The 144,179-nt window shown below is 35.8% G+C and overlaps 1 protein-coding gene across 1 annotated transcript; it reads left to right on the forward strand.

The window, feature by feature from the left end:
* The first annotated feature begins 77,165 nt into the window (after positions 1 to 77,165).
* LOC129219808 (metalloprotease TIKI1-like) lies at positions 77,166 to 120,406 on the forward strand. Its single transcript, XM_054854113.1, has 5 exons — positions 77,166 to 77,222; positions 79,284 to 79,491; positions 81,643 to 81,786; positions 95,206 to 95,402; positions 120,257 to 120,406. Exons 1-5 carry the CDS (start codon positions 77,166 to 77,168, stop codon positions 120,389 to 120,391), a joined length of 741 nt encoding a protein of 246 aa, XP_054710088.1. The 3' UTR covers positions 120,392 to 120,406.
* Positions 120,407 to 144,179: the final 23,773 nt, after the last annotated feature.

The raw sequence follows: 144,179 nt of genomic DNA on the forward strand, positions 1-144,179 counted from the left end.
AATATGCGTATAGATATGTGTTACCCCGAGTATACTCGTGTAAAGAGGTACATTTGTATTTCTACGTTTATATACATATTTAAGCGTGCATATACGAGAAAGTACGTGTATATACAAGTATGTTCGAGTACACACGAGAATATGCATATAGATACGTGTTAACCCGAGTATACTCGTGTACAGAGGTAAATTTCTATTTAAACGTTGTACATACATATTTATGCAGGCATATACGATGAAAATACGTGTATATACGAGTAAGTACGTGCACACATGATAATAGGCTTATAGATACGTGTTTAACCCGAGTATACTCGTGTAACATGGCACATTTGTATTTCTACATGTATGTGCATATTTATGCGTTTATAAACGAGTAAATACGTGTATATACGAGTATGTACGTGTACACACGATTATGCGTAGAGATACGTGTTACCCCGAGTATACTCGTGTACAGAGGTAAATTTGCTTTTAATTGTGTATATACATATTTAAGCGTGCACACAAGCGAAGATACGTGTATATACGTATACACATGAGAATATGCGTATAGATATGTGTTACCCCGAGTATACTCGTGTAAAGAGGTACATTTGTATTTCTACGTTTATATACATATTTCAGCGTGCATATACGAGAAAGTACGTGTGTATACAAGTATGTTCGAGTACACACGAGAATATGCATATAGATACGTGTTAACCCGAGTATACTCGTGCACAGAGGTGAATTCGTATTTAATCTAGTATATGCACTTTTATGCGTGCATATACGAGAAAAGACAAGTATATACGAGTAAGCTCATGCACGCACGAGAATATGCGTATAGATACGTGTTTAACCCGAGTATCCTCGTGTACAGAGGTAAATTTGTACTTGTACGTTAAAATACATATTTATGCGTGCATACACGAGTTATACGTGTATATACGAGTAAGTACGTGTATATACGAGTATTGTGCGTAAACGTGTTAATCGGACTATATACGTTTACACTAGAGACGTACCGAGTAGCACTTTGGCCGAGTAGCCGAGTACCGAGTACTCGGCCTTTCACTACTCGGCCGAGTACCGAGTTACCGAGTACTCGGCATTTCACTACTCGGCCGAGTTAACAAGTACCAATTATGTTTTAAGAAGAACCACTGACACACACGTAATCAATTTTGAACTTATTGGAATAGTAGTATAGACCTCTTTGTCCATATAAAAGTTTTAAAACTAAACTCCTGCTGAAATTTAAGTTCGCATTATTTAAAAAATTTTGTTTATGTCAAAAATTTTACAAAAAAATTCTTTTTAAAATTAAAAATAAATAAATAAAAGGTATGATTAATCAAGTTGGAATTAAGACAAACTATACCAATTTATTTTAGTTCTAGTCCGCCAAACATAAATAATTTTTAAAAGCAATTGTGCAAGAACACTGCACACACGTGTTTCTGCGTTACAAGAAACGTCTTTATCAGTGCATAAAATGTGAGCTAAAGAATGTTAAGACATTCGACAAAAAAATCCGACTTTTGTCGGATGCCTTTAAATCTACAAGCTCACATTTTGTGCATTGAAAAAGGAATTCCCTGTAATGCCAAAACACATTTCTGCAGTGTTCCTGCACTATGCTTTTAACGTTGTTTTATTTCCCTTTTTTTTAGCAAAGGAATTTTTATATTTCTTATAACTAATTTTTGTTTGTAGCAAAAATCTATTTTTAATGTAAAAATTCCGTATTTTTTATACTTACCTTTTTTCCACAATTTTTAATAAATAAGTTTTATTAACTTTGGGGACATTTAAAAATTTCATTATTCTCAAAATTTCAAATTGACTTGTAAATGATTGCAGAATATTAACTATGCTTGAGCTTTTTTATAAATTTTTAATATTTGTCTTGGACAATATTCAATTTTTTGCAACTACTCGGTAATTGGCCGAGTATCTGATCAAAATTTGGGCCGAGTACCGAGTACTCGGCAAATTGGCCGAGTATGCCGAGTACCGAGTAGTTACCGAGTACTCGGTACGTGTCTAGTTACACACTAATTTTGTATTTGCCACGTGTATGTACATCAAAGTACGTGCAAACACAAGTAAATACGTTTATATACGAGTATATAAGTGTAACTTGTTATCCCGAGTATATTGGTGTACAGATGTATATTTTTATGTCCAAGTGTATGTCAATTGCAGATACAAAGAGGGGTCATGAAGGTCAGGACCCGCTCCCCCCCCCCCCACACCGCGGGGGAAAATTTTGAACGTTTGCTTGAAAAATACAAAAAAAGTATCGAAACCATGAGAAAATGTAATAATCTTTTTGAATTTTTTTTTTTGGGGGGGGGGGCATTACAGTAGAACCTCGACAATTCGAATTAATTGGAATCCGACCCATTCCGGAATATCGAAAATCCGGAGAATGAAAAAAACAAAACAAAATAAAACATACTCACTGAAAATCACCTTAAAAGGAAACACATAGAATTACAAATAAACAGTAAACATGTCTACAAAGTCTGTAATCTTCTCCTGTGACAGTTCAATTTTTTCCCTATCGAGTAAAAACAAATTGATTCAAAGTTGCATTGCGAAGAAAAGGGAACTCAATCAACGACATAACACAGTCTTGCCCGTGAGAGGGTTAAATAAATAATTATTATGGAATTTTGACGATCGCTCTTTAAATGTAAAGGGAAATCGGTCAAATTGATCGAGCCGGATTATCCGGTGATCCAGACTAATGGGGTCCGTGGCGCCGACTTCAAATTGAAAGGTTTGTTTTTGAAAAATTTTCGTGTTTTTAATAGGTTTTTGAAAAATTTTCGTGTTTTTAATAGGTTTTTGAAGGTGGGGGAGCCCCCCAGAATATGAGGGACTTTCTTATTAAGGAGGGGTATCCCCTTACGTAAGTTACTCAGAAACAGACCATGCATCAGCCATCTGGATTTAAAAAATTCAAGCATTTTATTCAATAAAACCAGAAGCAGTGTGGTCTACGGGGGGGGGGGGGGGGGGGCGGTGGTCAGTATAGCGGGTGGCTTAAAATTTTTAGGGCTTGTTTTTGAAAAATTTTAGCGTTTACAATGTTTTGGGGGGGAGAATCCCTCACCCCCCATAACTTGAGGGCAGTTTCTATTTAAGGGAGGTATCTCCTTACTTAAGTTACTCTGAAACAGAACAGGCATTGGCCATCTGGATAAAAAGATTCAAACATTTTATTCTAATAAGATCAGAAGCAGTGTGACCTCCGGGGGGGGGGGGGGGAGTAGTGGGGCGGGGTGCGCAAACTTCGAATTTTTAAGGTTTGTTTTTTAAAAATTTTCGTGTTTTAATGAGTTTTTTGGGGGTGGGAGAAACCCCCCGTAATTTGCGGGGGTTTCTATTTAAAAGGGTGTATCCCCTTACGCAAGTTACTCTGAAGAGAACATGCATAAGCCGTCTGGATAAAAAAAATCAAGCACTTTATTCCAATAAGATCAGAAGCAGTGTGGTCTATGGGGGGGGGGGGGGGGCGTGGTCAGTGGAGAGGTTGGTTCAAACTTAAAATTTTTAGCGCTTGTTTTTGAAAAAAAAATTGTACTTATGTTTTTTTGGGGGAGCCCCCTTCCCCCATAATTTGAGGGGGGTTCAATCTAAGGGGGGTATCCCCTTAAATAAGTTACTTTGAAACAGAACAAGCATCGGCCATCTGGATAAAAAAATTCAAGCATTTTATTCGAATAAGATCGGAAGCGATGTGGCCTACAGGGGGGGGGGTAGTGGGGGCGGGTGGCGCAGACTTCAAAATTTTAAGGTTTGTTTTTGGAAAATTTTTGCGTTTTTAACCACCCCCCTTAATTTGAGTGGAGTGAATTTCTTTTTGAGAGAGGAGCATCCCCTCATATAAGTAACTGCAATAGGGAATAGGCATCGGCTATCTGGATATGAAAAAAATCAAGCCTTTATTCCAGTACTAGTTGTACCGGCACGGCTTTGCCCGTAATAGAAAATTAAAAGGTCTTTTGGTCCGCCTGTATATTTTACAAATAATGTATGGTGAATTTTATCGCCAATTGGCTTATGCCCATGTTATGGTTCCACGTTATGGTAATCTCGTCCATCTTATGATAATTTTGTTCCTAAAATCGGAATAGAAAAAGAGCCACATCGAATTTTCGAAAAATCGCTTCGAGGGTGCACACCCCCATGATACAAACTAACTTTGCCAAATTTCATGAAAATCGGCCGAACAGTCTAAGTGCTATGCGCATCACAGAGATTCAGACATCCAGACATCCTCCAGACAAAGAGACTTTCAGCTTTATTATTAGTAAAGATTATGTGAAAAAGGGCTTAAAATTTTAATAGAAAATTAACAAAATCGAATTTTCGAAAAATCGCTTAGAGGTGCACACCCCCATGCTTCAAACTAATTGTGTGTCGAATTTCATGAAAATCGGCTGAACGGTCTAGGCACTATGCGCGTCACAGAGATCCAGACATCCTCCCGACAGAGAGACTTTCAGCTTTATTATTAGTAAAGATTAAGAAGATAAAGATAAGGAAGACCAAAAGCAGTATTGTGTACCAAATGGGGGGGGGGGGGTAGTGTGGGTCATGTCGCAAACTGCGTCAGTCCAAAGGGGGTGTTTTTAAAAATTATTGATTTTTTAAGGTCTTAAATCGGTAAGGGGGGCAGCCCCCCAACCCCCAATGTCCCCCCCCCGTAACACATTAGGAGCTTCTTAATATTTATTGGGGGGGGAGAAGAGAAAGGAACCCCTTAAAGAATCCAAACGCAATCTGTAGTTTTAACAGTGTTTAATCTGATTACTTTAGTTGACTAAATCAATCTGATTAAATTAGTTTGACTAAATTCAATCTGATTACTTTAATCTGAACTAAATCAATCTGAACTAAATTAGTTTTTTTAGTCAACTAACGAGTTAGTTTAAACTAGCGTTAATCTTCGTCTGCAATTGAATTAAATTTTTAAAATATTAGTCTGAACTAAATGGGAGTCAGATTACTTTAGTCGATAGAGGATTTAGTTGATTAATGCCCAACACTGACTCATAGTAAGCAGAAAATACCAGATGGCTCTTGAAAATGCAGCTGTTATGCAAATCATGAAGCTAGCAGAAGTGTAGGATAATGCACTTTCTTTTGATTGTGGAACATATTTATTTGTGAATAACTAATTATAATATTGGTGCTTTAAAACTCATTGCAGATAAAACTCATTCTGAAGTGCTATTTTATAGATATATTCTGAATATTAGTTTCAAAATTTGTGAAATGATCTATATAACGCAATAACCTGTATAACGCAAAAGCTCTGGTCCCAAGGTGAGCGTTATAACGGTCTTCAACTGTATTCATAAGTCAAATTAGGCAACGGCACCCTGTACTTGAATTTTTGGGAAGGGGGGGAATTCTCAATGACTGAATGACAAAATACGAGTATGCACAGATACCTGCAGCTAATGAGGACATTCTTAAAAAAAAAAAAAAAAAAAAAAAAAAAAAATTTGACCTTTGATATTTTGAATTCAAATTATGTTTTTCACAATCAGGAGTGTGTGTGTGTGTGTATGTAGGTGTGTGTGAGGGGAGGGGTTATGTTTGTGTGTGCGGGGTATGTGTATGTGTGTGTAGGCATGTGTGTTTGTGTGTGAGGGGAGGGTATGTGTATGTGTGTGTAGGCATGTGTGTTTGTGTCTGTGTGCAGGCATGAGTATTTGGGTAATTGTGTGTATGTGGTTGTGTGTGTATGTGTAGGTGTCTGTATGTTGCATATGTGTGTGTGTGTAGGTGCATGTATGTATGCGTGTAAGTTGGACAAGTGATGCAACCTGGAGACGGTTTTCGCTAGAGGAGCAGCTCGTGAGGCGGCCGGCCGGCCGACAGTGGTGCTGGCAGAGGGAGGCGGGGGGGGGGGAATAAAATCATTGGAATTTAAAACCATCAAATGAGAACAATAAGGCAATCGTGATTGCTCAAAAAAAAAAAAAGAAAGAAAGAAAAGAAAAAAAAACAATATTGTAATTCTACCTACAAAATTTCCAAATCACTAGAGGACATTTTTGAGAGGTTCACAGTGACCTACCCTCTGGGTGCCTCTGAAGATAAGTTTATACAAATTGGTATTCAACCACGGCAGAAATTAATTTCAGAAATCAAATAAAAATAATTACGAAATAAAAATTAGTTATCAATTGAACAAAATCACTAAGACACAAATCATAAAAAATTGCTGCAAATTGGTTAATAAATATGCTTAAAACGTACTGATGTAACATGGATCCACCAGCATTCTGAGAAACTTCTTTATAATTTTGCTTCTTTCCTCTAAAAAAATAAAACACATTCAGGAAAAAATATAAATAAATAAGCATATACATGTGCATCCACATATAATCTGAATCATCAAGTACTTATTCAAAGGTTTTATAAAAGCCATGAGTAAATATAATACACCTTATGTATTGCTAATAATACTTGACTTCATTACAGTACAGTAGTACAGTATACCCTTGTTTATACCAACTAGGGCAAAAGGTAATCCGATTAAATGAAAATTTGCATAATATGAGTAATATGACTGTTATGCAAAAGAAATTTTTAAATTAGCCAACTTATCTTTTATTACAGCAAAAACAGTGCTTTTTAACAAAGTTACATATGATTGTTTCGCGCTAGCACTTTATCATTAAGAGTTCAGCTGCAGTCATGTTGAACTGATGCTCCAAGCACGCCATGTCTACAGAGCCCAATTTCCCAATAGGCAGAGTAGGCAGCTGCCTCGGGTGGCAATTTTTTTAGGGGGGCAAATTTTGCTTCAATCTCATTTTTTAAATTATTATTCTTGAAAATAAAACATCAGTTATTTTTTAATTTTTCCCCAAAACAGCGGCATTACTGATCCTAACTTGGGTATAACTTTGATATACCCCCCCAAAAATTCATGCCAAATCTGGCACTCCCTACGAACTTTTTAGGGTTGCTGTTTCTTATTTTGGTGTTGCCAATTTAGGTTTTTGCTGTTGCCAAATTTAGTATTTTCTTGTATTTTGTACCATTTTTTGAGTTTTTTTTTAAAAAGTTTTGTGGCAACAATTTTTGGAAGTCGCCAAATTTCCGGTTTGGGTGGGTATATCAAAGTAGTTCCCTAACTTGTCAGCGAACTTGACCGTAATTGTCGAAAAAAACAGAAAATGCGGTGTGACAGACTTCCAGTAATGGGTAATCAGTTTCATTTTTAGTTTGCGGCAGAGACGGAGTACATCGCAACAACATTGATCGATCTTCCAAGAATTTCTTTCCCTAATAACTCAAAGAAGGTCCTTTCGGAACGCATCAAGAAGGGAGCCTTAGGTAAAACAGATATAACATCTGGTTTCTCTTAAAAAGACTATGTGCAGCACTGGAAGGGCTGCTGAGTGACCATTATCTCCTTCGGCGTTTAAAAAGAGCATTTTATTCCTTTTATACCCTTAGGAGTGTTCATCACGAAACATTACTTGAATGTTTTAAGAATTGAAAAGTAATTTGGGAATATTACATCCGCTCAGTAAGTTAAGACCTACTCCATTTGGAAAAGCTTAAATACTGTTTTGTCCATTTATTTGTAGAACAAATCAAAATATTTTTTAATTTTTAATATGCATTATTTATTTACTATAGGTGGCGCTTTAGAATGCCACAATTTGATAGTTTTAATATATATATTTGAATATTGAGAAAAAAGTAAGTAAATAGAATGATTTTGAAATTATGGTGTTTTTTATTGCTCAGTTAATTTTGTTTGGTTACTTTGTTAACGAAAAAATGAACAAAATTCTGTTTTTGCCAATTTAAATGCCGTTGTCACTGTCTTATGAAAGTGTTTAAAATCAAATGCAAAATTTCAGACCCACAAATACTAAAAGGCAGGACATAATTGTAATAAGTAGTTTCTTTAAATCACCACGCTTTTGAAACGAACTAAAAAGAATAAAAAAAACTCTCTATGCCTTGAGTAGATTTAAAGCACTATAGCGATTCAACATGCCTTACAGATTGCCTGAAAAGTTTGTGATAGTGAATTTTAATAGCAATCAAAATACTTGCAATATTTAAAAGGAAAAACATGAGGTGCATGAACTAAGATTTATAAAGAGTACATACATATATATTTTTTCATGAAAATAAAGCTATCGGTGATTTTGCATCTTGAATACTTTGTGAATTTACTATAACAGAATCAAAATTTGATTATAATGTATAAAGTTTAAATATTTCGCGAGTCTTAAATTTTCTGGATTAAGAGGGGCTCATGAAAATAAGTGCTTTTCAGTATTTAAATAGATCTTAGATGAATCACTTAAGTAGAGGGGGCGGCAAATTTCAAATTTGCCTAGGAGCTGCATGAAGCGAAATTCGGCCCTGCATGTATGTTAGATTAATATAATTAATAGTACAATCTGTGTAGGAACTGCACATTCAATCAAAATAATAAGCAAACATTTCGCGTACATTTAATCAAAATAATAAGAGATTGTTATCATAATTTAAAACAATGATTGAAGTGATTTTTTAACTGCAAATTTAATACCGATTTGCAGGGTGTTATTACAATTTGAAACATCATACTTCTTTAAAAGTTTTATGAAAGTTATGAGTAAATACAAAGCACCTTATGCAATCTTATATAATCAAAAACTGAGCGTACATATGTATCTATGTATGTTCAAGTTTCATCTCCCGAACGACAGTGAACTGACCATCGAACCCGGTATCAATGGATTCGTAATCTTCCCATCTTCATGTTTGGCTATTTAACATAATCTTCCGATAATAATTAGCGGACATATCAATTAAAAACTATTAATTATGACACTTAGATTTCAACATAAAATCCCTATTTTTCGAAGGCTTTCCTCCATTTAAATTATTATTCAGTGCTTCATCTCAACTTTCTGCAACAATGCTTTTATTAAAATGTATAGCGTGAAAAAAATCATTGAGACGAAAGATCTGTTGCCATTTTTTTTCTCGAATACGAACAGGTAAAATTCTTGTTTTTGTTTTGAGGCCTTTCCTGTAATCAGGGGACTTAAAATGTTTATTTTTTGGGGGGGGTTTTCCGCAATCTGCCGCAAAATTTCACCGACTTTTTTTTTCTTGGTTCAAGCCTGAGTGTTGAACTCGCGTCACTTGGCATGACTTTTATTTTTGAGGTGGACCGTGCAAAGCCGGGCGACGCAGCTAGTAAACTAATAATACTTATATAACATCATGGCTTCATTGCAATATAATAGTTAACTATTAAGGTAACTAGCAAATTTTAATTTATTTAGCATAGCACAAGGTGACGCAGAAATGATAGAATTAAACTGCATTTGTAGTCAAGTCCAATAATTCAAGTTGATCAGGACTGAAACCAACTTCATGTAGTACTGAAAACTCCAACTATACAGACTACATTATAAAATTAAAAAAAAAAAAAAAAATTCTGCTTTATATCTATACAGCTAAAAAAAACAGAGAGGCTAGAAAGTAAAAATCAGTCAGAGAGGGTTAAAAAGTAATAACCATGCAGATTTGTAAAGACATGTATTTGAAGCAACATAACATTTACTTGAACTCATGTTTAAAAAATGAATCTAAAATTATTTGCTTTTTGAGCTGAAGTTCAAAAAGCAAACTTTTTTCAGGCTGAATTGTCTAAAACTTTTTAAAAATAAAACCTTAGTAGTAAGAATATGGTTACTGCTTCCAAACAGCAAAAGCAACATCTCAACACTGCCATGAATTGAACATGCAAATCATCTTCTCTGCTTCATCGTTTAAATTTAGTTTCATCAAAATGTATTCTAAATTTATACACAAAACTAAATTCATAAAAAAATAAAATGAAACAAGACAATAAAAGAGAGACTTCACAAAACATTATTTTGTTTTTTTCAAACTGATCAGATGATATTTTACTAACCTTGATGCTTGGTTCTCCCCAGTGGTTAAATTTCGAATGCTAAAACAAAAATAACTATTTTTAAAACATTGTTTTCTTTTAGAAACAAATCTTTGAGTTAATACCTTACATAAAATAGTTTAAACAGCAACAAAAGCGGAATTTAACAAATAAAATCTATTTTAAACAAATTGTTATTTTCCCAAACCATTGATAAACATTAATGCTAAAAACAAACATGGTTCTGTTAGCCAAATATTTGTTCACAAAAGCATTTTTTCCTTATGCCTGTATTTCAATTTTTTAGTCTTCATGCAAAATGTTTACAGCTTTGCTAGTTATTAGACAAATATAAAGAGTAACTAATGATTTATAAAAGTAGGAGCACCCACAACGGGAGTCATAGTGCATAGAAAATTTTAGGCTGGAACACTTTCGCTGCCGATCTTGAGTCATGCCGTAACACTGAACAGCTTCTCCTCTTCAATTAGTAAGGAGAGTTTTGCAGGGCCGGATTTGGAAATGTGGGGGCACCAGGGCAACGATGGAGTGGAGGCCCCTAATCAGGGTTTGAAAAGATCATCATATTTTCGAAAATATCCGATGTTTTGATATATATCTGAATATTTTGATATATACGTATAAAGTCGAACTTCTTTATCTCGAAAACCTTTCTATGTCGAAGTTTTTCATTTTCCCTGCACGTAAAGTATTAATTCAATGTTTTCCTCCCATGTATGTCTTGAATGAAATTTTCTGAAAACCTGTATATCTCGAATTTTGACTAAAGTGTCTTTCTTGAATTCGATCCTCAACGATCTTTATTAACTGGAATTTGGAGACAAAAAGCATTTTTCTTAATATTAACATTCACATAATCCTCCAAAATTAAAACTTTATGTACAAGAAGCAAGTTTTCCAGCAATTATATCCATTTGGAAGCTGAGAGGAAGGGGATATTGTTGATTAGTAAAATTGTTTCCAAACTTTTACTTTAGAGTCATTGCTCGAATTACTTATTTTTAGAACTTTTTTCAAAACCTCTGTATCTCGAAACCTCCACATCTCGAATTTCTCTTCTCTCCCGTAAAATTCGAGATAGACAGGTTCGACTGTATATCCGATATTTTCGACCCGTGAAAGTTAGAATATTTTGTAAAAATTTTACTGTGGGACCCCTTTGTTGTGGAGGCCCCGGGGCAGTAGCCCCACCTGCCCCCTGGAGTTTTGGCAAGGGGGCCATCTACCGGCAGTGAATGTGTTAAAGGTTATTTTTGTGAGGTCTCATTCAAAGGGTGCTTCGTCCTTATTAGAGGCAAGCATAGCTCAAAAATGAATAGTTGATAGTAGGGCTGGGCGATGCATTGCCAAAAACCAGGTAGTATCCTACATCATTAAACTGGTTTAGAATTTTTCTCTAAACCGATGCATCGATACTGCTCTGATGTACAGACACCGGTCCAGGGTTGCTGCCGTTTTAACCTCTAATTTTTTCACACTAATGTTAATAATAATTCAATCTGGTTTAACAATGAAGGTGTGAAGAGTTCGACCTTCATTTCTCCCAAACATGTAAGAATTGCACGTGTGTTCTTAGTTATAAACAAAAAATATGTTGATGAACTAGTAAGTTTATCATATAGTTACTTGCCAGAAAAAAAAAACAAAATTTAAAGAGCAAAATAGCAACAAAAATCCAAAATGTATTTTGATGTTACAAGAAGTGGAGTGCCTAGCACAGGTGTCACATGGGTCGGTAACTCGTAGTGTCACCGACTGTTCCTTCCCCCCCTTATAAATGAATAATAATGAATAAATATAAAATTTACATAATTTTCCGAAACAGCTTACTTCTATTTTTGTGGCACAGCAAAAGTTTTTAAGAAAAATATAAACTGAATCCATTTTATGCAAAATTTCTCGAAGATGATATATGTAACCTCCCATTCCCCTGCAATATTGAGCCCTTTATTTTTATTAAATTTGTTAGATTAAATATAATTGAAGATATATTGGTGAAAATTTTTGAGAATTAAAGTATTTATATTTTTTATAAACTATGAAATCCTCTTTGAGTGTCACCGGGTGTAGTCCCCCTTTCTCGCTACTGATTACAAGGAACCTTTTTTTAATGCAAGAATATGTTAACTTTTGAATGGAATGCATGACTATGCATCCATTAACAGTTGGCTCTCTGTTTAACGACGCTCTATTTAACGACTTTCTCTATTCAACGACGGCTTTTCACGGTCCCAGATGGTCCACTCTAGTGTTAAAAGCATTCAATTTAAGGACGCTTTCTACTTGAGGACGATGTTTTGTGGTCCCTTGAAAGTGGTTAAACAGAGAGTAAAAACACTGTACTTACATCTTTTTGCATTAAAAACCAGGCTCATTGTAATCTCAAAACTTGTCTTCCATATTTTTTACTAACTTACGTTTTTAGCACTGCTTTATAATATGTCTTTTCATCCACAAGTTCATTCCTTTTTGCATTGAAAAAGAAGTGCCCTGTAAGGCCGAAACACGTGTCTGCAGTAAATTGCAATTTGTGTTTTTTGAGATTGTTATTATTTATCTTGTAGTAATAAATTTTTTTCTGGTGCTGATATCTGTTAATTCCAATCTGGCATATTTGTATACCTTCTCTATATTTTGTAAAACTGTTATGCAAGCAAGTTAAGTTTCAAAATAAAACCTGAAATTGTGATACAAATATACAAATACAAAAGTGACAACCAGCAACAGGCTCTGTGCCGAGGTAGGCTGGTCCTAGTCAATTTACAATCCCCAGTGAAGATCAATGGCCCTCTTAAAACTATCTACTCCCTTGCTCATTACCACCTCTTCTGGTAAGCTGTTCCAAGGTTCCACTACCCTGCTAAAATAATCGCTACATTGCAATGTAAAGTTGGCGATGCATCTATATAGAAATTCATACATCGCCCAGTCCTAGTTGATAGATATTGCAATTTAAGCCCGATTTGAAACACAGCATGAAATACGTATTATTTAAAACAGATTAGACACATAAAATGAAACAATAGATTGTTATTGAAGTGTCTTTCAAACAGATATACGATATAAACACTTATATTCATACATTTTTAACAATATGTATCCTAACTATCTAGACAATAAATACAGTTTGTTGGAAATTGTGTCACATTATGCGCTCTAAAAAACGATATACCTTGTGGATAAATCATGCTGGACATTCAGAATTTTATCCCGAAGATTTTCCAACATTATGATACAGTTCCAGAAAGGGAAAACGTAACGAATATCGGTAAAAAAAATTAATATGCAGATTTACAGCATATCTAACAGGAGATAATTTTCAAAGATAAAGCACTTTGTGCTTAATAAATCATAAATAACTCAAAAGGTTAACAGAAATTATATACGAAAGAACATTATTTTTTGAAACCCAAATTTCTTGTTTCAAAACAATACTGCCTTCTGCTATAACAATTAGTGTTGCCATCTCCCAAAACAAAATGTTTACTGCGTACGTCAGCTGAGGAGAATAGAATTAAGGGAGATCTAAATGCATAGTGAGCGTTTTGACTCTTCGAGAGATTTGAGATTTCGCAAACGAAAATCTGCAACAAAAGCATGAAGTAAAGAATTTTAAATAGAGAAGCCCCCCGTCTATAGTAAAAAGGAGATGAAATTGAAGTCGGAATTATGGGATACAGCGGCGCAATTATGGGTGGGGTTACGATCAGTGGCGGATCCAGCCGATTGTTTTGGGAGGGGCCACCCGAAATTTTTGAACAAACTCTGAACTCCTCAGAAATTTTATTAAAATGAAGTTTTAAAAGCTCAATTTTCGGGGTATCGAGACATTAGGTGAGGGGGTGGATTTAGGAATCTCCCTCGAAAATGTTTCAAAATTTAAATTTCCGAGTAATTTTTGAAAATTAGAAAACTAAAACGTATTTTGTCTATTTTTGATGGTGTACGGAGAAAGGTATCAGGTTTCGGGCGCTGGCCAAAAATACTTTTTGAAAATAAAGCTTAGAAACCAAAATATTCTGTCATTATACATTTGAGAAGTTAGAAGAGGAGGGATGATCTTCTCGAACTCTTCATTTGTCCAGCCTAAAAATGCACCTTTAGGTAATGTAAATTTTACATTAAAGGAAGTGTGAAGGTGCTTAGAATCCTTCCTTCCAGGAAATATTTTGCTTTTGAGGCTCTAAAAATTCGATTTTTAACTATATTTATACATATTTTACAAAGGGATGGAAGATTCGTGAGCTCCTCCAAAAACCTCCTTTTAAAGCTGTCATCACGATATAAACAAGGGAGGGAGGGGGTCCTATCAAAAATCGTTTGTAATTGAAGTTCCAAAAAATTTCATTTAAGTTGTTTTTAAGTAAGTTAAGTGATAAGGGCTGGATAAGCTAGTTTCCGTTGACATTTTTTCCGAATAAAAGACTTAAAATGCAATTTTTTGCTACATATCAAGGCATTTGTGAAAGAGCATGGGAAAGGGGGTTCTCCCCCTAGTTTCGAAATCAAAGCAATAAAAAAGAAAATTTAGGCTCTCTTTGGTCTTGTCAACAATAGGTATATTCTGAGAACAGCAGCATTTAGAGATCGTCCAAGTGTCTGTAGTTGGAATCAAGAAATGATGCAAAAGATGGAGAAAAATTTTGGAAATAAAAGTTTTGTTTTGAGGATAGGGACATAATTTATCTCCCAATTAAGGCCTATACTTCTTTTTCAGTAAAACACATGTGTTAAATTTTGTTATCTTCTCATAATATTTTTTCTTTTCTTTTTTCTTAAAGAAATTCCTACACAATCACAAGGCTTTGGGAGGGGCCATGGCCCCCATGGCCCCCCTCTAGATCCGCCCCTGGTTATGATAACAACCAAATAAAGTAGCTGTAAACGTGCCTCATAAACTTGCAACAATATCTAAGTTGAAATTAACAACCAACTGAGATTCAGTAATGGAATATTTTAAATCAAAATGTATCTCAAGATATATATCTCAAGATTTATTCATAAAAATATTTCTGGGAACATGAATTGTTTTGCTGATGATGTCAAAGTTATGGGGCTGTAGAAATTGAAGAACAAGCAAATCAGCTGCAAGAGGATCTAGATCATATTACGGAGTAGACCAGCGGTTCCCAACCCATGGGCCGCGGACCACAAGTGGGCCGCGAACAGCGTGTTACTGGGCCGTGGACACTGGTCGGGAATCTGAATCAAGATAAAACTTGTAGTCTTAATTTCCGTTTTTCGCGAAAATTCACTTATTAGATATACTATCACTCAAAAACTCTCCTGGCTCATCGCCAATTAGGAACTTTAGGATTAAGATTTCTTATATTTCTTAGGAACTTTCCCCTATAATTGAAGAGATGAAACCTAATAAATCAGAAACTTCTTTAATGAAAATTGCCAAAGAAGCTAGTATTTGATTCAAGCTTCAAGTTAAAAATGATCCTCTTTTGCTGAACTCCGGCAAAAATGAATTGAGGCACTTGAGGGGTTTTTCGACAACCTACCTATTTGAATGAGACTTTTCATTGCAGTTTTTTAAAAAAAAATAATATAGAAATGCATTGAACGTTGCGAATTCCCAGACAGCACAGATCTTCCAATATTCGTTGTTATATCGTTGAACTGGTGCAAAACTCATGACATATCAGAAACGGATATCGACGCGATGTAGATTTCCTCACGTAGTTGGGCTTTTCCAAATATGGTTGACAAAAGTACGAAATTGGCACAGGTTTCAAAATAAATCCAAAATATGTTTGAAAGTTTACATTTATAGTATATAGCGTATCTCTAATTTTTGTAATCATTTTGACGAGTTTTTACATGTCTGAAAACTGTTTAATCTGCTCATGCGCAACAATTTCAGTTTAGAAAAGTGGCTATTTACTGACTATGTTTCCACGTTGTCAGTTGTCGGGTTGTGTATTGTTGCGAGCGTGAGTGTGTAAATGAATTAGCGATTTCTTGTATTAACGTGAAGTAAGTAATTGCCTGCTTTTTAAGTTTTTTTAAATTATGTTTTCTAAATTCAAGAAACAATGTTCTGATCGTCAAGAACGACATAGAGATAGCTTTGAATTAAAAATTCTCAGATTATTATTGTTATTATTATTTTGTTTTTTTGTTCATATTATTGCTGGAATAAAATTTGTGAATTGTGCATACAAAAGAAATGGTTTATTGTCTACTTAAATATGAACACAAAATAGGTTATCAATGATTCATAGATTACTGGCATGTTTCTTGGAAGTCTTAAATCTTTAAAATTACTTTTTAAAACGTTAAAAATAGTTAACATTAGCCATTATTTCTTAAATTATTTAAATAAAATATACATATTTATTCATATTTGAAATTAATTTTAAAATTATTTCATTTTTCTTGTCTTTCTTAATTATTTTATTGAGTTATATTCCAAATTTGAATTTTATTCAAATGATTTTTTTAAAAATCTTAAGTATATTACTGTTTTGAAAAGTTTGACAGTAAAAAAGTTTTTAAGACTTTCAAAAAGTGTGAAAACAGTCTATAAATTATTGGTAATTAATTTACCATGATGCAATTATGTAGATATTTCGTGACACAAACACATGAGAAAATCGTTGATAAAATCCTCTGAAACAGGTTGTTAGTTCATCTAATATTAGTAGATAAATCCATTTAACCTCTAAAATCCATTGAAAACTCCTCCAGAGCACAACATAACCAACATAGAAATATCGTTGATATTTTGTAAGCATCCAAAAAACGTTGATAATTGCTCCCAAAAATGTTGAAAGTCATATCATATCTACAGCGATTTCACGTAAAATCGCTGTGCTGGGCGGACATTTTGCTATTTTATCAACCAGTTCTCTACGAATTTAAGAGGATTTCGGTACATGTGATCACGTTGATGTTACATTACTTCTACGATTTTGGGACGATTTGTGCTGTTTGGGTTATTTGAGACTAAAATCATCCAGTTACAATCCAGATATCAACTCCATCGTAGAGGAAAGACAATGCCAAAAATCCCATGGAGCTTTAACTTTGAGGACTTGTTTTTGAGTTTCCTTACAGCTATGCCAGCTAAGTAAATGCAATAAAGTTATTTTCTTCCTTGAAAAATATTTTGAAAACTTTTTGTGCAGTGTATTTATATATGTAATGCAATATAAAGGGAAAAAGGGATTAACATCTCCAGAACTCTTGTTTTTAACGCACTTTCAGTCCTAATACGGTATATTATTCACACTTAAGTACAGTTATGAACAGGCACCCTCCAGATAGTAAATTTTGGCTGTGCAAGTAATGTATAGTAGTTTGTGGGCCTTAATCGTGTTTTCTACAAAACTGGTGGTCCGCACAATCAAAAAGGTTGGGAACCGCTGGAGTAGACTGATTAATGGGATATGGATGCTAATGTTGGGAAATGTCAAGTGCTACATTTAGGGCATGGAAATAAGTGTGCAAGTTATTATTTGCAAGGTTCAGTCATTAGTCAGGCAGAAAAAGTTACTCGACGTTAAATCCCGGTTATCACAAATTTGCCATTTCAACTGCGCTTGCGCACGGAATTAGCTTTTTGGGCTTTCTGTTTTAAGATTTCGTGTTGCTTGTTTATATTTAGGTTGTGCTAGAGTCCCAATAAATTAATGAATACGATTAGAGTATTTTCACAGCAATTTCGGGATACATTATATGAAACAATGGATATGAATAACTGATAATCTTCATAAAGAAAAGAGAAAAATTACACTTCAATATTTATTGGTTTGGAAATATTTATTTAACGTAAACGTAAAACACGTTATGTACTTCAAAACTGATCGGAATATTACAAATATCCGTCTTTTGCGGATATTTTACGTTAGGCATAACCAGCTTAGTATTATACATTTGTATTTAGGTTGAGGGTTCGGCTTTGTATTGGAAGTGATGCTGCAGGTCGAGTACGCTCTTCTGAGGTTAAAAATTTGGCCCTGAAAAGGGCCTTTGTTTGATAGAAAAATCAGACTCCGAATCCATAAATAATTAAGACGCAAAACTCAATCTTTATCGAGGCGTAAAACTAAATCAAAGAAAGCTTTGTAATTTCTAATTTTTATCTGTTCTTATCTCATACTAGCAAAAATACCCGGCGTTGCCTGGGTCAGTAATAATTATGAGAAAAAATCGTTACTTGCTTTTGTTTTCTGTTTTAAGTGAAAGAATTTAAAACACATCTTTTTGACGAGATTAAAAATCGAATTTCTTCCTTACCCATAAAACTAAAATAGCAATAAGTATAAAGAACAAAATAGTATTGATTTAGAAACGAAAGCACTATATTTAAGCATATACAAATTTCCAAAACATGAAATTAATCTTCTCATGTTTAAAAAGATTAATCTGTTGATACTTTTTTTTTTCACATGGAGTCTAAAACCTTCTCTGTATGGCTAATGAAGTACGAAGTGATTAAAAAAAAGGATCTGCGCTCGTAATCTCCTTATACTTGCTTTAGTCATTTTGGGAAATTTCAATCATTGTGGGCTCTTGGTGCGATTTTACCGAATTTGCGAGAGTCATTTTGGGGTACCTTCGATGATGCTCCCCCCTTCTTTTCTTACTTTGTAAAACGATATGATATTAATTTTCGTTACAGAGATATCGTCGCCAGATGTTGAGATACTTTTGGTCACCATAAAATGGCGCTAAACAGTTTCATCCGAAATGTTTCCAAAATAAGTTGTAAAATCTGGTGATTGTTTGAAATTGTGCAAAAAGGAAAATTAATGGAAGTTTTTCTGCTGTTTATGGATTTGCCTAATTTAGTTGCTGGATTATTTAACACAGTAAAAAAAGTCTTTTGAAAATTCTTTGATTGGCGATATTTTGTTCACATGGTGAAAGCTGAGAAACATTATGACGTAGTCTTCGGCTTCAAAAACAGCGACGTTGAAAAAACTGCCAAATGCATCAGCTACGGAAATCTTTCTGCAAAAATTTTGGCGATCTGCTGGTTGATTGGATAATGAGTAAGCGTTCAATCAGCGTAAATAATAATAAAAACCATTAATTACATTAAAGTTCCGTTTTAATGGAAAATGATCAGCCATATCATGTATTATTTGCCAATCTTGTGCAAAAATCTTACTTCAAGATTTGACTTGAGAAAAGCCTTGAACAGTAACGAAAAGCAAAGATAGTCAACAATACAACAATTGCCGCTATCGACAGGGAGTTGAGATGATACACTAAATACTGTATTGAGTTGAGGAAAGCCTTCGAACATGGAACTAAAAAGCTCATAACTCGTTTTTTATTCTACTTAGAAATTTCGAACAGGTGCCATCTTCAGCAGAAAAATCAGAGCTTTCGACGGACATATAATGTAAATATGTGCAAGTATTTTTTCATCCCAATATTAGAGAATTTATACAAAAATTGTGTTTTATTGCCCCCCTAAGGGGGTTTTGCCCCCCATAACGCGACGAAAACTACCCTATGTGTTATTCTGATGCATAAGCTATATTATTGGAAAGTTTTATGAAAATCCGTTCAGTAGTTTTTGCGTGAAAGAGTAACAAACATCCATACATCCATACAGACAAACTTTCGCATATATAATAGTAGTAAGATAAACAAATTTAAATGTTTTTCATTAGTTTGAGCAAGAGTTTCGAAATCAGCAAAGTCCGTGCGCAAGCGCAGTTGAAATGGCAAATTTGTGATAACCGGAATTTAACGTCGAGTGAAAAAGTTACTGATCTGGGCGTCTTAATAAGTCAAGATTTAAAGTTTAGTCAACAGTGCAGCATAGCTAGTAACAAAGTCAATTAGATGCTTGAGTTTATCAATAGATTTATTGCATGTACTTCTTGAAAAAACACAGACTTGACTTCTACAAAACTCATTTAAAGTTTGAAGGCCTTCAGAAACATTAGTTAAATAACTAGAAAATCGCCCGTCAAGGTATGACAGACGGGTGAAAATTGCTGCTACATTTGAACGAAGCAATTTATTGTTCGGTAAAATTTTGATAGTTGAAATTTTTCCCTAATTCCAGTAGGCAGCGTTCATTGCCGACCACTTTTTCGTTTCTTCATTCTCCTGAAATGACAGTTTCACCAGTAAAACAGTTAAGCTACCGAATCCAGTTTAGCTATGTCAAATTAAAGCATTTCAAATCAACAATGCATTCATATCAACAATTTCCAAAATCACATCATCATCATGCTATGGCACGAGTTTCATTGTTGCTGACGTCAGAGCGTTACTCGATCAGTGGATTTGCTATACATGAGGATGCTTTTTGGCTCAGAAACGGATTTATCGCGCATCCGTTACTGAGAAAAAACAAATATTTGAGTTTTTATTATGGAAATCTTTAAAATTTTATTGCATTACATCATAGAAGTCTGGCATTAGAATTACTTTCAGCAGTCTGCGACGCAAATTTAAAATCTGAAAAATAGCCTGCAAGATAAACCGACATTACATCAATCGTGAAATTTAAATGAGCACCGATAAATGATTAGAAATAAGATACTAAACTTAAAAAATACCAGTTACATTCTACCTGTGAATTATAATCCCAGAAAATATGGTACAAATGTTCGGTCGCAGAAATGTAAATAATATTATGGTTTTCTTAAAAACTTTTAGGTTTTTTTCGCCTTCAGTTAAGAAAAAATCCGTGGATTTTCTGAAGAATCTGCCACGTACGTCGCGTTTTTTCTGCTACCGAGCATACACGTCAAGTCCGTGTTCTTCATCAAGTTAAAGCAATGAAACAAGAATATAACTTACTAGCGGTACTCGCACGGCCTTCCCCGTTCTAAAAGAATTAAAAGGCCCTTTGATTCGCTTGTATATTTACAGGTAAGCAAAGGCGCACATAGGAATTTTTCAAAGGGGCGGTCCGGATCGAAGATCCTCCATTCTCATATCAATCTCCAACCGGCCTCCAAGCCAAGGGCGCCCATATAGGGCGGCAAGGGGGCTCGAGACCCCCCCCCTTAGAAATTAGAACTTCCTTGCTTTTAGTACATTTTTCTTTGCAAAAATGTAAAAACATTTGTTCTCCAGCCATTAATGAATAACTAATTAACAATGTCAAATTTTAATGACTCTAATCTGTCCTGAAATCTGTTTCCATGAGGAAAATATCCTGCTAAACCATTGTTAAAATATCTGAGCCCCCCTTACAATTTTACATATGGGCGCCCATGCTCCAAGCATATTCTTTTGATTTTATCTAGTGCCGGAAACAAAAAATTTAGAAACGTTATTGAATAATTATTAGCATTAGTTAATAAAATCAATTTATTAATAACAAATAGCACTTTGTTAAAACTCCGGAAAGAACAAGAATGAATGTATTTACTTTTATCATTACTAAAAATAAAAACAGTGAAGTAAAATCATCATTATAGAACAATTTATATTCACATACAGTTCGATTTTCCAGGGGAAGAAAGAGAAAATAAATATTATATTTTCATTCATTAAATCTGAAATTATTATTACCTTTGCTTGGAATTATTTTGCAGGCGCACACGGGATTGTACTCAATTGAAAAAAAAAAAAAAAAAAAAAACCAAGGGCGATGGGAGGGATCCAGACTCCCTGGACCTAGAGTCCCTATATGAAAACGTAGTTTTCAGAGTTGCGACAACAGCTACGCTCGGAAAGCGCAACCGGTTACAGGAGAAAGATAGGGTTGCCGCCGAGCTGCAAGATTGGCTCCTTGTTCGCTTTCGAGTTTCATTACAAAAAAAATAGTCACAAGCGGGAGCGGGAAGAGTGGCTGAAACGGGTTCTGAAGGATGTAAGCACGCGGATTCGAAAATGCATGCTGTCAATAAATGAAACGCTCGATTTTGATTCAAACATTAGAACAGGAGCGGATCTAGAGGGGGGCCATGGGGGCCATGGCCCCTCCCAAAGCCTTGTGATTGTAGGAATTTTTTTTAAGAAAAAAAAGAAAAAATATTATGAGAAGATAACAAAATTTAACACATGTATTTTACTGAAAAAGAAGTATAGGCCTTAATTCATAGATCTTTAAAAGGGATAGATAGGCCTTTCTCCTACAGCGCAGCGTATTTCGCCTGGAGGAAGTGGGGTCATCATGATTCTTCCGAGAATCACGTGATCAAGGGACATCGTGTCTCCCTCTTCTCGGGCAGTAGTGATATAATAATGCGAAGCGTCGTTAAAAGTCTAGGATTGTCTGAAGATTTTCATTATACTTATGTAAGAAATCTCTATATGTGTGAATCTGAGATTTTCTAGCGAAAGAGGGTTTGATGAATTTTATTAAAAAATAAAGACATAGTGAGTAACAGAAATCTTTCTTTCTGCTAAAGGCAAAAAAAGTCCCCATGCAGAGTCGAAATTAAGAATATTTTAAACAATTTACTATAGATACCGAGCATTATACTAACTCACTAAAAACAAGCGATGGAAAATTAGTTATAGTATGTCCGCGAAAACTGGATTTTTAGGTTTCATAATTTCTATGAAAAGTGTGCTGGGAACATATGAAAAGTATGTAGGTGCCCGAATTCCAGTTCTAAACTGCGTAATGACTTATAAGCTTACTCAGGATCACCTTGAAACTTTTTTCAGTGCGATCAGGTTGTGAGGGGGGATTCAACAATAATCGTCGGATAATTTCGAAGTGCGAAGAAAAGATCATTCATTCATACGGAAACTAAAGAGTCCAGTTCTTCAAATTGCGCTGATTTTGATAACCTTCAAATGCTAAGATTAAATTTGAAGCGTAACAAAAATGCTTTGAAAGAAAGCCTTTTCTTCCTATTCCTTGACGATGATTTGGAAAATTCAGAAATCATCTCAATTAACATGACGTAATATATTAATGATGTTTCTGACGCTGGATTTTTTGGGACACATTCAAGTATAATAACTTATTGCTGCAAGATTGCAGTCATTAAAATATGTACATTTGTAAAGAACAACTGAGCGACAATGTGAAAAAGTTTTGAGAGTAAAACACAAAAATATAATGTTACTCATGAGACCACAAGAGTTATGAGAAAAATTTCGAATTCCGTTTTTCTAAGTTTAAGTAAGCATATGTTGGAAACAGAAGCAGCAGATTTTCTCGTTAACAAGTTTATAAAATTAATCGTTACTAAATATTTAAGCGTTAGAATGTATCGCGCAGTCAATTCAAACCATGAAAACAATTCACAAAGACCAATAAGTAAGAAAGTAACAAAATTAATATTGTTAAGGGACAATAATCACTAGTTTTCTTCACCCTCGAGTTTAAGTTGTCAAAATTATCATATTCTGTGGAACGAAAAAAAAAGAAGGAAAGAAAAATTGGAGAGAGGGCAGAAGTCAAATGATCACTCATGTGGTTTCTTACTGCAAATGAATTTATTTTCTGAGTACTTTAAAAAAAAAAAAAAAAAACACTGGTTTAAAAATTAGGAGCAAACCAAAGTTATTTGTTTGGCTAATGTAGTGTTGGTGCGAAACGCATGCGAATATTAGAATATTATTTAATTGAGTTAATTGATATTCGATGCTATTTACATTTGTATTTCTAATTGGTATATGGTTTTAGATAGGGTTTTATGTTAAATTGTTGCACTGGCTTCAAAAATAGCGGGAAAAAGCACGTTTTGAAATTATTTATCTGCATTTGAAAAATTTGATTGAAATAAAAGAAAATTTATAAAATCAATTTTTGTTTAAGATTTTTGAAGACGTCCTTTTCTACTCAGTATTTAAAGCACTTGAAAAGAAGTTTAATTAGCTTGTGCACCTGCTTCAAAAGTTATGATTTGAAAATATCTAATGGACCGTTCCATGAAAAAGCTGTCATTTTGTCCCGCATTTCATTAAAAAGTAATAACTTAAAAAGGTAACTAAGAACATTTTTTGCAAAAGTACAACAAATACATTTGCGATTTCTTAATGAAAAAAAAATTGTTACCTTTTTTAATTATTACTTTTAGTGAAAAATATGAGGTGTTACGTGAGGGACAGAGTGTTCCGTTTTTCTTTGATAATGGTTATAATGCTTTAATTTAACCCATGCTTAAAGGGGGTTTAACCCATGCATAAAGCATTAAACCCATGGGTTAAATGCTTTAATTTCCCTTAATTGTGCAAATGATTGCAGCGCAAAGTGCTTCTCTTCGATAAGGGAAACAGTTTCTTGTGAGGGGAGTCCCTTGATCACGTGATGTCCAACGGGGGATGTTGACGCGCGCTCAGAGGAGAAAAGTGGGGAGAAGGCACATCTATTCTATTTTAAGATCTATGCCTTAATCGGGAGATAAATTATATCTCTATCCTTAAAACAAAACTTTTATTTCCAAAATTTTTCTCCATCTTTCACATCATTTCTTGATTCCGACTACAGACACTTGGACAATCTCTAAATGCTGCTATTCTCAGAGTATACTTATTGTTCACGAGACCAAAGAGAGCCTAAATTTTCGTTTTTATGGCTTTAATTTCGAAACTAGGGGGAGAACCCCCTTTTCCCATGCGTTTCCACAAATGCCTTGATGTGTAGCAAAAAATTGCATTTTAAGTCTTTTATTTGGAAAAAATGTCAAGGGAAACTAGTTTATCCAACCCGTATCATTTAAGGGGATCGTGGACCTTCCAAATAGCTCAAATCGGTCAAAAATATGATTTTTTATTTCGTGGAAATAACAATATATGAAGTGTGCTGAATCGCATGAAAAAAACCTCTTGTTGATCTGATGTTTTATCGCGAAGTTATATGCGTTTAAAAAAATGAACAGAGCGTGTTTTCGATTAAAATGGCTGTAAAACATGTAATTAAGGTCGAAAAACTAAGTAAAACTAAGTGTCAAACATGTAAACTAGGTTTCAATAAATTCTTACATTGGTATTAATGTCAAATATTTAATCATCGTGAAAATATTTTTCGGGAGGTATTAAAATACGAAGATCATGAAATGTAGGTGAAATTAGACTTTAAAGTCATTTATCTCGGACTGGAAAATTCGATGCTGACACAGATTGAAAAAAGCTCCATGCGACTTAATTTTTGTTCGATATGCTTCAAATTTCAGAATATGCTACTTTGGTAGTAGTTTGATAAAACTGGGTATGCATTAAGGTTTAAGAGCATTTTATGTTGCTTAAAAATACTTAGATTTTGAATTTCATGTAATATTCGCAACAAAAACTATTGCTTTACGCGAAAAAAAATACTGTGCAGTTAATAATGGACCAATCCTTTAATGGATACCCAAAGTTCTTGGCAATGTTCCGTTCTCTGATAAAATACAAATTGTTTGAGAAAAAAGCAAAAATTGAGTAGCATGGAGCATTTTAAAATTTTTATTTTAACTTTCAAAATTTTTAATTTTAATTAAATTTTAGTTTCTAACCTTTATTTTCAAAAAGTATTTTGGGGCCAGCGCCAGAAACATGACCTTTTTCCGTACATCATCAAAAATAGACAAAATGCGTTTTTAGTTTCCTAATTTTCAAAAATTACTCGGAAATTTAAATTTTGAAACATTTTTTAGGGAGATTCCTAAACCCACCCCCTCACCTTATATCTCAATACCCCGAAAATTGAGTTTTTAAAACTTCATTTTAATAAAATTTCTGGGGAGTTCGGAGTTTGTTCAAAAATTTCGGATGGCCCCTCCCAAAACAATAGGCTGGATCCGCCACTGCATTAGAAAAAGACAAAATGGCCCTGCGTTAGCAGAATTAAAAGCAGATTTTTTCTTTAACCTTATTCTCTTTAATACGATTAATTTTAAATTAATCAAAAGATTCTGAGACAACGAAAATTATATTATAGTTTGAATTGATTCAAAATGAATGAAGGAATAAAAACTGATTAAGAAAATGAAAATAAATAAATAAGCAACAAATAACGAACATAAAAAATTGCTTGTTTTTGTTACATTAATTAAGTTTTTTAAAGATTTTTGAACATAGAAATATTTCTTGAATTGATATCAAAAGCATTGCTTATTTATTTTTTTTTCTATAAAAGGGAAAAAAAAATACAATTTTCTGATTTAAATGGAAAAGTTTAGCATTAGCTTAAAAATTCCGAAAGGAAATATATGCCTGGGATGTCCACTTACGGGGGGGGGGGGCACCCATGTATATGCAAAGGAAAGTTTGAAAGAGTAATACTAGAAATATGCAGAAGCTTAAAACAAGGTATCCTATCCAGGCCCGGATCTATATATTTTGGGCCTCCCTGCAACAAAATCTCTATAACCCCTCCCCAGAGGCCATCAGTGTGTATTTGTAACATTAAATAAGTCTTACTGCTAGGTTTTTTTCAATTTTTTTTCTTCAATTTCACAGGCCGTTAGACCCCTTAAGACCTGGGACACCCCACACTGCGGGGATCCTATCTCGCTCCCCCCCCACTCCAAAAAAAAAATTAAGAACCTCTGAATATTTCAATGGTTTAGTGGGCACACCTAGTTAATAGATTAGTTTGTATTTAGTTGAAAACGAAATTATATTAATCAGAGGTCATTTTTATTTGAAACTAGATGCAGATAGAAATATTCAGAAATGAATTGGGAAGTTAAAGGAGGGGGGCGTGTATTTTGACATATATTTTTTTAACATTCGTATATGCATAAGAAACAGATGTCTCCATTGTTTTATATTTATTTCTTGAAAGTACACTATCTATTATTTAAAATTTTCAACAACATTTTTATACCAAAACAATACTAGAATGAAAGGTAGTTAGGTAGTAGACGTTTTTTTAATGAAACAAAATTAAAACAATTCAGAGCACCAAAAAAGGACTTGTACTTATTTTGAATTTTTATGAGAAAACAAAAACTAAAAATTAAAAACAATTTAGCATGAGGAAAACTCATTTATTTCATGCTAAGTTTTCAGATCAATAGCATGATCTTTAGTTGTTATCTTGTTGTTGTTGTAAACAACATAGATCTCTGTTGTTCAATTTATTTTTTGGTGTTATTGTATCTATAAACTTTATTTAAAACACAAAATTTCCAGCATTTTCATCCGAAAAAGAAAACATTAGTTTAATTAAAAACTTCAGTCACTAATGGGCTAATCTTCAAAAAGTGCAACTTTGCTGTCACATGCCTTTTACAGTTAAAACTAAGGAATAGTTTATTAGTTTTTAATTTCAGCAAAAATATATCCATTTAAATCTGCCAACAGTTTTTTTTTTTTTTTTTGTAATAATTTTTATTTATTTATTTATTTATTTTTGGGAGTTTGCAGCATGTGAATTCTTACCTCCATGTATTAGAATTTAATTAATTCAAAATAAATGAAGTGATAAAAAAAAGGTAAGAAAATGAAAATAAATAAATGAACGACAGATAATGCACGTTAGAAATTGCTTGTTTTTGTTTCGGAAAGGCAAGCGTTATAAAGAGTTTTAAATCTAAAAATATTTCCTGTAACCATCTAAAAAGCAATATTACTAATAAAAATGGTTTGCTATTAAAAAAATTGCATGTTTAAGTTTACCCTGTACAATTTTCTGATTTAAATGTGATTAAGTTAAACATTAAATTAAAAATCTGAAAGGTAAATATGCAAAGGAAAATTTGAAAGCTTAATACTAGAAATAGGTAGATGGTTAAAACGAGGTAACCCCCCCCCCCCCCCAAAAAAAAAGAAAGAAAAAATACCAAGAACCTCTAAATATTTTAGTGGTTCAGTAGGTAATCATGGTTAAAATATTAATTTGGATAAAATTTAAAATTATTACTTTAATTTGATGTAGATAGAAATATTCAGAAATAAATTGAGGAGTTGAGGGGGTGTAATTTTAAACATTACTTATTTTCAACTCATATGAATAAGAAACAAATGTATCTATTGTTATTTATTTATTTCTCTGCATCATACATCTATTACTTAAATTTTGAACAATATTTTCACATCAAAACAATATTACAAAGAAAAAATCATTCACAGCACCTGTAGAGGACTTGTACTTATTTTCAATTTTTGTGGAAAAGCAATGTTTACATTTAATTTTGACAGATATTTTAAATACAACTTAGCATGAAGAAAACTCATTAATTCCATACTAAGTCTTCAGGTCAATACCACATAAAAATTACAACCAAAGTATCTAATGTTCAATTTATTTTTTGGTGTTGTTACATCTGTAAACTTTATTTCAAACACAGAATTTCCAACATTTTTACACGAGGAAAAAAAGAGGAAACAAAGACATTTTTCTCAACTAGGCAATCAAACTCAAATTGAGGGTACCGAAACAGGATTTGTAGTTTTTATAGATTTTGGGACACACTATTATTATCAATAACTGCTTAAGTAACAAAATAGGCAAAGATTAATCTTTGTGAATAAAATATGACAACGTATATAAAGTACAAATTCAAAATGAAAAAAGGTTAAAAAACAGCAAACAGCTGTTTCGGCACTCTAAAATACAAGTGCCATCATCAGTGCAATTAAAAACGAAGACAGGTTCAACCCGACTAAAACACAGTCGAGGCGAACATTGGAATGAGAGACGAGTTGTAAAAGATATGAGAGCAGTACCAGAAACGATGACGTCAAGGTTACGTCAGAACTACAGAGGACACTGTCCTCTGTAGTAGCCAAAAAATTTATTATAAATCTGAATTGAAAACAATATTTTTACATGACAAACAAGCATAAACCTAAAGAAAGCACTTGATTTACAAAACAAATTCAAAACTCTAAATTTAGAGAATCAAAACAGAACACCAGCTACTATTTCAAAATTTCTGTTGCAAAAGTATTGTTTGTTTAACCTCTTTACATTTCAATATTATTATACTAATGAATGATAATAAATTTGATAATAAGTGTAACAAATCAGAAATACAGCATTGTCTGTATGAAGAAGATCAAAATTTCATTTAATTACACTATTTAGCATTTAAACACAAAATTTTCGTTGGTTTGTATGTCGTTGTTGAAAATCCAAAGACCATTTCGGCAACAAATTTCCTGAAGTTTACAACATAACAAACATGAATGGCATATTATACATGGAAATTTATTATTTTTTTTAAACAACTTCATTAAAATTAGTTTTGATAAAGTTGTCAAGCTAAGAAAACTTCGAAAATGATTTCTGGACATCCTTGTAAACTTAATACTGGAGATCATTCTATTATACAATTTTTTAAGCAAACAGTACAATATTATCATGAGTTTTCTAGAACATCTGCATCAGGGCTACAATTCAATTAGTAGTTGAGCTTTCTTTAAGTTGCAGAATATCTGGAAGAAACTTAAAAAACATTAAGGGCAAATAAATTTTAAAGCTGAAGTAAAACTCTTCAAATGTGTTAAATCATCAGTACGGCTGATGTTTTGAATTGGCAGGAATGTTTTTTAAAGTAGTTCATAAAATTATAAATGGAAAATAAATAAACACACTTTAATTGAAATAGAGCTGTATTTCAACTACTTTGCATTAAGTGTGTTGTAAAGTTTAGTTTCAAATAACAGGGTGTTCTAAAAACACATGAAAAAGTAAAACACATATTACAGGGAATATTTTAATTCATCAATCTCTTTTGACTAGCATAGATTATGTTTTTCATTCATTTATGTACATAATATTATGTACATATTTTTTAGTGTGCATCATCTTTGCTCTTAAGAAGAGAAATCATAAGTTCATGATGACTAAAATAAGTAATGATTGTTCGTGATTCCAAATTTTATAGGAACCGTGAGAAAACTTGCTTGTTTTTTCTGCATTTCACTTAGGAATATCCACAGCAAAATTGTAGGGGTAGGTGGGGTATGTTGGACAGTGGGGAACGTTGTTCAAGTCCCAATTATTTTAATAATATTAATATTTTTTATTTTATTTTCTGACCAACAAATAGCTTCTATGGTCCTACAAATCCTATGACGAAATCACATGGCACAGTTATATTGAACAATTTTTTTTTCCAGAAAGTGTTATTTCAGCAGTCCTGAGTAATTTTCAGAAAACTAAAAATTAATTTTTTTAATGGTTTTAGTCAAGATTGAGGAGAAAAAAAATTAAACTCCTGTCTTAAACTTTTACGTGAATGCTACTACCTCATCAAAGAGCTTACTTGTGCTTGTGATTGAAAAAATGTGAGTGCATACTGTAGAAACTATTTATAAACTGTTCTTGTTTGGCTTTAACATATAAATTTAAGTGAAGTAAAAATATAGACAATGCAATATAACTGATGCTTAAATTTATTCTTTAAAATAAAGTTACATTTTTCAGTAAATTCATTTATCTATACCAGATATTTCAGCTGGCCACATGAATCAGTTTTGAAAGCCATATGTTTTCAAAATTGTCCATTTTCACCATTGTCTTAGAGCATTTGAATTCCCCTCTATTTCAATGTTCTATTTCCTGACAAAAGTATTGATTTTCTAAAGCCTTTAACAAATTAAGATAATCTCTGATAAATTGAATATTTTTTATTTATACATTTATTTTTATGAGTGGTTGAAATGAACTCAGATGCAATTGAATTACCTTTTGAGTGGGTGAGGCAAAATCACGAACATGTAATAAATGAATATAAATAATGAAAGAAACATTACTTTTAAAGTGGATGCACTTATAATAATAATAATATAAGAGAAATAAACAACTCTGATTTAAGGAAGCAGTTACTAAACACTTTATTTTGCATTGGTTGAAAACATCGGATAAATATCAAAATATCCAATATACAGTCGACTCCCGCTACAAAGCAATCCAACTTACGCGCAATGGCTATAACGCAATTTTTTCAACAATAAAGAATTTTTGAGCTAACACGAATTCCTTGCCAGCAACATGAAAATTTTCGGAAAGGAACCACAGTGAGTAAGTTGTTTTCATGAACGGACCTTCATCCCTTTAGAATCACCGAGAGCAGAGCAGAAGTACCCACACTTGTACTAGTCTTTTATCGCTTATATAAATAACTACTTCTCATTTTCCATTATTTTTTTCATTCTAAATGCGAATGTTAACAAAATATAACGACACCTAGGAGCGCTGCTTTATTTAAAGTTGGTGAAGATAGAAAGAAAAAGAGAACGTTTCTGGTAATTAAAGAAAAGGTAAAGCTTCTTGAAAAGCTTAAGCTGAACCAAAAAATGCTTCGAAGGGTAGCACAACAATTAGGTATGACGGTATGAGTGAATCTTCCATACCTACAATTAAAAGTCAAGATAAGGAAATCCATAAAAGTTCACCCAGTAATAGTATCCACGCAAAATGCAAAAATTATGAAAATGGAATCTGTTTTTTATTGTAAATTAAAGAAACCAGGAAGAGGGATAATGCCATAGATGGAAACTTTATAAAAGAACCAATGAAGCAACTGTATTTAAAAATATATTAGAATAACTGCAGCATAAATCATTATTTTCACTTTTTTTAAGTTACAAATATCATTACTGAATCAACTGTAGAGTACAACTATAGGGCATTTGTTCTCCTTACTACATGCCGTATGTACAGTACTGGTTTATTTTATGTCTTTCTTTCCCATTGATCATTATTTTTGTGCATCATAGCAGTATTTTATGTTGAATAAAATGGCTTTTTTTTTTTAAATACAAATGAAAATTCAGTTCTTTGTGTAAGAAACAGTAAGGTATGGTTAAGAAAAGATTTTTAACTGTTTAAGGTTGTGTTTACACATGTCTAAACTGATTGGTTATGTTTATAAAAGTTTTTACATATACCTTTTTCCACAAGGCGAAATTTCGACATACGCGAGGGGTCTTGGAACGCATCCCTCGCGTAAGTCAGGACTTGACTATATATCAAAATATCGGATATTTTTGAACCCTGATCTTTACAGATAATCTCAAAACCCCACGATGACAGCCTTTATTTTAAAATGCAATTCCACACTAGTTAAAATTTAACTCTACATTAATCGAGATAGGATTATTTAAAAATCATTTTCCCACCAAATATCGAAATTTTTACGAACTTGATGTGGGGTGAGAGCTTCATGTACTTTATTTTTCTGCTGATCTAGAAGAGTAGAATTCTTCTAAAGTTTGATTCCAAGAAACAGGTTGTGTCATAATGACACACGATAGACGTGAAACATTTTAACTATTCATCAAACACTTTTGAACGGATTGTGTTTCTCATTCATATTTTTACATAAAATTATATACATGTGTCCACTGATAATGATCATCTTCTTCCTTCTTAAGAAGAGAAATGATCTGTTTACGATAACTAAAGTAAGTAATTACAAATGTACATATTGATCTCCGCGCTGCCTGAACGCAGTACATGCAACCATACAAAATGAGGAAGGAAGCGAGAAGAGTGTAATGTCTCACTTTTCTCCAATACCTGAAGGCAAGCAAGCCACTGCTTTCCTTCTAACCGACATTGCTTATCCCCACCACTTTTCGTCACACAAAAAGGTTCGATCATAACTTCAAAGCCCTCGCATAAAAAGTTTCACTTAAAAAATCCTTGATTCAGCATTTTATCATAAAAGTATTGATATTTCAACCAGCAAAACTTTAAATGTACCTAATTTCTGACAAACAAGAGCTGTGGCTGGGAGGGCCTTTACAATCTCAAAAACCCATGATAACGGTCCTGATCTCAAAGGTAATTAATTCAACACTTGTTAAAACTTAATTATGTATCAATCATGGCCATAATTATTAAAAATCATTTTCTCAATAAAAATAGAAATTTTTACTAACCTGAAGCGGGGTGATAACATGCACTTTATTCTTCAGATGATAAAGAAAGAGTAGCATATAAAGGAAATAACTAGCCAACCTAAAAATTAGTAAACCCTAATTAGAGCATAATAACAAGAAGTTCTGTCTAGAACTAGACGAGCCTACTTTCCCGTATACCCATACTACTTTCTAGTACCTGATCAATGTTCTCAAAATAGCTAAAATCGCAAATTGTTTCAAACATATTTTTCCAATTTTTTAAGCTACTTTCTAGGAATAAAATATTCCTCACTCATCTAAAAAAATTAGATGCGTAAAAAAAAGAAAAAAAAACAAAACGAACAAATAAAATAGCAGCAACTTTTAAGCAAAGCAGCTAATACACTTTTTTCCATTAAAAAAAAAAAATCTTCAACAGCTTTCAAAACGAAAAAAAAATAATAAAAATTAATAAGCTCATTAAAATAAATACATCCTATCAAAAAAAAAATCGTTTCTTTTTCCCCTGTTGCCAAAAATAATTTTTTAAATGAATTAATGCACTTATCAAGATAAATAAAAACAATAAAATGTCAACGTAAAGAAATACTTTTCATTGTCAAAAAAAAAAAAAAAAAATCGTCTGCGCGTATCTTTATGTAGAAACATAAATGACTTCGAGTTTATTCACCGAAAACTGAATACCTAAATAAAAACTTTAGCGTTAAAATAAAAACAAATCACATCAACAATAATTATTTCACAGTTAAAACCATAGCGTCGGAGTCGGAGTCAATCTAATTTTGGGATGAAGGAGTCGGAGTCGAATATCCAAGAATCGGAGTCAGTCATTTGTCCGTGTATAAATTTTTGCCAAAGCTAGGAAGTCATAGTCGAAGTCGGGGAGTCGGAGTCCGATTAATTGTCGGGCACAGGAGTCGGATTCGGATTCAGGTGCCCCTAAATTCTCGGAGTCGGAGTCTGGAGTTCGGCATCAAGAGCTATTTCCAACAAAATTTGTTTGAAGTAAATCCGCCTTCAAGTACGGAATCTACATTGAATTTCAGTTTCCCCGTAGGCGCTAATGTTAAGGGATTTGAACTGTTCAAAATTAAACAGAAAATTGTTCAAATCAAAAAGATATTTTATATACAAGTTTTTCATCAAAAGCTTTTTCCTACAAAGTTTGTTTGAAGCAAATTCGCCTCACAGTTCGGAATTGCCTTGAATTTCCCCGTAGGAGCTAATGTTAAGTTTTTTTGAACTGTTCAAAATTTAACAAAAAATAGTTCAAACCAAAAAGCGAAATATGGGAATGAGGTGTCCTTGCCGAGATCTTTCGAACAAAAAAAAGTTTGTTCGAATCGGACTATTCATTCAAAAGTTATTAGGGGGGGGACAGACAGACAGACCGACAGACAGACCGACAGACAGACAGACAGACCGACAGACATTTTTCCCCATCTCAATACCCTACTTTCCAATTTTTAATTTTTCGATATTTATTTAATTATTTTATTTATTTTTCACTTTTTTCTGTTTTTCGGGATATTTTTAAGATGCATTAAGCCTTCTTTCATGCTTTTTTCTTCTTTTTCTGACTTTTACTGGGAAAGTAGGCTAAAAAGTACCAACACACTACTTGAAACGATCTTAGATCATCTCAGTTTTCTGTTTATGATGGAACACACAGCGACTGACATGCTTGTTGAATAAAAAAAAGAGTAAATTACCAAAAAAAAAATTACCTACAGTTCATTAAACTTTTAATAAAATAGTACATTTTAAATTGGCTCGCTCAACCTAAAAAATTTATAAAAACTGTGCCGTGTGTCAAGCAAGTGTTGTACTTCATATCCACCTCAAACGCTTTGGCAAATTCATGTGGTTACATTAATTTTATAATCGAATTAACATTTCTTTTACAAATTTCAACTACAGTAGAAGACCATTATAATGCACACCTTGGGACCAAAGCTTTTGCATTATACAGGTTTTGGCGTTATATGGGTCGTTTCACAAATTTTGGAACTAATATTCAGAATATATCTATATTAGCACTTCAGAATGGGTTTTACCGCAATGAGTAGTAAAGCACTAATTATAGAATTAGTTATTCACAAATAAATATGTTTCACAATCAAAAGAAAGTGAATTATCTTGCATTTCTTGTAGCTTCATGGTTTGCATAAAGCTGCATTTTCAAGAGCCATCTGGTATTTTCTTTTTACTGTGAATAATAGTTTACATTTAAATGCTTTGAATTATGATGGGAAGATGAAAAACTGTTTCAAAATTTAATTTGCCTAACAATTTTTATGTGTGCAAAGCAAAACAGAGGGATTTTTTTAACTTTAAAACCTATTTGTTTACTTCTGAAAAGTTGTGCGGTGGTTTATAGAGAATTGCGTTATATAGGTCGGTGTAATAAATATTTGGCAGAAAATCATAACAAATCGTTTTTCTTTAAATCTAAATGGTATTAAAAAATACTGCCAGCAAGCATTGAAAATTCTATAATTTATAAGCATTTTATTTCCTCAGCATCTCCTTTCAAAAAACAAAAATTTGACACTGTAAATACTTACGTTGCATAAAGAGAAGATTTAACTTGGAGTTTAATAGCTTGAAGGAATATTAAAAACGATACATAAGTCAATTTTTGTCAATGATCAAGAAAAATAAAAACCCTAACATTAAAACATAAGTTTAAATGGGTTTTAATATCGTCACATTTATTTTATAAAAAAACAATTTCTGCAACATACAGCATTTATAATACAAATCACAAGTTAAGACATCCTCACGTACATCCAAGTGTATGTTTTGTTTACTTCCACTCGTCGCCAAGCACGAAATTGATCGCGCCAAACCGAAGACAGAGATTTATCGTTAAAAAAATTTAATTTACACAATTTAAACTTTTGCCTAGTCTTAAAGTGTTGTTTTTCAATAACGTTGTGATTGGAATAATCGATTTAACAGGAAAACTAACTATAAAAGACCCAAATAAAGTGTCAGAAGGGAATTTTAGCACACCGGAACACATGTTCTTGATAAAATTACGCGATAGTTAAAGAAATAGGAATGGACTCACTCAAGTAAAGCTACACACGTATAATTTGAACATTGTAGAACAGTAATATGAGCATTAAAATCTTGGACTCACCTTTAATTTTCCAGATTCTGGGTTTTTCCACAGCACTGTCATACGCTCCATGTTAATCCTACGGGAGAAGAAGAAACATTGCCTCAGGCGGTCTTCGACCAATAGGAAAATGATGCCGCGTTGTCGCAACTCTGAAAACTACGTTTTCATATAGGGACTCTAGACTCACCCTCCAATTGTGTACACAACTGTAGGTAACTTCTGTTATGCGTATAGTAATTTTGTTTTTCAAGAACTTTACATATTTTCGGTAGATTTTAAAAATTTCCATCCATGATAATCAGCCTTTTTTGAGTCAACAACGGTATTTCTTGCAAGAAACACGCAAAAGAAAGAAAAAAAACCATGTTTACATGTAAAGTGTGGCTCAATATTGTTGACGCTCTGTTGAAGTGTCAAAGACATCAATATCGTAGGAAGTGTGGAGGGCAGTAAATGCGATTAGCAAATCAATACATCCACAATGTTCACCTCATCAATGGAGTTAGGCAACAGGTTTCAATTGAAATTTATTTCTTTCTGCAGTCCAAAAATGCCGCTTCACGAGAAAAAGAAACTTGTTTCACCAACGTTTGATTAGAAACCCATGCTTCTCTTGTTTTCAGCTGGTTTTGATTTGCGCCAACATTTTTCAGCTACACCCCATTCATGTACGTTTGGGTCACTGAATTTGGCACCTAGTTTTCGGCTTCGAATGTGTCGACATAACGCTAAGTTGTCGTTAAATGCTAGATAATTTATAATGTCGCTTCGGTCAGGGGCAGATACAAGGAGAGGGTCATGAACCCCACTAAACCGTGGGATATTATATTATGTCTACAATCGTTTTCAATTCATTAAATTATTTTTGAAAGTAAATTTGCAACTTCAAGAAACTATAGGGGGCGCTGCAGCCACTGTCTAATGACGGATGAAAAAGGTAAAACAAACAAATTCCGTAACTTATAACTTGCTTTGACGCTTAGTGAATGACAGTAATTTTTTATCGTGTTTGCGAGAAGCTTTCTTTTCTATTCTTCTGAAATTTCATTACACCACAAACTGTCTGAAGCCTGTAATTTACCCCAAAGAAAACACGTAGAATGGAATGTTTTACCTTTTTCTTTAGTGTTGTTAAACACCGCAAGGTGGCGTATTCGAGCTCTCAAGTTGCGAATAATTTGAAATACTACTTTTTTTCATTGCTTATGAAATGCATTTGAAACGTTTATGATACAGTAGGTGTCTTATTCCTGGCAAATTTGGTTCTGTTTATTGACACTTAAGCAGTTTCAGAAATGTTTCGTAAACAAAACCGTAGGCTCCTTATGGGAGGGGAGGGGGTCTTCCGGATGACCCCCTCCCTTCCCGCCTCTAAATTAGTAGTGTGTATCCTCCCCTGACTTCAGTCTCAGTACTTCCGTGATTTTACAGCCACTGTAAATTTCTTTCAGATTTGTGAATTTCAAAAAGGTTTTTTTTTTTTAAATTGATTTCGCTTCGTTAGAACAGTTCGGTAATAAGGAAATGTAATATTTGATACAAAATCATGCTATTAATATCTAACACAAAACCGAAAGTTGTATTAAACTCTAAACGAAGGGCAAAATCAATATTTCTTCCTAAAATTAGCTCGAACTAAAAAGTTTTCATTCTTTAAACGAAAAAAATAATGCTGATTAAAGTTAACAAAAGATGTGCTAAATGATAATTGGAAATATAAAAGTGCTACTTCCACAGCAGACACAGGACTGCGGAAGAATAAGTCATGTGTAACTATTATGCTCAGTTACATCAATATTTGCTGGTGATTTTTACCTTCATTGCATCGCCTGAAAATATTCAAAAAAGAAAACAATTCTATCAAACTAATACTGTAAATTTCAAAAAAAAAAAAAAAAAAGTACAAAAATAAAAATTAATTTGAATTTTGACATCTGGAATTCAAATTATGTTTTTCGCAATCACGAGTGTGTGTGCGTGTGTTTGTGTCTGTGTGTGTAGTTCTGTGTGTGTGTGCAGTTGTGTGTATGTGCAGTTGTGTGTGTGTGTGTGTGTGTGTATTTCTGTGTGTGTGCGTATGTGTCTAGGATATGGACGCAATCTGGAGACTGTTTTCGCTAGAGAAGCAGCATCGTGAGGCCGGTCGACGGTGGTGCTGGGAGGGGGGGAAATAAAATCATAGGAACATCAAAACAGTCAAGTGAGAACAATAAGCAATCGTGATTGCTCAATAACATTGACATCTTTAAATTAGTACATCTTTGCTCTAAAATTAAATATAAAAAATGAAATTAGATAATCTCAAGAAAATGTTTACCCTTTTCTTTTTTTCAATTAATGATTTGTTTTATTTATTTTGCTACTGATGTGTAAAATGTTTTCTTGGCGAAAATGTGTTTAATGCAGGAACTTTATTATGCGTGTATTACACATTTCACTCTTTGAAAATAATTGTCTGCCAAAATTTAGTAGAATATTCGAAAACTATAGTTTGATGGGAACTATAGAATGACGGGTAAAAATTGCTTCTACATTTGATTTGAAGGGGATATTTCGATAATTAGGAATCTGGCGATCTTTCTTCATTGGCGTCAATTTTTGGCTGCAGCACCTGCACGAGAAGTATTTTTCTTTGCAAATCTAAACAAAGAGACTGGAAACATATATTCACACAGGGTTGCTACAAATCAGCACGGTTACCAGAGTAAAATTATTTACGCCAAAAATGAGACGACCGCGCCAGATTCCCAATTATCGAAATATCTCCGATTTGAACGAAGCAACTGCATGTTGGGTGATATTTTGGTCATTGAAATTTTAACCCTTACAGTCTTACCAGTGAAATAGTTAAGTTACCGGATCCAGTTCAGCTTTGTCAAACTGAAGCATTTCCCTGCATGCCAAAAAATATTATCAAACTAGCTGCGTCGCCCGCCTTTGCACGGTCTAACTCGAAAGTAAAAGATATTTTCAAGGTAGTTATCTCAAGTGACGCATGTTCATAACATGTAAAATGATAAAAATATCTTTTTGCAGTCTTTCGATTCTTTGATTCAAAATTTCTTAATGGGGGTCGTTTCCAAAATTTTAAAAGTGATTTTTTCGGGAAGAGCATGCTTAAAAAAAAATCTGACCATTTTTTAAATAATTTCTTTAAGTTCAATATTTAAAAAAAATTACTTAAATCGGTGCTCTTTCATCGTTTAACGCCTCTGCCGATGACATCACAAATAATGAAATGCCATTCAGTGTTGCCATTCACGGTCCAAAATATTTAATTCGCATCTTTACTCACGTGTATTGGCAACGATAGGGTTGGTAGCAAGCGTAGAGCGCAATTTTAATTCGCTGCTTGATTATCATAACGTGGAAACGTAGTAGAAAGATGCGGCAAAGTGCATCATTTGTGACGTCGTAAAGACCACGCCTTGTTTAAAAATCGGACATTTAAAAAAATTAATTAAAAAAAAAACTGTTGGGAAAATTAAAGTATTTTCTGGGTCTTTTTTTTTTTTTTTTTGCTCATTCTATCCATTTCAATGACTAAAAGTAGTACTTTTGACTGAACGAAACCACCCAATTTCTTTGATAAGAGGAACCCTTTAATAATGTCTACTTTTTTCGTAGTACCCCTTTCTTCTATGGTATAGTTTGAATGCAACATTATAGAACGCAAAACGCTTGACAGTTGAATTCTTATGTCAGGGTTAGTTTTATAAGTCTGTAGCGGTGTTTTGTAGATCTATGCATAAAACCGCCTTTCGTGACGATTGAAAATGTTCATCTTTTAAACTTCGCCAGAATGCCAATAATCACATTAATTTAAAATTCTCTTGCAGGGATGAATCGGATTTTGTTTGATTAAAAATTTCGTATTCTTTTACCAACATAAACCGAAGATCTAACATTGACAATAAATATATTTTCAGCACGCAATTGAATGTTTTATCCGGTGTTTATTCGGAAAATACAGTAGAAAAGCTTCACTAAGGCACAATTTTCATCGATTGCTTAGTGACTAATTTTAAATAAAAGTTCTAATGTAAGTTCCGCGGAATATTTGAATAACCTCTGTGGAACCCTGGAATTCCGAGGAACCCAATTTAAGAAATACTACATTAATTCATTGATGCTCTATTAAATCGTGTTTTTGGGGCTTATTTCTAGCATTAAATGATAGGTTTTTATAGTATCATCGATGAGAAAAATGAGCATTAAAATAGCAGTAGATATAAACTTAATTTAATTATTTAAAACTTTTTGATAAAAATACAGGTAATATTATTCGCAGCAATGACCAAAAATATCGGTACTTTTTCTTATGAAATTATGGTTTTACAAAATTACAAAATAGCTTTAAATACCAGAATTCCTTTTACCAGTATTGCAGTTTTACTTGGGGAAATAATTTATGATTAAAACAATTAATTTCCCTTAATTCAGGCAAATCATATTTTAAATCAGTGAAAATGAGGGGCTGAAAGCATAACCCCGTTCGTCCTTTTTAGCTTCAGGCCCTGACAGAATATAGAAATCAATTTCTGTAGAAAAACTAACAGTCGTTCATCTTAGTCAATTACTGAGATTCTCTGAGCGACAATGGAGTGGTTTCCTTCAGTCAAAAGTACTACTTTTAGTCATTGAAATGGATAGAATGAGCAAAAAAATTACATGGACCCAGAAAATACTTTCATTTTCCCAACAGTTTTTTTTTTTTTAATTAATTTTTTAAAATGTCCGATTTTTCAAACAAGAGCGTATCGCCAATGTGGAAAATAAGTTGGAAGAAGAAGACAAGAAATTTACTCTACTTAAAGAAGAGATCTTTAAGGACTTGGAAAGGAGATTGGCGATCGCTGAAAGCAGCTCTGTACAGTTTGGCGCTCCCACATCGGATGCTCGACCGTCCATTAAACTTGCCACATTTGATGGGAAAAGTTCGTGGCAGGTGTACAAGACCCAATTCATGATAGTGGCGGAAGCGAACGGATGGGACTCTGCTACCAAGGCCTGTCATCTTGCAGCATCCCTGAGAGGTGACGCAGCGGACATTCTTCAGACCCTTCCGGACAGCCAGCGCCTGGATTTCGCCGCCCTCACATCTGCGTTGGAGCTTCGCTTCGGTGAGAAGTGCCAGAAAGATTTCAGCCGACTCCAGTTGAAGTCCCGTTTCCAGAAAACCGGGGAAACCCTGCAAGGAGCTAGCGGCGGACATCGAGAGACTGTCTCATCTTGCTTTTCGCGACTGCCCTGCGGATGTTCGAGACAACCTGGCACTCAACTACTACATCGACGGGGTTCGAGATCCGGAAATCCAGAAAGCTCTACGGATGGCGGATGTCAAAGACCTGAAGTCTGCTGTTGTGTATGCGATGAGATACGAGGCCGCCCAAGAAGCAACCCGTGTGGATCGCCATCTAATCCGGACTCAGGAAGCTGATGAGTCTGATTCCAGGTCGTCCCACCTCGCTGAACTTGAGAGACAACTCGGTGACTTGACAAGACATCTGAGCAGCATAACAGCCCAAAAGAAACAAGAGCAGAAGTGCTGGAAATGCGGTAGTGAAGGACACCTGCGAAGGAGTTGTCCGGCTCGCCAAACTACGCGAGGGAAGGAAATCACCACCACTAAAGCTCTGCAGATTTCCTCTTCTAGTAGTGGCAGTGATGGACTTTTCATTTACGCACATGTAAATGGGAACCCCTGCAGACTGATTGTTGACACTGGAGCCAATGTGACAATCATTAGGACAGATGTGGCACGTGAATTTGGATTGAAACTGCTGTGGACATCGCCACGCGTAAGTCTCCAGACTGTGACAGGTGACAAGATCGAGATTGACGGTAAAGTGGACTTGGAAATAGTGTTTGGGAATGCCACCTACCATCATACGGCATTCGTCGCTAACATCACGGACCCCTTCATTCTCGGATTGGACTTTTTGAAGAAATATGACTTCACTCTCGACTTCAAGACTAATGAGCTGCACTCGATGAGAGAAGACATAGCCGTTTTCCCTGCAGAAAGTGATGTAAAATCCGCTCATCAAATAATAGCTCAAACAGATTTATCGATTCCCTCAAGGTCAGAATCATTAATACCTGGCTCCCTTGAAGAAAGCAATAGTTTTCGATTTGGACTCATTGAATACCCTAACCTAAGCAATAACCTAGAAGGAGTGCTGGTAGCATCTACGCTTGTGGACCTTTCCAAGGATGTAATTCCTGTAAGAGTCGCCAACGTGAGTGAAAGGCCAAGGAATATTCGGAAAGGTGAAGTGTTAGCAACTTGTACTCCAGTAAACTGCATCATTAGAAGAATCAATTCCCCCGAGACTGTGTCCTCTGAGTCCTTGACATCGAAGTTAATTGGGAGTGCACCCTTATCGAAGGATCAAAGAACTGCTGCGGAACAATTGGTGGACGACTTCAAGCATCTGTTTTCATCTACATCGGAGGATGTTGGCCGTACGAATTTAACGCAGCATAGGATTTACACTGGAGAACACCCCCCTATTAAACAGCATCCAAGACGACTACCGTTCGCTAAGAAGGAAGAGGTTGAAACCCTCCTGAAAGAGATGAAGGAGAATGATGTAATCGAACCCTCATCCAGTCCTTGGGCCTCTCCCATCGTCTTGGTCCGAAAGAAAGATGGCTCCACCAGATTTTGTGTCGATTACCGACGACTGAATGAAATCACCAAGAAAGACAGTTACCCTCTTCCACGGATAGACGACACCTTGGACACTCTTTCCGGACACAAGTGGTTTTCGACCCTGGACTTGAAGAGCGGCTACTGGCAGGTTGAGATACACCCTGATGACCGAGAGAAAACAGCGTTTACAACTGGACAAGGCTTATGGCAGTTCAAAGTGATGCCCTTCGGCCTCTGCAATGCACCAGCTACGTTCGAGCGTCTTATGGAGACAGTGTTAAGAGGACTCTCTTACGAATCCTGTCTGGTCTACTTAGACGATATCATCATCGTGGGACGCAGCTTCGAAGAACATCTGGCAAATCTTAGGAAGGTGCTGCAAAAGCTTAAGGAAGCCAATCTGAAGTTAAGCCCGTCCAAATGTAATTTGTTCCGCTGGGAAGTGAACTACCTTGGTCACATCATCTCTTCTGAGGGTGTGCAAACCGATCCAGAGAAGGTATCTGCGGTCAGGAGTTGGAGTCGTCCCGAAAACATCCATCAGTTGCGAAGTTTCCTGGGGCTCTGCACGTACTACAGGAAGTTTGTGAAGGGTTTTTCCAACATTGCACGACCTTTGCATAAGCTGACGGAGAGCAAGCAGAAGTTTGAATGGTCCAAAGAATGCGAAGATGCATTTCTACGACTGAAGGAGGCTTTAACATCAACGCCTATCCTCGCCTATCCTCAGCCTGAAAAATCCTTCATCCTGGACACTGATGCGAGCAACGAGGGAATTGGAGCTGTTTTATCCCAAGAAATTGACGGAAATGAACATGTCATCGCTTACTGGAGCAAATGCTTATCAAAGTCGGAGTGAAATTACTGCGTCACCAGAAAGGAGTTACTGGCCATAGTGAAAGCTGTAGAACACTTCCATCATTACCTCTACGGCCGAAAATTTCTGCTTCGGACAGATCATGCCTCGTTAACTTGGCTTTTGAACTTCAAGAATCCAGAAGGCCAGATAGCCAGATGGATACAGCGGCTCCAGGAATATGACATGGAGATCAAGCATCGAAAAGGGTTATCTCACGGTAATGCTGACGCTTTATCAAGGAGACCCTGTCCTGAGAACTGCCACTATTGTTCCCGAATCGAGAAACAGTATGGAACGACTAGCCCTACCGTCTATCAGGTGACAGTGACTCCAACATCATCAGAACCTGATCCATGGAGTGATGACCAAGTTCGAAAAGATCAACTTGAAGACCCCGACATAAAACCAATTTTGGAGTTCATGGAAAGTGACAGTCGACGCCCTAGCTGGCAGGACGTTTCCATCTTCAGTCCAGCAACAAAAAGATACTGGGCTTTATGGAACTCACTCCATTTACGGAACGGCGTACTGTACCGGAAATGGGAATCTGACGACGGCAAAACATCTAGGTGGCAGTTACTACTTCCCCGATCAAGGATTTCAGATGTTCTGAAAGAAATACATAGTAGTGCGACTGGAGGACATTTTGGTGTCTTGAAAACTCTCAATAAAGTTCGGGAGCGCTTCTTCTGGAGCAAGGCGAAGGATGACGTGGAGAAGTGGTGCCATTCTTGTGACGCCTGTGCTGCTCGTAAAGGACCGAAGAAGAGAAGCAGAGGGAAGCTACATCTGTACAACGTTGGAGCTCCTTTCGAACGAATTGGGATCGACATCCTGGGTCCTCTACCAAGAACTGCTGATGGGAACAAATACATTCTTGTTTCCATCGACTACTTCACCAAATGGCCGGAAGCATATCCCATTCCAGATCAAGAGGCTACCACCGTAGCAGAGACTCTAGTCCAACACTGGATCTCGAGATATGGAACACCTTTGCAGATTCATTCCGATCAAGGGAGGAATTTCATCTCTGCTGTGTTTAAGGGCCTATGTCAAATTCTCGGAATTGAGAAAACTAGGACAACACCACTACACCCACAATCAGACGGCATGGTGGAGAGATTTAACCGCACAATCCTGAATAATCTCTCACTTATGGTATCCAGAAATCAACAGGATTGGGACAAGAAGCTACCTTTGTTCCTGCTGGCCTACCGCAGTGCTGTCCACGAGACTACCGGATATGCCCCATCTCAGATGCTCTTTGGACGGGAGCTTCGGCTACCTTGTGATCTCGTCTTCGGTCGTCCTCCGGATGCGCCTTCATCGCCTGAGGAGTACATCCAGGATCTCCAGGCCCGGTTGGAAGACGTTCATAACTTCGCACGAGAGCGAATCAACATCGCGGCAGAGAAGATGAAGACCCGATACGACACAAGGTCTACTGGACATGAATTCAACGAAGGCGACAAGGTTTGGTTATGGAATCCCATCCGACGGAAAGGTCTGTCACCCAAATTGCAGTCGCATTGGGATGGACCCTACAAAGTCCTTAACCGACTAAATGACGTCGTAGTGAGGATCCAAAAATCACCTAATGCAAAACCTAGGGTTGTACATTATGATCGGTTAGCCCCATACTATGGCCATAGTTCATGAGTATTACGTAAACAACCATGGTTGATAACATAAAAGTGTAGATAATTTTTCCTTTTAATGTTTAGTAATATTTCTTGTTATTATTGTGTTTCCTATGTATCTGTTAGTTATTAATTAATGTGAATATTTGTAAACTTGTGATAGAAGTTCGACACCCTTTCTGGGGATTGTACTGCCCGGGACGTGCAGTCCTTAGGAAGGGGGCAATGTTACAAATCCTGTAAATAGTAATTATTGTAGTAACGTAACCTGTAAATAGTTTCCCGTAATGAATATACAACCCCTTAACATATGGCTAAAGTATACAACCCCTATTCTTTTTTCCTTTTCATTGATCAAAATATGATAACGGTCTACGCATTTCGCGAAGAGGTAAGAATGTTGTAGAAAATTCTTTTCGGTGTATATAAGCCGTTAGCGATGGATAAACAGTTAGTTTCGATTCAGATTTCGAACGGAGAGCATTTTGCTCTGTTTATAGCGAGGCATTTCGCTGTGTTGTTTTCGTATTTGGAAGTAAATACGTGTGTAAACGTTGAGTTTACGGTGTTGTGTGATAATTGCTTAATTGCTGATGAATAATTTAGCAGTTGTTGAAGATCTTTCCTGTACATAGTGTAAATAAATTTCCTGTGTTTTTATCAAGAACTGTGTCTTCATTTCAAGAAAGTGGAAGTCGCACCGAATCCGTTACAATATTGTGCACTTTTCCTATAACGAATTGATTATAAATTGAATACACTAAAAAAACATGTTTTCAGTTTTGTAATTACAGATTACATCAAATGAGATTCTATGAACTTCTATAATCATATGGTGCTTCTGCAACGATGAATTTGATTTCTTGAATCCATTTTTTTTAATTATGAGAAAAGTTAATGCGTATATTATTTTGCCTTCTGGTAATTTATTTAAGTATATTTCCTTCAATAATGCTAATTATTTGTTCAAAAGTTTATTTTTTACTGTATTTCGTTCTCGAGAATAAAAAAAATTGAGTCAATATGTTTGACAGCATATTGGGGTTATGATATGAGAATGAGGCTTTCGATCTTGGACCCTCCCCTTGCAAAATTCCTGTGTGCGCCACTGTCATCGCTTGTTCTCAGGATTTATTATTTATCACTCACTTTGGTTGGCTTTGAAATGTTTCAGAAAATTTACCAAAAAGTTGAGCTTCTTTTAGACAATTGGTAGCACAGTGGTCAACAGCTACGAGTGTTTCATTGTGTGCTTCATCGATTCGGAGACGTCTGCTGCAGCGTGGGCTGCACGCAAAGATTCCTTTATACAGGATTCCTCTCACGCAAAACCGTCGCCGCTTGCGGCTACAATGGGCCAATGTGCATAGGATGGCGTGCTGATTGGCAGCAGGTCGTCTTTTCTGACGGATCCCGCTTCAATTTGTGGCACCATGATGGCCGAATTCGTGTCAGGCGCTATGCCGGTGAACGGCACATTCCGGAGTGCATTATCGAACGTCACAGTGGACGAACATCCGGAGTTATGGTCTGGGATGCCATAGCATATCATGGACGATCGCAATTGCTACGAATTGGGGCCAATTTGAACAGTACCCGTTACATAAACGAAGTTTTGCAGCCGCAAGCTATTCCTTTCCTGCAAGGATTGCCAGGGGCTGTATTCCAGCAGGATAATGCCCGTCCACATATCGCCAGGACTGTCAAATCCTACCTTGATTCGCAGCAGGTACAGCTTCTTCCTTGGCCTGCATATTCCCCGGATATGTCACCGATTGAACATGTGTGGGATTTCGCGCGGGCGGCGTCTCGCTCGTGATCCTTGTCCTGTTGCTTCGACAGACGAAATTTGGTTGCGCATACAAACAATATGGAATACTCTTCCGCAGGCAGATATTCAAACTTTGTTTCCCTCCATGCCGAGTCGTGTAGCAGCTCTTATTGCGGCGCGTGGTGGCCACACAAAATACTAATTTCTATCTCTTTTTATTGTTTGTTTGGTTTGAAAATGTAATCATTTATTTGTACCATTACCACTCAACTGTGTATTAAATTTCATTCAACTATGATGCTTCCTTCATGGTGTTGCAATTTTCACAAACGAGTGAAAATCCTTAGATTTATCAGGAGTGCCAACAGGGAGGGGGGGGGGGAGGATTATGGCGCAAATTGTACCATCAATTTTTTTTTGGGGGGGGGGCGTTAAAAGTTATTTATTTATTTATTTAAATTTATTTATTGATTCATTATTAATTTAAATTATTTATTTTATTTTGTTCTATTTTATTTTGTTTATATTTTAATTCATTCATTTATTTAGTTTGTGTGTGTATACTTTGGCGTAGCATACAACTTTTCTTTTAAAATAATAACAATAATAATTAAAAATAAACAACTAAATTTTAAAAAATATATAAATGAAACATATTTTAAAAAATAAACAAAAACATTTAAAGAAATAAATAAAATTAAAAAAGATAGCTAAAAAATTTAAAAATAAAAAAAGAGAACTAGGGTTGAGAAAAATGAGAGGGGGATTTGCGCCATTGAATTTGGGGGGGGGGGGGCGCCAATGAGATTTATGGTTTTCGACTTCGAGTCTTGCTGTCCTCTTATTTAGAATCGACAATTTCATTTTCTTTTTCTTTCTCTCTCTCTCTCTTATAATTCCCCTTCCTTAATCAAAGGCGGTAAGTTGCATCATAAGGAAATCGTTTAGTATTCTGCCTTTTTTATGCATCATGCTGTGGGCAATAAACTCAGATTAGTGAGGTATGCTTTACTTACGACTCCTGATTCAAAAACATTCAGCGTGCGGTAACCTTTCATTCTTCAAAGACACATATTTATGGGCGACAGCTGAATAAAGAAACATACCACACTGCCGGTCAAGGCCAACTGTTTGAACTTTGACCACTTGGGTCGCTGGAAAATCAAATATTCCGAAATAGACCTCGTTGGCATTCCTGACAAATTCACCTTCGATAAGATAATGATCGCCATTTTATGCGACATGACCTTAAGTTTAGGGTTTTTGTTTATTTTTGTTCTGAAAAAAAGGGGGAAAAAGATTTTATATTTTTCACACATGCTGATGCTTCAAATAAGATTTAGTGGCAACCGCTCGCCACCTCCCCCGAACTGCTTAAGCAATTTCTTTGGGGTCGCATTGCTTGCTTATTGGACACAAAGAAGCAATTCTACCCAAGTGTGAATCACCGATTGGAATAAAACATAGCACATCGATAGAACATTTAACAAATATTGAACCCGTGTGTGTGTGTTTATTTATTTATTTATTATTTATTGAGCAATCACGATTGCTTATTGCTTTCATTTGACTGTTTTGATGCGCTATCATTTTATTTTCCCGCCAGCACCCTCTGCAGCATCACCGTCGACCGGCTCCTCACAATGCTGCTCCTCTAGCGAAAGCCATCTCCAGGTTGAGTCAATATCCTACACTTACACGCATACATACACGCACGTACACACACACACACACATACAAACACCTACACACATATACACACACGCATACATACAGACACCTACACATACACACACGCATACATACAGACACCTACACATACACACACGCATACATACAGAAACCTACACATACACACACACCTACACACAACTACCCACACACTCATGCCTACACACACATACACACTCGTGATTGCGAAAAACATAATTTGAATTCCAGATGTCAAAATTCAAATTAATTTTTAATTTTTTTCTTTTTTATTTTATTTATTTTTTTATCGAGAAGAGACACATATAACGGGATGAAATTTAATCCTAAATATTGGATGATTGGGATATTAAAGGGTATAATGCACTATTTTTTATTAAAAATTTTAATTACAAAATTCAAATGATGATTGAAAATTTGAAAAAAAAAATAAAATAAAACTAAAGTTGATGTGTTTCAAGATTTTTCTGTAAATACTATTTAGAGGGGTGAACTATCCCTCGCAATCTTATCCCGTCGCGTAGCTATGAGCAATTCCATAGCTATGAGCGTTTTCATGCCGGACCTCACCATTTTCGATTTCAATCAAATTTGGAAATGAAGGACACATATAAGATAAGTAATTTTTCCAATTTCTAGATTTCTATTTTGAAAATTGTTCGAACTATAGGCCGGGAAAAAAAACTAAACTGTACGAAAAAAAAATGAAAAGTGTGTTCTTACAAATTACTGCAATTTGTCTGCTACTTAAAGCAGAATGAAAATTCCAAAAATATGGTAAAGCTTAAAAATAGAGCTTTCTATTGATATATAACATGACTTTCTTACGATAGATTATAGCTTCAGAGTCATTCACCGTGACGGGGTAATATTGCAAAGGCTGGTTTACCTCTATCAAAAGCATTTTCAGGAAAATCCCGAAACACGTCAACTATAACTTTATTTTTTCAAATTTTCAATCATTATTTTTGTTTTTATAATTAAAATTTCAATGAAATTTCATTCAACACTTTTTCACAAAAAAAAGTATATTGAATGAAATTCAAGTATTATATTCGAAGTCGGAAAGATATATGAGCAAAATTATAAGAAAAAGAAGAAAAAAAGATGTTGAATAAGAGAATTTAAGGCCTGGGGATATTTTTATTGAAAAAGGCAAAAATACAAAAACTTTGTGAAGTGTCTGGTTTTGTTATGAGGGTTTTTCTAAATGGTATTTTGAGATCACAATTCCTGTAAAATGTGTTTTTGGTGTCGCAATATTTAATGGATGACTTGTCTTTTTTATTTCTGTTATTTGTTTGGGTATTAATGCCAAATTTCTCTGATGAGGGTTGGAAAGTTTTTAACTCATGACAGTCTGATGGTTTTAAACTGTCATGTCAAAAACCCTACGTCAAAAGCCTGTCATTTTTCAATTATTGTTAAAGTGAAATCAGTATTATTGACATTATTTAATTTAATTGCTCCAAACATTCTAATCAGGGCTGCAAAGTCGGACTAATTTTGCGGTAAAGAAGTCGGAGTCTGGAGTCGAAGAATTTCAGATTCCGAGAGTCGGAGTCGAAGTCAGTCATTTTCTCTCAGCCTCTGCCACTCTACCACTGCTAGTCGGCACTGGTAGAGTCAGAGTTGGACTGATTTTGTGGTAGAGAAGTCGGAGTCGAAGGCCCTAAAAGGAGCTCGGAGTCGGAACAGGTCATTTTCTCACCGACTCCGTAACCCTGATTCCTAATTATCATAGAGACTTAGAAGAAATGCCGCCCGCCTTGTCGAGTGATCAGAGGATGCTGGCTGCGATGAGGAGGTCCTGGGTTCGAATCCCAGCTCGGGCATGGATGTACTTTCTCTCTCTTGTCCTTGTCTTTTGCGTGGATATGTTGTTATGCTGTGAATGGTTGCCTACACTATAAACGGGTCCTAATGGCATGTGCGTATTTTGGAAGTCGGACTTCACACCAAATTGCTGTGCAGTTGGAAAAAGTGAAGCAGCGCACGGCTAATTATCAGCCTAGCTCGCACACGACCAGGGTTGCCAGATTCAAGATCAGTAAATACGGGACACGCTTATAGAAATGATAAAGGGGGGGGGGGTATTTTTGAGGTTGAGGGCAATTACTCGATATGGTGTATTTTTAAAGGGTACTTTCCGACACAGAACGTCTCTTCATGATAAATCTGAAAAATTCAATCTTAACAACGCATTAAACCTTACAAAATGTCGCCGATCAAAGTATAAAACTTGCGATTGACAACGGATGCATAGAAATATATTTCCAACATAAGTCAATGAGCAAGGAGGAAGCAATCATTCGAGTCCTCATGGTCTGTCCAAATTAAAGTATTTTTGCGTTTACTGCCACATGATTTTCTTATTGCTCTTTATTCCACATTTTTTTTCCTTTATAATTTTCTCTTAAAATAATATCTCGTTTTGTAAAATATTGTTATTAGCCAGAATACGGGAATTTAGCCGTCCCGTAAGGAAGTTCCCCGGGACGGGGGACAATATTTCAAAATACGGGACTGTCCCTTGAAATCCGGGACGTCTGGCAACCCTGCACACGACAACAACAACAGCTTAGAAGAAACTGCATGTGAAATTTTGGTATTTGGGCTAAGTTGATTTACAAAACACGTAAAATGCAGTAGGTCAAGACAATTTTTTCAGCGACTCCCCGATGGGAGGTCACGAGTGGTCACTGTGACCTCCCAAAAAATACTTATTCGATCGATTTTGATTCGGAAAATTCAAAGACAGCAGTGCTAAATTGTAATTTTCAAAAAAAAAAATCAGAATAAAAATACTAATTTGAATTTTTGGCATCTTGAATTCAAATTATGTTTTTCGAAATCACGAGCGTGTGTGTGTATGAATGCGCGTGTGTGTTTGTGTAGGCGCATGTGTGTGGGTGCGTGTGTGTGTATGTATGCATGTGTGTGTGTGTATGTATGCATGTGTGTGTATGTATGCATGTGTGTGCGTGTTGTGTATGCAGTGCTGTGTGTGTACGCGCGTAAGTGTAGGCGTTCGTGTGTGTGTGTGTGTATGTATGTAGGCATATGTGTTTGTGTCTGTGTGAAGGCATGAGTGTGTGTATGTGTGTGTAGGCGTGTGTGTAGGATATGGACGCAACCTGGAGACGGTTTTCGCAAGAGGAGCAGCATCGTGAGGCCGGTCGACGCGACGGTGGTGCTGGCAGAGGGTGCTGGTGGGAAAATAAAATGATAGGAATTCAAAACAGTCAAATGAGAACAATAAGCAATCGTGATTGCTCAAAAAAAAAATGTTACAATGATGCTATGCTCTTATTCGACAACATGCGGAGTCTCAAAATTATCCCCTCCCGGAAATTTCAGTTCGAAGCACCCCTGTATTTTTCAGTCGCAATTAAGTTCTCCTAATAAAAACGAAATCTGACGCATAAAACCTGCCGGAAACAAGCCGCGCAGTTTTCTCCACAAAACGCATAAAAACACGCAACGCAAACACAAGGAAGAAAAACAGAAAAAGCACAAAACAAAACAAGAAATCTCTTTCGGAAGATCCGCTCCTCACTGAGTGACGGGCGGCACACGACCCCCCAAAACAGCCAATCGCTGCCGGCTGCACGATACGCACCAAGTTTCGTCTGCCCCATCCCTCCATTCCAGCTCGCGAATACCCCGCGAAACGGACGCACGCGGAACCCCTCCGCCTCTCCTTGTTTACATTCTTCGTGTTCTTTTCTCTCCGTCGTGTTCACGTGCTTTGTGTTTGTTCTGTGAAAACATTCGCCCGAGTGATGTCAATCTGCACGAGCTGATGACAATTCCGAGTGTTCTGAAGGGGGAACGGTAGATAACTTTCTTTTTTTTTTAAATTTTTGGTGCTGAAGGGGCGATCGGGGACGAATATGTGGATACATGTGGTGCTGGGGGGACGAATCACCCCCTTGTTCGTCTGATCATGGATTGCCAAATTAAAAAGAACATCCTATTGATACTTTTGCTGGTAAGTTTAACCTGTCCCTCCAAATCTATCATTGCCAATTCCCTACCGCAGAGCCAGAATAACGTAATTCCAAAAATTGCGATTTTCCGTTTATTAGTGCATTGTATGTAGAATCCTATTCCGCATCGAGTCATATGAACGAGTTTCTAAAAAAAAACTTTGTTAATTATTTACTAGTGTAAAAAGATCGCGCGTCCCATTCTTTGTATGCAACAGGCAAACGTTTTCCCTCTCTCCTGTAAAGTAGCGATTATGTGAATTACATTAATCTGGCTCTGAGGTACAGAATTTGTTTTACGTGTTTTTAGAATTGTTTTAGAAATTCGTATATTTTGCATACAGTTGCACACTTAAACACTTTCAATACATATCAATAGCACTGCACGGCAAAAAAAAAAAAAAAAAAAAAAACCTTCAAAATGCTTCTCACATAATTTTGCTGATTCTTCTGCAGAAGGACCTTTTGAATCCAAAAATGAGCACCATTTTCCCCCATCGTGTCCCACTTTTTGGAAATGGCTCCACCCTTTTTCTCAGTTTTCGACAGTTTCATGGCTATTATTTTTATTTGGAGGGGAAGGGAGCATTAGCCATTAACACTCTTCTGAGGGGCTAGAGAGGTGCAAAGTTCTGACGCATGAACATTTGGAGCAAGTTGGGAGACTCATGGGAGTATCCCCCCACCCCCAAATGTTTTAAAAATCATCAAAACCAATCTTTTTTTTTTCCAGGGGTTTGCTTTACAATTTTCCCTTACTTTTTGGCATAAAACCAGAGTATATGACTGAGTCCTATGCAGGGCTGTGGAGTCGGAGTTGGAGTCGAAGAGTCGGAGTCGGACTAAATTTGGGGTAAAGGAGTCGGAGTCGTTAGAAAACATGCCGGCTCCGACTCCAGGCTTCTTTTTTTCTTTCCTTTTCACTGACTCTCCTTGCATTTTTTAAAAACTAACTACTAATTGGTTCGATTACATGTATAAAAAGATACTAATGATAAAAAAAACTGCCATTATAACAAGCAGCTAGCTTGAGTGCTTACCGAACTTTCTGTAGCCGTCCCCTAGGTTGCTTGCTTTTTAACTTAACTAATAGCAACTGTCAGCAAACGGTTTTGTTGCCTAACATTTTCAAGTAATCTCTTTCAAATAAAAATAGAAATATAGTGTTTTGTTCGATCTCAGTTATAAAATAGTAAAAGAAACGTAACAAATTAGTAAGTCGAGGCCCGTAGCTAAAGGTTGAAACATTTAAGGGTGATCGGCAAACTCGAAGAAGTTCTGGCGCGAAAGCACGAATCCGAAAGATTCGATGAAATAATCTAATGTTTTTTTCTTTATTAAGACTATTTCTATAAGCTTGGTTCTCACTAAAAAGTATGGAACAAAATAAGTGTAAATGATTTCTTTATTACAACACTCAATAATTGCAGTTAATCTTAAAATCTTCATATTAAGGTTAATTCTAAAGCAGCCAATAAAATTTAAATTAAAAATTTAGCGAAGAAGAAATTTTGGTATTGTAAAAGATATTTGTAAAAATTTGTATACCGCAGCATCTCGTGTAAAATTAGCTCCTGATGTATCTGTGCCCTATTTTCGTAGAAATTTTATTGATGAAATATAGTTTAAGATGTATTCGCGAAAATTTTCAGAATTAAAATACTTATATTTTTTATAAACTCTGAAATTAACTTTCGGTGTCACCTACCAGATGAGTGTCACTCGAAGCAAACCACCCCCTCTCAAGAACTTGGATTTAGAAAAAAAGCTTTTTTTCTCTCAAGTTACAGCTTTCAAATATTGAAAGCACACAATTTGATCAATATCTATTTGTTAAACATTAAAAAAGGGCAAGTTACAGATAATCCTTTTGAAATTTTTTAAAAAATGATTTTTAAGTCATCACACTTTTTAACTCGTAACTATCGGAAAATTTGATTTTCAAATTGAATTTCTTACGTTGTATGGCGTCTTGGGTTTACAACAAAAAAGAAAATGCGAAATTTTCATAAAAAGGAATTAATATTTCAATCTCTGTTTAGAGGTTTTCCCCCTTCCGATAAAAGGAGAGAGGGAGTTGAAAAAATACAATTAAAATAAAATTTTAAAAAATCCGGAGTCGGAGTCGGCCATTTTCCTTCCGACTCCGCAGCCCTGGTCCTATGAGCCCCATGTCCGAAAAAATTTTCACGTTGTAAAGAAGAATTAAAAAAATATATTGAAATCATAGTATTTTGCAGTCTCGGTTGAATCGTCGATCTTCAGTAAAAAAAAACTTTTCCGCATTAGCCAACTTACATTCCCAAATATACGAGGCGTATTTTTAAAGTAAGTTCCGTTTTGATATAAAAAAAGAACGAGTACAGATAGAGCAAAGAAATTTATTGCACAAAAATCTACCATCCTTACGCTATTTTTTTGACATTGCTCCCGTGATTTTCCAAACATTTGTCATAGCGTGGTACAGGTTTTTGTATACCTATTCATAGAAAATTGCCGCCTGTGTAGTCAGCCATGGGATAACATGTTCTCTGAGCTCATTATTGCTGTTGTGCCACAGACCACCTTGGAAAGACTTTAAATGCCGAAACAAATGAAAGATGCTGCGAGCGAGGTGAGGGCAGACCAGAGGATATTCAAAAATGCCCCAGCCAAAGCCCTGTAAGAGTCCTCATGGTTGACTAAACGGGCGGTAACTTTGTACGAATAGGTATACAAAAACCTGTACCACGCTGTGACAAATGCTTGGAAAATCACGGGAGCAATGTCGAAAAATAGCGTAAGGGTGGTAGATTTTTGTGCACTAAATTACTTAGCTCTATCTGTACTCGTTCCCTTTTTATATAAAAACGGAACTTACTTTAAAAACACGCCTCGTAGTTAGGAATAAAATAAATTTATGCTTATAAAGTAGCATTAATGTATATGTTTATAGTTCTGGTGATGCATCAGCTCCTATGTTAGTCACTTCTAGATACAGTGAAAAACAATGGGAGCAGTGCATCCCGAGAAATATAAATATACATTAATGCTATATTATGAGTATACTTAAGTTCATTTTAAACTTAATTATGTCCGTGTATGTGAGTTATGTAATACATAAGGGAATCTTTCTTCCTGAAGCTGCGTGATGCGAATCTAAATATACAAAATGCAATGCTTCCAATATTTTTTTAATGAGATAGAAGTATAAGTAATGTGCAAGGTTTTTTTCCTCCTTCTCTTTAAGAAATTGAAATTTTTAAACCGAGTTCTTTTTTTTTAAAAGTTTGTTATATGAATTTATACATGTGTGTGTACGTATGCACGCACACCCATTTAATGCACATTATCAAAGCCAAATATTTCCACCAATTGATCTTATTTATATGATCAGATCTGCATTTGAAGGAAGTTTTAGTTAGAAGAGTAGGAACAAATTTTTCATGTACAGAGAAATTAAAATTCTAACCGCTTCCAGCGTTATCAAAATTAGTGTTTGCATGTCGGATATTGAACATAAAAATGTATTTGAAGACAAAAGGCATTATAAAGTAAATATTATAAATTTCTAAGAACATTTTTTTAGCTCAGAAATTTCAAAATTTTTAATTTATGGCAAGCGGAAATAAACCCCATCGGAAAAAAAACTTTTTACCCAAAAAAATTTTCGTTTTCTTTTGACCTTCCCATTTGTAATCTGAAGGAATTTAAGATAATAATAAACGAGAAACTTTTAGTGATCATAATTAGTACAAATGGCGTACTGAATGATAACAGTTTGTAATGTTGCAACTGTTGCTCGAAGCTTCCCCCAGAAGACATGATGTGGCCCTGACACCGCAACGCAGCCTTATTTTTTTTTACTCCAATGGGGTCGTTTCCAAAATTTTAAAAGTATTTTTTTCTGAAAGATCATGCTTATAAAAACATAGGATCTGACCATTTTTTAAATACTTTGTTAAAGTTTAATCTTTTAAAAAAATTACTTAAATCGGTGCGCTTTCATTGTTTACGCTTCTGTCGTGTGACATCACAAATGATGAAATGCCATTCAGTGTTGCCATTCACAGAGCAAAATATTTAATTCGCACCTTTACTCACGTGTATTGGCAACGATAGGGTTGATAGCAAGCGTAGAGCGCAATATTTAATTCGCTTCTTGATTATCATAACGTGGTAACGTGGTAGAAAGATGCGCCAAATTGCATCATTTGTGACGTCATAGAGACCACGCCTTGTTTTCAAAATTGGACAGTTTAAAAAATAGCTGATGGGAAAATAAAAGTATTTTCTGGGTCCATGTTATTTTTTTTACTCATTCTATCATTTTCAGTGACTAAAGTAGTACTCTTGATTGAAAGAAACAACCCCATTGTTTTCAATGATTCCCCCCCCCCCTCTCCTGCTATTACCTCACAATCTCCATGCATCATCTTGTTCAAATTTTGCAACTCAATTTTCACCCACTTCCTGTTGAAATTTGGTTTGCAACCTCAGACTCGATTACTATGCAATATTCTATAATCAAATTAATTACTTAACTATTAATTATTAGTTTATTCCATTTTTATACAACATTTTTGCAAAAATCCTCTAATATCAGGCCAAAAAAATGCTCGCACAAATTAGAATCAAGTATCCACAGAAACCTCTAATTTTTCTGTATGAGATAAAATTGGTACCAGTGCTCCAAGGTAATTAGAACGTGAATTATAATCGTTTTTAACTAATTTCATGCTAAAATGAAGATAAGCCTTCAACTGGAAATTCTTTGTTAGTCACGTTCATTGTTGAACAATGCTTATATTCGCAACTCTAGAGCTCGAATAAGCTACCTTGCGGTGATTAAAAAAAATTAAGGAAAAAGTGAAAGCATTGCGCTCCACGTGTACCTTTTAGAGTAAAACAAGTAGTTTGTTGTGTGTATTTTATTTTTTTTTTTTTTTATTTGTGTGATTCATCTTTTGGAATCGTAATCCTCAACAGTGTAATGTCAAAAATATCTGCTGAAAAACTGTGGGTACACATTTTATTTGTCTTGTTCTGAGTGAATTTGCATAGATATGAGTTTTTCATTTAGATGAAAAAAGCAGACTTAGTAACATTGACTGAGTACTGGAGCCTTTCTGAAAAATTATTGCTTTCAAAATAATTGATTTATTTAACCTTATTACTACAGCATCTAACTGAAATGGACCATATGCAAAAAATATTACTGAAGATAGTTATCGCAGAACGGAATGAAAAATCGAGAAAGAACGTTTAGAATTTGCACAGTAAAAAACGAGCTGATGTGTGCATCACATGACTTCCTTTTACTCCAATTTAATGCCATTTCCCCATTATTGGCATTTTTAATGTGATTCAACAGTTTACTCTCTAAATATCACCAACAGTGGCCAAATTGAAACCAGATTGAAAAAAAAAAAAAATCGCCAGCGATCAAAATACTGACGATATATCGCCAAGTGTCCGCCAAATTATAACACCACTTGAGTTTACATCGAATTTAACAATGATTTCCCCCTAAAAAGGCGCAAAAGACCCCTTTAGAAACACCCAAATGCAACTAAAAAAAGGAGGTGCACAACTAGACCCCGCTAGGAATCTACGTACCAAATTTCAACTTTCTAGGACATACCGTTCTTGAGTTATGTGGCATACATACGCACATCCGCACACACGCACATACATACGTACATACAGGCGTCACGAGAAAACTCGTTGTAATTAACTCGTGAATCGTCAAAATGGATATTTCGCGTGTCTATACGTTCTTAGGCACTTATCCACGTGTGGTCGAGTCGAAAAAAAAAAAAAAAAAAAAAACTCAACATTCATTCGGGGGTGAGTAAAATGGAAATTAAGGCCGACTTTTAAGTGAAATTTTTTTCGCGAATACAATACCTGCTTTTTTGTAAAAGAAAGTAATAAAAGCTGGGAATTTCAATCGCCAAAATAGTCATGAAGAAAGACTAAACCACAAGTTCAACGATGAACTGCGGCGATAAATTTCATTGTTACAATTTGGGTTCTCAGACACCCAATTTTGCACATTGAGCAGATACCAAAGCAAAATTCTTCGATGACCATCATCTTTTTCCAGATAGCAAAAAGTAAAACTTTCTACCTATCATCATTTCGGAAATATTCGTGATCAAAGCTGCAAAGATAATTTTGGAACACCTGGAATTTGACCGAGAAAAATATATGCTTCTTTTTTCCTCCTATAATAGTAATAATTACAAATCCACCAAATGTTCAACTGCATAAGTGTTATTTGATTCAAACATAAGGCGTTCTGTTTAATGCTTTATTTTCAAATCACGAAAAGCAAGCTATGATAATTATAAATTTCCTGAAAGTACTAAAAGAAAATGATAAGTAGCTTAAGCTTATTATTGTAGTCTCCTCTATCTCAGACACACCTTCTACTTTTCCGGTCAGATTGTTATTGTTTTTGATTTTTTTACCCCGCAGAGGTTACTCCGTTCAAACCTCTAATTATTTCTCCGATTTCCGTAGAACCGATTTTGTCGTAAAATCCGTTCTTCCTGTTTTCATTTTCTTTTAATCGAGTGGAATCAAGAGGAAGTTTATTATTATCTATTTTACTTTCCAGGATACATTCGTAAATGCTTTCTGAACGAACTGATTTGCCTTATTATTTTTTTTTTATGAATAAGTTCAGTTACTGTGACCCCGCGAAGGGCTTGCATTTTTCTTTAAGTACATTGATCCGCTGGACATAAAGTTATAAGCAGAGAGCAACTAGAATACAAAAGCAAATCCACACCACAACTAGGTTTGAAAATTTCCCAAAGTCGATAAAAAATAAAATAACAATATTTAAAATATATATATATATATATATATATATATATATATATATATATATATATATATATATATATATATATATATATTAATTTGAATTTTTGGCATCTTGAATTCAAATTATGTTTTTCGTCATCACGAGGATGTGTGTGTATGAATGCGCGTGTGTGTTTGTGTAGGCGCATGTGTGTGGGTGCGTGTGTGTATGTATGCATGTGTGTGCGTGTTGTGTATGCAGTGCTGTGTGTGTACGCGCGCGTTTGTGTATTAGACGTTCGTGTGTGTATGTGTGTGTAGGCGTGAGTGTGTAGGATATGGACGCAACCTGGAGACGGTTTTCGCTAGAGGAGCAGCATCGTGAGGCGGCCGGTCGACGGTGGTACTGGCAGAGGGTGCTGGTGGGAAAATAAAATGATAGGAATTCAAAACAGTCAAGTGAGAACAATAAGCAATCGTGATTGCTCAAAAAAAAAAAAAAAAAAAACCCTACTTGACAGATAAATTACATTGAAATATTTTGATAGTTTAATATCCAGTCGAGGAATGAAAAACATATTTTCATTCTCAACATAAAATTACAAATTTACACAAATAATTTATAAATATATAATAAGAGCGACAATGAGTCATGTATTTCCCCCTTCCCTGAAAAAAAAAGAACTCCACAACAACGGATAATAAAGAAAAATAATTACAATAGTTTAAAGAGAATTTATGATAATCCGTCATGTCGTTTGAACGGGAAAAAACATTTAATTTTATGCACTTTCACAGTTCGTCACTTCAATGTCAACAGTCTCTACAAAACTTTCTCCTCTCTATAATGTCAAACAACAGTATTTGAAAAAAATCTCTTTTCACTCTAATGTCAAATAACACTATTTGCAAAACTCTCTTCACTATAATGTCAAACAACACTATTTGCAAAACTTTCTCCTCCCTATGTCAAATGACACTACTTGCAAAACTCTCCTCACTATAATGTCAAACAACACTATTTGCAAAACTCTTCTCACTATAGTGTCAAACAACACTATTTGCAAAACTCTCTCCTCCCTATGCTAAATAACACTACTTGCAAAACTCTCTCCTCCCTATGCTAAATAACACTACTTGCAAAACTCTCTCTTCCCTATGCTAAATAACACTACTTGCAAAACTCTCTCCTCCCTATGCTAAATAACACTACTTGCAAAACTCTCTCCTCCCTATGCTAAATAACACTACTTGCAAAACTCTCTCTTCACTATGATGTCAAACGATACTAAGAGCAAAGCTTTCCCTTCAGACATTAACTGCCATGAAAGACACTAATTACAAAACTGTCGCTTGACTTTAATATCAAGTAACACATAACTACAGAACTATCGTGTTACTTTAACCTCAAATACCACTCACTGCAAAATTATGACTTCATTTTAATGTCAACTAATACTAACTGCGAAACTCTCACGTCAATTGAATGCCAAAGCACCAAATTGCAAAAGCATCCCGCCATTTTAATGTACACAAACTCAAAACTTTGCAGTGACTTTCAAAATTTCACTTTAATGCAAAAAAAAAAAATAAATAAAATCTTCAAATAAACAAACTAGGCCATTTAGAACCACTAAAAGTTCCGTTAAAGCATTAAATATCTCTCGAAGTAAGCAAAAAACAAGCTATTAAACCGCAATAAAAGTTCCAATATAATTAAAGTTATTCGCTAAATAAATGAGACCACATTAAAAGCTTGATTAAACTGTAAAACAATCTGTCAAATAAACACATTAAATAAATTAAAAGCACTAAAAAGTTGCATAAATGTAAGGAATAAAAACAATATTTCTCTATTTTCGGGTAGAAAATAAACAAGTCGCCAACCTCTACTCTCCAATATATAATCGATTATTCATTTTAAAAAGCTGATACAAGCAAGCTATTAAACTGCAAAATGAAAAATTATTCGCTTAATAAATAAGGTGACTCCCCAGTTTCGCCACCCCCCCCCCCCGGGTTTTTCAATTTGAACCGTACCTTTTGATACCGTAAAGAGGGGAGGAAATTTGAAATGTCTGCGAAACTGGGGATAAACCACAAATTAAACCACATTGAAAGCTTTAAACTGTAAAGCAAACCGCAAACACACTAAAAAGTTGGATTAAAATGTGAAGAATAAAAACAATATTTTTCCATTTTCGGGTAGAAAGTAAACAAATTGTCACAATGTTATCGTTTATTCCTACTGAAAAGGGGACACAAACAAGCTATTAAAACTGCAATGAAAGTTTAAAAAATGTAAAAATATTTGCTAAATAAATGAAACCGCATTGATTAATCTGTAAAGCAATCCGCCAAACAAACACATTAAACCAATTAAAAGCATGAAAAGGTTGGATTAAAATGTGAAAAATAAAAACAATATTTTTCTGTTTTCAGATAAAAAGTAAACAAGTCGTCAACCCCTACTCTACAATGTTATCGTTTATTCATACTAAAACGACTGATGTGTGCATCACATGACTTCTTTTTACACCAATTTATTGTCATTTCCCTATTATTGCAATTTTAATGTGATTCTCTCTCTCTAACTCTCTGAATATCACCAACAATGGCAACATTAAAACCAGATTTAAAAGAAATCGCCAAATTTGTCGCCAAGTTGGCGACAAAACTTGGCGACCAAAGAAGTGGCGATATATCGCCAAGTGTCCGCCAAATTATAACACCACTTGAGTTTGCATCGAAATTAACAATGAATTCCCCCCAAAAAGGTACAAAAGACTCCTTTAAAAACACCCGAAATGCAACCAAAAGAGGTGCACAACTAGACCCCACTAGGAATCTACGCACCAAATTTCAACTTTCTAGGACATACCGTTCTTGAGTTTTGCGACATACATACACACATACGCACATACATACGTACATTCAGATGTCACGGGAAAACTCGTTGTAATTAACTCGGGAAACGTCAAAATGGATATTTCTGGCGTCTATACGTTCTTAGGTACATATGTACGTGTAGTCGGGTCGAAAAAAAAACCAACATTCAATTGGGGGTTAGCAAAATGGAAATTAAGGCCGATTTTTGAGTGAAATATTTTTCGCAAATACAATACTTCCCTTTTTGTAAAAGGAAGTAAAAAGCTGATTCAATCAATTTTTAATTTCTAAATCTCTCTTTTCGAAAGAAAAGGAATGAATGTTATTTTTTAATGGTTTGTCGAAACAGGTTAAAGGGTTAGATAAAACGGTCAATAAACTTTTTATTGTAAAGCTGAACAAAAGAAATAGTGATTGAAGATTTCCATCTTGGAAGTAGAAAGCGCCTTATTCTATATTTAATTCCTATTTGCTTTCATATCAGAAAATTCACTGTTTCAATCAAACGTGTTGAAATGTTGACCTAATCTGTAATTTAATGAAGAACAAGTTTTTTTTTTCTTCTTCAACAATAAGAGAATATACAATAACTAAAAATACAAAACCATCACGAACAAAGTCAAGGATATCAACTTGTCAGCCTTCTATGGATGTCAGTACTTATTTCTTTTATTGAGTAACTATTAATCAAAATGTTACTTCTTTTTGGTTCGGTAGTATTCCTTACTCATTTTTCAGAAAAAAATATCATTCAACTTTAAATGTTTATTATTATTACTTAAAAAAGTAATGTAATAACTTTTTAATGAAATCGTTGACTTTGTTTTAGTGCAAATATGTAATCCATAGTTAAAAAACTGAAATTAATCGGTACATTTTGCTATTAAATCCGTATTCAGATCTCATTATTTCGTTTTGCAAAAACCTTGAAGCACAAAAATAAATGAATTTTTTTTCAAATGGGGTTAAGAAGAATCCAAAGATCTGTCAATGAGAGAGCCGGTGCATATGTCTAACTTGTGATTTTGTATAAATCATTTCGTTAGTAATAAAACGTTTTCCTGAACAAAAAATATCAAATGTTCTTTTAACTATTCATTTACGTACAAAAATGAGAAATAAATTAATTTTAGCGCAAAAGATAAATCATCTATACTATTAAAACCCGCGAGCGTCTGTCTGTGTGTGTCTGTGTATTCTCCGGACTGCCAATGTCGATTAGGTCAACACTGGTACCGTTGGTTACATGTCATCTAGGGCAGGGCTGTCCAACTGCAAAGAGCCCACGGGCTAGAATTCCGATCACTCATCACCTGGCGGGCCGCAGTTTGAAAAAGTTGAACAATAACCTCTTACCTCTTATACGATAACAATTAATAGTTGAATTATTAATTATAAAACAATGAAACAGAAGGATTATAAAGCAATTTGCTTGCATTTTAATGGGGAAAATGAGGCCCATCCCCCTTCTTTACAAATGCAGGAATGTCAACATCGATGAATATGAAGTTGGCGGGCCGCCTGTTGGACAGCCCTGATCTAGGGGAAGCCATTACGGCCTATCTCATCCTTAGAAATCTTAAGGGGCCGGACATCGAGGATGTCCTGACATCCTGGAGTAAAAGCATTAAAATCATCAACTGTCACCCACCGCAGGTGACGAACGGGGGATGACGAACGAAACGAGCAGGTGTCAGAGCGCCCTTGTATTGATTAAAATGCAATTTCATATACAGAGGAAAAAAAAATCCATTTCGAATATAATTTTTGAATCAGCGAATTTTCACTCTTTCTGTAGTTTTCAAAACTTCAAGTCAAGTAACATTTTACGAGTGAAGTAATATTGACACTTGTAAAAATTTAGATTTTTTAATCATCAACTTTTTCTGATATTCTTCTGAACATGTTATTAACGTCCTACGAAAAGTTAAATAAGTTAGCATTTTTAAGTTTAGTTTAGAGTGGAATAATTTAATCATTTTGTCACCAATTAAGCTCAAAAAGATGTCGAAAGTTGTTACATTTCCAGAAAACACAATGGTGCCTAGAAATGTATACCACTGATGTATATCTAATTAAGGCATTCCAAACTGAACTAGGGAGTTTTTTATTATTTTTAAAAGATTTAATTTTGTTATTACTATTGTTATTTTCAGTATTTGAGATTTTCAGAAGAAATGGATCTTTCAAATGGTTCTAAGAAAAGATTTTTTTTTTTTTTTTTTGTATTAGATTTTAGTTTTTTTTTTTTTTAAAGCTTTATTAGATTTTTTTTAAATGGAAGAGTTAAGATGTTCTTTATAAAATGATATGTGGCAAGCCATTACGTCATATCTCACTGATTTTTCCCATAATCTCTGAAAAATAATATTTCTGGCACCTGAGATAAAACAGTTTTTGGAGGATACATGTATGTCCGTCCATTTTACCACAACAACTCAGAAAATGTAAAAATCAAATGCCCCTCTAAGCTTTCAATGCGTCAAGAAACGGGTCATTATAGGTTGGATTAGTTGTATTTCTAAAGAACAAAACGCAATTTCTTAATGTTCGGAAGAACTTTGTTCAAGTTTCTCCACACTATTTATCAAAAGGTAAAAAATCCGACATAATTACTATTAAATAGATAAAGACCACTCGTACTTCAATTCTTATTCATTACAACTCCAACCGCGACAAATCGGAGCACCATAATTGCTATAAAATAATTGAAAAATCTCTTAGGACTTAATCCGTTTTTGATCATCATGATTACTGTCTACGGGGTACTATCGTATTTTAATTGTCTTCTTCAGGTCACAGATAGCTTTAATGTAATTACTGTTTTAAATTGAACCGGGTCTTATATGCTTTTAAATAGAAATAGTTTAATACAGGAAGAAACGAGCTGATGTGTGCATCACATGACTTCCTTTTACTCCAATTTAATGTCATTTTCTCATTATTGGCAGTTTTAATATGATTCAATAGTTTACTCTCTAAATATCACCAACAGTGGCTAAATTAAAACCAGATTTTAAAAAAAAATAATTTAAATCGTTAAATTTGTCGCCAAGTTGGCGACAAAACTTGGCGACCAAAAGACTGGCGATATATCGCCAAGTGTCCGCCAAATTATAACACAACTTGAGTTTACATCGAAATTAACAAAAAATTCCCCCCAAAAAGGGGCAAAAAACCCCCTTTGGAGCATACGAATGCAACCAAAAAAGAAGGTGCACAACTAGACCCCACTAGGAATCTACGCACCAAATTTCAACTTTCTAGGACACTCCATTCTTGAGTTATGCGACATACATACGCACATACGCACATACATACGTACATACAGACGTCACGAGAAACTCGTTGTAATTAACTCGTGGATCATCAAAATGGATATTTCGGGTATCTCTGTACGTTCCTAGGCACATATCCGCGTGTGGTGGGGTTGAAAAAAAGCTGAACATTCATGTGAGGGTGAGCAAAATGGAAATTAAGACCGATTTTTGGGTGAAAATTTTTTCGCGAATACAATACTTCCTTTTTTGTAAGAGGAAGTAAAAAGACTGTTAGTATTTAAATCCGTGGAAAATATCTTTATCCTTTCAGTCTTGAGTTCCATTGACGTCGACCTCACTGCTGCGCCTTAAGAAATCGAAATCGTTTGTTCTTTGAAGATTCACATCCAAAGCTGAAATATGCAACTTTGAAAATATAACTATAGCGGCAAATCAAACAGAGCATTTATAAAGTGATTTGCTGTTTCATCTGATTTCTTCAAAGTAACTTCAAGGTAGCATGAGCGAAAAACGGAAGTAGTTCTCTTAGTTAACACAAAAAAGCTGTTTGATACTCATTAAGAATAATGTTTGCATCACTGTAAGCTATTTACTTGCTCAAAGAAATGAAACGTTCAAGTTTTTGATGGCTAGGAACGGCTTTACGGGGAATACATTTGGGGATCTAAAATTAACAACCCTTAAAAATTTCTATAGAAAGACTTGTGATGTATGATATCCATTGCATGGGTGAAAAGACATGAAAGTATATTAATATTGTTTTTGAAGTTTCAGATATTGGAAAGTTAGGAATGAAATCTGTAAAAGCAATAATTACAAAGGACTGTCATTAGTTATTTCTTAATTAGCCATCCGGAAAGTTTCAGCCTTATTTTATTACATTGCCATTGGAATTTCTGCAGTCCCCTCCTCCCGTTTATTGCTCAGACTATCCGGTTTGCTTCTTTTTAGGGAAAAAAGAGCCTCAAAATTCAGGACAGTTTTATGCAGGACACCGAATTAGTAATTTTGGGACAGTAAACCAGACGCTGTTGTGGGGCTCCTTTGAATAATAAAATCGAAGAAAGTGCTGTTGAGTTTTATCTACACACTTTTTTTTGTCATAGCTTATGCTAAAGTTTAAGGTAAACTGAGGAAGTTAACAACCTAAACGAGATACTGGATGACAAAAAAATTGACTGTTTTGATGTTAAAGTCACATTTCTGTACCCTTCATCTGTCGCCCTCTTGCTTTCAAACACCAACAAATTACAACCATATTTTGTCATAATTTTCCGTATGGTCTGTAATTTTGGCCACTCCCTTACGCTAGGAACCCACTAGGCCGGGTTTCATGCCCCTAATGGTGAATCAGACCAGCCTATGGGCGGCATGGGACTAAATTCCGCCACTAGAGAAAATTCCAAAAAAGACAAAATCCATGAATCTTGTGAGTCTTCCAGAAAGCAGTCTCCAAACTTGATAGGCTTCCTTCTCAGCAGCTCGACGGCTGAGAAGGGATGAATAATGAATGCCCGACTAGAGCCGTCGAAAGAGTGGGGGTGCTGAGATTTACATTCATTAAAAAAGCTATCGCGGGTCTCACCTTAATTATTCAGCCTCTTCCTGGAGCAACGTTACGTAATCCTCTTAACTTGGGATGGAAATTTTCAATTCGGCTTCGCATCTGTTTAAGAATCACTGGAAATTCTCCATCCACTGCAACTGTCGCTGCTGGGGTCATTCTTCGGGGATTGGGGGATCTTTTTCTTTCTTCTACGCATAGAGCTGAAATTGAGAACCTCGGGTGCTTTTTCGCTGAAGAAAAAATGAAGACTTTCTGCCGAAGCAGATTTTCAGTGTGCTACAAACTTATTGAGGATCTTAATTTCAGGGAAACAGGTTGCAGTTTGCTTATTTGTTTTGTTTCCATTTATGTATGAAGCATTATGCTGTTTTCTGACTGCTAGAACAGTTTGCGGGTTAGAAGTTATGATTTAAAATTCTCACTTTGTAAGACGAATTTTCGATAAATATTAGTTTTATTAACATTTACAGCAGTAGCAAAGTGTAACGCTGCCATTGTTTGAAAAAAGTACCGAGCCATTCCCCTATAACGTGAAAGAATATTGAAATGAAACAATTTTGTTGCGAATTACTAGAATGTACTTGTCGATTATAATTTAAATGCGATTCACCCATTAACTATCTTTTAAAATGAGTGGCAGTAACTTTTGCGGAGAGTGAAACGTATTTGCTCTCCCATTCTACGAATGAATGCAGAAAAAACCGTTTTACAGAAGTTGTAGAGTAGAGATGAAACGGGCTCTAGAACCGAAAATAGGTTTCGGGCTCGGGCGGGCTCTGACTCAAGCAAAGATATTCAATCGTCAATCTCCAAACAAATTCACAGAAAATAAACATTTTCCTATTGTGAGAAAATGGAAAGAACATTTAAATCAGTTCAATCATTGTGAAAATTTACCCCCCCCCCCCCAAAAAAAAAGACGCTTATTTATAGTGTGTTTTTTTATTACTATTGCAGGATGTCATAAAGTAATGCATTTAAAGTGGAGCATTTTGAGAAAATTTAGAAACTTCTGCTAATGAAGAACATTTGACTTAACATTTTCCATTAACAGAGAGATCATGTCAGACTGTAGAAGGCTCAGCTTTTGATACAAGAAAGTTTCCTTCGGGCTCGGGGGGCGGGCTCGGATTTTGGTCCGAGACAATATCACCCGGGTTCGGGCGGGCTCGGCTACAAATTTTCGGGCCCGCGGGCTCTCAAAAATGAGCCCGAACTCATCTCTATTGTCGAGCAAAATCTCGTTCCATTTAAACCTCACCAAACAGACACTTTTCTCCACCCCACCCCATCTCTTAGCGTGCAGCTTTAGGTTGCCAAAGAGACATTGGGTTTGGCATCAAATTTTTGGTCGAAAATTCGGCAATGCATCACCAGGTTATAGCCAAATGGTCACCAATTTATGAGGTCACTTTTGTTTGCATTTGGTTTCATTTCATCCGTTTAATGCAGAAATTTCACACCCATCCCGTTAAACGAATTACAGAGGAACCCCAACTATCCGAGTCAATTGGGACCAAACCCCATTCGGATAATTGGACTTTTCCAAAAATTGATCTATTTTAATTAATTATTGAGCGTATGTTGAACATAAGACAAAAAAAAATATATTTTTGAAGAAAGAGAGCTGTTAATTAAGGAAAAGAAAAGGCAATGTTGTACTTTCTAAGCGTACTTGCAAGTGTTGTACATTAGTACAGTATGTACGTACCGTACTTTGAATGAAAGTCACTGCTCACTGAATATCTCAATCAAATGAACTGTTTGATTAGTTTTGCGGAAGGAATAGCGTATCGAGAGAATCATTAATTTGCGAAACGTAGTACGTTTTGGTTTAAAATTTTTTTTTTTTTTTTTTTTGAAATTCTGAAAGCGATTCGGATAGTAGGAGTTCGGATAATTGGAGCTTTTTTGTGCAATAAATGTTGAAAGCAATGTTATTAAAGCTCGAATTTGAAGACACTTTAATAATTATACTTTAATTATTCATTTTTAATTGATTCTTTTTACACAAACGTAAAAGAGGTTTTACTTCACGCTTCATGTTTTGAAAAGCGAACAGTTCGATTGAAAAACCTGTTACACCATTCAAAAACGCTTGCGAAAACGCAGACAGAAATTATAAAAAAAGAAACGCTAACATTTCGAAGAATTAAATCTCGTCACGTTTTCGTCGCTTCACGACAGAAACTTTGATCAATCTTATTTCACAATTAATTATAATTTGAAGATAAAAATACTATTTTTAAATGTGAAATCCTATTTTAAATCATAAAGTCATTACTTGATATATAGGTTATTAATGTCTTTCATTCATACAATCTTTTGAATATTTTTCTCGCACGGAAGAATGGAGATAATATCTGTTCTAATTTTGTTCTAATTCTTCGGAACAGAATGACTTTTGTCGGTGCTGAGATATGCTTGGGAGTTTGATAAAGGGATGGTTTTCTCACGCATGCTTTTTCTGAGAAAGATATGATGCAAACAGAGACGTTTTATTGATAATTGTGAAAAGGGGAAGCAAAAAATAATTCTTTGAAAGAAATGGGGAAGCTGAATGGGGTCGTTTCCAAAATTGTAAAAGCATTTTTTTTTCTGAAAGAGCATGTTTAAAAACATAGGATCTGACCATTTTATTGATAAATTTGTTTACATTTAATATTAAAAAATACTTAAATCGGAGCGCTTTCATTGTTTACGGCTTCGGCCGATGACATCACAAATGATGAAATGCCATTCAGTGTTGCCATTCACAGTGCAAAATAGTTAATCCGCATCTTTACTCACTAGTGTACGGTAAAGGAATGCTTTAGAGCAGTTTGAGGGGTGTTTATAAGTGTCTAAAAGTATTTGGTATGCTTTAAAAAAATTGTATGCATATATTTTTCCCCAACGCGAAATTTCGACTTACGCGAGGAGTCTTGGAACGCATCTCTCGCGTAAGTCGAGATTCGACTGTACTCTTGCACATACCCAAGACTAGTAATGGTAAATGCCCCGCTTTGAGGGAGGGGGGATAATGGTCACCTTAACCTCACTGTGAAGAGAGACATGATTAGTTTTTAGCGCCATTTGATTATTATGCTATCAATTGTAACCATTACAATAATTAATACTAATGTTATAATAACCGTCTTGTTGCAGTGACGTGGTCTAGTGAAAATTATTCAGCACAGCACATGTTTTGCATTGTCTCGGCTGCATTTTGGCACAACTCGAACTTAAAAAAGTTCTTCAACTGGCTTTGTTTAGCTTCTCATTTGTAATACGTTCGCATCCCAGACCCCGCATCTCAGAACTTAAAAGTGTTACCTTTACCAATAATAAAGCTGAAAGTCTCTGTCTGTCAGGATCTCTCTCTGTCTGTCAGGATCTCTCTCTGTCTGTCAGGATCTCTGTCTGTCCGGATCTCAGTCTGTCCGGATCTCAGTCTGTCCAGATCTCTGTCTGTCCGGATCTCTGTCTGTCCGGATCTCTGTCTGTCAGGATCTCTATGACGCCCATAGCGCCTAGATCGTTCGGCCGATTTTCATGAAATTTGGCACAGAATTAGTTTGTAGCATGGAGGTGTGCACCTCGAAGCGATTTTTCAAAAATTCGATGTGATTCTTTTTTTATTCCAATTTTAAGAATAAGATTATCATAAGATGGACGAGTAAATTACGAAATTATCATGACGTGGAACCGTAACATGGGCACAAGCCAATTGGCGAGATACGAAATTATCATAACGTGGAACCGTAACATGGATACAAGCCAATTGGCGAGAAAATTCACCACACATTATTTGTAAATATACAGGCGAATCAAAAGACCTTTTAATTTATCTATTACGGGCAAAATCGTGCTGGTACCACTAGTGATAAATAAATCTAAACATCGACTTTTCAATTGGTTATCTGCAACATTTGTCGCACATGCACATGTTTGCAGTACGTTGTGAAAATTCAGACATGTCACATTTTGCAAAACATGACTCTCCCTAGTTTTTTTTACGGCCTTGTAATTTTCTCAAATTGGGTTATTATATATCTTGCTGAAATGCAAAAAGCAAAGAATCCATAAACTTGCAAGGAAAAAGAAAAGCGACGAGATATTTATAGAATGTTTGAATGTGAGAAATGTGTCTGTGGGTCATCGGATACTGGGCCCAGCCCTGTGATTTCGGAAGTTCTTGAAGCGCTGTCCATCAACACGTGACCGCCCACGTGTTGCTTCGAGAGTTTTAGAACTATAAAAAAATAATAATAATAAATAAAAAATAAAAAAAAATAGCGGAAGAAACGATTTCCAGCAGACATCGTTTGATGCTTGTCCAGACTCTCTCTGTAAATAGCGCATTATGCTGATCTTGAAGCGGATTTTTATTACGCAAAATTGAATAACTTATTAGCGAGCTCACGAAACAGCTGTTGCAACCGTCAACTTTCCAAAATCAGTTCTCTTTTAAACGAGCAAGAGAAATACAGTCGACTCCCGCTACAATGCGATTCAACTTACGCGAAATGGCTGTAACGCGAATTTTTCACGAGCAACGAATTTTAGAGCCAACGCGAATTTTTCGTCCACAACACGAAATTTTTTGGAAGGAAGTATCGGCTTCGTTATTGGCTACTAAATACTGATTTCGTGAATGTTATTATATCCCTATAAGCATCACCTGACACCGAAAATTCCCACCTCAAACTTGTCAACGCATCGCGTTGTTCGTGCATCAAATAACCACTCAGCATCTTTCATTTATTTATTTTTTTCATTCTAAATATTTAAGTTAATGAAATATAATGGCACCTTAGTGGTACCTTCATTTAAAGTTTGTGAAGATGGGAAGAAAGAGAAAGTTTCTGATCAAAAGAAAAACCAAGATTCTCGATATGCTTGAACATTGAACAAATTTATTTCATGTTTTCTCATGTTGAATAAAACAGTTTTTATTTTTTAAATACAGTAAAAATTCAGTTTTTTATGTAAGAAACTTTCATGTGTAGTTGAGGAATGTTTTAAAGCAGTTTGAAGGGTGTTTATAAGTGTCTATAAGAATTTGGTATGCTTCGAAAAGAAATGTATACGTATATTTTTCCACAACACGAAATTTCGACTTACGCGAGGATACTTGGAACGCATCCCTCGCGTAAGTCGGGACTCGACTGTATTGCTCTATCCATTTACAGAAACGAGACATTTTTACTTACCGTTTATTTTTATATTAGTGCTACCCGCACGGCTTTGCCCGTAGTAGAAAATTTGCTCGCCCACGTTCTGGTAATCTGCTCGTCCACGTTATGATAATTTACTCGTCCTTGTTGTGGTAATTTACGCGTCCATGTTATGACAATTTCCTCGACAAAATGTTCTTGAAATTGGAATAGAAAAAGAACAAAATCGAATTTTTTGAAAAATCGCTTCGAGATGCTCACTCCTAATGCTAAGAACTAATTTTGTGCCAAATTTCATGAAAATCAGCCGAACGGTCTAGGCGCTATGCGAGTAACAGACAGAGATCCAGAGACACAGACTTTCAGCTTTATTATTAGTTAAGATTTGCACTTTATCCCGCAATTTTTAAATTTTGTGTTTTAATTGTGATATATTTGAAGATAAGGAATCATTATTACCCTTAATATATTTATATGCTAGTTCCAATATTGCTGGAAAAATGTACGAACCATAACTTTCTGGAGAAGAATGGCCAAAAGACTAGTTTGTTGAAGAAATTAATAAGTGAAAACGAAATGCCGATAAACTGGTGAAGTTATGAAGCTTTGTCCTCTTACGTCCAAAGACGCAGGTTCGAACCAGGCTTCAGTCGGTGAATTTGAAGATGCAGAAAATCGACAGCGTCCATGTCGTATTAAAAATGGCAGGCAAAAATCCCTCGAGTACTTATATGCCTTTGAGTACTCTCGGCAAAATAAAATTCCTCGTGCAGTTTCGCATCGAAGAGAGCACAAGTACTTCACTCTGGTGGGAGAACTGGCCGTCGAAATTCTCATAGAAATGGAATTCACCGATAGTGGCGCCGCATAAAAGAATGGGAGTTATATTAGCGTATCACACTCAAAGGCAGATCCAGCTTCTGTTTTTAGAGGGGGTCATCTTCAGAAAAAGAGGGAAGCAAATAACAATTTCGGGCAAATATAGAAGGTCTGGAGCTAATTTTCCAAATCATAAGCCCCCAAAACGCTGATTTTTGGTCACTAAAGAGGGGGAGGGGGGAAGGTCATGACCCCCATATCCCCCTCTGGAACCACGCTGTCTGCGGAAGGTAAAACCTCTAACGCAGCTCCGTTAAAGGAAAGAAAGAAAAACTTACGAAATCAAGAAAGTTATGAACTGCTTTCGAAAGCACATGCGCAGTGAAATATTAACTCCTTTAAATGCTCATAATAAAAATAATATTAATTTTATTCATAGCGAAGAAGGGAGGAAAAATACCCTTTTTCTTGAAGCCAGACCATCCATCTTTTATATGAAGTGTCGTTTTATTTCCATTAAAATATTCAACTTATTCCAAGAGACGCAAATCAAACACTTCCAAAGTATTAAATAACGTTGGAATCTAACCCGAAAGCGCACGGCCCTGTCATCACGTGATGGATGGGCCCAATCATTTGCGCGTCTTCCATCATTGGTCGCTCGTTCAAGAATGACTTTTTTGTGCCCCGATTCATCATTGTCTCAATCCATTCGAGATGGGATACGGTCCATTACTTGCGTGGTAAATGGCACGCTCAGTTACTCAATCCCTTCATTTGGGGACTTCCTTCGGAACGGCCTATCAAGTGACACAGCTGCTTGACAATATCAACAGGTCGTTTTCGCGCTTTAATTGATAGTTTTATAAGTGTACTAGCTGCGTTGCCCGACTTTGCCCGGTCTACCTTGAAAAAAAAAAAAAAAAAAAACCATTGCGTCAAGTAAAGTATCTTCAATAACCAGGATTAAATGAAAGAAAAAAAAGCATCACGCAAAATTTTCTCGCCAAACGATGATGACAGAGCCTAAAATACATTTAAGAAATTAAAATAAAATAAGAAAGATGGATTTAAAAGGCGTAACCATGGAAACACAAAATAAAATAAGTTAAAGAATTGAAAATGCGAAAGATGGAAATAAACAATGGATTCAAAAAGCGTTATCGTGGAAACGCAAAATAAAATGGTTAAAAACTTCAATAGAGAACAGGTTTTTGAACTTCATTTAATTTGCCTGTAACTTTTTTTCTAATGGAGATAGAGGGCTGGCTAAACTTTCGACCTACGGTCGAGTTAGATCAGGAGTAAAAAAAATCAGCCCTTTCCAATGCTGTCAAAAAGAAAACTGTGGGCCAATTCCTTCACTTTTTATTGATGGATTTAATGAAGAAAGAAGTGCCTAAATTTGAGCTAAGCCTAAAAAATTTTGAGCTAAAACCGTAAAAAACTCCCACCGCAATTAAGTTAGAGCATTGGAACAAATTCCGTAGAACGCGGAAAATTCTTCCCTTTCCAACGATATATAACTAATCTTACTATTTGCGAGTAATTTTTCACCCCCATATTCGGAAATTTATGTGAAAATTGGGTCTAAATTGGAATAAAAAAAAGAATTATTCATCGAATTGTTTTCGAACTGGTCTGCAAACCTTCTCAGGACTTAAAGGAACAAACTGTGAAAATTTCAGCAAAATCGGCCGGGTAGTTCTCGAGTTTTGCGAGTTCTAACACACAGACGCTTTTTGGAGACTTCATTTTATACTATGTAGAGATGCGGTCGAGCGTCTGTAAGATTTAATCATTTTTAATTTCAAAGAGACACAGAACGAAAAAAAATGTGACACTCGATAGAAGTGAAACTTTTAATTTAAATTATTTTTTACATACTGAACTGTCACTTCACCCACACGTTTTCTGACTCTCCACGCTCTTATTCTTTCTGGTCCTGACTTATAGTTTCAGCAAACTTAACCTGGCATTCCTGTATAATAGGAGTTCGTTTTTTTAATTGTTGCCAAAAAGAATGAAAAATAGTAATTATAAAGTTTATTTTGTTGATAAAAGTTAATTAGCTAGTTTTAAGGTGGAACTTAAGCAATGTTGATTACGTTTTTAAACTGATAAATTGACTTGAATCAAATAAATCTTTAAAAATCTGCGTTATTTGAAAAGTTTCAAATGCCCAAAATTTCTTGACATTAATTTGTTAAATTTATTAGCAACACTAACTTAATAATTACTTTTTTTTTTCTTTTTTTTTTTTTGAGCAATCACGATTGCTTATTTTTCTCACTTGTCGGTCTTTGATGTTTTGCTCCTTTTTCAACATGGACAAGAGGCCTCTGCAGCACCACCGCCCACCGGCCTCTGCAGGCGCACTGTCCCCCGGAATCTGCTGCTCTTGAGCGGTGAACATCCGTATCCTACATACACGCACTACATACACATACTTTACAGACATACACACTCACATAAGCACGCCTTTACACACATACACACTCACACTCACACAAGCACGCCTTTACACACATACACACACGTCTACGTGCATACACACAGGTCTACGCACACATACGAGCCTGCACAGCACGCACGCGCGTCTACAGTCACACGCATAACTGTACACACGTAACCACCCAGGAGGAGGGGCAGGCTTAGTGGGACAGGAACCGTTTCTAGAAACAATAACTCCAATGAGTAGGGTCCTGTCGCAACTTGTGATTGCGAAAAATATAATTTGAATTCCAAATTTCAGAATTGAAATTATTCATTCAATTTTTTTTCATTGTTTTTAGCAGCAATTGAAAAGAGTAAGTGTTTTAACTTTATAATTACTGTTATTTTTCATTATTTTTGGCAAAAAAAAAAAAAAAAAAACAACTACGTCACTTCCGCCGCACAAAAAGTTTGCAAATCAGAATTTCAAAACCCTCGCAATAAAAGTTTCGCTTCAAAATATCTCTCTTATGCCTAATTGTCTATCACTTGCAGATTTTTACGAGTTTTGATTTGTGCATGTACATCGAGGGGGAAAAAATCAATAAAAGTAGACTCATTATCAGTGGCATAGGCGACTTGTGCGGGAAGGGGGCAACTGCCCCTTCATTTTCAAAAGTGAAAGAGCTTTGCCTCCTCACTTTTCAGAGTTAAAACTCAATGATCCATTGAAAAACTATATTTTATAGCATGGATTGATTTATTTCAATTTTCTTCTTCTATCATTTGGTATTTTGTTACTTAATGTTAACAATACTTCCTTAGTTAATGAAAATTCTGATATATAATTAGTTTATCCAACGTGTGTTATTACTAATGTTTTGAATTAAAAACTACCCTTGTTTTTGGAAATTAAAAGAGAAAATAACTTAAAAATGGGTTCAAAAAAGTACTTTTGCTCTAAAACAGTAACAGATTCTCATTCTGATAAAAAATTTAAACTTGACTCAAGCTGTAATTAAAGGGGAAATTATTTATAAAGAAGAAAACGTTTCTTTAAGAGCTGCACGTAGGGTTTTTAAAAAACATACAGTTGAACCAAGATAATGTTACTAGCAAAGAGAATCAAATGTCGTGGGTCCAATAATTTGGTCAGCACTGTGTTTATTGAGCAATCACGATTGCTTATTGCTTTCATTTGGCGTCCTATCATTTTATTTTCCCACTGCCACCCTCCGCAGCATCACCGTCGACCGGCTCCTCACGATGCTACTCCTATAGCGAAAACCGTCTCCAGGTTGTGTTCATATCCTACACACACGCGCATACATACACAACTACACACACGCACACAAACAAACACACACATGCACCTACACACATACACAAAAACATACACACACATACACAAAAACATACACACACATACACACAACTACCCACACACTCATGCCTGCACACAGACACAAACATATATGCCTACATACAGATACACATACCCCCCCCCCCCCACACACACATTCATACACACAACTACCCACACATTTATGCCTGCACACAGACACAAACACACATGCCTACACACATATACATACCCCCTACACACAAACACACATACCCCCCACACACAAACACACACGCCTACATACACACACACTCGTGATTGCGAAAAACATAATTTGAATTCAAGATGTCAAAATTCAAATTAATTTTTCTTTTTTTTTATATTATGTTTTCAGTTTGCAATAATGACATGAAATATAAATTAACACTAACCTTGAAGCATTTTTCTAGGTGCAGACGATCAACATGCCAACTGCCATTGGACATCGAAGACGACCCAGTTTTTGTGATGAAGAGCAACTGGTACGATTTTTAAAATATTACTAATAAAAAGTGAAACGCAGGGCAAGTTTTAGAAATATTGTGGGATTCTTATAATTTAATGTATGAATTTTTCATTTTTTCATTATTCGTTGTATTAAATGATAATATTCATAATGTTCAATCCAATAATTAAGTCAATATGAATTGACATAGGAGTATAACGCGAGATTTAAGCATAAAAACTAGACTGAAATTCATGTATTGGCGTTACTACTACAGTTAAAATTTATAGATTTAAAAATTTAGGAAAATCTGAGTATGAAAATAGCCTTTTGCGTACACTTATTTAGAAGAGATGAAGTATTTAATGAACTCAACAATTTTCCTAATCGCTTATTGAAAATATCATCATATTTTTCTACCGTTATATCTTCAGCCCCCCCCCCCCCCACTTAATGGAATACAGTTTTATCTTAATTATCTTGATTCGTGTCAATAAATACATTCTAATCTTCCTCCTCATCTAAGTTGCTAGACTTACTATATTTTTACATGTCTTTTGAATTGTGTCATCTCAGGTTTCCTAGTAAAAACGGGAAGTCGTATATTGCATGCGGTTTTACCTTAGCCCTGGCTTAAGGGCGGTAACTTACTGTTTAAAAGGGTCCGGGACACAAAAAACGTCAAATTTTGCATTTTTTTAAAATCATTTTAAAAACTTTTCTGTTTTTTTCTGCTTAAAAGAAAATTTTAATCTTGTTTTTATGTTAATTAGAACGAAAGATATAATTATTTTTGTTGCATGCATTTAACTAATATTATACTGAACTTTAAATCCAGTGTTAACAAAAATTGAGTTAGCAGCTGATTCAACTATTGCAGGATAGTTTTACAACCCTCTGTTGTTAGTTTCAATCAAAGAAGCTCATTTTATATTAAAATTCTTTTTTAAAACTTAGACTCCTAAACCAAACAAGAACATGTCCTGAGGCTTGTATCAATCAAAAAAACAGCACGTCCGTTAGGCCAATAGGAGGCCCTTATTATTTTGGTCATGTGACCTTTCATTGAGTTACCCTGTCAAGCTTTGTGTTATTTTCAGTTGAGGTTATGGCGGACGTCTGTGAATGTTTTTTGGTTTTGAATTCGTTCAAAAACAAAGATGTCCTAACATTAAAAAAAAGGGGTATCCATCAGATTCAATCAAATGAAGACATGTCCTAATTTAAAAAAAAATAATTGCTGGTCAATTGGTATTCCGATATTTGAAAGTTTTTTCCTTAAGAATATTCAGGAGATTAAATCAATCTAAAAAAAAATAAATAATTTGAATTTTGTCATCTGAATTCAAATTATGTTTTTCGCAATCACGAGTGTGTGTTTGTATGTGTGTGTGTGGGGGGGGGTATGTGTGTTTGTGTGTAGGGGTATGTGTGTTTGTGTCTGTGTGCAGGTATGAGTGTGTGGGTAGTTGTGTGTGTATGTGTAGGTGTTTGTATGTATGCGTGTGTGTGTATGCGTTTGAGTGTATGTATGTGTTTGTGTGTGTAGGTGTTTGTATGTATGAGTGTGTGTGTATGCGTTTGAGTGTATGTATGTGTTTGTGTGTGTATGTGTTTGTGTATGTGTGTGTAGGTGTATGTATGTATGTGTGTAGGTGTATGTATGTGTGTGTAGGTGTATGTATGTGTGTGTAGGTGTATGTATGTGTGTGTGTGCGTATGTAGGTGCGTGTAGTATGCGTGTAAGTGTAGGATATTGACGCAACGTGGAGACGGTTTTCGCTAGAGGAGCAGCATCGTGAGGAGCCGGTCGACGGTGATGCTGCGGAGGGTGCTGGCGGAAAAATAAAATCATAGGTTATCAAAACAGTCAAATGAAAGCAATAAGCAATCGCGATTGCTCAAAAAAAAAAAAAAAAACATAAAAGTTATTTAGAAACACGTTTCTTGTGAATTCCCAAAAATCATTCAGAAAGGTGTGATTTTAATTAGTACCTCCTCAATTGCAAATTTTGTTAGTGAGCTATAATAACTGGAATGCTTCGGCTAGGCTACTGTAAGATCAAGCTAACCGTGTGCAAAAACGTCTTCTTTACAGGGATCCACGTTCCTATGGACGCTTCCTGACAGGGAGCCGCCCGTGTACTTCTTCGGTACTATCCACGTTCCTTATACCCGGGTGTGGGAGTACGTGCCGTGGGCCACCAAGAAGGCGTTCGAAAGCGCGGACAGTGTCTTCTTCGAACTGGACCTCACCGATCCGGAAACAGTCGCGCAGCTGGCAAACTGCCAGATGCTGCCCTCAGGTAATGGATATGTATCATGCGGAAACATAAAATAAAATAAAACATTAATGAGTCTAATGAATCAAAATTATCATGTTATTACTTTGTTGCAACAAGGCAGAGAGAAAGAACAATCGAGACGCTTCGTAATGTTTTTATAGTTGCTTAATAATGAATTAATACATTGGTTTTGCTCTTCGTTTGGCAGAAAATGACATATGATCACTTAATTATGACAGAGTGTTATGGAATAGTAATTTATAGATTTTTAAGTTATACACGAGTACATATAGATCATGGGTCCATGGGTGGGCCTGCATATGGTCAAAGGGAGTCGCATTCGGGTTTCTCATTCATTGTCTCATTCATTTTATTCATTGTTCTCATTGCATGACTTTGTTTTCATTTCATTAAAATGGTGTACAATTTTAAAGTACTCATAAAAATTTAGTGGTGACACCTCTTGCAATGGCGTCGAAACCTATGTTCCCTAGATCTGCGCACGCGCACCACGTATGTCCGTCTTCCTCTCCCTAAGTTAGGGCCAGGAAGACGGCCTAAGGTTTTAAGACTTTTCTTCTTCTCCTTCTTACTTATCTCTCTCTGTTCTGAATCATATCCGATCCATGAGGTTGTTCGTCTTAATCAACTTCAAGACAGAATCAGGTCTCTTCAGTAGATCCTCGCGTAACAAACCAACACAAAAAATCAGATGTTGTGCAGTGGTCTCTTCAGTATGACATTTAGTGTAAATTGGGAAAGTCCTATTATCATGGGAAAATCTGAGGGTTTTTAGATGACCTGTGCTCAGGCGAGTCAAAGCAGTTTGATCTCTCCTTTCACCCTCAAATACAAGGGAAGCACCAGGACCCTCGCAAAAATACCATGGATGCTCAGGAGGACATCTCCAAGAGCTGTTTATAGTAGCCTTACATCTGGAGTATAGTTCAAGGTACGTCGGTGGATCCCCACTATTCTGAGTCCATCCGCAATATCGTTATATCTCAAATTCACATGATATGGAATCCATTGTAAATGAAGGTCACAAGAACTGGACACTCTTGCGTTTTTTAACAATTCTTATTCCCTTTTGATCTGCAATGAATCTCCAATTTTGCAAGTACTGGATTTTTACCTTTTGATTGGATTTGACCTTTAAGATTTTTAAAAAATCTCATATTTTTCAATTGTCGCCAAGTGTGAATCTCTAGTTGTGTGAATCATCAAAAATCGTCATTAGCTGTACTAAGCTGACTGGTCCTTGAATTGTCCCTTTCTTATTCAATTCTTTAAAAATCATTTTACTCGCGGGACCATGATTTGTAGATTGAGCTATGATGTAAGACTAAGCAGAAAACTCGTAGGTCTTGCTGCGAAATCCGAATCAGCAAACCAATAGGCAACAGCAGCGGCAGAAACATGTGTTGCTGTCGCCACCAACAGTATGAATCCAGATTCAGTAAGTTACATGCCTTGCCTTCAATATTCGAGTTGAAACTAACCATTGTTCCGGTCACTCGTCTGGTCAGAGCTAATTCGGTATTAGCTATCAGTTTGTTTGGCACTCTAGGCTTCCTTAAGAGGTTTTCCACTTCCAGCTCAGTCACTCCTATGCCGGGCTGATGAGTGCTAATAAGCACGAAACTGCAGTCCTCGGCCTGAATTGACTGAGCTGGCGGTGTATTTCATGTAGTATGAATCCTGCTTAAATGGTAAAACATAGTAAGCTCCAGTAGGGTTGCCCTGAACTCAAATCTTTGGGAACTGGGAAATTCGTAATTTCCCGAATGAAACTCCAAATTTTGCCGAATGTGCCGAGTAAGAAAATTGTTTGGGAGGTCACCATGACCCCCCATCGGGGTGTCCCCCTGCGCACTATTACTGCGTCTGTTTGTATTTAAAAGGGTACACATATTTTCTTTATTTAGTTCAGCAATAACCTCTCCCGCCGTACTTTCTCTTACATTAAACCTCGAAATCCATAAATCAAACCTAATTCTTAACTTATTGATCCATTATTTGGAAATTCTAGAATCTTTCTTCCGAAAGAATAAATAAATTGAATATTTTCACGTATGCACTTTATAAAATATTATACTCAAATTCAAAATATTATAAATAGGCTCATGTTAACAGATAAAGTTTAAAGCTTGAATGACGTATTTTTTACAGGCGAAACTCTGTCCGACGTTCTGCCAGGAGATATCTACAGGAGGTTGAAGCGACATCTTGATTACGTCAAATTAATGATGCCCAGTTGGATGAAAGATGAACATAGAGGTCTTTATGCAGAGTACTTATTCAAAGCGATAGCAGGTTGGTTTTCGTCTATCTGATCATACCTAAACACTTTAATGAATAGTTTTTCACGAAATAATCTTATATCTACACTATATTTAGTACAAAGAAATGAGTGTTTCAGCTCAAAAGTTTTTTTTTTTCTTCTTGTCTTCTAAATTTTGCACCCTTTTCTTGTTTATGTTTTACTTTTTTTTCATCATAGAAAATGATGATGTCAGTTTGTCCCAACTTCCATTTTCATTACATTTCCTTCTTATAGCTATATTTATTCCAGACTTGTTGAAAGGAAAAAAAAAAAACCTTGAGCTGCTAATAAATGTACTTATAGGTTACTCTTGCCTGATACTTCAACTAATTGATCAAAAATGAGAAAAGGTTTGTCATTTAATATTTCCCAAGATTGTTAATTATTCAGTAGATCGATTTTATTACCATTCTCTTGATGTTTCAATAAGTAGTGACAAGAAGGCATGCTCATCGCACTCTCTCAATTAATAATAAAGTCTCTCCTGGGGGGGGAAAGCGAAAAACAAGCGTCACAAATTACGAAATGCCCCCTTACTCTGCAAGTAGCTAAGGATTAAATTTTCCATCCTTTACACACCGCAACGACTACAGTGTATCTATTTTGAAGAATAGATGCTTACTTAGTCATGTTAATTGTCGTACCAGTTGAATTTCTTTCGATGTCGTTTTCAACCAGTCACGTGGAAGAAGTGGACTCTGATTCATCAATCAGATGTGTATGACAGTCGCTCAAATACTTCAAAGAAAAAGACTTTCAACACATACGTATCTTTAGCAACACATTATTTACAATTTTTCATATTTTTATCTGAGTAACGCATGGATAACATCGCATTTTAATTATTTTTAAAGGTTTTTAAGTTCACAAAAAGTCTACAACACTCGAACAATCAGGACTGTAAACCAAACACTTAAAACTGCCTGTTGCGCATGGCACCTTTTAGAGTCAAACGTTGTAGCACCAAAGACAAACCTTTATGAATGCCGCTTTGCCACCAATGGGATCCTTAAAGGTGCCAGAGAGAGTCTAATGACACCCTCTGAAGTGCCAAAGGATGCCATACGGAACTATCTGACACCATTATGGGTGCCATTGTGGTATCATAGGGAGCCAAATAGCACTCATAAGGAGGTTAAGGAAGTACCGCTGGTGGCAACTACGTTTCACCCAAAAAAAAGTGTCATATGCAATCTGCAGTTTCAGCCGCTTTGTCTAGTGATGGTCACTGGTCAGAGAAGTCTGACTGCGGATGGAGAATCGCAGCTCGCACTATAAAAAAGATTCAGAAACGTTCCTGGAAAATAATGGGCAACTAATGTGCCCAATTTCTTCCAGTAACATATCTTGGAAAAAACCAGGAACGCTTTCCGCTAAAAATCAGTAAATTTTCTGATATTAAACTTGAAACTTTATGAAGAAGTGCGAAATCTCCCCTGTTAAAGCCAGTCATGTCTCTAGAACCTTCTAGAAAAATTAATTAGGTTTAGTGTAATTGATTAGAACCTTCCTAATTTACCAAGAAGGCTCCATAAAAATCAAAGCGACCGCGGCCAAGGCTATGCAAGAAGGAATCAAGCATATATCTTGCCTGCAATTCCTGCCTTGCAAAGCTGTAGCTATCCTCCATAAAAATCAGAGCGACCGCGGCCAAGGCTATGCAAGAAGGAATCAAGCATGTCTCTTGCCTGCAATTCCTGCCTTGCAAAGCTGTAGCTATTAGTGATGGGCATAATCGAGTTCTCATAATCGAATCACTATCACAAATCACTTCTCATAATCGAGCGATCAACTGCTCGAGTTCTCGCTTTGAACTTCTCGAGATGTTGAGTTCTCGAGATATTGAGTTCTCGAGATCTTGAGTTCTCGAGATGTCAATCACTCGAGCAGTGTATTCTTCGATCGATTTCATAATCGAATGAACCTCTCAATATAGTTGACTTCTGACAAGGGTGCCCACCTATGGAGGGGGGGGGGGGGGTCATGGCGCAGACATTGACATTTTTAGGGAAGTGTTTTAAGGGGTATTTTTCTCATTTGTTGGGGGGAGGTCTCTGCGATATTGAGGGTGGGGGGGGGGCTTGGCCTCAGGGCGGTTGGGCACCCTTGCTTCTGAAGTGTTTTAGTTGCAGGGGCGGATCCGTCATTTAGGCGGTCGAAGGGCTGGCTTTGAAAAGTTAATGATTTTACTTATGAATGAGCATGGTTTTTTTCTGTCTTCCGAAAAAATTTGCATTGAAACCTTTTAACCCTTCCCCCAGAAAGACGGGCTGCGCTGAGGAGCCCACAGGGGAGGTGAGTCATTGCGCAGACTGCGCCATTGAAATTCCTAATGGACGTTAGACTTTTTTAGGGAGTGTCCTTCTTGAGGGGGAGAGAGGATCCCTAATTTTAAAAAGTGTGCCAGCACACTTGAGGAATAGGTACCCTTGCGATCTAAATGGTATTACAATCAAATAATTGCCTTTCGAATGTTTCATTCGAATAGTGTTATAATTGAATGCATACTGTTGAATGCTTGATTATCAAATGATTCTTTGGGAATGCTTGGTAGTCTAATGATATGTTTTGAGCGAAAGGTGTTAATGAATGAACACATGGACGGGTCTGTGGGAGACATGTGTTGTGTGTCCCGGTGGTGGAAGTAAAGGTTGGAAAGGCTTATAAGGTTCTAACTTGAGAGGCCTTAAAAGTAAAGTTCAGGTAAAAAGGGGGAATACTTAAGTTGAAAACCTGAGGGGATGTCTTCCCCCTTACGTTCACCTTCGACTATACGATTGGGTAATGATACAAGCGTAATAGGCAATAACAAACGTTTTAGAGCCCAAATATACAGATCACTGCAGACACATGTTTCGGGGTTTCAAGGAACCCTTTTTTCAACGCAAAATAGTGAGATTGTAGATGTAAGGACATTACTGGATGTCTTTACGGACCATTCATTAATTACGTAAGGGTCTCGAGGGGGTAGGGTTGGAAAAATGTCTACATACTTGGGGGGGGGGAGAGGGGTTCAAACGCATTCTTACGCAGTATTTTCCAAGCCGATGTTTCATTTGCGTCTGGAAAATAAAAACGTATTAGGATGACTGTTTTTTTATTTGTTTTACGAAGAATTAATAATGTAAAACATAATAAAAGAATTGCACTTTGTATGGCATGTTTTATTTTAACTACTATCGCATCATATACAAAAAAAAAAATGTCGAAAACACATTCAGTCTAGATTCCAACTTTTTAGTAAATATTTCTTCACACAAAAAGGTTTAATTTAATAATAGTGAATTAAATTTCGATTCCAGTGATATTAGATTAGTTATTTCATTATTACGAAAAACGAAATGGAATCTTACGTAAGAATAGGGGGAGGGGTTTGAAAACCTTACGTACCCTTACACTGTAAAAAATCTCGGAAAACTCTCTGAATATATAAAAAAGTTTTCCGTAATACACAGATTCGTACGCCCTCCGCAGTTTTCTGCTATAATCAAAAACGTTTCCCGTATAGCAAGAAAGTAAGAGTCGACGCATGCGCAGCTCACAATTTTATAGTCCAGCAGCAAATCTAAACTGAAACTTTCGAAAGCACGCAATGAAAACAAGTGCTGACTCATGTATGCGAAGTAACACTCATCAAGGGGATTAGTAGAAGTTTTGTTCCTCGCATGAATTCACTGAAGATAATTCTAAAGTCTTATATTTTCTTGCATATGTATCGTCATAAGATTGAATTTGAAGCTATGTCACTTATTTTTAAGTACGAAGTGCAAATTCTCGACGCATGCTCGCGGAAGGAATACAAACTGAAATTGAAAACCAAATAACTACCGAGAGGACGCCATGTAAATTCATTGCGTCGCATAACTTGTGTAGGTAATTTACTTTTTTCTTGGATACTTTTCTTCTTTCTACCAAATGGGTAATTTTTGTTGGCAGAATTTTATTCTGTCATAAAAATCACCTTTTTGGTGACCAAAGCCTGCAAAAGACCACCACCGACGAATAGGTAAGTCGCTTTGCAACTCTATTACTTTAAAGAGATTTAGTTCATATAAATCTCGTTAAAAAAAAACTATTTTCTTCAGTATTATTTTTTCGTTGTGAACTATTGCAATTTGAAAATATTTTACATTACATAGAACACATATTTAAAGTGCAAGTGTGTCTAGTTTTATTCTGTAAAATTTATGAATTGAAGATTATAAAAAAATTTAAATAAGTGTTATTGTGTACTTTGTTTTTATGTGTCCAATCTCAGTTAATATTTGGCTGAACATTTATGTATGAAGCATTATGAATTAAATGTTATAATATGCAAATTGTCAGGTTTGATAGTTCGTCTTTAAGGTTGCATGTTTTCATTCTCTTGTAAACAGTGTAGCTAGATTGTATGAAGTAAAAAAAAAAAACTATCTCTTGTAATTAGGAACATAGTGCTTCAGTATTATCTAAATGACGATATGTCTTTAAATATTTGCATTAGCGAAACGCTTTAAATTAGTTAAATGTGTATTAATTTATTTAACAAATAGATACATATATGTATTTAAAAGTGTCTTCATTTTTTTCGTTTTACGAGCCTCAATTTTACCAAAAGCAAAAAAAAGAAAAAAAAAAGACTTAATAAAATAATTTTGTATTTTTACACCATATTAAAGTATTTGACTTATAATTTATATGATACTTTGATTTATAATGTATGTGATACTTTGATTTATAATGTATATGATGTTGCTTTTTCAAGGGGGGGTGGGCGCTTCATAGCATTTTATGGGTGCACCATCACTTTTATGGTGGGGGAGGGGTTATTCTCGTATATATGAAATGGAATAATCATGTAATAGAGTTCAATGTTTTAATAAATAAAATATATAATGCATTTTGCGCACACTAAAAATAAAATCAGTAACCTATTTTGAATAAGTATTTATATTTGTGATGAACTGGAAAAGGGCAAGAACAGAAGAATCAACCCGAATGGTTCCAGCAGGGGGACTTGGTGTCATATTTAAATTCATCAATTTCTCTGTTGGTACTTTTCGGTACACTTTGTTCGTCAGAGAAATTGACTTGAGGTGAACGAATTCCGGAACGCGAAGGGTAGGTAAGTCCTGTCAAATTTTATCCGAAGATAAAAGCTATCAAGTTTGATACAAGATATGTTTTTAAGTTCTGCATTAAAAATACAATATGTTGATAGTTTTGTCTTGAAAATATTGAGAGAAAAACTGAAGTTTAAGATTGTTTAACAAACAATCCCCACTTTTCAGAAGGTACCCCCACTCCAATTCCCCGACGATTTTGTGATTAGGAATGAAACTACTAGATTATTTCATAATTTTTCAAAAATTTATAACTGTGCATATGTTATGCTGTTAACCATGCTATTTGTCTTTAGAAATTCCAAAAAAAAAAAAATCCACGAATAATTCTAAAATTGCTTGTATTATTGCTCTTAGATATGAAAGAATTGAAACTGATATGGTATGCAATACTATAACAAAGAATTATGTTTTAGAAAAAATCACGGAAAAAGGATTCCGAAATTCTCGGAAACGTTTTTGAAAATTGTTTGGAGAATTCCGAAATACTCGGAAACGTTTTCGAAACTTTCATGAACCACAGCTGCACAGAATACTCAGAAACATTTCTGGAAATTACGGAAAGAGGATTCCGAAATACTCAGAAACGTTTCTGAAAATTACAGAAAGAGGATTCCGAAATACTCAGACACGTTTCTGGACATTACAGAAAGAGGATTCCGAAATACTCAGACACGTTTCTGGACATTACAGAAAGAGGATTCCGAAATACTCAGACACGTTTCTGGACATTACAGAAAGAGGATTCCGAAATACTCAGACACGTTTCTGGACATTACAGAAAGAGGATTCCGAAATACTCAGAAACGTTTTTGAAACTTTCATGAACCACAGCTGCACGATATACTCAGAAACGTTTCCGGATTTTTTTTACAGTGTACATGGGGGGAAGAGGTCAAAATGGCCAAAATCATCCATATGTAACAAAGGAATGGCCCCTTATATGTAAAAGCTTACTATTTTGTTGAAAAAAGGGTACCTTAAAACTCCAAAACACGTTTCTGCAGTACTCTGTATATTTGGGATACAAAACGTTTGTTATTTCATGTTACTTCTCGGCACAAAGGTACTTAATTATTTCTTAATAAAACAAGTGGTTAACTTCTCGTGTAATTCATTCCTATGGGTGCAAATAAGAGGGGAGGGAGGGGGGGGAGTTTTGACGTGAAATGCGGGATTGTAATTTTCAGGGGATTTTGTCTCTTTTGGGGGTTGTGCACTTGGGGGAAGAGCTTCATAGGTGGTGCCCTTTGCTCTTGGAATGGATAGATTTGGAATGATTTTTAAAATCGAATGATTGCTTTTCCCTTGCTTTATTCGAATGGGGTAATAGTTGAATGTTTGGCTTCAAATTTTCGATAATTGAGGGATTCCTTAATAATCGAACGAATTTTTAGAACGAAAATTGTTAATTATCATACGAGCGGATTTATGGAGGGGCATGTGTTGTGTGAGCGGCGGATACAATGAAGGGTCGTGGGGGTCATGACCCCCCCCCTGAACTCTCGAGAATAGTATCCGTACACATTGTGTTCAAATAATTTATGCATAAAATGGAAACGATGACAGTATCTTATCTTTTCAATACATCAATTATTTTTCAAAGAAAATATTTGAACTACTATTTTGTTTTATTGCTTATGAAATTAATTTGCAACGTTTATCCCCAATTATGTGCCATATTCCTGACCGATTTGGGGCTTTTTATTGACCCCCAAAAAAGTTTCAGAATTTTTTCGTACTTAAAACGGGAATTTCGTTCATGGGGGAGGGCTTTCTTCAGCATGACCCCCACCCCCTTCAAGTGGTTTTCCGTATCCGCCCCTGGTGTGATCCGGTGGTGAAATCTTGAAACAAAGGATAGAGAAACGCTTTCCACACTGTTTTGAACTTGACAGTTATTAAGATTAAATACGTACGTATGTACAATTTTTATTAAAAAGTGAGGGTTAATGTTAATATGGCCAAGTCGTTGGGCGACACTAGAAGGTTTAAACTTGAGAGTTATTAAACTTAAAAATATATTAAACCGGTATCAAGGGCTTCCATATAGGAGGGGGGAGCAAGTGGGAGTTCAAGCCCAGTCTTGCATAATATAGACGAACGCGCGAACGGCGTTCGCAGAAAATTTTTGGCTCTGCAGAAATTTATTTTTCACTACTAACGTTAATTTTAAAAAAAATGAATTTTTTTAAAAAAAAACCCCACATTTTATTTCTGTTTCTTCTAAATCTTATGCAAAATTAATCTAAAAAATAATTATTTCTTCTTGAAATTGCGATTATAGTACGCTAATTACTTAAAAGACAAAGGAATCAACAGTTGCAAATCAAGTCGAGACCGCTCCTACTATGACTGTATAGTTTTTTATTTTACACAACCTGGATCGCGTAAGGGGAAAATTCAAGTATATAAAATAAACAACTTTACAGACTACGGAACGATCACTCCCGCTGTAAATTGAGTTCAAATGCGTTGGCGTAGAAAGAGGGGGGGGGGGGGTGGAGCACTAATGTAAAACTTTTTTAACAGATAACATGCAGAAAATACAGTATTTATTTTTGCAGAAATACTTAATTTCAAACAAATAAGTAGTTTTGTTGATTTGTGTACAAAATCAAATACCTTCTTAAAATTTTCAAGTAAAAAGCAGATAGCTCATGTTTTATCAGATCTACATGAACTTTTTCACTGTAAAATGAAAGTAATAATAATGATCATGTGATTGATATTGAGCAAAAAATAATAGTTTAAGCAGTTTTCTTCAGTTAGTGAAAAGTAAGCATAAACTATATGCTGTTTTAAAATAAATAAATAAATAAATAAATAAAAAGTTCCCTCCCCCCCCCCTTTTTTTATATTTTTGTATAAAAGCGTGAATAAGGCAAAATAGTTATTTGCAGAAAATTTTCCAGTTAGGATTTGTGTTCGCAGAAAGCTTTTCATTTTATCTAAGTCTGCTCAAGCCCCCTCCCTCTTCTTTGAAATTAGGACATCCTTGCTTTTAGTACTTTTTTTTTTGCAAAAATGTAAAATCATTTCTTCTCCAGCAATTAATCAATAAGTTATTAAAAATGTCAAATTTTAATAACTCTAATCTGTACTGAAATCGGTTTCTATGGGGAAAATATCCTATTAAACCATGGAGAAAATATCTGAGCCCCTCCCCCCTTAAAATTTTACATATGGGCGCCCTTGACCGGTATGGCACAAACCGTGTAATTAAAAATGTAATGTAGTCTTAGCCCTTTTTCGGATTATCGTTTCTTGGGGGAGGGGGGGGATTGTCATAGAAAGCTCGGTCGCCATTGCTCACAGGGACGGACGGACACCCCTGTCATTCTATTAGGTTTTAGAATCAAATCATTGCTTCTCAAATGTATCACCCCTGTCATTCTATAAGGTTATTGAATCAAATAATTGCTTCTGCTTTTTTTCGAATGGGGTTACTCAGAGAGCACACTTCGTTGAGTAAACGTTTTAAAGCGATTGTTAACGCTGGGGCAGCCATGTTAAAACGTTTATGAAATGTTTAAACGCAAGGTGTTTATAATGCAGTGGTGGCCCCCCCCCCCCCCCCATGGCGATGACACTCATCCCTCAAATGCGACGTTGAACCCCCTAAAATAAATTAAAGTCCGCTTAAGTTACCCTCTCCTCTTCAAAACTTCAATGGCGCGATCTGCGCCATTTACCCCCCTCCCCCGTGCTCTCTCTTGTATAATATATTGTTTGTTGTGGAATGCTCGGTTATCGAGCATCTCGGATGATTTGAAAACCGAATACATAATCTGCTTTTAAGAGAAACTTGACAATCAATTTTAACCTTTTTGAGGACCAGCGCACGGAAAATGAAACGTAGCTACGGAACCTCAAGTTCCGAAATAGATCGTTGTGCGAGCCTAAGCATTTTCAGCCGTTTTGCCTCAACTTTACAAAAAAAAAAAAAAAAAAAAACCATAAAATCAGCACATTAATAGACTGAAAATTTTTAAGTTGAGTAAATATACTAATCAACATTTACGAAACTATAAGGAATATGACATAAACAGAAGCGAGTAAAACAAGCAAAATACTTAAATTTAACTACCCACGCGAAAATAAATGCTACGCACACAAGAAGTCACAAATATCTTGCGTATGGAATTTCAAAAAAAAAAAAAAAGAAATCTATAAAATGTAATTTTTATTTAAAAATTGGGCCGGGAAGCTAAAATTAATCCCACGCGACAAACTTCAATATTTCTTTTTAATGCACTCAGAAACATTTCAACTTCACTCCCAACACTTTTACTGTTATTGCATATTCCTTAAGTCGACGAATGAAAAAGAAAAATAAAAAAGAGCGGATCAAGAAAGAAAAAAAATAATCATGAACTTCAATGCACTTCAAGCCACACTTGTACACTTTTCAATGCGTCGGGAATCCCAATCCTCTGGAAAACGCAATCAGAAATATTTTACCCTCCCTCCTCATGTATTAGTCAGATAAATATACTTAACTACTCTTAACAAGAACATCAAAAAAAAAAAAGCAAAGCTATAAACTAGGAAAGAATGAGTACTTTTGCGCAGAGCAACTATTCCCCTACTTGTTTACATTATTAACTTCGTGTTTGAGAGCCTGAAACCATTCGAAATAATCACGTGATAACTGAAAATCATTAGTTCAAATGCATAACCGTTCGAATAAATCACTCAGTCGTCCAAATGCCGAGCTCCTAGTTTTTGACAAGCTAACAGGGAATTTAGTCGAACCTGCATCCCCCAAGGATTGCGACCCCAAAATGAAGACTAAAATCTAGCGAATTGACCCCCTAAAACAAGCTTGCATTTCGAACTTTACCGGAGGGTAAGGGGACAAAAGGTGTATCTGCTCATTTTATCGGAAAACAACAAAAAACTAGACCCACTTAAATGTAAAAACTAGAATTTTTCATGGAATTTGGGGGCAGTGGTATTGATCTCTTTTCTAAAAGGGGGGTGTCAATACCCCCCAATTTAACCTAAAACTTCTAAAAGCCAGGAGGGTTCACCCCTTATTATACCCCTAAATGGTAGGCTAAATGTCACATTCCTATTTTGAGCGCACCCCTGCCAAAACAACTCGGGAATTCAACTGAAGTCAAGGGAGTCCACTCCCCCCTTTCGCAGGGCGATGGCGCACCCTCTCAAATGTTACGGAGCATCCGTCTAGAAAAAGCTCTCCCCCCCCTCCCAAAAGGAGATTTAAAAAAAAAATCTCAAAAAAACCGCTTCTAAAAATTTCGGTTTCACAGGCTGCGCCAAGGACCCCCTCCCCCACTTCCGAAAATGAGATTTAAAAAACCCTCTCAAAAATCCGGCTCTAAAAATTTTAGTTGCACAGGCTGCGCCTGCCCCGCCCCCTTTTAGTGGGCACCCCCGTAGCAGTCAACTCAATTTTGGAAAGGCTCAGAAAATAAACTACTCGAGTACTCGATTCAAACGTCTCGAGATCTCGATTCAAAAGATCTCGAGAAGCAATCGCTCGAGTACTCGATTCAAAAGATCTCGAGAAGTCAATCGCTCGAGTACTCGATTTAAAAGATCTCGAGAAGTCAATCGCTCGAGTACTCGATTCAAAAGATCTCGAGAAGTCAGTCGCTCGAGTACTCGATTCAAAAGATCTCGAGAAGTCAATCGCTCGAGAACTCGATTTCAAAGATCTCGAGAAGTCAATCGCTCGAGTACTCGATTCGGAAGATCTCGAGAAGTCAATCGCTCGAGTGATCGACTTAAAAAGATCTCGATTATCAATCACTCGATTATCAGAAGTACTCGATTCCCGAGATCTCGATTATCAAAAGATCTCGATTATGCCCATCACTACACTGTTAAAACCAAGAGTTCCACAGGGGTAAAGAATTTCACCCAAGGGTGAAAAAACAGTGCCTCTGGGTGAAACAGAGGCTAGGAAGTGTCGTTAAGGTGCTTTTGGTTCCTCAGTGGGTGAACGACGTCAACAAACGTGCTAAAAGACCATTCAATAGGAGAGCGACTCCTTGCGCATGCGCTCTGACTTATCGTCCAACGAAACTTCAGTTTGAATGGCGAACGAAGGAAGTTGCAACGAAATTTACTTTCACATTGAATGAAGTACAAAACTGAAAATTTCGTGGATTAATCTTCGAAATCTCGCGTAAGTAAAGGCATTTGATCATATTGTAGTTCTTAGAACTTTCGAACATATTTAAAGTGTTTAAAGTATGTTGACAACTCTTATTGTTCCGTTTACCTTAATAAACATTTAATGTCTTGTTATTTATATCCTGCAAAACTGTTACCTAAAACTATCTACCAGTACTATCTTGAACAACAACAACATTAAAAATAAAAACGTTTAAATCAGCTGATAATTGAATTGCTAATTCCGGAATAAAAATGCATCGACGTAAACAGCCTATATACCAATGTCTATTTCTTCTCAATGAAATAACTACGTTGGAAACGAATAGAGTAGCAAAACGGCAGAGAAAAAAAAAACTGCTTGAAAAGAAACCTCTCACTCAGCGTTTGACTCATGTTTCACATCGTGTTTTGGTTAACGTATCTTTCTCAGGAGTTATTGCATGAAGCTAATGTAGTTATCTGCTCGTTTTTATTTTTAATCTGACAGAAAACTTGACATTGGAAAGAAGGGCTTTTAAATTAGTATTTATCTTGTACGCATAAGGATACTCAAATATCGAATCTTATAATAAGTATTGATAAGTTACGCTCAATTAAAATTTTAAACGTTTATGAAACGCTTTTATTTTCCTATAATTCTAATCTAATGTTACCTAATATTTCTGGTTGTTCCGGCAAATGATTGATAAATACCTTCCCTGTTCATTTTCGGTACGGATTATAGTAAAAATTGTCAACAACATATTAATTACTGAGCAATTCAAGTGTGAATATAAGAAAGTTAGTGCACGAACAGACAAATTAAAGTCATGAACACTTCTAAACTATGTTCGAAAGTTGAAATGTGATCAAATGCCTTCGTATATATAAATCAAAATAAATAAAACACAATTGTATTCAAAAACGCACACAACACGGGGGGGGGGGTGGAATCCCTATAGGAAGCAATAAAGGTGCCTTTTTTCTCACCTAGGGTACCATCTTTTCACCTACGGTGCACGTTAGGTGAAGGGAGCCAGTTTTTCACCCTTGCTAAGGGTGCAATTTCGGCTCTCTTTCGGGTGTCGCTGGTGAACAAGCGTTTCACCCCTGACAGGTGCCAAACGCAACCTGTAGTTTTAACAGTGTAGTAGCTATCCATTGACATTTTCGCTCTCACTGGGAGCTTAGTCAATCTGGACAGGCCGTAAGCAACCTTAGGCCGATATACTTAATAAACACGCTTATTCAATCTTTAGACTGGTTGCTAAAAATATTTTCCACAACAGTGAAAAGTCTGCACGCGTGTAACTTGCAGCGATTCAGGAAACTTTTTTGTGATGATACTTGTTTTTACGGGGGAAATAGATGAAAATGTGTGAAATCTCGAGACGTTCCACGGAAATAACCAGTAAAGTTTCGGAATTTTTTTGCAGTGTGGGTGTGGGTATGGATGTACTCTGTCTCTCCTGTCCTTGTCCTTTCCTTGGGTGAATGTGTTACTGTGTTGTGAATGGTTGCCTATCCTATAAATGGGGTCCTTATGGCATGTATGTACTGTGGAAGAAGGACTTCACACCAAATGACGGTACAGTTGGAAAAGTGAAGCAGCGCATCTCAAATTGCCAACCTGTCTGGCACACTACAGCAACAACAGTGAACTTATACAAATACAAAAGTGACGACCAGCAACAGGCTCTGGGCCCAGCTAGACTGGTCCAATTTACAATCCCCAGTGAAGATCAATGGCCCTCTTAAAACTATCTACTCCCTTGCTCATTACCACCTCTTCCGGTAAGCTGTTCCAAGGTTCCACTACCCTGCTATGATAATAATTTTTCCTAATATCCATGTTAGCCTGAGATTTAAATAGCTTAAAACAATGACCCCTTGTCCCGTTTCCAGCGCTAAACTTCAGCCCCGTAACATCTTTCGTTTTAATAAATTTAAACAGCTGAATCATGTCCCCTCGGTCTCTTCTTTGCTCAAGACTGTACATTTTTTGCCTTCTAAGTCTGGAATCGTAGTCTAAATGAGAAAGTCCATTTATTAGCCTTGTAGCCCGCCTTTGAACGCTTTCCAATACATTAATACCTTTCTTAAAGATATTAATGGACTTCTAATAACTTCTTGGACCATTCGGAGTTGAGTGCAATGATAGTGTCCTTTCTTCAACAGGTAACTGGGAAAAGAAACGACCGGTGTGGGTGATGCTGATGGTCAATTCCCTGACCGAGAGCGATGTTCGTTCGAGGGGGATCCCGGTGCTCGACCTCTACTTGGCCAGAGAAGCTGCCCGCCTGGGGAAGAGGGCCGGGGCAGTCGAAAGGGTGGAAGAACAGTGTCATCCGCTGAATGGTCTTGACGGTTCACAGGTGAGTGAATAGAAAAAGAAAAAAATCGAATTTTTGAAAAATCGCTTCGAGGTGCACACCCCCAAGCTACAAACTAACTTCGTACCTAATTTCATAAAAATCGGCCGAACGGTCTAGGCGCTATGCGCGTCACAGACATCCAGATATCCAGACAGAGAGACTTTCAGCTTTATTATTAGTAACTAGTGGTACCCGCACGGCTTTGCCCGTAATAGAAAAATTAAAAGGTCTATTGGTTCGCCTGTATATTTACAAATAATGTATGGTGAATTTTTTCGCCAATTGGCTTGTTACGGTTCCACGTTATGATAATTTCGTAATTTACTCGTCCATCTTATGATATTTTTGTTCTTAAATTTGGAGTAGAAAAAGATCCACATCAAATGTTCGAAAATCGCTTCGAGGTGCACACCCCCATGCTGCAAACTAACTTTGCGCCAAATTTCATGAAAATCGGCCGAACGGTTTAGGCGCTGTGCGCGTCACAGACATCCAGACATCCTCCGGACAGAGAGACTTTCAGCGTTATTATTAGTAAAGAAGATCATAATTTAAACTAAATTTAACCTAAGTTCAAGAAAATTGCCGTACGTGAGACTCCATTCTGAAGCATGACCAAGGGGCGTTCGTGATCCGAAATTTCGAAAATCTTGGGTTACCATTTCCGAACATTTAGGGCTGACAACACATTCTAAACCTGAAAAATAATAAATATATATTTAAAACAAAAACCTTTAAAAATGGTTATTTCTATGATTTTTGTATGCAAATTTGATTTTTTTTACTCTAAGAAGCGGGGGGGGGGGGGGGGGTCGAGCTTCCTCATACTTTCCGAAAATTTCAGAAAATGTTACTATGACTCCCCCTAAAATGAAATCCTGTATCCGCCCCTGGCTTCAAAGGGAATGTTTTGGGCCTTACACTACGTCAATGTTCTCACCCTTATTGCTTCTGTTTCAAAACTTATGCTTCAAGAAAATTCATATCTCATACTGCTTCAGAGAAAGTGCTATATTCAGTATAATTAGTGGAAATAAGTTTCAACACTGGTTGGAGTCATTCCACGTCAACTGACCTATTTTTTCAAATCGTCCCCACTCGACCATCTCTGATTTGGATGCAATTTTATAGAGGAGTAGAGATGCCTTTGAAACGAACTTATGAAAATTTTCAGCTTCCTAGATCCAAATCCTGAGGATCTAGGATCTCCCAAAAAAGTGATCCAAAATGGCGGATCAGCTTTTTGTGACAAATTGCCATTTTTTACACTAAGTTTGCAGATAATTTTAAACTCACTAGTACCCTGAAATTTTAGGAGCTTAAAGTACAATAGGCTGTTAATACTTTCAAGTATTTTTGGGAATTTCAGCTCATTAGAGTTTTTATAGCACGCATGTTAACTCGTGAAAAAGCGCGGGGGGGGGGGGATTTTTCCTGGACTTCAGTTTGTCATAAAATATGAATAAAATTAATTCAAAGGCTCACACTTCGTGATCATATAGTAAAAATACTTGTTTTTGATGGGTTAGAGTTTCAGAGGTTAAATATCTATTTTTCTAAAAGATATTGTCATCCAAAGTGGCTATCAAAACCGTTCAAGTGAAAACTTTTTTTTCAAAGCGCTGTAGCTCAAGTTTGTCACATAGCTTTTTTTTTTTTTTTTTTCGTTAACACTATTAGAAAGAACAGATTTTTTTCTTTTCGAAACAAGTTTTTTCTTCGATAGTGTTCTTTAGAGCTTCTTTGCCACATTTCAACGCAAACGAATAAATGGTCATTTAATGATCTTTACAAAACTAACGATGATTTACATTAAACTGTGTAAATATTTGAAACCATTGTCCGAGATCATTTTACGATAAATGTCTAATTTTTCGCTTGTTAAACTATTAGTTACTAAAACTATTTTTTGAAGTCTCTAGTGACAGTAACCTTTTTTGAATAATTTAAATTATAAAATTTTGTTTAGAAAAGTGCCTCACATGACTTCCTTTTCCTCCAATTTAATGTCATTTCCCCATTATTGGTAATTTTAATGTGATTCAATAGTTAACTCTCTAAATATTACTAACAGTGGCCAAACTAAAACCATTAAAAAAATGAATAAATAAATTAAAAAAAACCCGCCAAATTTGTCGCTAAGTTGGCGACAAAACTTGGCGATCAAAAGACTGGCGAAATATCGCCAAGTGTCCGCCAAATTATAACACCACTTGAGTTTACATCGAAATTAACAATGATTTTCCCCCAAAAAGGGGCAAAATGCCCCTTAAAAAACACACGAATGCAACCAAAACAGGGGAGATGCACAACTAGAACCCCACTAGGAGTCTACGTACCAAATTTCAACTTCCTAGGACATACCGTTCTTGAGTTGTACAACATACATACGCACATACATACATACGTACATACGGAAGTTACGAGAAAATCGTTGTAACTAACTCGGGAATCGTCATTATGGATATTTCGCGTGTCTATACGTTCTTAGGCACTTATCCACGTGTGGTCGAGTCGAAAAAAAAAAAACTCAACATTCATTCGGGGGTGAGCCAAAATGGAAATTAAAGTTGATTTTTGAATGAAAATTTTTTCGCGAATACAATACTTCCTTTTTTGTAAAAGGAAGTAAAAAGAAAGGGCTCCAGAAATTAAGAAGGGGGGGGGGGGGGATTTAATTTTATCAAATTAATCGCTCTTGTATCAAATTAAGCGCTTTTATAAGATTGTCACGCTAAAAGTGTGAATGTTACGTCTTATTTGATTGCCATACAACTGTAAATGGGGTTAAATAGAGATAAATTTAAACAGCTTTTTCCATTACATGTACATTTTAGTTACACTTAATCGTTCACAAACGTAAATCTTTTGAACCAGGGGATCTCAAACTTTTCCAAATTGTGGCACTCTTTGAAGAATTACATTGTTCTTACAGCACCCTGTCTATCTTTATTATATACATTTATATTGATACCATGGACATTTCGCGGCACCCCAGTTTGCCGCGGCACCCAATTTGAGAACCTCTGTTTTAAACCATTTAAACACAACAGGAACTGATTTACGGCAGGGCATTTGGGGCCCGAGACGGGGCACCAAAGGAAAGGGGACACCAAATTTCTGTCATGAATTTTATTTTTTAGGGACCAGTGTTCGGGGGCCTCTAACTAAAAGAAACAAAAAATTTTGTCATTTGACAATTTTTTTTAATTAAATGAAAGCATATTAGCCAATTTTTGTGGAGAACGATCATTTTTCGCTATTGAAGAGAATTAAGTGTCCTTTGCGTACTCTCATTTCTGATGGTAAATTATCTTACTTAGCTCTATTATCACTAGAAGGAAGTTTGACCTAAAACTTGATTATGAGGACATTATAGATGAATTTATTACAAGAAAACAAAGGGGGAAAATATGTAAAGAATCATTGATGTGCAGAAAGCACATTATGATTTACCTTTACTATTTGTATCATAGTTTTTCCATCTCCGACTGTAAAAAAAATTTGTAGCATGAAAACCGTAAATTTATTTTAGATTTATATTAAACTAGCTGCGTTGCCCGGCTTTGCCCGGTCTACCTTGAAAATAAAAATTGTGTCAAGTGACGTATATTCAACATTTAGGCGCAAAAAATAAATAAAAAAACATCATGATTTCCTTTCTAAACAATGAAGACAGATATTAAAATACTTTTAAGAAATTAAATCCAGAAAGATGGATTTAAAATGCGTAACCATGGAAACACAAAATAAAATAAGTTTAAGAATTAAAATGCGAAAGAAAATGGTTCACAATTTGAATGGAATCGAGATTTCTCAAACTTGATTTAAAAGGCTTGTAACTTTTTTTCCTTTCGAGATAAAAGCGCATTTTTGCGACCATAGGTCGAGTTAGGTCTGGAGTAAAAAAGGTCGCTTTTTCCAATGGCGTCAAAAAGAAAGCTGTGGGACAATTCCTTCGCTTTTTATTGATTTATTTAATGAAGAAAGTAGTACCTAAATTTCAGCTAAGCCTAAAAAAATTCGAGCTAAAAACGCAAATAACTCCCGCTGTAATAAAGTTAGAGCATTGAAACAAATTGCGTAGAACGCGGAAAATTCTATTCTATTCAACGGTGTATAATATTAATATGTGCAAGTAATTTTTCACCCCCATATTCTGGAATTTATATGAAAATTGGGCCTAAGTTGGAATTAAAAAAGAACTACTAGTCGAATTTTTTTCGAACAGGTCTGCAAACCTTCTCAGGACTTAAAGGAACAAACTGTGAAAATTTCAGCGCAATCGGCCGGGTAGTTCTCGAGTTTTGCGAGTTCAAACAAACAGACGCTTTTTGGAGACTTCATTTTATACTATGTAAAGATGATTTCTTTGCAAAACATCTTAATTATTAACTTTTTTCGTATTGAAATCGATATATTTTAAAGTTTTCTTTCTATCAAAATAACATCCAACGCATTTACCTTCATAGTTTTTGTGTGGGGGGGGGGGGGCACCATATTTGTCAGTGCCCGGGCACCCAGGTGTGTAAATCGGTCCCTGAAACACAACATTTCTTGACTAGTCTCTTAACACAACATTTCTTGACTAGTCTCTTCCCTCAAGTTACTGTACTCGCTGAAATTAATGGCCATATATAAGCACCGGTCTTTCTTCTTTTTCTTTCTTTCTCAAAAGGTGATGAAAAGAGATAAAAGGATAATTTTGGCAGCTACATCTTTCATTATCGTTCAAAAACCATCTGAATATTTATTTTTGTAACAAAAGGTACCAAAAAAGCATTACTTTCTTCTTATTTCTTACCTCACTTTTTTTTTTCTTTCTCCTCTTATGCCCTCTTTCTTACATTACCCGTGCCCGATAGCTGATAAGAACGGTAAGATAATTTCGATACAAATAGCGGTAGGGGAGAAAAAGGGTAGATTAACATCGGGAATGCCTCAGCGTTAATGTGCCACGCAATCAGCGGCGGGCGTTCGGGGGTTTAAAAACGGAGATGTCGGGGGGGGGGGGGATGATTAAGTTCATCCGTCACGAAGCCCTGTCAGCAAACCGTCGCGATAAAGCTTTCGGATTCGAAAAATCAGAGCTTGTTCCAATTGTCGACGCCTGGCTTTTTTTTTTTCTTCCTTTTTTTTCTTTTTTTTTTGTGCTTCTGGAGATAACGCCCAGTGAAATGAGAGAAAGAGGAAGATTAATCAAGAGCTACTCACGTAATTGATTGGAGGGGGTCGGGTGGGATATTCATTTAATAGAAGAAGGGGAGAGTTACGTGCTTGTACCGTCAACAATTCCTTTTTAAGCAGGTCGAAGCTATTAACATTGTTATCAATACTTGAACTCATGTTGAAAATTCAATATGCTGCGAAATAAAATCTGAAGACACTTATCTGGTACTAGCTGCGTTGCCCGGCTTTGCCCGGTCTACCTTGAAAAAAAACCATTGCGTCAAGTGAAGTATCTTCAATAACCAGAATTAGATGAAATAAAAACCATCACGCAAAACTTTCTCGCCAAACAATGACGACAGATACTAAAATACTTTTAAGGAATTAAAATAAAATGAAAAGATGGATTTAAAAGGCGTAACCATGGAAACACAAAATAAAATAATGTTACAAATTCTGTAAATAGTAATTATTGTAGGAACGTAACCTGTAAATAGTTTCCCGTAATGAATATACAACCCCTTTTTCATATGGCTAAAATATACGACCCCTATTCCCGTTTTGTTTATTGATAAAATTTGATAACGGTCAACGCATTTCGAGAAGCGTGTGGAATATTTGAGAAAATTCTTTTCGGTGTATTTAAGCCGTTAGCGATGGATAAACAGTGAGTTTCGATTCAGATTTCGAACTGAGTGTGTGTATTAGCTCTGTTTATAGCGAGGCATTTCGCTGTGTTGTTTTCGTATTTGGAAGTAAATACGTGTGTAAACGTTGAGTTTACGGTGTTGTGTGATAATTGCTTAATTGCTGATGAATAATTTAGCAGTTGTTGAAGATCTTTCCTGTACATAGTGTAAATAAATTTCCTGTGTTTTTATCAAGAACTGTGTTTTCATTTCAAGAAAGTGGAAGTCGCACCGAATCCGTTACAATTGGCGCCCAACGTGGGGCTACTTCAGGACTTTCTTGCAGTAAGTGTGACTTTGGACTTTTTTTTCATAAAGACTTTTTAAATTTGGACTTTATTTTTATGGTGATTACTCGCGCAATGGATGAACAATTAAAACAACTGCTTGATGCAATCAACTCTGTGAAGAGTGATATGGCGGCTAATCAAGAACAATTAAAAAATGATATGGCGGCTAATCAAGAACAATTAAAAAATGATATGGCGGCTAATCAAGAACAATTAAAAAATGATATGGCGGCTAATCAAGAACAATTAAAAAATGATATGGCGGCTAATCAAGAACAATGGAAAAATGATTTAATGGTGCTGAAAAAGGATTTAGCTTCTAACCAAGAGGAAATTAAAAACGACCTTATTTCGGTAAAGACTGTGATGGAAAATAAATTTAATGAGATAGAGCATCGAGTTGATGTTTTTGATGAAAAATTTGAAACAGTAGAAAACCGTATCGCAACAGTTGAGAATCATGTGGATGAGAAAATTAAAGACATGGAAAGGAGATTGGCGACCGCGGAAAGCAGCTCTGTACAGTTTTGCGCTCCCACATCTGTTGCTCGACCGTCCATTAAACTGGCCACATTTGATGGGAAAAGTTCGTGGCAGGTGTACAAGACCCAGTTCATGATAGTGGCGGAAGCGAACGGATGGGACTCTGCTACCAAGGCCTGCCATCTTGCAGCATCCCTGAGAGGTGACGCAGCGGACATTCTTCAGACCCTTCCGGACAGCCAGCGCCTGGATTTCGCCGCCCTCACATCTGCGTTGGAGCTTCGCTTCGGTGAGAAGTGCCAGAAAGATTTCAGCCGACTCCAGTTGAAGTCTCGTTTCCAGAAAACCGGGGAAACCCTGCAAGAGCTTGCGGCGGACATCGAGAGACTGTCTCATCTTGCTTTTTGTGACTGTCCTGCGGATGTTCGAGACAACCTGGCACTCAACTACTACATCGACGGGGTTCGAGATCCGGAAATCCAGAAAGCTCTACGGATGGCGGATGTCAAAGACCTGAGTTCCGCTGTTGTGTATGCGATGAAGTTGGAGGCCGCCCAGCAAGCAACCCGCAAGGATCGCCATTCAATCCGCGGCGTGAAAACTGATGAGCCTGATTCGGTTTCGTCGCGCTTTGCTGAACTGGAAAAGCAAATAAAAGAAATTGCAGGAACCCTCAAAAGGATTTCGGCTCCCAAGGACCAAAATGGACAATCACTTAAGTGCTGGAAATGTGGTGGCGAGGGTCACTTACGAAGAAACTGTGAAGCTCGTCAAGAAACCAGAGGGAAGAGCACCTCTCCCTCGCAGGTCCAGGAAAACTAAGCCATGGCAATCTCGCGGGGCGGAGGTCGCCAAATTGGAATGAGCCCCCATCTTAAAGTTTTCCAGATTTCATCGACGAGTGGCGGCAGTAATGGACTGTTTGTTTACGCATATGTAAACGGGTTTCCATGCGAACTGATTATTGACACTGGAGCCAATGTTACGATCATTAGAACAGATGTGGCTCGTCAATTTGGACTCAACATTCTGTGGACGCCGCCCTGCGTTACCCTCCAAACTGTGACAGGTGACAAGATCGAGATTGAAGGTAAAGTGAACTTAGAAATTGTGTTTGGAAATGCCATTTACCATCATACCGCATTCGTTGCTGCTATCATAGACCCCTTCATTCTCGGATTGGACTTTTTAAAGAAGTATGACTTCAACCTCGATTTCAAGACTAACGAGCTGCACTCGACGAGAGAAGACATAGCAGTCTTTCCCGCAGAAAGTGATGTAAAATCCGCTCATCAAATAATTGCCCAAACAGATTTATCAATTCCCTCAAGGTCAGAATCATTAATACCCGGCTCCATTGAAGAAAGCAATAGTTTTAGATTTGGACTCATTGAATACCCCAACTTAAGCAATAACCCAAAAGGAGTGCTGGTAGCATCTACGCTTGTGGACCTTTCTAAGGATGTAATTCCTGTGAGAGTCGCCAACGTGAGTGAAAGGCCAAGGAATATCCGAAAAGGTGAAGTGTTGGCAACTTGTACTCCAGTAAACTGCATCATTAGAAGAATCAATTCCCCCGAGACTGTGTCTTCTGAGTCCTTGACATCGAAGTTAATTGGGAGTGCGCCATTATCGAAAGATCAAAGAACTGCTGCGGAAGAATTGGTGGACGACTTCAAGCATCTGTTTTCATCTACATCGGAGGATGTTGGCCGTACGAATTTAACGCAGCACAGGATTTACACTGGAGAACACCCCCCTATTAAACAGCATCCGAGACGACTACCGTTCGCCAAGAAGGAAGAGGTTGAGACCCTCCTGAAAGAGATGAAGGAGAATGATGTAATCGAACCCTCATCCAGTCCTTGGGCCTCTCCCATCGTCTTGGTCCGAAAGAAAGATGGCTCCACCAGATTTTGTGTAGATTACCGACGGCTGAATGAAATCACCAAGAAAGACAGTTACCCTCTTCCACGGATAGACGACACCTTGGACACTCTTTCCGGACACAAGTGGTTTTCGACCCTGGACTTGAAGAGCGGCTACTGGCAGGTTGAGATACACCCTGATGACCGAGAGAAGACAGCGTTTACAACTGGACAAGGCTTATGGCAGTTCAAAGTGATGCCCTTCGGCCTCTGCAATGCACCAGCTACGTTCGAGCGTCTTATGGAGACAGTGTTAAGAGGACTCTCTTACGAATCCTGTCTGGTCTACTTAGACGATATCATCATCGTGGGACGCAGCTTCGAAGAACATCTGGCAAATCTTAGGAAGGTGCTGCAAAAGCTTAAGGAAGCCAATCTGAAGTTAAGTCCGTCCAAATGTAATTTGTTCCGCCGGGAAGTGAACTATCTTGGTCACATCATCTCTTCTGAGGGTGTGCAAACCGATCCAGAGAAGGTATCTGCGGTCAAGAGTTGGAGTCGTCCCGAAAACATCCATCAGCTGCGAAGTTTCCTGGGGCTCTGCACGTACTATAGGAAGTTTGTGAAGGGTTTTTCCAACATTGCACGACCTTTGCATAAGCTGACGGAGAGCAAGCAAAAGTTTGAATGGTCCAAAGAATGCGAAGATGCATTTCTACGACTGAAGGAGGCTTTAACATCAACGCCTATCCTCGCCTATCCTCAGCTTGAAAAATCCTTCATCCTGGACACTGATGCGAGCAACGAGGGCATCGGAGCTGTTTTATCCCAAGAAATTGACGGAAATGAACATGTCATCGCTTACTGGAGCAAATGCTTATCAAAGTCGGAGCGAAATTACTGCGTCACCAGAAAGGAGTTACTGGCCATAGTGAAAGCTGTAGAACACTTCCATCATTACCTCTACGGCCGAAAATTTCTGCTACGGACAGATCATGCCTCGTTAACTTGGCTTTTGAACTTCAGGAATCCAGAAGGCCAGATAGCCAGGTGGATACAGCGGCTCCAGGAATATGACATGGAGATCAAGCACCGAAAAGGGTTATCTCACGGGAATGCTGACGCTTTATCAAGGAGACCCTGTCCTGAGAACTGCCACTATTGTTCCCGAATCGAGAAACAGTATGGAACGACTAGCCCTACCGCCTATCAGGTGACAGTGACTCCAACATCATCAGAACCTGATCCATGGAGTGATGACCAAGTTCGAAAAGATCAACTTGAAGACCCCGACATAAAACCAATTTTAGAGTTCATGGAAAGTGACAGTCGACGCCCTAGCTGGCAGGACGTTTCCATCTTCAGTCCTGCAACAAAAAGATACTGGGCTTTATGGAACTCACTCCATTTACGGAACGGCGTGCTACACCGGAAATGGGAATCTGACGACGGCAAGACATCTAGGTGGCAGTTACTACTTCCTCGATCCAGAATTTCAGATGTTCTGAAAGAAATACATAGTAGTGCGACTGGAGGACATTTTGGTGTCTTGAAAACTCTCAATAAAGTTCGGGAGCGCTTCTTCTGGAGCAAGGCGAAGGATGACGTGGAGAAGTGGTGCCATTCTTGTGACGCCTGTGCTGCTCGTAAAGGACCGAAGAAGAGAAGCAGAGGGAAGCTACATCTGTACAACGTTGGAGCTCCTTTCGAACGAATTGGGATCGACATCCTGGGTCCTCTACCAAGAACTGCTGATGGGAACAAATACATTCTTGTTTCCATCGACTACTTCACCAAATGGCCGGAAGCATATCCCATTCCAGATCAAGAGGCTACTACCGTAGCGGAGACTCTAGTTCAACATTGGATCTCGAGATATGGAACACCTTTGCAGATTCATTCCGATCAAGGGAGGAATTTCATCTCTGCTGTGTTTAAGGACCTATGTCAAATTTTCGGAATTGAGAAAACTAGGACAACACCACTACACCCACAATCGGACGGCATGGTGGAGAGATTTAACCGCACAATCCTGAACAATCTCTCGCTTATGGTATCCAGAAATCAACAGGATTGGGACAAGAAGCTACCTTTGTTCCTGCTGGCCTACCGAAGTGCTGTCCACGAGACTACCGGATTTGCCCCATCTCAGATGCTCTTCGGACGAGAGCTTCGGCTACCTTGTGATCTCGTCTTCGGTCGTCCTCCGGATGCGCCTTCATCGCCTGAGGAGTACATCCAGGATCTCCAGGCCCGGTTGGAAGACGTTCATAACTTCGCACGAGAGCGAATCAACATCGCGGCGGAGAAGATGAAGACCCGATACGACACAAGGTCTACTGGACATGAATTCAACGAAGGCGACAAGGTTTGGTTATGGAATCCCATCCGACGGAAAGGTCTTTCACCCAAATTGCAGTCGCATTGGGATGGACCCTACAAAGTCGTTAACCGACTGAATGACGTCGTAGTGAGGATCCAAAAATCACCTAATGCAAAACCTAGGGTTGTACATTATGATCGGTTAGCCCCATACTATGGCCATAGTTCATGAGTATTACGTAAACAACCATGGTTGATAACATAAAAGTTGTAGATAATTTTTGCTTTTAATGTTTAGTAATATTTCTTGTTATTATTGTGTTTTCTGTATCTGTTAGTTATTAATTAATGTGTATATTTGTAAACTTGTGATAAAAGTTTGGCACTCTTTCTGGGGATTGTACTGCCCGGGACGTGCAGTCCTTAGGAAGGGGGCAATGTTACAAATTCTGTAAATAGTAATTATTGTAGGAACGTAACCTGTAAATAGTTTCCCGTAATGAATATACAACCCCTTTTTCATATGGCTAAAATATACGACCCCTATTCCCGTTTTGTTTATTGATAAAATTTGATAACGGTCAACGCATTTCGAGAAGCGTGTGGAATATTTGAGAAAATTCTTTTCGGTGTATTTAAGCCGTTAGCGATGGATAAACAGTGAGTTTCGATTCAGATTTCGAACTGAGTGTGTGTATTAGCTCTGTTTATAGCGAGGCATTTCGCTGTGTTGTTTTCGTATTTGGAAGTAAATACGTGTGTAAACGTTGAGTTTACGGTGTTGTGTGATAATTGCTTAATTGCTGATGAATAATTTAGCAGTTGTTGAAGATCTTTCCTGTACATAGTGTAAATAAATTTCCTGTGTTTTTATCAAGAACTGTGTTTTCATTTCAAGAAAGTGGAAGTCGCACCGAATCCGTTACAATATGTTTAAGAATTGAAAATGAGAAAGATAAAAATAAACAATATATTCAAAAAGCGTTACCGTGGAAAAGCAAAACAAAATGGTTAAAAACTTGAATTAGAGAACAGATTTTTGAACTTCATTTAATTCGTTTGTAACTTTTTTTCTAATGGAGATAAAGGGTTAAACTTGCGACCGTAGGTCGAGTTAGATCTGGAGTAAAAAAAGCAGCTCTATCCAATGCTGTCAAAAAGAAAACTGTGGGGACAATTCCTTCACTTTTTATTGATGAATTTAATGAAGAAAATAGTGCCTTAATTTCAGCTAAGCCTAAAAAAATTCGAGCTAAAAACGTAGAAAACTCCCGCCGCAATTAAGTTAGAGCATTGGAACAAATTGCGTAGAACGCGGAAAATTCTTCCCTTTCCAACGATATATATTACTATTTGCGAGTAATTTTTCAACCCCATATTCGGGAATTTATGTGAAAATTGGGCTTAAATTGGAATACAAAAAGAACTATTCTTTGAATTGCTTTCGAACTGGTCTGCAAACCTTCTCAGGACTTAAAGGAACAAAACTGTGAAAATTTCAGCAAAATCGGCCGGGTAGTTCTCGAGTTTTGCGAGTTCACACACACAGACGCTTTTTGGAGACTTCATTTTATACTATGTAGAGATGTGTTCATTTGTAATGTTCATTAAATTTCTGCAATGAATGTAGCATTGTGCTAAAATCTATTAATGCTATTATCAGTGTTTATAATCTAGTACCTGGACGACCGAGCCTCGCTCGGCTTTAAAAGAATTACTTTTTGTCAACTCGTGTTTTTTTAAGGTTCAATACTTTTCCAAATATACTTGAAAAGCTTCACTTTAACGAAATATTAAGCACTCGACCTTCTTATAACACTAAAGTACCAAACAAAGAAGATTCTGAATGTAATTAAATCAACATTTTGCTTTGAACTATCTATTACATTTGTTTCCACTATACAATTTTCTTGTCAGTAATTAAAATATTTTGACCTTAGTTTTGCTATGGTGAAATCGGTTTTTAACCGAATACTTCCTTTCATACTATGATGCGTTTCACGATTTTATCCCAATCGAGTCTTTTTTTTTTTTGAATAAGTACTTTTAGTTTTTACGCCAAAAAATGCTACATACAGCATGATATCCATCAAAACTGATGATCCACAAACCATTCCAACAAATGATAACAACTGTCTTAACAAAACATAAACACTCTCAAGACATACGTTTCTTCGAAATAAAATTTAGATGCGTGATTTAAAAAACATGTTAAACTATTTGAAGTGTAAAAAGAAAATAAATAAATAAAATAAAATAGGACGGTCAAGCAATAGTTTCACTTAAAAAAGAAAAAAGCGTTACATCGACTTACATAATGCTTTTGAATTTGTTTTCAGCCAAGTGTGTTTGAAATTAGCCAAAGTGGCCAATGTCAAGCAATGGCAACCCTAAGCAAGTTTAAAATTTTTAAGCGAGAAGAGACAAATTTTCACTGTTATGGTTGCAAATCGTCTGCCTTATGTGTCAATTCACAATTTTTTTCAAGGCTTAACTCAATTAGACTTTGTATTAAAAAACGGTTTTTTTTTTGTAAAAAATCGCGTTTTTACAGAAAAAACACTGATGTAGATGAACTAAGAATGCTAAACTACAATTAAATCCAAAATTTCATCCAAATCGTTAGAGCCGTTTTCGAGATACGAAATATATGTATACCCACAAGAATTGCTCGTTTAAAGATATAAGATAAGATATGAAAGTTTTCAAAATTCAACTTATTTGAAGATAAAGGATCGAGGATTAAAATTAGGTAAAGTTGCGAAATATGCTGAACTCATAAATATTTCTTAAGCCATAGAGGGGGAGAGGGCACCCCATTTTTAAAAGTAAAAGGTCATCGCCTCTCCACATTCCGAAGTTTAAAACTCGTTCCATCAAAAAATGATAGCATTAATTCACATGCTTAAAGGGAAAAAAATGACTTAAGTGTATGTTTTATAGTTTTTTGATATTATTCATAAAATTAAAATGGAACTTTGAATTGGAAGGAGCGAGTCTACTGTGGCTATATGTCCCGATTATTGAGGCCGTGACACTGAATTTGAGGAAGTCATTTAATCAACAAGGAAGGTAAAATTTAATGAAACGAGCTGATGTGTGCATCACATGACTTCCTTTTTCTCCAATTTAATGTAATTCCCCCGTTATTGGCAATTTTAATGTGATTCAATAGTTAACTCTCTAAATATCACCAACAATAGCCAAATTAAAACCAGATTTAAAAAAAAGCCAAATTTGTCGCTAAGTTGGCAACAAAACTTGGCGACCAAACGACTGGCGATATATCGCCAAGTGTCCACCAAATTATAAAACCACTTAAGTTTGCATAGAAATTAACAATGATTTCCCCCCAAAAAAGGGGCAAAAGATCTCTTTAGGAATACCCGAATGCAACCAAAAGGGGAGGTGCACAACTAGACCTTACTAGGAGTCTACATACCAAATTTCAACTTTCTAGGACTTACCGTTCTTGAGTTATGCGACATACATACGCACATACATACATTTGTACATACAGACGTCACGACAAAATTGGTTGTAATTAATTCGGGAATCGTCATTATGGATATTTCGCGTGTCTATACGTTCTTAGGCACTTATCTACGTTTGGTCGAGTAGAAAAAAAACTCAATATTCATTCGGGGTTGAGTAAAATGGAAATTAAGGTTGATTTTTGAGTGAAAATTTTTTTGCGAATACAATACTTCCTTTTTTGTAAAAGGAAGTAAAAACTCAATTTTTTAAATTAATTTTTTTATTATTTTCCCCCCCAAAAAATCAACCAAAAGTCATTTTTAGGGGCACCGGCCATATCTAACCCCTTCATCTTCTCTGACCCCCCCCCCCCTCCCTTTTTTTTTTGTACACCAGCCACCTACTATGTCTTAGCTAGTCGAACCTTGATTGACAACGTTCAATGGTTTCGGGTCTGTATCCAGTTTAACTTTTTAATGCTTAATTTTCATGGAGGCATTGCAAAATATCTGTTAGGTGCAACATTCCGTGCAGATATATGAATATTCGTTAGGTTCGACATCAAAGTAGAAGTCTTGAGAAAAATTATCACGCAACACTTATCGCAGTAATTGTCAACTCTACTATTTTTATGTATTTTTTAATGATTTATTTATAGCTGGATGTAAATATTTTAACAGAAGTGGAAAACACACTAACTACAAAGTTATAAGCTAAAAAAAAATACATTTTTCTTATACTTTTATTACTTCTGTACGAATAAAGTAGTACATAAAAGCTGAGAAATTTTTGAAGGTATTCCCTATACTAAAACATTGAAAAGTTTGGTTTCTATCAAAAGCAACAACTTTCATTTTGTGATTTACAGTAAATGGACGTATTTTACTGGATAAATGCGCAGAATTAGACAAAAACGGAGCTTACCACCTTAACCAAGTTACAAAAGCACTAACAAAACTTCGTAGAAAAGTATCATTTAGGAAGAATTTGTACAGTGAAAAGAATAGGTCCAGAAGTTTAAGTCATCCCAAAGTTTTTGTTCGATGAATACAAATGATGGCATTTTGCAAGGAAATGCCTTTTCATACCATCAGGCATCAGGTTTAAAAAAAAGGCACTAAAAAACGAACAACTTTGCTATTTTTTACGCTGACACATCCTTCTGTGTAATCAACTCCCCTACAAGTCCTGTCAAAAACATCGCCCCCAATCCCATCCTTTCCGTTGGATTTACAGGAAAAAGAAGTGTCATATCTATTTATGGAAAGTTGTTCTGGGGATCAGCTCCCGCCCCGGAGTTGTTTTTCCTTCCGAAAACATGATCCTAACCGTCAGTTGCGGCATTGCATTAAAGTACTATGGTAACAAAAATGGCGGAACTTTTTAGTTCTTGTAGTTTCATTTTCTCATCCATCACTTCGCGGGAAATTCTTAGGAATTCCTCTTTTAACCTCACCTGCTCAGCTTATAAACGTTTCTGGGCATAATCTATCTTCCTGTGAGCTGCTTTGGGTATCAGACACCAGCTCCAAGATATCAATATGATTTTCTGTCACGCGCTTATTCAAACTTAACTCCTATTTGTCATTGGATCATTATTAGAACTTATCTTCATACATATAATAGCCCATAATCGAGTAAAATGCTCCTGACTTCATCAACAATGAAACTCGCGACACCGCATGATAATTTGATAATTCGCAACTCCAACGAACTATAGGGGGCACTGTAGCCACTTTCTAATGGCGGACGAAAAAGGCAAAACAAACGCACGTGGTAACGAAGAAAATACTAATAAGCCTAGTAAATTTTGTTCTTATGTATAATTTTTCCGCTTTATTCTTTCTAAATTAATTTTCAAAGTCTTGTTGATATTCTGCCCCACGTAGAAAGAAATGAGAATTCAAGAAGCATTACTAAACGTCAAATATTAATGCAAACTACGTAGTTCGCAGTTCTAAGTAGCCATTTCCACGATGTTGAATTCGATATTTATCAATCCTTAATAAAACTAAATAATAATTGTGGCCTGAAAAGAATAACAATTAATGCTAGAAAATTTAATATGACATTACGAATTATTATCAAAAGAAGATGATACTTCTTTGCCTTGCTTGACTAGCGCTTATTGTTTTGCATTTGTAGCTGAGTTATTTCTCTCATATTCCCGAATCGGTTAATTTAAAATTTTTCTGTTTCGATGTTTCTAATTTCTGAGTTATGATTTAATTATGTCATGCTATGCAAATCATCAACAAAATCCTCACAGATATATGGTGGTAGTTTTCTTTTCAGTTTGATCTACCATTATTTCTTTTTACTTATCGAATTCTGTAATCTTTCTACCATTTTATTCCATTCATGATAAAAATTAAAAATGGTTTAACTAACATGCGGAATCTCGCCAAGGGTACTTTGGTCGCACACAATGCTAAAACTATAATCCGAAACAAATTTGACGAAACCTTTCAGCTGAGAATAAAAGCAATAAAGTAAATTCTTTCTTGGTTAAACATTTTTCATTTTGTTCTACCATAATATATTCAAGAAAATGTTTCGCATACAGACCATTCTAACTAAATGCTTTTGTAAAATATGGTTAGTTAAATTAATTTAAGATTTAAAAAAAAAACCCATATTCTTACAAATACACACAGTACAATAAAATTTTTACCTGGTATAACGTTATCCAAGTTTGTTAATCTAGAGTTTTCTTGTGTTAACGCGTTCACCATTTCTCAATCAACTCGCTTTTTAGAAGGGAATAAGGAAAACTAACATTATTTTGAGAAACTCGAGAATACTATTAAGGGACGAAACAATTTCTGTAGCTGAAAGCAATCTAAGACAGATCGATTGCGTTAATAAATACTCAGAACAAACTGCTTTTGTTTACGTCAACAGACACACGTGGAACGCAATGTGGCAATGTTTTAATTTTTTCGGCAGTTTTGTAGATCACCGCAAGGTAGCGTATTCGAGCGCTGGAGTTGCGAATATGTTTCGGTAATGTTTAAAATGCAGTGAAATGCTTTAATGTGACAAGGCTGAACTGGATCCGGTCACTTAACTGTTTTACTGGTAAAACTCATTTTAGGAGAATGAACCATAGACTAATAATAAGAGTAGACCGAGCTTCCCAAGACTTGCTGATGAAAAAATTGGTTCATGGATACATCATGTGACTGGTGGAAAGCTCGGCAAAAACTTTGGCGGCATGGTTGCGAGCTGGCAGGATTATCTATAGTTTGGCACTCGGCATGTATTTTAAGACGTAATGTGTTTTTATTTTCCCAGGTGCAGAGATGATTGAACTGTTTTTCTTTTAGTTATGCATTATTTTGACATTAGTAATTAGTTTTTGATCGCAGTTTTCAGTAACTTTAATTTCATTCGGAACTACTACATCAGCGTTGGCGTAAACGTAATGGCGTAAACGTTTTGCGTTAACGCAAAAATGTACTAATCGGTGTCTTAAATTGAAATTGTAGGTAAAAATCTTACCGTTTGCCGATTCTTTTTGGGCGCTTGCATCTTTAATTGCTTAGAGAGTTATTAAAATTGAATAAAGAAAATGCACAATACTATCTAAACGAAAAACTCACTATATTAACAAAATATTTACAACTTAGAATAACAAATTTACAAATCGGACTCCATAAAAGATCATTCTTCCGTGTTCCATCAAATCTATTTATTTTATTTCTCGTTGATCGTCTGCTACGATCAACGCCCGCTGTTGCTAGGATATCCACCAGTCACATGGTTTGGTTTATGAGCAGCAAAAGGGTTGCCATAGCTCGGTCTACTCTTATTATTAGTCTATGGAATGAACAAACGAAAAAGTGGTCAACAATAAACGCTATCTACTGGGTTCATCCACTGGAGTTACGGTTAAAATTTCAACGATCAAAATATCACCAAACAGGCAATGGTTTCGTTTAAATGTAGAAGCAATTTTCATCCATTATACCTTGACGGGCGATTCTCTAGCCTTCCAATATTGCTTAAAATTATGTTAATGTCTTGTAATAATTCTCATGAATAATTCTTGATATTTAAAACACAGTTTTGTTAGAACGATGCACAACATAAAAACCCATAACAATTATTCATTATATATCACCTCAAAAAAGATGAACACTTTCACAAACTCGGAACAATTGCATTCTCTAATGTTCTAAGAAACACAATAACTAATTGCCAAAACATGTGCACAAAATATCATAAAATTAAATGTACGCAGACGATAAATAAAAAAATATGGCAACTGAATAATTTATTTCGTTTTTTTTCTTAACTAGGCTTTAGTTTTTCTTTTTCAGATAACAAGACTTAAGAGATTGGTTCTGGTCTAGTGGAGGACGGGGTAAAGCCTTACCCCCCCCCCTCCCCCATTCGCTACACCTCTGAGTTTAGATAGTCTTAATTCATTAAGTCATATGTTTATTAATGTTATTTTTAAAGACAATCGCAGTGATCTCAAGGATGTCGTTTATTTTGTAAATCGGTGGATATAAAAAAAACTTTGCTTATTGAAGGGTTACCCATCCCTTCCAAGGGCGATGACGCACCGCCTTTAAAGGCTGCAGAGTGCCCCCCGCAACGAGAGCTCCCCCAAGATGAGATCAAAAAGCCTTTCAAATTTCCTCCTAAAAATTTCAATGGCGCAGTCTGAACCATGACAGGGGTGCCCACAGGGGGGGGGGATTTTGGCGCAAGTTGCGCCATCTAAATTGTTGGGAGGGATTTTTTAAAACTGTTTTATTTATTTATTTAAATTGATTTATTGATTTATTTTTAGTTTAAATTGATTTATTGATTTATTTTTAATTTAAATTTATTTTATTTTATTTCAGTTCATTTTGTTTGTATTTTATTTTATTTTATTTCAGTTTATTCTGTTTGTATTTAATTTCCTTTGTTTATTTAGTTTGTAAGTGTGTCTGTTATTGGCGTAGCACAGAACTTTTCGAATAAAATATCAATAATAACAATAATTTAAAACAAATAAATAATATTTTAAAAAAAATAAAAATATATATTTTAAAAAAAATAAAAAAATATATTTAAAGAAAAGAGAGTTGAAAATAAAAAATTAAAGGGGGGGGAGATTTTTAAGGGGGGATTTGCGCCATTGAACTAGGGGGATGGGCACCCCTGAACCATGACCATCTCTCCCTGGTAAACTCTTTAAACGGTTCTTCTTGCTTCTATAGTGAACTTCTTAATCGGTCTCAAGGAGATCACAACTACGGAGTTCGATCCCTCATTCCGCAAATACCGACCCCGACCCACAGTTTTGGGAACAGTCTCAACAGTAATACTTAAGTGTAGTCATACTCTTAATGACTTCTTCCACGGACGTGTTGCGGAACGATAAATCGAAAGAACATCACCAGCCAAGCTAAGAGAGATATCTCCGAAACGTCTTCTTCGTGGGCGATCCAAGACATCTCTGTCCCTTTCGAGCATTCTACAAATATGTCTCCCTCGCGCCTCCCGGGTAAAAATAAAAAGAGGGAGAAGGAAGGGGTCCTCTGTGCCTGTTCCAACCAGAACTTCGCATTGTCTCCAAAGGGAAAAGAAAACTTCTGAGGATAAGAAATGACTGTTATTTATGAGAGTGTGGGCGAACTTTTTTCCACCTCCCCAGTTAAGCCTCTGGAATGATTAGGGCTGTGAAAATTGTTGAAACGAGATCGTTAAGTCATGTGCAGTTGGAATGGAGTTGGATTTTTGATCTTCCTAAGAGTGCTTCCGAGGATATTTAAGGTCTCTAATAAAGCATTAGGAAGGATGATAATTTTTCAGGGATGAGAGACGTCATTGCTTTCAGAACATCAGTTGCATTCCAGAACAATATAAAGCTTAAAATAAGAAATAACAGCGTTTAATTACACAAAATTGCAGATTACTGCTGACATGTGTTTCGGCGTTACAAGAAGCGGCTTTTTCAATGCAAAAGAAATAGATGTCTTTTCACCCAGAAGCTCATTTCTTTTGCGTTGAAAAAGGCGTTCCTTGCAATGCCGAAGCACGTATCCGCAATAATCTGCAATTTCCAGCAATTAAACGTTGCTTTTCCTTATTGAGCAATCACGATTGCTTATTGTTCTCACTTGACTGTTTTTGATGTTACGCTGATTTTATTTTCCCACCAGCACCCTCTGCCAGCACCACCGTCGCGTCGACCGGCCTCACGATGCTGCTCCTCTTGCGAAAACCGTCTCCAGGTTGCGTCCATATCCTACACACACACATGCATACACACACACGCCTACACACTCATGCCTGCACACAGACACAACCACACACTCCTACACACACACACATACACATACTCATGTCTGCACACAGACACAAACACAAACGCCTACATACACGCACACGAACGCCCACGCGCAGCAGTGCATACACAACACGCACACACATGCATACATACACACATATACACGCACCCACATACATGCGCCTACACAAACACACACGCGCATTCATACACACACACACGCTCGTGACTGCGAAAAACATAATTTGAATTCAAGATGCCAAAAATTCAAATTAATATATTTTACTTTACTTTTACTTTACTTACAGGTAATAGAGAAAGAAATTGAAATGATATTACCTTCAAGTTGGTTCAACCAGGGCCGAAGGGAGGTCATGTTAGCCTAGTCCAGAGGTTCCCAACCGGTGGTTCGCGAACCCCCAGGGGTTCGCGAGGTGCAGGAAGGGGGTTCGCGAAAATTTCGGTGCAATGGCGGATTTTTCCTAGTTTGGTAAAAAATTATAAAATATTCAATTTGCACACATAGTTACTAATTTTTTTTTTTTAATTTGAAAACGCGCCAGACTCTTGTATTAAGCTCAAAAAAAAAAAAAAATCTTTCAGCGGTTTTATAATTTTGGTTAAAAAGAAATTTTCTCATTTTTTTTTCGATAGACAACAAAAAGAGATATCCTTCCTTCTTTATTGCGAGGCGCCATGCAGAAACGTTGTATTAAGCTGTGGCGGGGATCACGATGACCTTAAAAAGGCGCCATCGCGTGGAGTCAATCAAACAATATACATAATATACATATGTCGAAAAAAATAAAGAATTCTCAAACAATGCATCACAGGGGTATTATTTCTAATCTGGTTGAAATATAACTCGGGAATTTCAGTCGAATTCAGTCATCGAATAGCAGACATGACAGCAAAAGGCTCCAAACTTAAAATTCATTACTGGATTTTACCCATCTGTTCGTTTTCAAAAATATATAACATCAGCATGCTCATAGTTCTGGGGAAATAGTTGTTAACAGACGTATTTAGAGATACTTTAGAGATGCTTGAAAACAAGTGATTTTGTTTGCAATTGGTTTTGCTACGTGAACTTGCTACTCTGTTTGTGAAGTTATAATCGTGTTGGTAATTTTTATGATTTAATAACTTTCTGCTGTTATGGATCGATGGTTGAAAACTGGTAGTTTGGTTGAGCGACAAATGGAAAAGCAGTCAATCGATCAACCCTCAACATCAGCAGTATATTTCGAATCAACACAGGATATTGAAATAGATAGCTGTAATGAACTGCCACCTCCCCCGACTAAACAGAAAAGCGAACTAGGGGAGAAAAAAGGAAAAAAGCGAAAATATGACAGTGACTATTTACAAATGGGCTTTTATTTTACTGGAGAAGAGTCTGAACCTAGACCGCTTTGTCTTCTCTGCAACGAAGTTCTAGCGAACAGCAGTTTGAAACCGTCACTTCTGAGAAGACACCCTCGAAACATCCGACACACAAGGACAAACCTATCGAATATTTTAAAAGAAAATTGGAATATAATAAAAAGTGTAGCGTCTCTACGTTCCTGTTAGAATCCAACGAAGATAGTAAAATGGCCCTTGAAGCTTCATATCGAGTCAGTTATAGAATTGCAAGATCTGGACAGCCACATACAATTGCAGAAAATTTAATTGGACCGTGTGCTAAAGATATTGCTAAGTATATACTGGGAGAAAAGTCAGCAAAAAAAAATTGACCTGGTTCCGCTATCAAACAACACAGTATCACGCAGAATTACTGATTTGGCAAGTCATGTGGAGAAAGAACTTGTGAATAGAATAAAAGAGAATAATTTTGCGATCCAGCTTGATGAGTCGACTGATGTAGCAAACGCTGCAATATTACTTGTTTATGTTAGGTATATTTTTAACGATACAATTAAAGAAGATGTACTATTTGCAAAACCTTTGAAAACCAACACAACTGGAGAAGCAATTTTCGAACTGATCAACAGTTACTTTGAAGAAAATGGAATAGATTGGTCTTTGTGTGTGGGTGTGTGCACGGATGGTGCAAAATCAATGACAGGAAAATTTGTTGGCTTTGTGGTGCGAGAAAATTGAATGGACTCATTGCTGCATTCATAGACAAGCATTAGCATGTAACCGTATTCCCGCAGAATTATCCGCTACTTTGAATGATGCGGTAAAAATTGTAAATTTCATAAAATCACGTGCCACAAACTGCCGTCTATTTCACGCGCTTTGTGAGGAATTGAGAAGCCTTCATGTTACTTTACTTCTTCACACAGAAGTTAGATGGCTTTCCCGTGGCAAAATTTTGACACGCTTATTTGAATTGAAGACAGAAGTCCAAGCATTTTCTGTTGATCATCCATTTCACTTGTCCACTTGCATATTCGATCCTCTTTGGATGCAAAGGCTTGCATATTTAGCTGACATCTTTTCAAAATTAAATGAATTAAATCTATCCTTGCAAGGTGCAGTTGTTAATATTTTCGTTGTATATGATAAAATTGAAGCTATGGTAAAAAAATTGAATTTCTGGATCCAATGCCTGGAAATGGGTGAGTTTTCTTGTTTCACTTCTCTTAGTAGTTTTTTATCAAAAAACTCAATGAAACTTGATGAAAGCGTTAAAAGAAATGTATGTGAACATCTGCAACATCTTGAACTAACTTTTGAGGAGTATTTTCCTAATAGGCGTAACGTCCCTCTCTCAAACAACTGGATGCGCAATCCTTTTGAAGGAAAACCATGCTTAGAGAACACCCTGACATTACCTGAAAAGGAAATGCTCATCGAGTTATCCTGTGATAATTCATTGAAAACTACCTTTAAAGAGCTCTCGTTAATTGACTTCTGGCTCAGTGTAAGAAATGACTATACAGTTTTGTCCAAAAAAGCAATTCGAATTTTATTACCATTTTGTACAACATATCTGTGCGAGAAAGGATTTTCCTCCTATACTTATCTGAAAGATAAATACCGAAGCAGATTGAATGCAGAGCCTGATTTAAGACTCAAACTGTCAGACATTGAACCAAACTTTCAGTTTCTTTGTTCGTCAAACAGCCACAAATATCGCATTAAGGATTTTTTCCCCAATTTAAAGTGTGCTTAAAAAAAATAGTTGGTTTATAAAACTTCTTGTTTATAATTTTTCTTGTAGATGTAGTTTTAACTTTTTATTAATGTTTGCACTTAATGATATTTTACAATTATATTTTTGTTTATTGCAATCAAATGCTGCAAAAAATGGAAAGGAAACATGCTGTTTTTTTATTGTTTCTTACATATTACTAATTTCAACATCAGGGGGTTCGCGAACTTTTTTGTCTGTTCCAAGGGGTTCGCAAAGAGAAAAAGGTTGGGAACCGCTGGCCTAGTCGTAATCAGAGTAGTATAGATTTGACAAGTTTTATGAAGGGAAGAGGACGCGGCGGCCAAACTGACTAGGGGCGCCTGTTTGACTCTTGGCAGCCCTGCGCTCAATACCTTGACAGTTCAAACGTTAAGAAGTGAAGGGCTTGCATTTCAAAAGCTTTATTTGAACGTTAAGAAACAATGAAAGAGAAAACAAACTTTATTAAATCATTAATTTACAAAAGGCTCTCGTATATGTGCTTCATAATTACAAGCACTCATGAAAACAAGAGTTAATCTTTACTAATAATTAAGCTGAAAGTCTCTCTGTCTGGATGTCCGGATGTCTGTAGGATGTCTGGATCTCTGTGACGCACATAGCGCCTAGACCGTTAGGCCGATTTTCATGAAATTTGGCACAAAGTTAGTTTGTAGCATGAGGGTGTGCACCTCGAAGCGATTTTTCGAAAATCCGATGAGGTTCTTTTTCTATTCCAATTTTAAGAACAGAATTATCATAAGATGGACGAGTAAATTACGAAATTATCATAACGTGGAACCGTGACATGCGCGCAAGCCATTTGGCGAGATACGAAATTATCACAACGTGGAACCGTAACATGGGTACAAGCCAACTGGCGAGAAAATTCACCATGCATTATTTGTAAATATACAGGCGAACCAAAAGACCTTTTAATTTTTCTATTACGGGCAAAGCCGTGCGGGTACCACTAGTTCACTAATAAATGCTGTGAACTCGAATTCTTCCTACAGTTACTATCAGAGAGTGAAGTTTTGGATGCAGTGAACGAAATTCTATCTCTCAAATCATCGAAAAAAGGAAAAGATCAAAAGTTAAAGCATTGAAATTTTGTTTTCAATTTAACCCCAACAGAACCAGCAACTGTACTTGGTGCCAGGGCTGCGGAGTCGGAAGGAAAATGGCCGACTCCGACCCCGACTCCGACTCCTGGATTTTGAAGCGCCCGACTCCGACTCCAACTCCGACTCCGACTCCGGATGTTTTTGATTTTTTTAATTGTATTTTTTCAACTCCCTCTCTCCCTTCAGGGGAAGGGGGAAAACCTCTAAACAGAGATTGAAATATTGATTCCATTTCATGAAAATTTCGCATTTTGTTTTTTATTGTAAACCCAAGACGCATACAACGTTAGAAATTCAATTTAAAAATCAAATTTTCCAGCAGTTACGAGTTAAGAAGTGAGATGACTTAAAAATCCCTTTTAAAAAATTTGAAAAGGATTATCTGCAATTTGCCCCCTTTTAATGTTTAACAAATAGATATTGATCAATTCGTGTGCTTTCAATTTTTGAAAGCTGTAACTTGAGAGAAAAAAAGCTTTTTTTTTTTTCTAAATCCAAGTTCTTGAGAGGGGGTGGTTTTCCCTGGGTGACACCCATCAGGTAGATGACACCCAAAGTTAATTTCAGAGTTTATAAATACTTTAATTATGAAAATTTTCGCGAATATATTTTAAATTATATTTCATCAATCAAATTTCAACGAAAATAGGGCACATATACATCAGGAGCTAATTTTACACAAAATGCGGCCGGTATACAAATTTATACGAATAGCTTTTACTATACCTATATTTCTTCTTCGCTAAATTTTTAATTTAAATTTTATTGTCTGCTTTAGAATTAACCTTAATATTAAGATTTTAAGATTAGCTGCAATCATTGAGTGTTGCAATCAAGAAATCATTTACACTTATTTTGTTCCATACTTTTTAGTGAGAACCAAGCTTATAGAAATAGTCTTAATAAAGAAAAAAACATTAGATTATTTTTCATCGGATCTTTTGGATTCGTGCTTTCGCGCCAGAACGTTTTTGAATTTGTCGATCACCCTTAAACGTTTCAACCTTAGCTACGGGCCTCGACTTATTAATTTGTTACGTTTCTTTCGCTATTTTATAACTGAGATCGAACAAAACACTATATTTCTATTTTTATTTGAAAGTGATTACTTGAAAATGTTAGGCAACAAAACCGTTTGCTGACAGTCGCTATTAGTTAAGTTAAAAAGCAAGCAAACTAGAGGACGGCTACAGTAAGTTCGGTAAGCATTCAGGCTAGCTGATTGCCATAATGGCAGTTATTTTCTCATTAGTATCTTTTTATACATGTAATTGAACCAATTGGTAGTCAGTTTTTAAAAAATGCAAGGAGAGTCAGTGAAAAGGAAAGAAAAAAAGAAACCCGGAGTCGGAGTCGGAAAGTTTTCTAACAACTCCGACTCCGACTCCTTTACCCCAAAATCAGTCCGACTCCGACTCTTCGACTCCGACTTCGACTCCACAGCCCTGCTTGGTGCACAGGGGCGCCCCGGTAGGAGGTTATAGCTATAACCTCCCGAAAATTTTCCTTATTTTGAAAATTTGAAGACATATTTTCAATATTGCAATTTTTTAATGCCCGCATGTCATGTCTCTTTTCATTTGATTTACGTATGTGTGCAACACACCCGAATTTTACCATTCGGCAAAATTAGGAGTTCCATTCGGCAAGTTGTGAATGGGGTCGTTTCCAAAATTTTAAAAGTATTTTTTTCTGAAAGAGCATGCTTAAAAACATAGGATCAGACCATTTTTTGATGAATTTATTTAAGTTAAATATTTTTAAAAAATTACTTAAATCGGTGCTCTTTCATTGTTTACACTTCTGTCGTGTGACATCACAAATGATGAAAGGCCATTCACAGAACAAAATATTTAATTCGCATCTTTACTCACGCGTATTGGCAACGATAGGGTTGACAGCAAGCGCAGAGCGCAATTTTAATTCGCTGCCTGATTATCATAACGTGGAATCGCGGTAGAAAGATGCGCCAAATTGCATCATTTGTGACGTCATACACTGTAACAAATTTCGGAAACGTTTCTGGGTATATCGGAAACGTTTCCGAAATAGTAGGAATCCTTCATCCAATAGCGAACTCCTCAATATTCAGAAAGCTTTTTGTTATTTCAAGATATCTAGAAGCGGAAGTGATGACGCAACGCTTCGAAACCTATTTCATCCTTCCAACACAGGCGCCAATGAGTCGGAAATAACGAGAACTTCTTTTTTTCTTATCTATGGTTGCTGCAGTCAGCAACTGTTTAGCATTGGATTGCTTGTTATTTCATGTCTAGAGAGTAGTAAAATGTGTCGAAACTAATTTTACGCCTTTGCATTTTGGACTGCCCTTGATTTTTTAGACGATGTACGCAGCTATTAAGTTAGTTAATAACCATTTGCTTCTTTACAATTTCCAATGCGACCATAATTAGATATATATTGTGTGTTCAAGCGTGAATAGTTTCAACACCCGTGTTTATACTTAATGAAACGAAACCCTTTGGATTACTTATTCAGTTGTAATGGAGGTACTTAGATTTTCTTCCGGTCATGTTCACTTGTAAGTATTAATGAATATTTTAAAACATGTTGTTATATACATTTATATTTTTGTTGATTTGCATTTGATGAGGCTCCAATTGTAACTGTTTTTGGGTTTATCGAATTAATTTAAAGTTATCCTACATACCTATGTGCGCGGTGTACTATTTGTTGTAACCAACTGAAACTGATTAATTACGCAAAAGAAGTAAGATTTATATTTGAGAAGCAATCACAGAAAAGTTATTTCGAAATACTTGGATGTACATACATTTTGGTTCAAAAAGAAAAAAAAATCAATTGTTTAATTCATTAGAAATATGGTAATGCAAATATTTTCTAGTATTGTAATATGCTTCACAAAAAATGTGCCGGTATAATTTATCTTTTTTTATTATAATTTATTCATTCATTTAAAAATATTTATACCATTAGAAAATGACCATGTTATCTATTAGTAAGAACATAGTTATGAAATTAATTCATCTGCTTATTCATTTTGTTAAATGTGGTTAACAATAAAAAAATTCCTTGACATTAGTTCCGAAAATAACATTTCCTTCGTGGATATACTAGTTTAATGTAGGACAGTCAGGAGGAATGAGTCAGTGGCAAAAATGGAACAGCTGCATTTACATGCTGAAATAAAAAGTAATATTATTTCATGTCATCGTTTTAAAAGTGATCAGTTTTTAAATACTATGTTATTAATATGCAATGCACATATGGTGAGAAGACGAGGGGCGTTCACCACGCAGACTGTGCCATTGACATTTTCAAGGGGTTGCTTTTTTTAAGGTGGGGGGTGCTTTATATCATTTTATGGGTGCACCATCACTCTTATGGTGTGGGGGGGGGGACTCTCGTATATATGAAATGGAATAATCATGTAATAGAGTTCAATGTTTTAATAAATAAAATATATAATGCATTTTGCGCACACTCTAAATCAGTAACCTATTTTGATTAAGTATCTATATTTGTGATAAACTGGAAAAGGGCAAGAACAGAGGAATAAACCCGAATGGTTCCAGCAGGGGGACTTTGGTGTCATATTTAAATTCATCAATTTCTCTGTTGGTACTTTTCGGTACACTTTGTTCGTCAAAGAAATTGACTTGACGTGAACGAATTTCGGAACGCAAAGTGTAGGTAAGTTCTGTCAAATTTTATCCGAAAATAAAAGCTATCAAGTTTGATACAAGATATGTTTTTAAGTTCTGCATTAAAAATACAATATGTTGATAATTTTGTCTTGAAAATATTGAGAGAAAAACTGAAGTTTAATATTGTTTAACAAACAATCCCACTTTTGAGAAAGTACTCCCATTCCCTCCCCCGACGATTTTGTGATTATGAATGAAACTACTATATTATTTTATAAATTTTCAAAAATTTATAACTGTGCATATGTTATGCTGTTAACCATGCTATTTGTCATTAGAAATTCAGAAAAAAAAAATCCACGAATGATTCTAAAATTGCTTGTTTCATTGCTCTTAGATATGAAAGAATTGAAACTGATATGGCATGCAATACTATTAAAAAAGAATTATTTTTTAGAAAAAATCACGGAAAAAGGATTCCGAAATTCTCAGAAACGTTTTTGAAAATTGTTTGGAGAATTCCGAAATACTCGGAAACGTTTTCGAAACTTTCATGAACCACAGCTGCACAGAATACTCAGAAACATTTCTGGAAATTACGGAAAGAATATTCCGAAATACTCAGAAACGTTTCTGAAAATTACAGAAAGAGGATTCCAAAATACTCAGAAACATTTCTGGAAATTATAGAAAGAGGATTCCGAAATACTCAGACACGTTTCTGGACATTACAGAAAGAGGATTCCGAAATACTCAGACACGTTTCTGGACATTACAGAAAGAGGATTCCGAAATACTCAGACACGTTTCTGGACATTACAGAAAGAGGATTCCGAAATACTCAGACACGTTTCTGGACATTACAGAAAGAGGATTCCGAAATACTCAGACACGTTTCTGGACATTACAGAAAGAGGATTCCGAAATACTCAGACACGTTTCTGGACATTACAGAAAGAGGATTCCGAAATACTCAGAAACGTTTTTGAAAATTTCATGAACCGCAGCTGCACGATATACTCAGAAACGTTTCCGAATTTTTTTTACAGTGTAAAGACCACGCCTTGTTTGCAAAATCGGACAGTTAAAAAAATAAATTAAAAAGTAACTATTGCGAAAATGAAAGTATTTTCTGGGTCCATGTTATTTATTTTACTCATTCTATCCATTTCAGTGACTAAAAGGAAACAACCCCATTCCGCCGTCCAAAAATTTAATTTTGGGGTGCCTCTTCTGGTGCATTTACTTTATTGCATTTGTACTTCAACTAACTATGAACCAAGAACCAAACAAAGTTAAACTTATCTCTATCTCTATCTCTCTCTCTGTTGATCTAATTAATAGAAACTCTGAAAATAGCAAGTCGTTTTATGCTATTTTTTTACAGATGCAAAAACAAATATCAAAAGTTGTTCCTCTCTCACTGTCGGGAGCATTACGCTCCATATTTACTTTTTAAGGGGTTACAGTACCTCAAAAATGATGAAACGATCAAAAAAAATTTTATCGCTTATTTCAAAACTAAAAACTGTTCTGAACACAGGGGAAAAGTTTCAATGCTTTAGTTCAAAGATTTGAAAAGTTATGAGTGGTTTTAGGCCATGCTCCCTTTGTGTTCTTATGCAAAAGAAAAACTTCAAATTGCTTTTTCTCGATGATGGTTTTTTTGTGTTTTCATGTTATTAGAATCCCAAAGGATTTTTTTTCTATTAAAGATACAGCTTTAAAGTAATACTTTTTGCAATTGGATAACATACTTGACAAAACTGTGCATTGGATAAGCATTTTATAAAATACTCAAATGTTTAGAGCATGTTAAACCTTTGAAAACCAATTTCTTTTTTTTTAAACTTTGATTTTTTACATAATGAATGACAGAAAATTTTCTAATCAACTCATAAGCAAATGAATGCACAGATTTTTAGAGATGATTATAGTGATCGTTTAGCAAAAAACTTTTTTTAACTAGTGTAAAAATAAAAAAGCCTTAAGGAATTTAAAAAATTGAAATTTTCTTCAATTTTTTGAATTTTTAAAAAAAGTAGGCAATATTTTTAAATTTTGAAAATAAATTATTGATTACGAAATAAGTATGCATGTTATGGTTTCAAAGAAATATAAAATTTACTTAATTTTTAAAAAAATGTTTGAAAGGCACTGTGACCCCTTAAAGTTCTTTCAACTTGCTAAAGTATGTTTCGAATTCTTATGGCGACTTCCATGCATGTTTTTTAAGAGGTCTGATTAAGGTTTCTATGAACAGCAATTTTGTTTAAATCTAGTAATTGCATGTAATTATTTTTAAACTAGAAAATTGCTTCTACATTTGAACGAAGCAATGGTCTGTTTGGTGATATTTTGATCGTTGAAATTTTAACCCTAACCTCCAGTAAATAGCGTTCGTTGTTGACCCCTTTTTTTCGTTTCTTCACTCTCTTAAAATGAGTCTTACCAGTAAAACAGTTAAGTTACCGGATACAATTCAGTCTTGTCAAAATAAAGCATTTCCCTGCATGTCAAACTTACAAAGCATATGATCAAATTATCATGATGTGGCGCGAGTTTCATTGTTAGTGACGTCTGGAGCATTACTCGATCATTCGCTATTATATATATATAAGCATGACGTCCAAGCATTTTGGCAACTAAAACACAAAAAACTTGGTACCAATGGCGGCTAACTTTCACTTCCCAATTTTTAACCTAAGTACTGTGCCGGACTACTGTTGCTATGTAACCCTGTGGGGGGGGGGGGGGAGGGCGATGGGAAGTCACTTTGACCCCACAAAAATTTCCTTTTTTGGCAACTTTTGTCTGAAGGTTCGGCAACGTTATCATCATTCGGCAAAATTTGAAGTTAAATTCGGCAAATCGAAAATGTCCGCTTCCGCCCTCCCAAAAAATTAAGTTCGGAGCGCCCCTCATCTTACATTTGGTAAAAATTAAGTTTCATTACACCGCGATTATTTTATAACCAGGGCTGCGGAGTCGGAGAAAAATTGACTGACTCCGGCTCCCATACCCCAAAATCAGCCCGACTCCGACTCCGAAAGAATTGGGAGAGTTGCGGACTTTTAGAAACGAGCTGACGCGTGCATCACATGACTTCCTTTTACTCCAATTTAATGTCATTTCCCCATTATTGACAATTTTAATGTGATTCAATTGTTTACTTTCCAAATATCACCAACAGTGGACAAATTGAAAACAAATAAAAAAAACCGCCAAAGTGGCGACAAAACTTGGCGACCAGAAGACTGGCGATATATCGCCGTGTCCGACAAATTATAACACCACTTGAGTTTACATCGAAATTAACAATGATTTCCCCCCAAAAAGAGGCAAAAGACCCCCTTAGGAACATCCGAATGCGACCAAAAGAGAAGGTGCACAACTAGACCCCACTAGGAGTCTACGTACCAAATTTCAACTTTCTAGGAAATACCGTTTTTGAGTTATGCGAGATAAATACACACATACGCACATACATACGTACATACGGACGTCACGAGAGAATTCGTTGTAATTAACTCGGGGGTCGTCAAATGGATATTTCGGGTGTCTGTACGTTCCTAGGCGTTCCTCCACGTGTGATCGGGTCGGAAAAAAAACTCAACATTCATTCGCGGGTGAGAAAAATGGAAATGAAGACCGATTCTTGAGTGAAACTTTTTTGCGAATACAATACTTCCTTTTTTGTAAAAGGAAGTAAAAATGACCGATTCCGACTCTGGAAATTTTAAAACTTAGACTCTCGACTCAGACACCTTTGCTCCTAAGTCAATCCGACTCCGCAGTCCTGGTTATAACGCGGTGCAAAATACATCCCCCAATCCCCGCGGTACATAACAGAACACAACTGCATTTTATTTCAAAAACGGAAAGTCAAACAAATACAAATCTCGGCGGCTCAGTCCCAACTCCATCCCCTCTCTCACCATTGGTTTTGTGAGAGAAGTATGCGAAACATTTTCTATTTTCGGTCTTCCAAAAGCTAATTGCCATCGAACAGGGAGGCACAAATCCATTCCCGCAACGATCGCCTGTAAGCTCTCACTTCCGAGAGCTCTCTTCCCAGCAGCAGACGATTCTTCATAAATTCGTCTGCGCGATCTCCGTCGACCGTGAATTTGTCATCGACGCCTCTCCGGAACTCCCCCCCTAATTGGGGGAGAAGGGGGGGGCTCGTGTCGAGAGAGATGTGTGCGAAGGTTTCGTTTGGGATTTCCTGCCTCGAGAGCGGAATTGTTTTGAACGAAAGACATAATAATCCAATGGCATGTCGGTCGGGAGAAAAATATTTGGAGTACATTGTGAGGCGTTGAAAGCTGCTCTGTGAAGATGAAATGTGTTCGATGGAATATTTCCACACAGTTTCGACGATGAAGGGTCTATTGTTTTAAACGTCTGAGAGAAATAGTTGTGGTTTCTGTCTTGAAATGTTCTAGGTTTTTCTGTTGAAATAGATTCACATTTCAATGCTACTTTTGTGCTTTGTGACAAAGGTTTTTCTTTTTCTTTTTTTTCCGAATGGGCTCGTTTCCAAAATTTTAAAAGTATTTTTTTCTGAAAGAGCATGCTTAAAAACATACAATTTTACCATTTTTTAAATAATTCCTTTAAGTTTAATATTTTAAAAAAATTACTTAAATCGGTGCTCTTTCATCGTTTAACGCTTCTGCTGACGACATCACAAATGATGAAATGCCATTCAGTGTTGCCATTCACGGTCCAAAATATTTAATTCGCATCTTTACTCACGTGTATTGGCAACGATAGGGTTGGTAGCAAGCGTAGAGCGCAATTGTAATCCGCTTCTTGATTATCATAACGTGGAAACGTGGTAGAAGATGCGCCAAATTGCATCATTTGTGATGTCATAAAGACCACGCCGTGTTTTCAAAATCGGACATTTAAAAAAATTAATTAAAAAATAACTGTTGGGAAAATGAAATAATTTTCTGGGTCCATGTTTTTTTTTTTTTTTTTGCTTTTTCTATCAATTTCAGTGAATAAAAGTACTACTTATGACTGAAGGAAACAACCCCATAATAGAAATTTATAATTCCCCAAAATCGCTGATTACGCCTCCCGTATTAAAAAAATGACCACAGACTTGAAGGCAAATGTCATTAACTGCATGTTTAAGCGAAAATAACCTATGGCGTATCTATATGGGATGTAGCGTCCCTGGTTAACTTGAGGGATAGCGTCTCCCCCCCCCCCTCCGAACCATTTCATATAAATTCAATAAAATCAATAACATTAATAATATTTGCTTTTGAATCAACAACAGGGGTGCAATCCGTTCTTCTTTTCCGAAGGGCATTAATTCTTCAATTTCGGTTTGAAAGCTTCAGAAAAGTGTGGGTAAAACAAATATAATTTACCCATTTACTTTAAAAAAAAAAAAAATCGTTGCAAAGATTCTATTATGATACCAGAATAAAGAGGTGTGTGCATGTATGTCGGGTGAGGGGGGGCTGGGGGGCATGTAGCAATATGAATCTCATCGTAAGTTAAATACTCACTTATAAATAACATCTAGTTTTCTCTCAAATTTCACGGGCTTTCCTCATGAATCGAAAATTCTGTTTTTCCACTCCCATTGCAATTTCAGAGTTAATTTAAAAATTCAAGTCAATAATCATCGAAAGGTCGCAACCTGACAAACACCTACTGTTGCGTATCAGCACTTAGCAATCCGTGATATATTTAAATTTCAAAACCTAGTTGAAAGTTAAAATGCATTTCATCAAACTTTCTGATAAAATTAGTTTACACTTTTTTCGCACGTTGCTCTTACAGGTGTTTTCCCATTCGGCTCACTAAAAAACTTAACTACAGTTCAAACTCTTTTATCCGGAATAACTGGGACCAAAGACAATCCATATAAACGAAAATCCGGATAATGTGGGTAACAAGTAAAACACATTCGTAAATAAGCAGACATATCTTTTGTTACTACAGAAAAAACTATGCTTTGTAACAAAATTATCTTGTATAATTAAAAACTGAGCGTATCTATGTATGTCCAAGCTTCTTCTCCCGAACGACAGTGAACTGACCATCGAACCAGGTATCGATGGATTCGTAATCTTCCCGTTTTCATGTTTGGCTATTTAACATAATCCTCTGATAATAATTAGCGGAGATATTTATTAAAAACTATTAATTATGACACTTAGATTTCGGCATAAAATCCCTATTTTTCGAAGGCTTTCCTCCATTCAAGTTATTATTCAGTGTTTCATCTCAACTTTCCGCAACAATGCTTTTATTAAAATTTGTAGCATAAAGAAAATCATTGAGATAAAAGATCTGTTGCCATTTTTTTCTCGAATATGAACAGGTAAAATTCTTGTTTTTGTTTTGAGGCTTTTCCTGTAATCACAGGGGATTTAAAATGTTTACTTTTTGGGGGTTTTCCGCAATCTGCCGCAAAATTTCACTGACTTTTTTTTTTTTTTTGGTTCAAGCCTGAGTATTGAACTCGCGTCCCTTGACATAACTTTTATTTTCGAGGTGGACCGTGCAAAGTCGGGTGACGCAGCTAGTACTTTTATTAAAATTTGTAGCGTTAAGAAAATCATCAAAAGAAAGATGTGTTGCCATTTTTTCTCGAATATAAAGAAATGAAATTCTGGATTTTGTTTTAAAGGCTTTTCCTGTAATCAGGGAATTTAAATGTTTCCTTTTTGGTTATTTTTCCGCAATCTGCCGCAAAATTGCACTGATTTTTTTGTTCAAGCCTGAGTGTTGAACACGCGTCACTTGACATAACTTTTATTTTCGAGGTGGACCGTGCAAAGCCGGGCGACGCAGCTAGTCTAAAGATGTTACTCGCGAACAATTCATCATTTATAGCTCAGGTGCAGTGGTGTCAGGCAGTCACTTCAAATGTGCCATGTTGTTTATTAGATGACTATAATTTATTGCACGTTCTGTGCAGGAGTTGCGCATTTAATCAAAAACAAGAGCGAATAGTTGGAACATTTATAGTTCCGTTCTTTCAATTCTACAAATTTGTTCCGGATAAACCGAAGTTCTGGATAATCTGGAGTCGGATAAACGAGGTTCTACTATATGTTCCACGTTTCGTTTTCAATGTGCAGTTTCTGTCACGCGTGTAAAGCTTCTTTTCGTAGGTCATAAGCACGAATATTGTGTCTTCACAGTCGCTTCGGGTAACTTTGATTTATGTGGATTAACTTTGCCCCACCTCATATTTTTTTAGCGTATTTGACATCAAAAGGGGGATATTTCGATAATTGGGAGTCTGGCGCGGTCGTCTCATTTTCGGCGTAAATAATTTTATTTTGGTAACCCTGCTGATTTATAGTAACCCTATGTAAATAGATGTTTCCGATTTCTTTGTTTTGATTTGCAAAGAAAAATACCTCTCACGCAGGCGCTGGAGCCAAAAATTGACGCCAATGAAAAAAGATCGCCAGCTTCCCAATTATCGAAATATCCTCATCAAAAGTAACTACAGAAGGCCCATGCTGTATTCTCCAGAATAAGTTATAATATCAGTTTTCTACTCTTCATTTCACACGAAATAAATTGCGAAACACTGCGGGTTGTATCAATCACTCCTTTTGAAGTTACTCTTGCTTTGGAATTTACTCTAAACGCAATTTTGAAGTTGTCGACACCTCCTACATTGTAACATTCTATGCAATACAGAAATTTATAAAATCCTATGACGCTGTGACATAAAAAATGGAAAGGTTATAAGAATTTAGAAATTTTATTTTTCTGGTTCAAAAAAAGTTGCACTACTTTCATTAAAATTATTTATTTTACATACCATTGCTGGCATGTTTTTAACTTAACCTAAATGGTAGGATAACGTTGAACAATGCTGTGTTCACTTAAAAGATAGACTCAAAGTAAACAAACAGGTTGCTAGAAGGTAGAAGGTTTGTTGCTCTGCCACTTATGAGAACAGTTTTTGGAATACAGAAAACAATTACTCAATAGTCTTCGCAATCGCCGTCCACTGGCCACAATTTCTTCTTGTCCAAGCCAAACACGTGACTGCACTTCTAAAACTGCGGGTTGCATGTGACAACCTTTTAGAGTGAAATGTTGTAGCACCACTAGTGACGCCTCCGCAATGGTGCCACTTGACTCCTTTTGGCAACACTGTGTGACCCTTAAAGGTGCCGTTTGGTTCCATATGTCACCCTGTGGCACCTCTAAGGGTGCTCTCTGGTGCCTTTTAAGGTGCCAGATAGCACGCTTAAGGGGGTGCCGGTGGTGCTACAACATTTCATCCTTATTGGTGTCTTATGCGACTCGCAGTTTTAACAGCGTTAGGTCGTGAAATGGCGCATTTCTTTGTTTACATCTAGTCTATATTTCCTGTGAACGCAGTAGAGGTTAATAACTCATTTTAAACGGTTTTGATAATTGTTATTTCTTCATTTTGGATATTTATGCCGTACTTTAAGTGTTTGTCTTCAGTTTTATGCCAGCAGATGTAGTGGCGTAGCGAGAAAAAATCCTTGCAGGGGGGGGGGGTTAATTTTTTATGAAGTTTAATGTAAAGCCATGCCTATATATATATATATATATATATATATATATATATATATATATATATTACTCTTTATCAATTAAACAACAAAGGAATCCTTATATTTCGACTGAAAAATGTTTTTTTGGGGCTCATGGGGGGGGGGTTCTGACCCCCCTATCCCCCCATGACTACGAGACTGGATGCAATAAACTATTAAAATAGGAATAGGCCAGTTATAAATAGAGAAATTGCAGACAAAAAAGTTACCCAGAATGACTGTATATCTATTCTTGTGCACTGATCTTTGTCTTTCCCAAAATCGTTCTACAAATAGAAGATTGAACTTCCTCTGGCTCAAAATAGACTTCACCGCTTTGGGTCATTTCCATAATCAACTCCAGTCATCGGTCTGTCCCATGAGGGTGCCTGTCGAATTCCCGAACGAACTCGATCTCCGGTTTCCTGTTTTCGGGAAGGGCGATGACATCGAGAGATGGCCGGGGAAAAAAAATCGCTTGCTTCGCTCACCGGAACATCCTCATTTCCTATCTCCGCCTCGCGGACCGAAAGACGGGGATGTTTCCGTTTTGGATCCAGCGGATGCCTATCGCCGCTCTTTCGACGAAAAACTGCTATTTCGGAGAAAATCCCTTTTCCCAAGTCTTCCTATTTTGCGTTCGGGATCATATCTATGGAAACATACTGATGGTGGAGTGATCGTGGTCATTCTGATTCCTGCAAACAGGATCTCATTTCAAAGTTTAATGTTTACAAAGTCTTTGAGGGTCAAAATGTGGGAAAGTCTTTCCGTTGCATTCCGCAGTCTTCATTTGAAAAAGTTCTAATGGTAGAGTGATCGCAGCCTTTCTGCTTGCAATAAACAGGATCATCTATGTTTTGAAGGTCAATGTTTACGGGGTCTTTGAGGATCTCAATGTGGGAAGGTCTTTCCGTTGCATTCCGCCGTCTTCATTTGAAAAAGTTCTAATATTAGAGTGATCGTAGCCTTTTTGCTTGCAATAAACAGAATCTATGTTTTAAAGGTCAATGTTTACTGGGTCTTTGAGAATCTCAATGTGGGAAGGTCTTTCCGTTGCATTCCGCAGTCTTCATTTGAAAAAGTTCTGATGGTAGAGTGATCGCAGCCTTTCTGCTTGCAATAAACAGGATCTATGTTTTAAAGGTCAATGTTTACTGGGTCTTTGAGAATCTCAATGTGGGAAGGTCTTTCCGTTGCATTCCGCAGTCTTCATTTGAAAAAGTTCTGATGGTAGAGTGATCGCAGCCTTTCTGCTTGCAATAAACAGGATCTATGTTTTAAAGGTCAATGTTTACTGGGTCTTTGAGAATCTCAATGTGGGAAGGTCTTTCCGTTGTATTCCGCAGTCTTCATTTGAAAAAGTTCTAATAGAAGAGTGATCGCAGCCTTTCTGCTTGCAATAAACAGGATCTATGTTTTAAAGGTCAATGTTTACTGGGTCTTTGAGAATCTCAATGTGGGAAGGTCTTTCCGTTGCATTCCGCAGTCTTCATTTGAAAAAGTTCTAATAGAAGAGTGATGCGCAGCCTTTCTGCTTGCAATAAACAGAATCTATGTTTTAAAGGTCAAGGTTTACGGGGTCTTTGAGGATCTCAATGAGGGAAGGTCTTACCATTACAATCCACTAATGATGTTTCTTTTGAAAATGTTCTGATGTTAGTGATTACAAGCAACTCTGCGTGTATAGTTGGGGCTAATGATGTTCCCATCAATTTTTCTCCAAGCAATCCATTACGCACAATATGTGTATGTGATCATATGTATAATATGTCATAATATGAAATTTTTTGAAGCTCGATGGTATACGCTATTTGCCTAAAAAATGTTTGAGATCATACGGCGTATATGGAGTATACCCTATGAGAACACCACTGGCTGGGGCAAACCTAACCTGGCAGCGTTGTAATGCTGTGATTAGGACCCACGTAGCCTTCACAATACTGCCAGGTTAGGAATGCCCCAACTATACTAAACAGGATATGCGTTTCTAAGTTCAATGTTGACGTTACCAGATTTTCTAGGATCTCTCGATGTGAAGGTCATTCAATACATTCCGTCGAGGGTGCTTCTTTTAAAAATGTACAGATGGTAGAATGAGCGTAGCCATTCTGCTTGAAGTGAACAGGTTCTATGTTTACAAGGACTTTGAGAGTCTCAATATGTGATTTTTTTAAGGCGTTCATGCAATATTGCATGTCTTAATCCTGAAAAACCTTCCAGTTAAAAATTTGATAAAGTCACTACCCTTGAGAAGTCTATCTAGTAGCGTTTATGTTTTACGCAATCAATCCATTTCAAGCTCAAGAATGAGAACCTAACTCATAACTTTTGTGATTCTCTGTTTTGGGCATTGAGTCCGACAAATTTGGCTAACTCTAATCCTACTAAATATGAATATTTTAAAAGCAATGTTTGGGTATTGAAAATAATTTGAAAAACCTTGTGGTGTATGTTTAGAAAGTTCATGCGATATTGCAGATCTTCATCCTGAAAATTTCTGAAGCACTTAATCAAGTCACTATCCTTGAAAAGAGAATAATCTATTGCGTTTATCATTCGCGCAATCTATCCATTTCAAGGCCAAAAATGAAAGCCTAGCTAATAACTTTTGCGTTGTGTGCAATGCGCCCAACAAATTTACCCAGCACTAGTCCGACTAAATTTGAAAATTTTAACAGCAATATTTTGAGAATTGAAAATTATTTGAAAAATCGTGTGGTGTATTTTAGAAAGCTCATTCAATATTGCAAGACTTAATCATAAAAATTTCTAATTTTGCGCGCGCTTAAAAAAGTTACTACACTGTTAAAACTACAGGTTGCGTTCGGCACCTTTCAGGGGTGAAACGCTTGTTCACCAGCGGCACCCAATACGGAGCCGAAATCGCACCTCTTATTAGGGTGAAAAACGGGCACCTTTTAAAAGACAGACAGCGGCGGTGAAAAGAAGGAACCTTTAGAGAGATAAATTGCACCGTTACTGATTTCTACAGTAGATCGTCTTCCCTCCCTCCCCCGTATTGTGTGCATTTTTGAATATTATTGTGTTTATTGTTTGTGTTTATGATATACAAAGTCTTGGTACGTTTTTCACATTGAATTGATTTTGGGTTAAAATTTGTCATTTAAGGCATTTGATCACATTTCAGACTTTCCAACATAATTTTAGAAGCGTTCATGACTTCAATTCCTCTATCCGAGTTCTAACTCTCATAAAAACCCTTGAATTGCTCTGTAGTTTTAAATGGATATTGACATTTACTACAGCATAATACCAAAAAATTAAGAATGTAGGCATCTATGGATAATTTACGGACACATTCAAATTTTTCAGTTATATTACAATCACGGAAAAATCGAATCGTTTCATAAATTGCAGGCGTTTCATAAACGTTCAAAATATTTTAATCAAGAGTAACATATTGATACGTATACATATATGGTTCGACATTTGAATGTCCTATTTGAACATAAGTAATGTAAAAAAGCACTTTTTTTTCTTTTTTAAATAGGAACTTTTTTGATATTAAAATCAGAACAAATTTTTGGCATCCCACATAATAAAAAAGCAATGGAAACAGAAATTAGAAAAAAAAAATAATAAACGCGTCTAGACAATGCATTCGTTTTTTTTTTTTTTTTTTTGAAATAACACAAACGAAATATTTTTACGTACTATGAGTCATGGCATGAAACACACAGAGAGATTTCTTTTCCAAGCGTCTTTTTTTTTCTTCCTTTGCTACGTCTACGCAGCTGTTTTATTGAGAAGATAAAGACGTTTAGTGTATCTGCTGTAGCAGTTAAGTTACACCGCTAAATTTTCATAACGGTTACTTATTAATTATTTCGTATTGCTAACAATAAACATTTTGGGGAAAATCCGTGAGACCGCTGACCGCGACAAGGAAGTAACAGCATATATTAGTACACATGATAGAAAAAGCCATACATCACTATGTTAAAACGGTTAACTATAAACAAGAAGTAGTACTCAGTTTACTTTGTTGAAACTCGACTCTGAAAACACTAAAAGCCTGTTGGAAAGCCTTAAATGTTATACCATGATTAAATGACTGTACTTACGCAAGGTTTTGAAGGTTTGTCCCAGAAATGTTGAATTTTAATCCAGTTTAGTTCTCAATTCAATGTGAAAATTTAATGCACCAACAACTACGTTGCTGCATCGTCGTCCGCCATTAAAGTGGCTGAATTGAACTTGTTCCGGACCGCACAGCGCATGTGCCAGCGAGGCACCTTTGCGGAGGAAAAGAGTCGCTATTGGCTACTGCGTGAGCTGATGGCTCTTCATTACCTTCTTTCATCTACTGAGGTGCTAAAACATATCGGAACAATATTTCCTAGCCTCTGTGACTCTCTATGGCTCCGTCTATGCACCCTAAGGCGGAAAATCGCACCTATATGGCTCCTCCGGTTTTAACAGTGTAGAAACATAAACTAGTTTATTTCCCTAAAAGATTGGCTAAGAGGTAGGACTGGTACTGCTATTGCTTGAAAATTTTTCAAGATTTTTTACTTGTCACTTGTAATTATCTTAATAAAAAATAACGTGTTCATATGTGTCCCCCTTTCCCGTATTGGGAATTTGTAGTATGACAGTATGAAATTTTTCATCATCTGCGCGCATGTATTTGTGTATTGACAAAATATTATTTTTACATCACCGAGAACGTATAGTGGCGCTACAGTGAAAAGAAATATATGTATATATAAATATATACATATGCATACACGCAGTGGCGTTCCCAAAATTTAATTGGGGGGGGGGCAGGGGTGCATACTGTTATATTCTCTATTTACTCTTCAAGAATTATTATTATTTTAATTAAATTTAAAAAAAATGCAAAAATGAATTTAAAAAATGAGAAAGGTACCATAACCGCTAATTTTCCTGCTTGCCAGAAGCAGTGAAATCCAACTTGAAAAAAAAAAAAAAAAAAAAAAAAAAAAAAAAAAAAAAAAGATCGTTTACTTCATGGAAACAAAATGGTTACAGTTAAAAACAGACACGTATTTGTATATTTTTGCTTCTTTTGACTTTTGCAATGAATACATAAATATGGAATTTTTAAAAATGTACATACTACTGCCATTTTAAGGTATTTTTAGATTTTTTAAATGAAGAAAATATTTTTTCTAACATTTTTGTCTTTTATAAGGAAATAAAAATTGGACGACCCATGCATGGAAAGCCATTCCGTGGAAATGAATGAATACTGCACCAGGTAATCTATAAGAAAAAAACAAAGGTTGCTGTCAGAGATATTGAATTAGAGCTAAACGCGTCCTAAAACGGACGCGTTTAGTGTCTGAGCGACTGAGATTTTTGAAGCAAATCTATAATGTCAATCTTTAGAACAGTTATTCGTTTCTTCTTCGAGATTGGGTCACTGAAGGAAAAAAAAAGTGAAAAGTTCGATTTTTGAAGAGATTTGACTATATATAGGGCGTTTCTAAACTCTTGCGCCGATAAAGAAAATTCATTGGGGAAAAAAAACTGCTTCAAATTCAGCACATTTCTTTTTTTATTTTGACCCCTGGTCGTTTTTTTACCTTTTTTTTATTCGACTGCTTGTGCACGACGCAAGGGAGGGTAATGTGTTTATGAGTATGTATGTATGTTTGTTCCTATGTGGCGTTGTACAAGCTAAACACCTTGACCGATTTTGATAAATCTTACGTCAATCGATTTGTCTTAACCTTGGGAATGTCACTAAACACATGACAGTAATCAAAATTCCCCATATCAATAATCAGTAGCCATTTTGTCGTTTCGGGATCGTGTCGCATGCTGCCTGCGTGCGATACAGCGAGCGACAAATGAGGGGTAGCGTTTTCACTGCTTGAATTTTTTGTTTACGAAGTCTACGAATTCGATTTTAATCTTTAATATGTTACATTTATTTTTGCCTTGATTCAAGGGAGTAAGTTTCGCGACGTGTACTTTCTTGATGGACTTTTTTCATTTTGCAAGAAAGATTTGAATGCCGGGGGGGGGGGACATTTCCGATTTCGCGTCATCATAAGTTTTATGCATGCTGTTTATATAGCTGTGATGTGGTTGAAATAAGTTTGCGCATGTAGCTTTAAGCCGAGTTAAAATGATCAGTAATTTATACCACTGCAAGTTACTTAATAAACCTCACGATATAATAATCTCTGTCAATGAAATGACAAGATTTCGAAATTTACCGTCTTTTATCATAATAACTAAGTCATTCTTCAATTAAGCTCTTCTCTGAGTGGTGGGAGCTAGTCAGGCTATTGTATAGCCTTTACTTCCATCTACTCAATCAGGGATTCTCAATTCGACAGAGAGAAATATATTTCTGTTGGTAATTTCTTTTTATTTTATATGTGAAATGCATATTTGTAAAATATATGTATGTGTATGTATGTATTTGTGTATATATATGTGTGTATATGTGTGTGTGTATATATATATATATTTCCCTGATTGAAATAAAATGAATTGAATTGAATTGAACTCAATGAATATTGACTAAAAAGTCTAAAATAAAAATAATTATTAAATAAAAACAAAAAACCCGACTGCGTAATAACCAAATATATATATATATATATATATATAGCCCAGTAGTTTTGAATTTTATTAAGTACTACTGAATAATTACACCATTGAAATAGTTTTATAATCGATACACACATAAGACAAATCATACATTCAAAAGCATAATAGAAGGATCAACAGTCGAGGCCCATTCCTTTTTAAATCAAGGAACCCCGTAAAATTTGAATGAGCCCCAACTGTTGATCCTTCTATTCTGCTTTTGAATTTACGATTTTTCTTATGTGCGTATCGATTATAAAACTATTTCAATGGTGTAATTATTCAGTAGTACTTAATAAATTCTAAACTACTGGGCATATATATATATATATATATATATATATATATATATGGTTTTTACACAGTTGGGGTTTTTTTTTTTTTTTTTATTTAATTTTTTCTTCATTTTATATTTTTTCTGTGCAGCTTTCGAAATTCTGAAAAGATGTAGAAGATTTTCACCTTCTGAGGCGTGAGGGTTTGATCATAACAGTTCATACATTAATATTGATAATTTGTTGAAAACGCAGGTTCGGGGAAGTTAGTAAATCTCAAAACTCATTTTATCGCGCCTCTGGGAGATTTTTCGTTTCATAGACGCCATTTTCAGTTTTCCGTGTTAGCGCCGCCGACATTTTTGTAACCAATATTGTACATTTCCAATATTGGTGGGAAAAACTACCGTAGTTACAAAAGTATTGGGCCCCCTTCAGACTCCGTCCTGGGACAATGGGTGTCTCCCCCCCCCCTCCGCTCTGTGCGCACTCCTGCGTACATCTTAATTATTACTTTTTTTTTCAAATATTTTTTTTAAATCTGTGCAAGACTTTATAAACACCCAGTACCACTTAATTATGAGAGAAGAGAAAGTTGGTACAGGACGAAAATTCAAGTAACTTCTTAATAACTTCTACAGAAGTTCAAAGGATATTTTCATCTTCATGATAATGAAGTTAAAAGGCATGCGATTTTTTTTAACAAAAATAATGTGCATACCATTTTCTGTGTGAATAATTCATATAACGTGTTTATTGCCTTAATAACGGGGCAAAAAACAGAAAAATCAGTCATTTTATGATCGGATTTAATAACTTTTCTCTACTTTTAGTAAAAAAAAACATTACATATCCTTTTAGTTTTCAGCGCATATTTTAGGTATTTTCAGCGCATATTTTAGGTATTTTTAGTATTTAGCATATTCCCATTGTTTTTAGGTCATTCTCCGGGCTACAAGTATAATTTCAAAAATTATCCTTGCAATTTTGAATTTCGAAAACAAAACTTGGGAGGTGAATATGACTCTTTACTCCCCTCCCCCCGGGTATGCCACTGCATACACAAAATGTGTAGAGAGGACGGTATAAGTTTATAGCTGCACAAAAGAATGAAGTAAAACTTGAAATGTAGATTTGTACATCCAGGAAAGTGTAGTGGCACTATACAGTATAAAGATATTTATGCGAATAAATGCACTGACTTTAAAATAAAAAGGTACCTTTTTATTTTAAAACGTTTGCAAGTAAAAAGAATAAGTCTGCATCCTCTTAAAAATCATAGACACTTTACTAATACTTATGCACACTTACTCGCCTATCTTTGTCAATAAAACAAAGACGCATTCGGAAAGCTCAAAACGGAATTTAAAAGCACTTTAGTTCTTAAATCTGCTTTAGGCATTCAACATTTGTGTTTGAAAAAACTATTCATATTTCTTAAAAAAACTAGACGTGCATAATACCAGCTTATTAACGTCTTGTAAATACATAAAATGAAGAAATTGTTAGAAATTAGGAACATTAAATGTACATAATTAAGGTCATGCTTTAAACACATTAAATGCCGAAGCATTGGGCATTTTTTGAATTTCATAGCGGAAGTATACAAAGGCTTTCTAATTTATTCAGAACTTTTTTTAACAATTAACATCTTCCCAAGAGGCTGAAAGAAAAGAAAAATCGAGCCCAAGAGGGGGAAAATGTGGGGAAAAACACAGCACACTTTCCACTTCCTTATTAGCGGCGCAAGTAAAAGCGGCAAGCTTTCTAAATATTAAATAGCTTTCGCTAATTAATGACCGCGACATTGGCGAGCGGCGAAAAGTTTAACACGAACAATTAATTCCAATTTGGCGAGAATTCTGAAGTTCTTAAGCACCCGTCATATTCAGTCATTAATAACGCGAAAACGCTAAAACCGCTTTCTTAAACATTAGAAGCAATTCAATTAAAGGCACTTTTGCTAACTGGTGAAGGTCTCTTTGCACAGAAGCAGGCTCCGCTCCCTTTATTTTCTTTCCCGTCTTCTGTTGTTGTTGTTTTTTTTAAATATCACTTAAAGAGAGGGAAGGGGCGGTTTGTTTTGGCCCTCTAAGTGGAACTAGTTATACACGCTCCGCTTCTAATAAGCTTAATAGCTTCATAATGAGACGAGGTATACACATACAGCAGCTTAAGAAGGGAGCTTACTAATTAAGATATTTTAATTTAATGTTCCTTCATATCGTATTACATGGGGAGGGAGCCGGCCCGTGAAACGAGGACGATAATTTCGGCGAGATAAAGCTCCGTGCCAAGAAAGAGCAAAAATGAATGCCGGAGAAAAAGAAAATGGCACAAAAGTTATTAACGATCTCTATCTGTTAAGACATGTTGAGACAATGGACCAAAGTGAGGAGGGACTTTTTTTAAAATCCTCTAATGGGGATTCGGATGAGGCGATAATACAATTTTTCGTTTTGTGTAATTGAGCCAAAGCCTTGCTATAATTATGTGAGGATAATAGGAAGATAATTATGCGCGGGCGACATCTAAATAGTTCATGCGATGGTACAGGATTTCTCTTTTCGATGTTCGGATATGCAAAAAAGAACTTCACATCGTACGATAGTTGTATTTTCAAATTTAAATGTTAGTATTTAAATTCAGTAAAATGTGGTTCGTATTCCTTACTTAGTTTTTTTTTAAAGTTCTTTCAGAGTTTATTTTTGATAAATAAATTTTATATTGAAATTTTATCGCTCGCTATCAAAGCTCTAAATAAATCAGCGTAGCACTGTACTGTATTTCTATACCACTACAGACCTAGAGCCCCTATAAGTACTCAGGCCGACTTATCCGCCATTTTGGATCAAAAGGTGTTCTGACGTGCTTCTGCGCTTGGCGCGTTATCGCCCTTTTCAGCTCAGCTTCGTACTCGCGTACAGGGGCGTAGCTAAGGGGGGGGGGTTTTGGGGACAAACCCCCCCCCCCCCCCGAAAAGTTAGTTTCAAAAAAAAAAGAGAAAAGAAGAGAGAAGAGAAAGAAAAAAAAAGAAGAAAAGGGAAAAATTCCAAGCGATTATTAATACATATATATTATATATGTATATACATATATATATATATTATATATGTATATATATATATATATATATATTATATATGTATATGTATATATATATATATATATATATATATATATATATATATATATATATATATATATATGTATATATATATATATATATGTATATGTATATATATATTATATATATATATGTATATATATATATATATGTATATATATATATAAGAAGTAACCCCCCCCCCCCGAAAGTCGGGTCTAGCTACGCCACTGCTCGCGTAATGCATTTTTTTTTTCCTTCTCGCAAATACGTAATGAGATTTGAATTTGGAATGAACTAATTATGTGAATACGAGAACGCAGATACGCAACATAAAAATACAAGTACGCAGGAAATAAAAATAATTGTGTACATGCAAAAAAAAAAAAGAGAGTAATATATTTTTTTAATTATAATTTAAAAGTATTAATTTATTTATTTAATGTTTGCCTAGATTTGGTTTAGTATTGTTTGTCCAAAAATCATGGATGAAAATGGATTTTAAATTTTATTTCAAAAAGGAATTTTCATTAAAAAAAGTTCAAAATTTACTTTTTTACCAAGTTAATTTCATGCAAACAAAAATGAAATATTTTAATAAAAAAAATAAATAAAAATTCCTTTTTGTAGATTTAGGAGATAAAAATAATTTTAGATTTAGAATCTAAAATTTTTAGAGAAAAAAATTGTATTGCTGAAAGAAATAAACTTTAATTAAAAGAAGTATTGACAAAACTTTTGAAACACCTTGCAATAAAAAATAAATAAATTATAACATAGTTGAGTCATTATTGTCAGAGAATTATGTTATGAATAAAATCTTGAAGAATCAACTAGTATGTTTTTTACGAGGATGTTAAAACAGAATTTTATAAAAACCAAACCAGTAATCAATGCTTTGAATAAATACAAACACAATTCATGTAAGATTTATTAAGAATCACAGCACAAAATATACCTATGCATTGGCTCTCTAATTTTGTTATTATAAATTGAACATAAATTTTTGAATAATCACAGGGAGCTTCCGCTCAATATGTAAAGGTATGAAGATGCACCGAAACATTCAAACAACTAATTAAAAAAATAAAAGTGCACATCATATACAGGGTTTCCCAAAAGTAATGAGCCTTTTTTCAAAAAAATAGATGTTTTGATCAAACATCTAATACAACTTAACACTCTTAAAAATAGTCTTCTCCTTCTTCTATACACGTTTATCAACATGTTTTCCATGCATCCTATTTTTGTTGTTGAAAAAAAAATCTGATTTTTTAGCTTTTAAAGCCACGTTAACTACTTTCTGCAATCCTTTAAAGTATGATGCCAAATTCGTCGCCATAAGTTAAGAACCATTCATTTACAGAGAATGAATTTTTATGTCAACATTTCCATTATAGAAAAATGATTAAGAAGTTCTTCTTTCGAAATAAAAAGGAGCAGAAACAACATTTATCAAATATAGGGAACGAACATTATCAGGAATGAGAGAAAAACAAAACAAACAGATCGTAAAAATGGAGCAATTTCAGTTGGCGAGCTATTACAGCTTCGCTAGTTAGTATTGTGGTCAAAAGCATTTTAAAACTATTTGATTAAGATTAGAAATCAAATAGTTCAATCATTACTTCTATTACTTATAATATATGAGTGCATAAACTTTCTAATTCCTTTAACAGTATTATAATTTAAAAGAAAATAAACTAGCCCAATTTCTGGCAACCTTTTATTCTTTGCATCTTAGATTTTTATAATTAAATTAGAA

The sequence above is a fragment of the Uloborus diversus genome, chromosome 4 (assembly GCF_026930045.1).
Source record: "Uloborus diversus isolate 005 chromosome 4, Udiv.v.3.1, whole genome shotgun sequence".
In the NCBI taxonomy this organism is placed as follows: domain Eukaryota; kingdom Metazoa; phylum Arthropoda; class Arachnida; order Araneae; family Uloboridae; genus Uloborus; species Uloborus diversus.

Coding starts and splice junctions, on each gene's coding strand:
- LOC129219808 (XM_054854113.1), top strand. CDS start 77,166: ATGCCAACTGCCATTGGACATCGAAGACGACCCAGTTTTTGTGATGAA. Junction 77,223..79,283: donor TTTGTGATGAAGAGCAACTG/GTACGATTTTTA, acceptor TCTTCTTTACAG/GGATCCACGTTCCTATGGAC. Junction 81,787..95,205: donor CTTATTCAAAGCGATAGCAG/GTTGGTTTTCGT, acceptor TTTCTTCAACAG/GTAACTGGGAAAAGAAACGA.